This window comes from Arvicanthis niloticus, chromosome 7 (genome assembly GCF_011762505.2).
Source record: "Arvicanthis niloticus isolate mArvNil1 chromosome 7, mArvNil1.pat.X, whole genome shotgun sequence".
Classification (NCBI taxonomy): domain Eukaryota; kingdom Metazoa; phylum Chordata; class Mammalia; order Rodentia; family Muridae; genus Arvicanthis; species Arvicanthis niloticus.
The window spans coordinates 29,444,257-29,573,248 of NC_047664.1; the positions used below are offsets into that span (position 1 = coordinate 29,444,257).

The window sequence follows — 128,992 nt, forward strand, 5'->3', positions numbered from 1 at the left end:
GGCGCGGCCGCGCACCCGGGCGGTGGCGTGGCGCCGGGGGTCCCGCGCGCTGCGAGCATGGTGGGCGCGCGCCCGCCGGGGCGGGAGAGCATCGTGCCACGCCAACCCCGCGAGCCCGCGCCCCCCGCGCCACGCCCTGCGCCCAGGCCGCGGCTCCTCCCGCGCTGGCGGCCGCCGAGCGGTCCGGGCGGCGACGGGAGGAGGAGCAGGAAAAGCGGCCGGGGGAGGAGGAGGCGGAGGCGGTGGCGGAGGCGGGGAGGGCGGGCGGGGCCCGGAGAGTTTAAAGCCCATCGAGGGGGTGGGGTGCGGGGAGGCGGCAGGAAGGGAAGAGCGCTGCGACCAGTGGCGGGCGGGATTCGCGTTCCGAGACCCACGGGAGCACCAACTTTCCGCGCACTGTCTCGCGCACGGCGACTGGGACCGTCCAGTGTCCGTCTTTCCTTCGGTTTTCTCCGCAGAGACTCGTGCAACGTGTGGCCAGCGGCCACGCGGAGGCGACGAGGAGCTGCACGTCAGGTAGGAGTTGGGCGGGGAGCGGCGGCAAGTTACTTTTGTGGTCCGCGCCGCGCGGGGCCCGGCGGCCGGGCGGCTCCCCGCGCCGTCATTGTCTGCGCTCGGGGCCGCCCGCGATCGGGACGCGGGGCCCCGCGAGGCGCGGCGGGCGGAAGGGCGTCGCCTCAGGGGGCTGGGGGGCTGCGGCGCCCCGGGACCGCGGCGGGGCGGCGCGGGATGGCGGGACGGGGCGGCGGGCGCGCGGCTGCGGCTCCCCACGACGCTCTCCCCTGCGCTCCAGCCCCCGGGGGGAGGCGCGGGGCCCCGGGCGGCACATTCTTGAGCCGTCTTGTCCGACGGCGACGGCTCGGGGGACTCGGGCGGGAGCTGCGGTCAAGGCCGCGCTTTCGGGGGCCACCGCCCTGGAGGGTGGACTCTCGGGGGTCACCGGAGCGGCGGGTGCTCCCGCTGCGCCCCGGGCCTCGGCGCGCGCGCCAGGCGGACCGGGCAGCGGTGCCAGACACTCCCAAGTCCCAAGCGAGCGCGGCCCCGGGCCGCGGACCGAGGATCTGTTCCTCCCCCCCCCCCCAAGTCCCAACCCCCACCCCTTTCTTTCTTCGGGTCTGTTAGTGGCCCCGCTACCCGTCGCTGGGGCCTAACACCAAGTTTGAGGGCTCGCGAACTAGCAGCCCGCCAGCGGTGGAAACGTGATAAGAGCGGTACCGTTTGCAGAAGGAAATTTCTGATGCAACTCTCCGCCTTTGCTGATTGCCTCTCCAAACGCCTGCCTGGCAAGGGCCTGCTGCATGTGCGTTATGGAAATTAGGGTATTCTTCACTTTTAAAAAAAATGTATTTGTCTATTCTTGGCGTTGAAAGAAACCCCCGCGAACTTCTTTTCATTAGCTTTGACCGAAAAGTAGGAGAGCCACAGGTGATTTTTACAAGGCTCTGGTTCTTTGGGATGTTTTTGAAAAACTCTTTTCTTGTAACTGTTTCATTCAAGAGATGCAAAGAAAAAGTCCAAAACAAGTAGCATTAGTGAGTAAATATGTGTTATTGCACAACTTTCCCTTTGCGGCTGTTTAAAAGGCCAGGCCCAGAAGACTTTGTTTCAGAAAATGCTGATTCAGCCATTTGGAGCCCCTGAGTTTTAGAAACGGTGCTCAGTTTAACGTTTCGCACTGCTTTACCAGAACTCCAGTTGTTAACATCCCCCCCCCCCCAGCACCCCGCGGGGCACAGACTAAGGCTAACATTTTAGTGAGGTTCCTATTTTACAAAAGTGGACCTCAAGTTCTGGATTTCTGCAGCTGAGGGAATTGTGTAAGGCAAGGGATGAGGGATTCTTAAGAGTATTTCACCAAGAGTGCTGCGATCAAATGTGTTCCCAGGAATGATTCTTCTCTACCAAATTTTTGTCTTAAAAAAAAAAAATCAAAACTTTAGGATTACTTGAACATACTTTTTTTTTTGAGTTTTACTGGGAACATTTGAAAGAGGACAGCACGGGCCAGTCCCCACATTACAGGGAGGGAATTTGAGGACAGACGGGAGTTGGAGCCCAGCAGGCGTTGCGGTAACTGAGAAGTGTAGCTACTGATACTTAGGTAGCATTTCGCAGTTTACAAGGCACTTTCAAACGCCCTGTTGCTTTTTAGCCACTCCGTGGCCCCCAAGGTCCCCATTTTACAGGTCTGGAAACCAAGGCTCAGGAGGTTAACTGGTATGCCTCAGGCCGTACCAGCTAACAAAGGACAAAGCTGGAGGGAGACCTCCTGAGCTTTACACGTCTGCAAAAGCACGTCCACTTCTAGAAGAAATGGTGTGGAGGGGGGACACCCTGCTCGACACATAGCAGAGCAAATGGAGGACGGGCCTGGTTTCTTAGACCAGTTGCTTCCAGCCTTCCAAGATTAATGCCACGTAGACCAAGCAATTATCACTGGGGTTTTTTTTTTCTTCTTCTTCTTCTTCTTTTTTTTTTTTTTATACTTACATACTCATTTATTTTGATAAGAAACTTTAATGTTCATGAAATTATGAGTTTGATATGGTAACTTTGTTCATTGTAATTAAAATTAAAACGTTGTGTGGCCCTTAAATCACTTACTACACATTACTTGGCCTGCGTTGCTTTTGAGGCAATGTTGGGTTAGTCAAAGTAGATTTTGTAGGCGGACTAGGGAACCAGAAAGCAGGGCAGATTTTTCATGGCTAATTGTCTAGGTCTTTGTATGGTGGTCACTGGTGTGAGTGAAGCCAGAGCTGCTGTGTCTGTCCAGTTAGCCTCCACTGGACAAGAAGAGCAAAATCAGAACCAAAGATCCAACTCAAAACTTAGGATGCTGCTGAACACGCTGGGTCAGAGGCTTTACAGTGTTTTAAAGCCAAACTTTGGTTGAACCAAGACATCCATATGCCTTTAGCTCATTTTAGATCTGCAATAAATTCTTGATTGGTATATCTTTTGAAAAAAATAAGATTTTATAAATGGTATCATTTGGAAAACTTATTTGCTTAGAAGTGTGTTCAACGTGTAAGAGACTACACTGTGGGCAGTTGTCCATCTATGGAGACTCAGTGCTAACTGTCCGACATTTCAGTGCTGGCACCTTCATAGGAGGGGGAAGCCTGTACATAATCCAGTGTCTGTTTCTCAGTCCGTTAAAACAACATGGAGGGCAGGCGAAGCAGCTCAGTATAGAGCCATTATGAGGCCTTGGCTTTAACTCCAGCACCAAATCCTCCTCCCTGCAGAAATTCCCCTCACAAAAACCCACAGCAGTACAGCTTTGGAAGGAGAAGATATTACTTGCTTTTAATTTAGGTGGTTGGTCACATGTTCAAATTTAAATCTTTTCTGTTAGTGAAGCTGTTTTTGATTTTTGGGGAGGGGGCATTTTTTCTTCTTTTTTTTTTTTTTTCTTTTTTCTTTTTTTCATCTTTTTGGGGTTTTACCCACCATTTTATTTTTTTTTACTTGCCTGTAGACGTTTATTTTTCTCCTTTTTTGGCTTTTTGATTTTGATGTTCCATCGAAGTCACAGACTTTACAGTGTTCAGAAACTGAACTTCGCTTCAACAAAGACATTTGTTGTGCCTTCAGTTTCATCCTAAAGCTGTAGGAATTTTTTTATTTCTCAAGAATTTATTAGATAAAAATCTGAGAGCACAGATTTTTTTTTTTAAACCTCATTTTTTTAATACAAGGATTTAAAGCTAGGCGTTTCCCTGTAAGCACTGTTTTGGCTGCATCCTACAAAGTCTGATACTGCAGTCATTATTTTCTTATTTTTAAAAAAAAAAGTTCAGAAGTAGGGGAGATTATGGGGAAATTTTGAGGCAGTCAAATTACCTTGAAGAGCTGGCAAATGGGTGTTTTGGGACTTGGGAGATACGCCTCGGGATTTGTTCATTTGTTAATGAAAACGCAGATTGAAAGCCATCTTATAAAAATGGAGTAAAAAATGTCATACTTGTCCTTTGAGATATCAACCACAAAACCCTTTTCTAGAGTTATCAAAAAGCATCTGAGAGAGAGACAGAGAGAGACAGAGAGACAGAGAGAGATGGGTGCCTCTGTTTTCTGCTCTAGAGGTGGACAAGAGGAGGTTTTTTTTTCCCCTTGTGCTGGAGTGTTCTTCAATTTAGCCATTTACTTCTCATTAGATTTTGGAAAGATTTTTTTTTTTCTTGATTGTTCAGATCTTAAATTAGAGTTGCTTGTTACTTGATCTGAGCCCAGCCAAACAGGACTTCTTGTTGCTCACATCTACTGGAGCAATAGGAATATGTCCTTAGAGGAATTGCCTTTCTCAGTGTGGCATTTCCTTTATGATTTGCTTGACCAGCAATTCCTTTGTTGCCCTTGGTTCTACAAGTCACTACAGTTCTGAGTCTGAATAAGTTAACTAACCCCCTTTGTAGAATGGAAGTTTGTGGAAGAGCGTAAAGTCACAAGGTACAAGCTTGGATGGGTAGAAAGTTGGTATATATAAAGGGGTCTCTGGTTTGCAGGCATAGGAAGCCTGTAACATTTGTCTTCAGACTCTAAAGATTTGCGTCTGGCCTCCATAGAGGCTTTTATCCCAGCCGGGACTGAAATGCGCACGTACACTTATCCTGGACATGCTGACCACGTCCCCCGGGGAGTGGCTGCAGCCCCATTCCAGGGCTGTGCTGGTGGGCAGCCCCACCCCTCACTGACTTCCTTGCAGGGTTTAGAGCCAAGTAATTAGGCCTGAGTAACTGCCATTAACAAGGCGCTCCTAAAGCACATGGCACAGAAAGAGCCCTGTTGGTCCTTATCACCCTGCCATCATTGTCACCACGGCTAATGCTCAGCTGGAGGCCTGGGATTCTCACTTGCGCCTCCAGAGCAGGTAACACTGCCTAGTGGAGACTGGCTGGCTGGTCCAGAGAGATCAAGCATGCTCTCTGGTGGCTCCGTGTAAGCTTCTGACAATAGGAAGACCTTGCTAGATACCTGAAGGTCCTTCCTACCTTCCTCTCCTGTCCAACAGCCATGAACTGGAAGATGACTTAACAGCATACTGCCTTCACTTTTGAGATTTGGGGGGAGGGGGGGGCGGCTTTTGGCTTGCTTATTTTTTTCTCTTTCTCTCAAAGTGCTGGGGATCAAACTCAGAACTTGGTACTCATTAAAAAGGTGTTCATTGTGGTGCTATAGCCCTTGACCCTAACCTTAATATTTTCAGGTATCGTCCCTGGGAGTTCGTGGGTAAGTTTACAACTAAGATACCCTTCAGTTTAAAAGCCTTTAATGTGTAATGCTGTTTGACCATTTATAATCTGAAAATCAGAAATCACAAATCTGAACATTTTTGAGTGGCAACTTAAATAATAAATGAACATTCATTTCTACCCTATGAAACTTAATACTAAGGTACAACGTTACTAAAAGTGCTGTATAAAATTATCTTCAGACCATGTGTATAAAGCATATAATAAGCAGATGCATTTTATGTGTACACTTGTGTCCTGTTCCTAATATCGCATAGCTCCTTGGTGTATAAATAATCTAAAACCAACCAACCAAACAAACAAACAAACAACTCCCTGCCTACCAGATTTAAAACTTTTCGGAATAGTTTTAGGAGTCTCTGCTCCAGGAAACTCATAGAGCTACTTTTAAATTTAGATGTTTGCACAGTAGCATCATGCCTGAGGATAATGCCCTGCAATGAATCTGGGGCCTGCTTAGGAGGACTGCTACCAAGAAGGTCTTTGTGTTGGGGTATTGGGTAGGAAGCAGAGCCAGGTGAGTTGGGAGTCTTCTGAATGTCTCTATGGGATAGCTTTACCCAAAGCCTGTAGAGCCCATCTTTCCACCTTGGCATCTATTGGGCCAGCACAGGCTGTGGTGTACTTTTCCCTGAGAGCCTACTGGTTGCCAGTTCTAGGGAGCTGCTTGCTCTCTTTCGATGAAAATTGTGTGGATCTTACAGAAACCACTCCAGAATGTTCCTCGAGAGATGGGAACACTATGCGCTGTGCTGTGCACCTCCTCATTGTGGTTACTGAGCACAGGAGGAGGGAGAAGGTGATAAAAAGAGTGCCTCCCTTCCTTGTTGGATCATCCCTAGATATCAGGTTGTGCCTGGCCCTTCTCTCTAATTTGTAGCCTGAAGGGCTGCAAGTGCACACAGGCTGGGGCACTGTCCCCTGGCTCTCTGGATTACTGTGTGGAGGGACACAGGCTCTGTTCTTGGTTATCAGATTAGAGAAGGTAGGGGGTTCTTTGTTTGGTTTTGGGTGGTTTTTTTTTTTTTTTTAATCAGGATGATAAATAAGCCATTAGTAGTTTCAACAAAGTTAAATTGTTTTTCAAAACACTAGACTTACCTTCATAAACAGATGCTAAATAACACATAGAAATTCCTTGTGACCTGCCCCTGTCCCCAGCTCCTGTCTACCCCCTGGAGCTGAGGTTTTTACAGTTTCTTTTACTGGAGAAGGTGAAGATTTTGCTTTGTTGTTCTGTCCCTAGTACTTTGTTTCTTTTGGCCAGATAAGGCATGTGCAGAGTGGGGACAGTCCTGTAAGTGCCACTCACATCTCTAGCAGCAAAGTCTATGGTGGAAACTTTCTCCTAAACTCACGGGGCATTTTACTTTTTGCTGTGGGTTTTTTTTTTAATGTTTTTATTTATTTATTTATTTATTTATTTATTTATTTATTTATTTTTATATATAATTATATATAATATATATCTTATATATTATATATAAGATATATATATATATATATATATAGAGAGAGAGAGAGAGAGAGAGAGAGAGCCAGCCTAGGTGTTTTTTATGTCATTGTCTGCTACCCAAACAGACACAAACCATACCTTTAAATGCATTAATAATCTCTGAGGGTTTTTTTTTTTGTAATTTTTTTATTTTTTATTTTTTTTATTTTTTATTTATTTATTTATTTATTTATTTATTTATTTATTTATTTATTTTGGCAAGCAATCTTTTAGGTACCCTTTGACCATGCCTACTGGAGACTCCCTGCACATTGTGTATAGCCAATGCTGTCTCCCCTCTGTATCATCCTTAGCATGGCCTTTGCTTTTCTAATGGGTCCCACAAAATTTTTTTTAATTTCTTGGTTTATCAAATCTAGTGGAGAGCAGTCTACATCCACTTTTCTCAGAAGAGGTGCCTTGTATGTGTGGAATCCCCTCATTCTAGCCTTGTTTGTTGAATCTCTTTCTAAATTTCAGTTAGTTTTCCCTCAAAGAGTTGAACCCAGCTACTGATTTAGGGAAGCCAGGAGCTGAGATTGAAGCTTATTTAATTTTTAAATTTTTGAATAAATACCAAAGTGTTTGTTTTGGGGGGGGGGATGGTGGTAGTTTGGCTCCGTTCTTGTCATGTCTGGAAACTTTTAGGGACTCTTGTTCTGTGTGCTGAATTCCTGTGGAGCTGTGACCTGGTGGAGTCAACAGGGTAAGTTGAGGACTCTTTCATGCAAGAAGCAATTTTTTTCCAAATCTTGGACAATTGAATCAGTTCTTTTATTTCCTTTCCTTTATTTTCCAAGAGTGGTATTACTTAATTTAGGTTTTTTAGCCTTCTACACTTGATCTCTGGTGATTGAATTCAAGCCTTCACTCCTGTGAGGTAAGTACTCTACCAACTGAGCTCAGAGCCTTCTCCGGGTCTCTTATTAAAAGTTTTGATTTACAATTCTATATGTGTCATGGGGCTTTATGCTTTGCATAATAACCTTAATTTTATCTGTAATCTTTTTTTGTTTGTATTTTCATTTTTAACTTTAAAGGACTTCTTTGTTCTTATATTTGCTGTTATATTGGAGGTTGATTTCAGGGCTTCTTACATGCTGGACAAGAGCTCTCCACCCAGCCCTCCTGGATTGTGCAGTAGTGTTTAGGGCAGTTTAAGGTTCAGGATATATTTGAACACAGTGGACACAGCTTTCCTACATGGCTCCCCTGGCCAGCCTCCGCCACTGTGCCAAATCCCACAGCAGAGTGATAAATTTTTTCTAGCTAGTTTACCTATGTTAGCCCATTATTACACCCAGAGCAAGCATTCATCTCTCACAGCATAACAGTCTAGGGTCATTGTGCAATATCTCGTTATGTCATTTAGATATAATAATTTAAAGAACTTTTTCTGCATAGTTTCTTCTCATTTACATATGTATATTATTTGGCTTGTTTGCATCTGACTTAACGGGAAGTGAAGCGAGCCTAGAGATGGGTAGGAAGGAGGGGCCTAGTGAGCCACTATGAAACTGGGTGGAGTTGAGGGCAGGAACAATGCAGCGCTGACCTGGGCTGCCTATGGAGCCGGGGAAGCTAGAGTCCAGGGTTGTCTCTCTAATGGGCACCTCTTGCTGTCAGTAAGGTAGTGTTCCATTGAGCCTATAGGAACTGAGTAGACAGGACAGTGGTTCTCATGTGTGCTGTAGGTCACCAGGGTATAGTTAAAGAAGAAGTTTTAGATCAGTGATGGGTAGACAAAATGGTGGACAGGTCCTTACCCATGGAAAGCAAGAGTGGCTTCTATCTAGCTAGGGTCTCCTGTCTCATTTTAGAAGCTATGTATGGATCCCTGAGGCCCCCTTCCTGTTCTTCCACTTCACTTCAGAAGCATGGGCCTGAGCAGCCTGCGGAGCACAATATGGTGGCTTTAACTGAGCCTCTCTGTCCCAGTATGGGAGGCTCCCCTGATACCTGTATCTTCAGAGTTCTCCATGGCTATGAAGGGAATGGGGTCTGGAAACTTTCACTAGATCCATTGTTTCTAGTCTGGGACCAACGGCTTGCTTTGTCCCACTGCTTCTGGAGAAGTCTGTTGAGGAAGGGGTGAGATCCCTAGGTCTAACTACCCCATAAGACCTCCAGTGCTGCTTCTTGCTTTGGATTCTGCCTTTTCTATGTTCACAGGAGTAATGTTCTCACTTCTGAGATTTTTTTTTTTTTTACTTCCACTGAGTCTATCAAATTTCATCCCTGATTTCCAGTTAGATTTCAGTTCTTAAGCATTTGATAAGTCATTTACCCCTTCTCCACTGGCTTTGATATTACAACTGAACAAAAGCCAGGTGTCTAGAATGTTAGAAGGCACAGGCATAGCTTCTCTGGATTCCCCCTCAGTCATCCTTAGATTGTTCCCCCTTTGCTTTTTTTCTTTTCTTTCTTTCTTTTTATTTTTTATTTAAGAGAAGAGTAAGGGTTTGGACACTTTGTCCTATATAACCTGCTCTTCTAGGCCAGGAAGCTGCTGGTCAGGTGACCTGTTTGGGCAGAAAAGTTCCTCCACCCTACCTACCCCTTTGAGCAACCAACCAGAGGGCCCAGGGATACCTATATGAGTTGACTGTCCAAATTGAACATACCCCTGGAACCCAGGTTTTCTTTCCTTTGACTGTGATCTAAGCTTAGGCATGAGCTGAAGTGTGTTCCTTCCCTTTTGCAATTTAAGATTGGCTTCTGTCTGACATTTTGGCCCTGGTGGTGTTTGATTTGCTCAGCACCTCCACTAAAGAAGGTACCTTAGTCAAAGTTGAGCTTTCAGACCAGAGCTTGCTGTCTTTGATTTGGGCTTAGCACTGCTGGTGGCCACTCCCAGAACTGCCTCAAACCTGTTTTTGTTGGATTGACTTTACAGTTAAAAGAATTCTAACGTGACCACCTTGAAGCCTCTGCTCCCTAGGGAGCATCTTCTGTTTCCCCATCGTTTTTTTTCTTGTCTGTGGTACTTAGGGACCCGAGCTGATGTGCAGCTTACTTGCCTTACTGCAACGTTTCTGTTTGGCCTCAGAAAAGGCCTAGATAGGGTTTTCAGAGCTCCCTCCTCCCTTTGCAGATGTGAATATTGCGTAGTACACCTCAGCTTCAGAATCGGGTGTCTACTGGTTACTGCCACTGTTTTTATCGCCATCTACAGTTTCTGTCTGTTAGAGGAGAGTGTGAAACCTAGTGCGTCCTAGCTCTGTGCCTTGGTAAGAGTCAGATATAATCTCTCCAAACCTTCTTTTTTTACTTTCTTTATTGCAAATGTGTGTGTGTGTGTGTGTGTGTGTGTGTGTGTGTGTGTGTGTGTGTTGCTCTGTATTTGTGGGTTCTGCATCTACTAATTGAGTTAACATTGAATCAAAATATTCAGATAAATTGCTTTTCTGTTGACCATGTTCAGACTTTTCATGTCATTATATAGAAATAATATGCTATGGCAAGTATTTATAAGAATTTATGTTGTGTCAGACATTATAAGTCTAGAGATGTCTGGGGATGATTTAACGTACATGGGGGAAGATGCTCATAGGCTATATTTAAAAAAAAAAAAACTATCTTATAGAGGAAACTTGAGCATCTGTAGATTTTGATACCTGTAGGGTTCTAGAACCAATCTCCTCCTCAAGGATACTAACAAGCTGTGTGTGTGTGTGTGTGTGTGTGTGTGTGTGTGTGTGTGTGTGTGTGTAAAACCACAAGTATCTCCTATCTTCTTATATGTTGCTTCCTTTGTTACAGCTGTCTGTGTGTCTGTCTGTCTGTCTGTCTGTCTGTGTGTATGTGAGAGACAGAGCTAGTGTGTAGCAGATGTTTGCTAGAGAGTATTATTTTGTTAACTAATTCTATATATGGCACCACACTTTCTCACCGCGATGGAGCAGTGGGTGTTTGTTGGCTGCCAAAAGGAGTCTCTCCTTTCTGATGTTTCTGCTATGACATTTTGGGAAAGGGTTTGAGATGAAAATGATTCTGGATACTGAGGTTCTCTCTGGTCGTGGTCACTCAGAGTTCCTCTCCTCTCTCGGGTCAAGAAAATGGTGTTTCTGGTGTAATTCACCAACCATTTCTGAGCTCCGTATGTGGCTTAACCAGTGGACATGGTGGACTTTTGGCGTCATGAAAGCTGCAGGCGCCGTTCCTGTTCTTGCCCAGCAGAGCGAAGAGGAAAGTGGGGGAGGGGAGGACGAGAAGCTAGGAGCAAGAGGTTCTTCAGGGTTGCCATGAGAACCAGGGATCCGGGGATTGGGCAGCAGAGGGCCCCCGCTGGGCCTCGGGGCGTGGCTGCGTCACATGGGTTTGGTCCTGGGGTTCCCGTAGTGCGCAAGGACCAGCCGCGTCCCTCATCCTCCCGGTCGTCAGGGGTGCCCAGTCAGTTCTCTGGAAGCTGAGGAGAGCGGTAGAGGACCAGGGACCAGCCCAGCAGGACAGCCTTCCCAGCACCTGTGCTACATACAATGGGGGTGGGTCCAAACGGGCATTTTTTTTGGGGGGTGGGGGGGTGGGGGAGGTATGGCCCCCTTGTTGGGATGGCTTCTCGGGGGGCTATGTTGCTTCGCTTAGCGTGTTGGCCCGTGTCTGGTGCGTGTCTGCGTATGTCTGTGCGTGTGGGCGCCTGTCAGCCGTGCTGGCGCGTGCCGGCGCGTGCTGGCGCGTTCCAGAGCATGCTGGCGCGTGCTGGCGCGTGCCGGGCTCGCGTTGGCGCGTGCTGGCGCGTGCCGGGCTCGCGTTGGCGCGTGCCGGTTCGTTGGCGCGTGCCGGGCTCGCGTTGGCGCGTGCTGGTTCGTGTTGGCGCGTGCCGGTTTAGGTTGGCGCGTGCAGGGGGGCCCCCCGGCCGCGTTCATCCTTCTCTGAGCGAGCGGCACGGCCTTGTGGGTTCGCTTAGGAGCTAGTTCGCCCCTGTCGGTTTGTGTTGGCGCCTGTCGGCCCGTGTTGGCGCATGTAACACGTATGTCGGAGCGTGTTGCCGCGTGTCGGCCCGTGTTGTTGCGCGTCAGCGCGTGTTGCCGCATGTCGGCGCGTGCCTGCTCGGGCCTCCACGCTCCTCAGGCTCCGGAACCCTTCTTGGGAGCCGTAGGCCCTTAGCTGGGGCGGAGCCGAGGCGAACCCGAGCGAGCTGCGCAGCCGAGGCGAACCCGAGCGAGCTGCGCAGCCGAGCGAGCGCTGTCCATGAAGAGCGCTGTCCACGCGCTGGGTCCTGCCGGCTTCGGGAGCTGTCCGCTGGCCCCGGTAGCGCGCACGCAGCGACCCCGTGTGGCGAAGTCTGTGTTAGCCGGCTCTCCAGGTACGCAGGTGGGCTCCGTCATCGGCAAGGTTCTGGGGGGTCTCGGGGGGGTAAGAGGAGACGTACTAAAGTCAGGGTGGTCGTTTAGAAAGGGTTCACCTTCCGAAATCTGCAAAGGTCCAAGTGGTAGGCAGCTCCGGCGAGCTCGCGAGCACGAATGGCCTCGGGCTCGGCGCGCTGTTGCGCTGCTGGCTGTCGGCTCGCTTGCTTGCCGGCTCTCGCTCGCTTGTCGGCTCGCCTACCGGCTCGCCTACGGTCCGGGATCGCGCGAGCCTGGGTGGACCGTAGCCGTAGGATAGAATTATGTAACCATTTTTAATCTCGATTTTTAAGGTATTATGTAACAAGTAGTAACTGTACCCACGTAGACCTGTAATTGGAACGTGGAGACGTAGCGTCTGCTCTCAGCCAAGTGGTAGACAGCGGTTGTGCGAACCAGCTTGGGCTGTAAGCAGACCTGGGCATCTGGGGTAACTGAACCTTTTTTCTCTTTAAAAATAGGATACTAAGGTTAGCCTGGTAATCTTTTAAACCTCAATGGAGAATAGTCTAGTATAGGAGCCTGGGATAAATAAATGTACATTGTCACTGTAAATCTTTATTCATAAAACCTTTTATTTCAATGAAAGAAAATATCAATTAATTAAAATTGGATGACAGAGATTTTGTCGTCATTTCTATGTTTTTGATTGAGCTCAACAAATTGTCCACATGACCAGAGCCGCTATTCCTTCCCCATTGACGTAGTTCTTCGGAGAAGCAGTCAGATCACCTGTTTACATTTTGACTGCCCTTCTCATCAGCTGCCATTTTTCTGTTGACGGCAGGAGCCACTGCCAGTGTATTGATAAGAGGCCTGAACAGAGCATTCACCTAGACAGCTGCTGGCTGGGGACATTGCTGTCTGTATTAGCAAATAGTTTCATTTCTGGACCAGAGAGTAAAAAGTGAGTGTTTTTTCATTTTTGTTCTGTATGAATTTGCAACGTAGTGAATGACTGCAGGGATTTTTGACCTGTTGGTAGCCAGGGCCTTCGGCCTCGGCCTTCATTTTCTGCATGTCTCTGTTTCTTTGCTTTGGTGGTGTTGGCTGGGGTGGGGTATTTGGTAATGACCCTATGCATTACCTTTTAGTCCGGGTCTCCTGTATTCAACAAATGAGGTGAGGGTGGGGGGGGTGATAGGTTGGGGTTCGGGGTGATTGAGATTTTTCTTTCCATAGTGAAGATGGAAATGACGATGGTAAGTGGCACTTGCCATTTAGGGTTTCACACAACTATGTAATTAATTGTGGGGATAGCTATGAGGTCCCCGTGTGGACTTACGGCTGCACCCGTGTTGTGCTTCTTGCCCCTCCCCGTGCCTGGACTAGAAATCACGGATGATAGCTCCTGCGTGGCAGTACTGGGAATTGTGCACTACCGCTTAGAAGAAGGCAGCAGATGGAGTTAATGGCAATTTCACTACCAGTCTGAAGGGGGTGGGAGAAGTGCCAGATTGGTAGAATTAAAATGTGCGTTATTTTTGTTCCTAAACCCTCTCCTAAGGATTTCCATCGCCAGTCACTTCTTGGTGTCGTGTAATTGCCACCCAGAACTGGGCTAAGGAAATTTCAGAGAACAGTGCATCTTTTGAATTTTAGAATTAGGTGACATTTAGGCGACAGTCTGAAATCATTTTGAACCTTTGTGGTCCCACAAAAACCAGACAGTTCCTTACTTATGACTTAGAAAGAATGTCTTAGAAAGCTTTCTTGGGTTAGCACAGGTAAACGTGTCATCTTAGACCTGGGGAACTGAGGTCTGATGATACCCAGGGTAGAAGGGTATTGGGGGAGGTGGGGAGGGGGATGACCTTGGAGCATATACTGCTCAGCCCACATCTTCAGACTACACTTGGCCCTTGCTGCATTTACCATCACTGTGAGGCCAATTGGAGATGCTTTAATTTAAAAATATATATATATACATTTAATTTAGGGGGTGGCTCATGTGCAGACCATGTGTAGAGATCACCAGACAATGTAAGGTCTCTTCTTTCAACCTGGGGGGACCTAGGGAGTGAGCTCAGGTTGCTGTGCTTGATGGCAAATGCCCTTATTTGATGAACCATCTCACCAGCCTTCACAGCTTGTTCCTAATGGACATGAAGCTGGAGAAGAGATGCTGTGTCCTGAGCCTTGCAACCACGTGGGCTTTGGGGTATTAGGGCAAAAGGTTGGCAACTTCTTCTGGCAGAGTTACTGCCTAACTAGAGGGACAACAGCAAACTGAGGGGTGGTGTGGAAGCAGTCTGAGCCCTTTGGACTCTGGGAAGTCTGGAAGAGTGTGTCATAAGAGGCCTTTGTATGAGCCATCTTTGTTCTCTATTTCATCCATTTTATAAAAGGAGTCAGCCTGGGCCCTGAGATTCCAGCTTCTACCAGTGCAGGGCGCTAAAAGGCAAATCTGACAGTTGGTATGGCCACTCATCACATCCAAAATTGTTTGGATGGGCCACATTTGCTTGTGATCCATAGAATACACCACAAAGGGTACATGGCTGGAGATAGTTTGACTCAATTATTTTTAAGTTAAATTGTTTGAGGGTTTCATAAGTGAACTACAATCATTATCATTTCTAATCTAGACTATTTTAAACTTACAAGCCATTGTCAGTCATTGTGTATGCAGGTGGACACGACCCAATGTCTTGCCTTATTTCTGAAGCTGTCAGTGCCTGAACCCCTTCTTTAGATGATTATTTGTTTTTTTTTCCCCAGTATTCTCCTTCCTTGTTTCCAGCTAAGTGGGCTTTGTTCCCTCAAGGCTTATGAGAGTTAAAGAGTAAGGAGATGGTGAGTTGGGATTGAGAGGTGGCCAATCAATATTTATTGGGCTCTGCCTTCCTGCTTTTTTGGGGGGCAGGGGCTTCAGGACTGCTCACTTCAGGAATATTCCTAGTCTGTGGAGAGCTTCCTGTAGGCATCAGGAAGCACCAGGGGTGAACTCAGGATGCTTCAGGCTGAAACTTGATAGCAGGGAGGAAAGAAAATCCTGATGGTATAAATGGGACTTTAAGTCACCTACACATGATTTCTCTTCACATTGGAGCCAGTCCAGGAGCTCTTTGCCTTTGCTAGCCATGGCCATGACAGCTAATACAACCTTAAGCAGTTGTTTAGCACTTAAGTGGAGCAAAAATTGCAAGGAATACCTTGGTAGCTTTTGACAAGACCTTCTCCTGTCATGTTCAACAGATGTTTGAGGAATCAGTCTGTTTTCTTGGTGTGTTTTTTTCAAACTTAGGTTGAAACTGGCTACAGTTAGCATATGAACTGTTTCCCTATAGGCTCATGTGTTTGAGCACATGGTCCCCAGCTGGCATCATTACATTGGGAAATTGTGGAACCTTCAGGAAACAAAGGAAGTAGGTTACTGGTAGCAGGTAGTGTCTAGACCTGGTTCCGGCTGGAGTTTTCTCTGTTTCTTGATGTAATTTAACCAGCTGCCTCATGTTTCTGCAGCAATGAGCTGTCCCTCCATTGTGCCGTCTCCGCCATGACACGCTGTACCTTCTCAAGCTGTAAGCCAAAGATAAATTCTTCCTCTCGAGAGTTCCTTTGCTCAAACATTTTGTCACAGCAACTGTAGCACATTTAAGAAAAAATAGCTAAATATGATCATGAAAAAAGTACATAAAATTGACAGGCAAACACAGGCACAGGAGTCCCTGTCATCCAGAGGAGTGCACCCTGAGGCCCCCAGAGGAGGCTTGAATGACAGATAGGAGCTGAGTTACATAACTGTCTATCACTGTAACAAATACTGGGAAGAATCAACTAAAAAGAGGAAAACCTCATTTTAGCTCAGGGATTCAGAGGTTTCCTTTCATGGTTGCTTGTCCCCATTCTTTTGGGCCTATGGCAGCATGGTACACCATAATGAGAAGAGTATGTTCCAGAGCAAAGTGCTCGCCTTGTGATGGCCAATGAGAGGGAGAGAAGGAGAAGGGCATATTTGAGGCCCTTCAAGGACTAACATCTTTCAATAGGCCTCGTTTATTGAAGGTTGCAACTGTCTTCTACAGCTCCAAGGTAAAGGCCAACTGTTTTAATATATAGATCTTTGAGAGACATTTAGATCCAAACTATGGCTGTACTGAGCATGTCCACATTTACATCTGTGGTGAGATTTTATTTATGAATTAGGCACAGTATTCTTATTTCTGGAATTTTTCATTTAATGTCAGATGTTGGCTGACCACAGGTAACTGAGACCGCAGAAATTAAAGCTATAAGCAAGGAGGGAGGCCTGCTATTAATATTTATTTATTGTCTTGAAGGGAGCTAGCAAGTTTCCATTCTGACAGGTTAAATGTTAATACTGTTAACTGTTAATATTTAACACTGTTTTACCGTTTGAAAGTGGTGCTCCTCAAAGTTAGCATGCACAGGTCTCTTGGGCCCTGTTAAAATCTGCTGCAGTAGGCGTGGTGTGAGAGCCTAGGTCTGCTTTTCCAACCAGTGTGCTATTTGATGTCCAGGCTTTGTGCAGGGAGGCCTTAGTATGGTTTCCTCGCGTTACACCCCCACCCCATTTTTTTTCTCTAGAAATTTTCTTTTAAAGGCACTTTACCTAAGGACTGTCATTAATAGTGCTGTTAGTTCAGAAATATTTTGAGACCTTTTCTACAGTTAGCCTGCATTGTTATAAGTAGCATTCTTAAATGTGCTAAATTGTAAATCCGTTTTTCTGCTATACGTTTTTGAGGTGTCCTGTTTGCACATTCACTTGCATTCCTGTAGGTTTTATGTAGTAGGTCTTTCTTCATTTAGAATGGCACAACTCTCAGAAAACCCATAAACCTTTTGAATTTGGAATGGATTAGGAAACTCTATGCGCCTTTCTTTGAGCTGGTGTTTTCTTTATCATCCTTGCCATGTGGGGGATTGAACACAGGGCCAGAGGCACTCAAGCTGAGCCCTCTACCACTGAGTAGCTTGCTTTGCACTTGTTATGCTTTATTTAACACCTTGCTTCTCCAGGGGCCCCTGCATACTGTCTTCACCTCTTAGTAAGGTAAGGACTAGGAAGGGCCTTTCTCAGTGTCTACAGCGACAACAGAGATGTCCCACTGAGGTTGCAGACTGCGCTCTTGCCCTGTCGCATGTCAGCATGAAGTCTGCCATGTCCTGGAAGGTAGGTCTAAGCTGTCTCATTATTAACCCTGTTAATATTAAGGGAAGTGACAAAAATGGCTTTCATCTTATCTGAACATGTGACTACATTCTAATTTATTAATCCACTCCTCTTTGTTTAGTGCTACCTTTAAAAAAAAAATCTGACACCAAAGTACCTCCCTGGATAATAAAAGCACTACGAAATTCTTGTATTCATGCCTGTTCTAGTTGCTCAGTGGATGTATTAATTAGAGCCCATTGGACTTTGGGTCCTATTCCTTGTCACCTTTTTATCAAGAATCATCCTCATCATGTTGAGAGGTTGGGCAGGCAACTCAGCACTTTCCTGAAGCTCCACAGCTGAGGAAGCTTAGAAACAATGGTCTAATGTAGGTTCTTTGTAGCAGTACTTTCCAGAAAAGTCACTGTGCTTCCTGTAATACTCAGAGGAGGAGTAAATATGGTGGCTTGAAGTTGTAGGACACAGAACTCCCTGTTTTGCCCATTAACTTCATGACAGTAGCCTTTTGTAGTGTTCTCTATCCTTCTTTTACACAGTCTTACTGAGATCTAATTTACACACCATGAAATCTACTCATTTAAAGTATTCAATTTTATTTCAATTACTGTATTTATGGATAAGTGCACCACTATGGACTGAATATGTGACCCCAAATTCTTGTGTTGCTATTTGTGCAATAGCATTAGCAGTTGCACCTCTTAGGAGCTAGGTAAATCGTGAGATCAAAGACCTTCTGAATGAGATTAGGACTTTAATAAAAAGGACTGGGTCAGTAGGTCTATTATCCTCTGCTCCTCATGTTTGTAGAGATGTTTGTTCCTGTGAAAAGTAGAATAATGAGGTGTCATCTTGGAAGCCAGGAGCAGCAAAGACAGCAGGCCTTCCTGTGCCTTCATGCTAGATTCTCCAGCTACTAGATTATGGTGTATATATCCAGACTTGGAAGTGCTTGGTCATCTGGTAGTTCTATGTTTAATATTTGGAAGAATTTTTAGACTTTTCTCAGTGGCCAGACCATTTTGCATTGTTACCACTAATGTATGAGGGTCCCCAATTTTCCACTTCCACCCTGTTGTTATTGTGTTCATCTAAGTATATGAAGTGGTATCTCACTGATGTTTTGAGTTGTTATTTGTTGTTAAATTGCAGGATGTCACAGACACTGCAGGTTAGTCTCTGTGGGTGCTTTTTTTTCCTTGTGAATTTTAACTGGATTTAAGTGCCCTATAATGTACAATAGGTTCTTTTTTCCTTCTTTTCTGTTGGGAGAGTGAGAGTGGGGTAGGGGTTGTAGTTAGAGCTTCACACATGCAGGTAAACACTCTACCACTGAACTACCTCCCTAAGCTCCTCTTTTTTAGATGAAGTTACTAGTTCTGCTTCTAGTGTCATACCTGAGGAGACCATTATCAAACCCCTCATGAAAATTTTCATATGCTTTTGTCTCATAGTTGAACAGAAATATTTTTACTTCTGCCTTCCCATTGAGTGCTTTCTATTGGTATTGTCATTATGTTTTCTCTTACTTGTCCTGGATAGGACTTTCTAACTAATCCATGATGCATCAAAGTAGCAAAGGGAAGGACTTGTCTTGTTCTCCATCTTGGAGGAAATGCTTTCACTATCTAGCATGATATCACAGGCTTTTCACAGTACTTAGCTCACTATTGGGTACAGGTATTCAACTCCTTTCCCCTGGGATAATTTTCAAGGAAGAATCCATATCTTTTGATATTCCTGTGGTTACTTGTAGGGTGTTCTGTTGGGTGTTTGACACTGTGGCCTTTTGGAACAGGTGTGCATAATTCGCAACATTCTTTGCTCTATTTTTTAAGTTTTGAGGTCATAGAGATAGTGACAGTGAAAATTAAGATTGCCTAAAGATGCACACCATCATCGGAGTCTCCTAGCTACTCTTAGTCTACTATCAGAGTTAGTATACTCTTATCACATTAAAGTTAGATTGAGTTTATACCACTCTCTCAGGGCCAACCTTGGCTTTTCAAGGGCGAACGTTGTACATTGTACTATACCAAGTCCTCAGGAGAAGTAAGAGGTGTGTGATAAGGCCCTTGCCCCATTTGGAAAGTGCCTCATGTTCCCAGGTCAGAAATAGATCCTTGAAGAGCTGTGCTCAGTCCCGGATGTGGTGGCCTGATCATAGACAGAACGTGGTTGGATGTTCCAACCCATTGGGCCTGGGATACACAGTTGTTCACTGGAGCCTCACAGTCCATTCCTCACAGGCAGCAAATTCTTAATGTCACACATTTGGAACAGACTAATACAGATAGTCTTCCCTTTGCCAATGTGAACTCAGAGGTTAAGCTCAAAAACATTCACCGGAGTCTCAGAGAAGATGTCCCCAGCTATGGAGGAGCAACAGTGCCCAGCTTATACTGGCACACACTATCTGTGCTTCGAAGTTTTGCATGACTAGTGAGGCCTTGGTTTCCAGGGGAGGTGCTACTTTAGGTTTGGGGGCTATGGAGGCAAAGGACACTGTATACAAAACATTTGTTACGTTGTAGATTACAAGATCCATTGGTCCTTTAAAACTGACTAAAGAGCCTAAAAAATTGTGGCTAAATGGCAACATATGTTGATATTCATCCCCTGTCTCCTTGTTTTCTCGTTTCTATCTTGCTGTTTAGCTAAGAATGACCCTAAACTTCTATTCTTTCTACCTCTCTTTCCAGAGTACTACCATTAGAGGCATCAACCACACACCCAGCTTTTTTTAATGTAGTGTACACTTTTTTAGTGTAATGTAAATTCAGGGCCATGTATGGTAGGTAGACACTCAACCAAATGAGCTATATCTGCCAGTATTTACCATTTGAGACATCAAAGCAAATATATACTTTTAAATTGCCCTACCCTTAAAACAACATAAGTATAATGTCAGTTATAGAAAGTACGGAATTTGAAAATCTCAGGAAAGACCCTGCCGCCCATTTCTCAAGTTCTCTTAGTGTGCTGAGAGTAGAAGAAGGCTGAATAGTCAATCACATGCCCTGTGAATCCAGATCAACCTATCCTAGGAAAGAATGAAGAGGAAGCTGGAAAGACTGTATTATAGTCTCTTAAAAGTAATTCTGGCCTGTATCCTGGAGGGTTTTTCCTGCTCCAGTGCACGAGATCTGTCTGAAGCAAAGACTCAAAGCTCTACTTCATGTCTGTTTCTTACTGTCTGTCCTACTCCCAGGGGTACTAGGTACTGGAGATGTGGGGAGCAGACTGCAAGCCTGGGAGTTTGTGGTAAGATGGTGTTGTGGTGCTAGGATAGCTCTCCTTCAGCTTCTGAGATAGAAAGCAGATTAGTGCCAGGGCCTGCAACAGTAATGAGGAATCCATGATGGTAGGTATCACATGGTCTAGCTGATCTGCTGAGTCCTGCTGGACAGAGGAGTTCACTGTGATAATGGTTTGCTGAAAGGATGAGTGATAAGATAGAAAACAAGTAGACTACCAAGCTAGCCCAGCACAACTCCAGTCCCTAACATGGGGAATGTGGAGAAGACAGAGAGTCTAATTCTCTCCATAATAGTCAATCAAATAGAGACACTTCCTTTTTGTCTGTCACTGTTGCTGTAACAAAATATCCCAGCTCAGGTAATTGGTAAACATCAATTTCACTCACAGTTCTGCAAGGTGCTGGCATCTCAGGAAGGCCTTTGTGCTAAGTCCTAAACAGCCAAGGGTGTCACATGGGGAGACAGAGCAGGTGTGTTCACTCAAGTCTTCCTAATATTATAAAACCACATTATATACTTCCAACCGTCTCCCAAAGACTCTACTTCTAAGTCCATTAACGTGAGTTTGAGAATTCTTTGCTTCCAACATTTAAATTCTAAAAGGATGTACCCAACATCCAAACCAAATTGGGTGGTAAGATCAATGGGCCATCTCTAGGGCTTCTAAGCATACATTGGGGACTTCGCTGCCCCTGTACATTCTAAGCTGTTGGTATGAAGGGGCTGCTGTTGGTATGAAGGGGCTGACTCAGAAATGTGACAGAGGACATAGGACTGAGAAGTGGGGAGGAGGGGCTTCAATAGTCACGCCTGCATATTTCTGAAGAGATTATTCCTTAATATCCCCATGTGGTCATATGGCACCAGAAAAGAGCCTGAGATAGGCCACCAGTGAGGCTATGCCAGTGTGAGTGGGCTATATTTCCAGTTAGAAAATAATAATCTCTCCCTCGGTCTGAATGGGGTGACATGACCAGTATTGATAATAGGTTGATAAGGTACCCAGAGAGCTCTGACTCCATCTCTCCAGAGATACAGTCCTGGAGGAGGAAGAAAGGGAGACAGAGATAGATGGAAGGAGGGACCATCTTATCCAGCAACCTGCCCTGCTGGCTCTCAGACTGTAGCTGCTTCCAGGGATGTCTTTCATGGCTTTCCCTGAATGTGCTTATCTTTTCTTAAAACTCCTTTAGTGAAGAAAGACAAAGAAAGAAAAGGAATGGGCAAAAAAGACAAGAAAATAGAGGGCTAAGTTCTTCCAGGTTTCCTGGAAGCTACACACAGAGCAGGGTCTGTGTAGTCAGTGTTCATGTGACTTAGCCTGAAGCACTTAATAGGCCCATTGTGTTTAGGTGTGAGGAGGGAGAGAGAGCTACTCAAGGGCACAGGCAGATGGGCTCCTTCAAGCTAACTAGGCCTGACAACATCCATTGGTTATTTGGGTGAATTCAAAGTATAAAAAGTATCATGATTTGAATTTTTTTGCATGTTCATTTGTTCAGAACTGAGTCTCTAAGTTCTTATACCAGTAGTATATAGAGCTCTGAGGCCCTTGGATGGGTAGGTAAGAAGGTTTAGATGAGTATAAGAGACTCCCATGGTGGTATTGGTGAGTTTACAAGAAGAAGCTAGATGCAAGCTAGGATATTTGTTGAGTTTCCCCATGTGGTGCTGCCACCATGTTCTAATGAACCAAGAAGGCCCTTGCCAGATGCCAAGCAGATGCCAGGACCATGCACTTGGACTTGGCAGTGTCTAGAACCATGAGCAAATAAACTTCTATTTATAAATTATCTAGGCTCAGATATTTTGATATCTCAGCACAAGATGGGTAAGGGTGGAGTGTAGATGCTTCTTAGCTCATGGGCCCTGAAGTACTGGGGGATGGGTGGGTAACAATGATGCTGGGAAATAAAACAGTGTCTGTATCAGAAAAAAAGGGGTGGATAGTGTCAGCAGTAAAGGTAGAAATGGATGGCTCTCCATTGCTTTTATAGCTAAGTTTAGTTAGGCTGGTAGATTGGGTGAAAGACATAGAGGAATGGTGGAGGGTCCATGATGCACGTTGATAGGTACCCAATATGTGAACAGAATTAATGGAGGAGAAAGGCAGGATTTCAGAAGGTCAATTTAGGTTGTCCATAGTTTTCTATGTGTTCTGTGGACATAAAGCATCAGCTCAGCAAGGGAACTCTCTGAACACTGGGCATGAAGTGAGCTGTGTCCCCTGTCTCACAGGAGTGGTAAAAGAAGTGTCTCCACCCTGTGACAATCAGGGAGTCTGTTTCTACATCTGCTCTCTACATCAGGTTGCTCCATAAAAGCCTTCCATTATCTTCAAAGAATCTCATGTCTATTTCTGTCTAGAGAATATTGATGCTTTTGTGAATGAAATTATTTGTTTTACCATCAGCTTTCTAATTACTGCATTACTAGTGAGGTGGGGGGATGGGGGTTGCAGTTTTTTCCCAGATTGCAACCTTATTAAATGTTCACCTTGGGTTCTGATTAATTGTCCTTCATTTCATCTGTAAATAACAATGTTTTTTTTTCAAAATCTGTTTTTCTATTTCCCATTCCCTTTGCATTTCTGTTTATTATTTCACCATGTGATCTCTGGCCCCTGGGGTGGTCAGGGCTCATGATGTGTGTGGGCTTTCTGTCTTTGGTGTAAGGGGAATGGCCTTGTTTTGCTCATTTTTTTTCTTTTTGAGCTACTGGTCTGATGGAATTTGGCTTATGCATGGCATATACTGTGCATAAGATTAAGGGTCTTTAGTGTTTCATACTTTATCACTAAAATCCTCAAGCAAGCAGGAGATATTTTTTTTCTCTTGTCAACTGTGCTTTGGATTTTAGGCTTTTTCTTTTAATGATATTTTTCTTTAAAAAAATAATGATAGTAAGGTGAGGGACATGATTCAGTCAATAAAATGCTTACTCTGCAAACAGGAGTTGGACCCACAGCACTCACATAAAAAGAGCAGGCCTGGCCATGTACATCTCTAATCCCAGTGTTAGGGAGGGAAAGACTGGGGTCTCTGGAGCTTGCTGGCCAGCCAGTCTAGCCAACTGGTGAGTTCTAGGTTCCGTGAGTGTTATTGCTTACCTTTCTGTTCTGTGATAAAATATGGCCAGAAACTAGTAGAAAAGTTTATTTGGGCTTATGGTTACAGAGGGAGAGTCCATAATGTGGAGAGGAAGGTAATGAAGCAGATGGCCAAAGCAGAAAGCTAGCTGATCACATTCTGTTACATAGGAAGCCAGAAAAGGGAACTGGAAATGGAACAAGGCTATAAACTCTTACCTACCCCATGTCCCCATGACACTCTTTCTCCAGCAAAGCTCTACATTCTAAAAGTTCTGTAACCTTCAAATCAGGGACAGCAATTGGACACCAAATGTTCAAATATATGAGCCTATGGGGGACAATGTTCACTCATACCACTACAGTGACTCTGTTACCAAAAGTAAGATAGAGAGCAGTTGACAAAGGCATCTGACATTGGCCTTTGTTTTCCATGTGCTCATACATATGAGCCCACACACACGTGAACATACTCCTGTTTATATACCATACCCACACAAGTACCTCACCTGTTATTTTTTGAGGCAGGATCTCTCACTGAATCTGTGTCTTCCATGTGTGACCTTTTACAAGGGCTCTGGGGATCCAAATTCAGATCTTCATGCTTACACAGCAGGTATTTTGTCAATGGAGTTATCTGCCCAGACCACTTTTATATTTTAAAGATGCTAGTTTTCAAATGCATGGCCCCACACAGGCTGGGTCACTGTATTGCCACCAAGCAATACTGCATCTTCTAAATTTAATTGTTAATTCACGTTGAAGCTGCCCATGTGTTCTAGCCATAGCATTCTAAAATTTCATGATTACCTTTTAGAAATTTGCCTTTTTTATTCTTACTTATTCATGTATTTCTTAATTTATCCTATTAAGCACCTTACTTTGTGAAATCATGGTAGTCTCTTGTATCTTTCCAATGTGGAATTTGCTTTGTTAAATTTATTCTGTCTTTTTTCAAGAAAGCCTAGGCTTTCCTGTGTCCAACCAGGCTGAATGTCTTTGTTGTGAAAGTTGGGATTTGTTGTGTGTCTAAATAGTCATTGTTATGACTCTAAATATTTAGTGTGTGAGTGCTAGACAGAAAGAACACTTTATGTTAGCTCAGGAATTTTTGGAAGATACCAAAGATGCCAAACAAGAATCAAGAGGTACCTTGTTTCTAGAAAATCTTGGAATAAGCTAAGACATCTGTTTTAGTCCGGGTTTGAATATTCCTTACTAAGATCTTAAGTTTTTTGTAATGTCCAACTGTAAGGCTGCATGAGATATGCTTTCTTGACTGAAAGGAAAACATATGAAGGAGTTCCACCTGGACTCAGTGGGTGCCTGGCTCCCATGGGAATGGTCAAGGTCAGCCCATGACCATGACATGTTGGTCTGCTTTGAAACATTACCAGAGCCTGCTGTAGGTGCTGTCTGGGGTCATGGTAAGCAATGCCCAGGAGAAGTGTTTGTACAGTCTCTGTGGCTATGGATCAACCCTGAGGTCATTGTGGTGGATAGTATATTAATTCATTTTGTAAGACTTAAAAAGTGGTTTGTTTATTTTTCCAATTGCAAAGTTTAACATCCATTTTTTTGAAAATAGACAAAAAGTGTTTGATGTGGTGACCTTCCACATTTTTTTGTTTTATCTTAGAGATTGACTTATTGTATACCTACACACTATAAAAACAAGTCTCTAAATCTAAAGGTAATGTGGCAGAGACATTAAGAAGTGGCTCTGGGGCATTCAACCAGAATCCAAGAAAAGAATAGATCCAATGGAGGTAGATATCTTCAAATATAAGAATTAGAAATGATGACATTTCTTTTTTTAAAAATGATTTAAAGCCATCATCTGTCTTTCTGACACACTGTGTGGAGAGACAGACTGGGTTTTGCAGGACAAAGGCTCTTACCCTCTTCCTAATGGCACAGTTGAGTATAAGCATTAGGGCTATGGTGTCTGAGGCCCAGGGAATAGTTATAAAATGGCTGTTTTAGCTTTCAGTTGCTCCTTCTCGATTGTCCCTGTAGTGTCTGCAGCTTTGGGTCCATGTACATCTAGGGAGGATGATCCTGAGTAAGTAGGCTATGACTGGTGTTCTGGAATCCAGTAGTAAAAGCCCCCTCTGCCCCTTAGTGTTACCAGAGTCTAGCCACAACAAGAATTTATTGTGAGCAGCATGGAGGTTCCTTGAGGTGTAGGTCTATTTTTATTTTGGCATGCCTTCTCAGGGTTGAATAGGCAGAAGGCCATCTATAACCACTCCTGGCCCCACTAGGATCATCTGATCAAGTTGTATCTCCTGTGTTTTTCTTTTCTGGTTACATCATTCAAATGGAGCTCTTCCTCAAAGCCTCTGCATTCCGATAGCCTGATCAGGACTGCTTGATGTAGACACAGCATAGAAATGAAGACGCTTCTCACAGTTGGCCTTTCTGTCTTGAAATGTGGTCATCAATAGCAGCTTAAGGAATGGGGCCTCTTGGCAGGAAAGGCCTGGTGCTATGACAGGCCCTACTTTTTATCTGAGCTCCAAGAGCTGGATCTACATTTATCCATTGTCGTAACTATTTGGTTTGATTTTTCTGGTATTGGTGATTGAACCATAGACTTTACATACACTAAGCAAGCACTCTACCAACAACACACTTATTGCTCTGATTGACAACTTTGAGTCCTCACAAGTGTCAGTGGGTAGTGAATAGTGTGTGTCCCACCAAACACTGATCTGAGGAAGAATTTCCAGGCTTTTTTAGCCATAAATTTCTGAAGTATTTTTTGTTTGTTGTTTTGAGACCATTCCAACTTACTACATAGGTCAAAGGTAGCCTTTATCTCTTGATTTTCCTGCCAGTGACTCTTGAATGCTAGAATTACGGGTATATACTATCATACCCAGCTTTCAAAACTCCCATAACTGTCCATTGTGGGCCTCATTGGCTGGTCTGAAACACCACTCCACACAATATAGTCACTAAGGTAACTGATTACTGTGTCTTCTTAAGTCTAGGTCCAGGGTGGAAAGTCTTAGACTTTAGGGAAAACCAGTTAATGTTGTTATATCTGTGTTTCCTGGTTCTATACTTTAGCCTAAATCCTTCCTGAAGCAGTGTGATGGGGAAATGGCTATCGTAGGGGGTGGTGGTGTGTGGGCTCTCTGTTTTGGAATATATGTATCTTCCAAGACAGTGCCAGTCCACCAGGGGTACTGGCAAGGCTCCTCAGTATCTGTGAAGGGCTATCTGACCTGAAACTAGACTCATTGGATTATGTATACTCTCAGTGTATTTTAAAACTGTTAGTAAATTTGGTCTCACTTTCCTAACATTTTTAAAATCCATTCCACATGTTTGTTGTGAATACCCATTTGATACAGGGCACTGCCCTGGGTTCCACAGCCCCCTTATATAGGGAATACTTTGAATAGAAAGATACTTTGTTTAGAATTTATGCTTTGATTGAAGCCCAATCCCTTGGCATTTCTGGAGGATGACACAAAATAGAATCAGGGTTTGTGGCAGGGGCAGATTGTTGTCAGCCAGGAATGGCTTTGCAGTGTCAGACCAGGGCATCCAGGCCTAGTGTGGGCAAAGCCTGTGGTTTGAACTGAGATGTCCTCTGAAAGCTCATGTGTTGGAAGCTTGGCTGTCAGCTGATGGGCTTTGTGAAGTGATTACATTCTGAGTGTTCTGACTGAACTGGTGGATTATTCTCTTGGGCTTATGGTCCTCAGAACAAGTGGGGTCTCCTTAAAGGAGAGAAGTCACTGAAAGTGTGCCTTTGAAAGGCATTTCTAGGTCCCAGCCTCTCCGTGTCTCATTCTGTTCCTCAGCCACCATGAGGTGAGCTTCCTCTCACATATTCTCAGGGGTCCAGGGGAATGGAGGCTATCAAACATGAACTGACACCATAAGCCACAAACAACAATCAGGTCTCACCTGAGTCACTGTTCTTTTTTCTTTGTTTCAAGAGTGTTTGCTATTCTGATTGCAAACATTTTTACAGTAGCTTATTTTAAATCATCCATGTCATCTTGATGTTGCTGTCTGTTGTCTTCTCTCAGTTAAGTTGCCATTTTCCTCATTCTTGGTCTGGTTGGTTGTTCTCCCATTGTATTTTAGGCATTGTACCCTGTATCTCTGAATCCCGATTAACCTTCCTCTTAGTCAGCAACTTCCATATTGACCTGTAGAGTGCAGTGGATGCTATACACCCCTCAGTGGGTAAGATTGACAAAGAGAAGAGACCACATGCACTATCTCATCACTGCAAGGTGGTAGAGCTGCCCATAAGTCCCACTGACACTTTTAGCTCCCACTCTTTACTTTATTCCCCTCACTGACAAAGGGTGGAGGTATTGGCTTCCGTTATTTATTGTTTGCTCTGCCCCTATGGAAGAAAGGATTCATCATCTCCCTTTATCAGGTGAGAAATAGATTTGCCAGTAGACCTAATGCTGAAGATGGAATTGGAATATCTCTGCTAGATCCATGCCAGAATCTGAGAAAGAGTAGGATGCCAAGTCCTGATACCTCCCTGAAATTAGTGGCAGAGGGACTACCTTTTCCTTTAGTGCTTGGTAGTGAATATTGTTTAAAAAAAAAAAAAAAAAAAGCTTTGTTTCTCTCATGTACCCTCTTACTGTTCCTATGGTTGGTACAGCAGGGTTTCTTTTCTGAACCTGATGGTTGCTCTTCTTTGGCATTGCACAGTGCCTTCCGAGATTCTTATCGTGACCGAAGGTCCTAGGAAACTTGTCCTGTTCCTGCCATTTCCTAGAGTCTTCCTTTGCTTGCTAGTTAGACCTAGAGCTTGAGGCCTGAGAGGAATATCGCTATACCATCTTGGCAGAACTAAATCTTCTACTTTGGCTTTCCCCTCCTTTTTCCAGTGGGTTTTGTTGTGCTGCCCACATTGGCCTCAAACTCATGATCTTCCTACTTCACTTCCCTAGTGCTGGAATTTCAGGCATGAACCATCACTATAACCAGTCCTACTCTGGTGTTTAGTTTCCTATTTAAACATTTTTGTTCCCAAGTGGCTGGTGCATTTTAGGTCGATGGTTAGAGATTTGTCATTTGGCCCTTAGGAGGTTCAGCCAGAAATTGAAAATAATTGTCAGAATTCTCACAGTACCTTCTCGAAGTCAAATCTATGGGTATTTTAAAGACTCCAGCATTTCTCCAGGTTAGAAGTACCATAGCTCAAATCCTGGTGGTTTGTCAGTCTTCTGTTTCTTCTTGAGTTGCCAGTCCATCTCTTTGCCATTGGTCTATGGGTTCAGAAACAAATGTTAATTCTCACTGTTATTTCCTATCAGAACTGAAGAAAGATCTGGTTGCAAATCACAAAATAGTGGTGCTTTAATTTTGGTGAATGCCAGTGGGTCTATGAACCAAGAGTTTCTCCAAAGCATGAAACCATTCAAATATTCATGATTGTTGGTACATTTCTGGTAGTATAGAGTGTTAAGTCATTAGGGATAAGGCTTAAGTTTACTGGTAGTTAAGCAGTGATGAGGCCAATATTGCAGGAGGAGGGATGCAAGTCAAGAAGCAGTTAATGTGGCATTTTAAGATAAGTTACAGAGATCAAACCCAAGCAGTCTCAGTTCAGGCACAATCTCTGTAGCTTCTGATGTCATACAGTGTGTTCTGGTGCTTGATGGGTGCATAGATGTTGGGACTGGTGTGCTGGGAAGTAGATAACAGCATGGAGTACATGTCAGACAAAGAGTAGAGTGGGAGTTCTTATGGAACAGAGAGCAGATAGGGATAATAAGCAGCAGCAGCACACCAGTTTAAATGTGCTGTGCTACATGTGTGCAAGGAGCTGGCCAGTTTGATCATCCATGAACTGACACACATCAATAATTATCCCTCTCTAGAGTATAGACAGGGCAACACCCAAACATTCAGAAGCTAGATATTCTTGATGCTTCCTTTTTGAGGTTTCTATGTTCATAAATTCGATTACTTGCCGAAGCTTCCATATCTATTATTTTGTAGACCTTTGTGGCCAGTCACAGATACACATACAAGAATAAGAAGCATGCACTCCAGTGGAGATCAGACAAGGATTCTATACTGGAAACCAATGTTTGTACTACGCTCTAGTTGTCAGTGTTGGGTTTTGTTGTTTTGTTTTGGGAGGGAGTTGTTTGGTTTTTTTGTAAAATTTCTGTTAAAATGGCCCTAATACACAGTGCCACTTAGTTCTGTCAGTTATGGGTGGAGTCTAGTCTACTTAAAGCACAGTTGCAGCAGCTTCTTTGTGCTAGCCTGGGAAGAACACTTCTCTAGACAGTCACTGTTGACCAGGAAGCCTCTGCAACATTCAAGTCAAAAGACTTTCTCCTTTTGAGTGAATTTTCACTTTCTCAAGTTAGAGCTTTTATGGGTAGGATCTTGCCTGCAGGTATATTTCCTTTTATTTCAGTGCAGATGCTTTGGCACCTACACACTCATCATTTGAAACTTTAACCTTGCTCACATACTTTCTCACCAAACTTCATATTTTTTTAAACTTACTTTTATTCCACTTGCTGTTTCTTCCTGTTGTGGTAAGAATAGTAAATGCTAATCATGCCACAGGTCAAATGTCATGCTGCCTTAAAGTTTCTCTGCTAAAGAAATTAATACTTTTAAATTCAGCCTGAAACAAGTTCTCAGGACACAGGAAGAATGTAACCAAGTTCTTTTTGTTTGTTTTGTTTTACCAGCAAGCATGGCCTGTTTCCCACCTCTCAATAATGTCCTTGTTTCCTCTGATAACTTCATAAGCCAGGCATCTACTTTCTGCATTTCTCCTGGCCTTCTAGTCTTCCAAGCTCTTAGGAGAAAATCAGTGCCTTTGCAGCCTAAATATTTTCTCATAGACCCACCCACCTCTTAAAGACTCTACCACTCCCAACACTGCCACATGGAGCACCGAGCCCATGTGCCTTTGGGAGGTTGATATTATACACACCTCACACTCCTCCCATGAGATGGGGTTACTGTGCCTCAAAGTCTGATATATAAGGTAGATCCACCCCCACCCCTTCCACTAAAGAAAGAATATTATTAATATTAATATACATGAAGCAGAAAGCTCTCATCAGATGGGGGTTTGCTAATGAAGTACCTCCACAGAGAATGACCTCCCTACCATACTGTGTCCCATACTTTCCATATGCTTCTCAACAGAAATGGCCTGTTCAGTTCTCAGACCCAACATTAGACACTTTCACATGCATCTTCTAGATGATCTAGGATCTTTATCCTCTGGCTGCATCCTCTGGGTCCAGGCAAAGGATTCAGCTGATGTCTCTGCCTAGAGTGACCCTGTAAGATGGGAAACCTGGCTTGGCTCTCTGGCTTCCAAACTCACATATTTGTGGTGACTCTGAATGGGCAGAGTCCTCACAATAGGTTTTCCACCCCAGTAACCCAGCCAACTCTTCTATAAGGGAAAGAGTAAGGAGACGGGTAGGGTGGAGAGGAGGAGAAAGGAAAGAAAGCACAAAGCTTGGGATGGAAATTAAATCATGGAAAAAGCTCTTCCTCTCACCTTGCTTTAGAGAACTGCCTTACTAGATTAAAGGCTCAAAGACATATTAAGGGAAGCCAAGCATTTGGCTTTGTGTAAACCCAAACTTACTTTACTATAAAGCCTTGTCTGTTTTGTGGATTTGAAAGGAATGTGGGACTCCAGACTTTTTTTTCTCTGCTTTTTTCTTCATCAAGAAAAACTAACCCTGACCCAGCCAATTTTGGGGCTTAAATTCTATACCTGCTATTTCTGGCTTGAAGAGGATTGATTCCTCATCCTTCCCCAGCCTCACCCACCACCAGTGATCTAGAGCAACAAGACCACTAAAATCTTTTAAAGTCTTCGGAATCTCTCCCACTTACTATTCACAGTGTAGCTATTTTAAAACAAAGTCCCTGTTTATCCCAGTTTTAATCTTTGCATTGTAGAATCCTACAAATGAAACCTTGAGGGAGGCCATATTTAAAGTTTGCAGGTACAAATCTAGGAGATTGTTTGCCAGGCACTGTAGGTGGAAAAGCTACAAAGACTGTGAAGAGAGTTGTTTAAGTTATAAAGTTAGGAAAGAACCGCATTGGAGATGTTATGGTCTGAAAGACTGTTGATTTAGGGGGCTGAACTCTGCATCACAATAAGTCTTTTCAGTGGCAAGACACAGAGACTTCACATATCCTTCCTGGTATGGGAAATGTACAAAATTATTCAGGATCCAAGAGAAGGAAGCAGAGAGGATTGAACAGACATAGAGGTTCAGAGCAGAGTTAGAATCATGTAGAATAACTGGCTGGAACAAAGTCAGTACACATGTTCTGTATAATAAAAGTTAAGATAGGGTATACTCAATTTTATCTTCACTATTTTCTACTGTAAGAGTTTTGATTTATTCTAATGTTAGTATATTTTTAACAAAAAAATTTATTGAAATGTACAAATTTATTTACCAGCATTTATACAGTTCCTCTTATTAAAAACTGTTATCTTGCTTTTGGTGATCTTTTATTGTTTCTTTTGGCTATGTTATTGTTGTTGTTATCATTATCTAATCCTGGATCTATTGTATTTGGGGCCTCCGGCAGCTTGGCCTGCAAATCCTCATTGGCCCCATGGAGCACTGCTTGAGCTTCTAGAACAATCCTAGAAGCAGTTTTTCCTAGGACCACATTTTTTAGGCTCAAAGATCTTTGCATTTTTTGCAAAACATATTGCTGTTCTTTGTGATTGAATATTTTTAAATCATCCAAGTGTTTGACAACATTCACAAATGCCCTTTTTCATAAATATTCAGCAACTCCAATCCAGCATGCAATCATTTAACCCCAAATCAGGCTTATTCCTTCTGTCAGAAATAAGTTATAAACAAAATCACCCCGAGACTATCTCCACAAGGTGGCAACACTTGTGATTGGAAGGGTGAGTGACTTACAGAGAGGAAGAGTGAGATGGTGGGACAGGAAGCTCACTTGGTTTTTATTCTACAGCAAATGGTGACTTTGCCTTTTCCCCGTTGGGTGGCATCTGACCTCACTGTCTTTTATGGGTTTTGAAAGAATCACTAGAAGGAAAACAAAGGAGTTGGCTGCTTAAGGTCTAAAATTATGGCAGGGACATATACAAATGAGTTTTACTGGATAGAGCTGGAGATAACACATTTGCATAAAGAATTTACAAGGTGGGGAGATAAAAAGACATGCATAAAAAGACTTAAAGGATGGCAATGAAAAAAGATTTGAATTCTTTGTCATCAACAGATGTTTGGACTGAAAAAAGTAGAATTTACTGTTTCCTATACTTTCCTTCACCTATAGGATGAGTCAAAGTCCCCAGTAACAAGTTTTTGGGTTTTTTTTTCTTTTGTTTCTCCTTGAGGGTGTTATAATGGGTGTTTGTTTGTTTGTTTGTTTGTTTGCTCTGTAGATAGTTTATTGAAGCTTAACACTCATTCTTCTTTTGTTCTTCATTTATGTTTTTATTTTAAGAACAATGTCTTTTTATGTACCCCTGATGGGCCTATAACTGGTTATATAGACAAGACTAGCCTCAAACTCACAGAGAGCCTCCTATCTTTGCCTCCTGAATGCTGGAAATAAAGGCATGTATTACCACATTTAGCTTTATCCTTGAAACTTGGTGCACTTCACTTGTTATTTTTAAAGTTTATTTAATTTTACTTTATTCATGGTCTGCCTACATGTATGTATGTGCACCATATGCATGCAATGCCCATAGAAGCCAGAGGGGGAAGATGGAACCCGTTGGGACTAAAGTTACAGATGGTTGGAAACCTCAAGGTGTGTGCTAGAAACCAAAACCAGGTCCTCTGTATGAGCAGCCAGTTCTCTTAACCCCAAAGCTAAATTTTGAATGTTTTAAGAATAAAGGCCTAATGTTGCCTCTTTTCCTATAAGTTACAATGTTAGTTATTGTCAGTGTATCACTTTAAAATTTGAATTAGTTTTTCTTGGCCTTTCCATGTGCCTTACTAAATGATTCTATGTTTCTTGTTAGTTTTTTGTGTCTGCTCTGTTTCTGTCTCTTTAAAACTTTTCTATTACAGTTTGCCTCAAATATTTTTTTAATGTTAGAATATTTGTGAATAATGTCTTGAACAGGAGATAATTGGGCAGTTGACATTCATTGCCACAAGCCATCTATCTTCTATCATAAATTGTCTCTGCTTTAAATGTTTCTTCATTTGTCTCTTCTCTGTTTTCCCTTTGATGTTTACAGTATTCATTTCTTTTTATCCTTTCATTAAGATTGAAAACACAAATGTTCTGTTGTTTGTTGTGAATGTGATTATCTTAATAGATCATGAACATTGCTCAATTCTCTTCATAAAGAATAGAATTTCCCAGCTTTTATGGAAGGTACAACCTTTTGTGGTAATAATTTAAGACTGAAATTTCTTTTTAATTTTAATTTTTAAGTTAAATTGTATTACTTAAGATGCCTGTCAACAATTATGCTATTTAAAGCTGGGTACACTGGTACCAGCCTGTAATCCTAGCACATTGAAAATTGAGGCAGGAGAATAAGAATCTAAGGTCACCATCAGTGACTCCTTCACAAATATGAAGGCACCCTGGGCTACCAGAACCAAACAAAAGATAAATCAAACAAACAAACAAACAAACAAAGAGAACAAAACATGGCTATTAGTTGGTAAATTGTCCTGAGTCCCCATTACTATGTGCCATTTGAGTCATAACAAAGAAGGTTGCACCAGGTCTCTTCTGAGCCTGCCCCAGCAATGTATGATCACTTTCTCCTTTTTTTCATACAAGCAGCTGTTTGTGAACTTTCTTTTCTTTAACTTAGAACATAATGTGTTAGATATTGTTATGATATGTTCAAACAATGTGTATTTCTATAACACCTGCACCTCAGTTTCCCCTTGCTAGTTGTGCTTAAGCAGATGTGAAATATTTTATAAAAGAAAAAGTCAGAGGAAGGAAAAGGCAATTATAATGGCCACACTGTTGGCTGGGAACAGCATGGTGCAGGCTGAGGGCCTGATCCAGCCAAGAGAAGAGAACAGATGGAAGCCCAGTAGATCTGCCATCCCAATGTGCTAAATATGACCTGAGTATCTAGAGCCTGGCCTTTGGACTTGAGGATGTTGAAAGGGGGAACAAGAATCACTATGACAAAGCCAAACTCCATCAGGACCCTGTTTGCAGATTGTAGGCCAACGCCCTCAATCATGCTTTAAAATCAAGGTAATGAAAAGCTTTATAAATAGAAGAGAAAACTTGAAGTTGATTGCAGAGATTTTTACCATGCACTGAGCATACTGCCAAAGGTCATGCGATGCTTGTCTTGAAAGACAGCTGAGGTAAGTCAGGCTTCGTTACAGAGTGTCATTTAGTCAACTGCTTGCTTGCTTTGCATTTGGATTGTCAACTTGACCAACAGTAGGATAGGAGTGTGTACACATACAGGTCAAGTCCATCACGAACAGGATTCACAGTTAGCTGTGGTAGCTGGGGTTCAAATGTTACCGGTGCTCTGCCAGTCTCCAGAGGACAGTGAGGAATGTCCAACATAGTTTTCAGAAAACGTGTTACTGGGCACAATGTTATTCAAATTTATGAAAACAATTTAATTGGTACAAACAGCCCTTAAAATATAAAAATAAAACATAACACCAAAAGAACAAAGGCATATTCAAGTTCATTTGTGGGATCCAGAAGTATAAATATTGACTTTTCAAAGGAAAATATTGACTTTAGTATCATCCAACTCTTGACTTTGTCTTAACTGTATTTCAAAGCTATGGTTTTAATAAAGCAGAATAAACTTTATAATGACGATTATTTAAGTATTTATGAGGTCACAACTCAGCACAGATGAACAGACTCTTATACATTATTTATAATGACAGTCTGCAAAGAAGGATTTAACATTAAGTGTACACATGAAACCAAGACAGCAAGACAAATTTGTCAATAGGCCCTCAAATCAAGGAAGACAAATGGGCCCCAGGTATTGGCACACTTCTATAGTTATTCTACAGCTATTAACGAGAAAGCCTGGTAGCACTTAAGATACTAATCAGCTATAAATTTCTAGGCTCATAAGACATTTCTCCAGTGTCTATGAACATGGTATGGCACTCTATATAATATATTAACTCAAGGTTTTGCTTTTTGTATGATCACAAGCACAACCACATTTTACATTTACACCCACAATGCAGAAGTGCTTTAATTTGTCCACATCCTCACCAACATTTGGTAGATTTTCCCCCTCCTCTGTCTGTGAGCATGTGCGTGTGTGTATATATGTTAGTATCCCAGTATAGTTTTGGTTTCTGGTTCCCTAATGATTAATGATACGGAACATAGTTTCATGCATTCTTTAAGCAAAGTCTGTTTCTGAGTCTTTAATTTTCCTTGCTGCCACATAGGGGTCCTTCATGTGCCTTGGCTATTAATGCCAAACAGAGAATTTGTAAATATTTTTTCCAAATTTGTATGCAGTATCAGGTACTGTGTACTTCAGGGATAGCACTGAATGGATATGTCAAGTTTAATGTCCACTGAGAGCTATGAAATAGTAAAGTTAACAGATCTGATCTCTCCCTCACTCTTCTGGATATCACACTCTGCTGACCACACAGAAATCTCCAGGCTCTATTCTTGGTGGCTTCAGAAAGAAAAGCTAGCATTCTTTGAACAGGCATTGTGTCCATGCCTGCACATGAAGTCACTACACACGCTGGCATGCTGCAAGTGAACCAAATGTGAGCAGGGACTTATTTGAGAAGGAGCATGCATGACTTTTCATGCTTGGTCTTTACTTCAGGTTCCACAGTATAGTAAATACAATTTAAAGAAGACACAAGGAGCCACTGGCTTTAACTGGCTGCCAGAATACTTTCTGCTTTATCTGCCATTTCCTTTGCTAGCAGATTACCAAGGGAGCATTAGAGGCAAGTAGAAGGCCCCACAGTATAGAAAACCTTGGCCCAAGCCCTTGCTTTCCTGCAAAGAATCACTGCATCTCTTTCTGACAGTTCTGTCAGAGTATAAATGTGTGCATTGATTCCCAAAATTAGGTATTCAAATGAACTGGGTGTTTTTACCTCCCCTCTTCAAAAACTACAAATGGCCTGCTGGAATGCTGGCACACATGAGGGCATTCAGTTGGAGACATGAGTCTTTGAGGCAAGGGAGGAGAGATGGAAAAGAGACACATGGTTTCTTAAAAGATGGCTGCTCAGCTCAGTTGTCAGGTGCCTGTCTCAGATGAGTTCCTTTCCACAGCATGGCTCTTTTTCTCCCAGAGGCCTAAGGTAGAATTTTAGGCGAGACACTAATCTTTATTTCTCCCATTTCTTCAGCTTCTCTCCCTGAGCTACTAGAAAGATTTCATCTACAGTGTCCTTCAAGTTCTGAAACAGACTTTAGTTCCAATGTTCGCTTTAACTATGTGTGCGGATAGAGTCTTGAGGGTTGGTCCTTGGCTCTTTAGATTTGAGCAGGAACTCTTGATTTATAATTATCAGTACTCACATCATTTGAGGTACTTGCACCATCTCATGAGCCTTCATCCCACCACCTTGGTTTTGAAGTCTTTTCACATGTACTGGCCTTAATCATGTTTTCTTACTTCTTTGAATGTGTCTTTCTTCTCCCTTAGTCTATGAAGTCTCTCTTTAGCTACAGTGATAATTATTTGCCTTCAGTGCCATACCTGCAGAGTGAAATCTTTTTCATCTTTTTGCTCTCCAAGTGGAGCAAATCTGCAGAAAAAGCTAAAGATTAGGAATACTATTCATTCTAATTATTGAATCTGATGTAAAGCCAAAATCAGTTGCATGCCAGAAAAGAAGATGAAAACTGTAGCCAACTGTGAAGGTTGGTGGCAGCCTACGAGTCTGTTTAGCTAGTGAGGTCTTGTGTAGAAATCCAGTTCTCTCTGCTTTATACATACTGGTCTCCTTGTTCTTCAAGAGGCTCTGGCTGATTGAAGCTCTGTGCTACATCCCTGGGTCACAGGCCTGATTGTCATGTAGCCAGTTAGCTTTGGCTTGTTTAGGCTCATACTACAGCCCTTCCCCCTGCATGCTGTGTGGCCCTTCATTCCTTCTTCTCAAGAGAACACAGCATGGAACTCAGAGGACCATATCCCAAGGGAGAGGTTCTCTAAGTTATTTTACTAGTGTCATTGTCAGCTGGGTACAGAATAGACTTTGAGGCCAAATAATGGCCCAGGGAAGGGTAAAGACACAAAGACTCTCTTACTTTTCAATCACCTCCCCCTGGCGTTTTCCATTTCCTGCTGGTACATACAGAAATGGCAGCGGCACAGACTCCAATCAATGCCTTACTTTGTAGACTTACTGGGTGTTTGTCCTTGATGCTGCTGTGCCCAAGGCTGCTTCCCCAGGAGCCAGGACACCAGGAACGCACCAATGCCGACTATTCTCTGCTCTCCTCTGTCATACTTTAAGGACGTGTTCAATGCTGTTCAGTGGCTTTTGAAGGCACTGTCTACTCTTATAAAAATCCAACATCAAGACTTGGCAGTATGTATTCAGTGTTCCTGGAAAATTAGATGACAGTTCCAGAATTTCTCAGAAAACAGGATGATTTACAGTGGGTTCCAGTCTTGAGCAATCTGCAATTACAGCAATTAGATAAATCTCCAGAGTTTTATAGAGAAAAAAAATTTCTTCTTAAAAATCTTCAACATACAAATAATTTTCTAATTCTAGCTGTGTTCACTAATAACTGTGGCTTAGATCAGATATATAATTCAGTCAATGAGTCACTCGATAGGTGAATTTTTTATCCATACAGAAGCTTCAAAATTATTGCATCCATCTAATGGTCCTGCTTTCTGCTTGAATGATGGATAGTGATTAAGTAGTAGGCAGGGCAATAGCAGGCAGGGGCTGAGTCGTCTCACATAGAAGGCCTCAACTTTAAAATTTGCAAATTCATATTCTCTTGTCTCGGCAAAATCAAAGATCTTCCCTGTTCCTCTGTTAAAGTAGTCAACAGTGTGATAGTTGTCGTAGGCATCCGGAAATGCTTAGAGGTTACTCAGCATCAAGATGACCACATCTTAGAAGCTAATCAAAGGTTGTAAGTTGATACTGAGTATCATCCATATACTAAACACATTTTGGGGGCCAGGTTGCCAACTTGTACCTCACTAGACAAATAAATAGGTTCACAAATCCTACTAGAAGAGGTAGACATGGAACAACTGACAAATGAAACAGTTATGATTAGTGATAATAATCATGAAAAAATACAGTAAGGACAATCTGGCTGTCTGGGCAGGGGATGTGAGAGATGCCTCCTAAGGTAGAAGATAGGCCCAGCATACTATGAGAGACCAAGGAAGGGGTCTCCCAAGCATTTGAGGGTATTGTGATGAGTTGCAGAAGAGTGTGAAATATGAAAGGCCAAAACATGATGGATGGGGCTGATGGTCAGAAAAGGAGTGTGCAGTTCACTCAACACAGAATGAGCCTGGGAAATTCTGTAAATACAAAAAAAACCCTCATTGTCAGTAACTTTGAAATATCAAGAGCTTTGAACCAAGAGAGCTTTTCACTTCTCTTGTCAAAATGAACTATCCTGTCAAGAACTCTGCTCTCCATACTGCCTTTGTCATAAAGTAAATTTTATACAAATGTCCTTTAATGCCAACAGACCAAAAAAAAAAATCTTTCCATTGGTCTTTGGATCAGACTCTTGATATTTGAGGGATATGTATATTTTTCCATCTTCACAGAGACAGATTGTAGCCTTTTAGCCTATATCACGGTGAATGTCAGAGAATCTAGAGAAACAAGTTAATCCTCTGGGATCTGTCTTTACCTCAAATGGGTAAAAAGAATTAAAAATAATCCATTGAGGATGTGGACAAGAGTCCTGTCAAGTTCCTCCTTCTGCACGTACACACTGAGCCCTGTCTGCAACCAGCCTGGACTCTGCACTGTGGGGGCCCCAGCCTAATACTGTTCCCAGCTCAGGAAGGTGGGTAGTGGCTGGCTCTTGGCAATGGGCAGAGCCAGCTGGGCACAGAGGCCTGCAGTGATTTCTGTATTCCGAGAAAGTTTAAAATAGATTCCTGGTTGGGTACCTTTACTGTGCTGTAATTCTTCAACTGTGGCAAGCAATACACATGGCATCTGTGTTAACAGTTTGTGACACTTCAGTGAATTGGGGCATCCCTTCTTCTTTGGCACCTGGATAAAGCATGTGTTTATTTTGGTTTATTTTGACAATCTCACTTGCTTGGGTTCGGGTGCTGTGAAATATCCTCACTCAGATGCTGAAGGGTGGGGAATGCCTGGATAATTACTCTAAGTGCTTCGGGTGCTTCGGATAACCAGACAAAGAAAAATGGTATGTTTTAAATAGGCAATCATTATATATTGATAGGCAAAAAAATTAGGGAATTGCCACTGTTTATTTAAAAATGATACATTTTAAGAGGGACCTTAAATTATTTATTTTACTTAAAGAGACTATTTAATTTCCTATTTACATGTTTGGCCTATAAGGTAAAACAGTCAGTTACATTTGTATGTTTGCATACCACAGTCACATGGGGCCTTTAAACTGCAACTGTGAATCCCTTCCTACGTATTGTATTCTTTTCTCTCCCTGAACATGTAGTGCTTGGTGAGTTCCATGTTTAGGGTGTGGTCTATGGTTTCAGCAAGGCTTCTACACAGCTCATTGATGAGTTCTTGTACTGTATCAAAAGGCTCCACTTTGGCTTCACAGCCCTGTTTGTCAGTGCACACATTGACAGGTTTCCCCAGAACACGTTAAATAGTCATGTGCTGAGCCTGAAAAAGTGGCTTGGGGTTTCACTCCATCCTTCACTCCACACCACACCTCGTCCTTTGTATTATATTAACAAGAGAGAAACAGAATGTTCTTGAAAGTATTTAGAAAATATTTAGAAAGTAAGATAAGTATTTGGTTAGAAAGCGTCTAGAGGTAATTATGATTTCCAGCTTAGTGGCCCTTGAAAGGGTCATTAATAGCATTGAGGATCACTTGGTTCCATAGGTCTTTTTAAAGGAGATGTGTCAAATCACATCCTTAGGTATCAGTTGTGTGAACCACTGGATTTCACTTTGGAAATTCCCACCACAATTTGCATCCTAGCACTTGGTCTCTTGGGTAGGAAATGTCTGAGCAGACAGAGCTCTTATTGTCACCCCTCCAGTGGGCTCCTCAGGAATGGTATAGGAAGCAGAGTACTATTAAGATGTGGCCTCGTTTGTTCTCAACTGTTCCATCTTGTGCAGCTTGGGTTGCTATCAGCTGAAAACTTGCCCGTGGCCTTAATGTCACTCTTCAAAGGTCCTTTCACATACTGGTCTCAGAACAAGGTCAACAAATGGAGCTAGGGACTCATTAACATTTGAACCCCATTCTTGAAAAAATTAGCCTTGAATGGAAGAGGAAGACACTTTAAAGTATAGCTGATAACAGGTAAGCAGGTAAGTAATAGTGCCATTGATGTCCTGGGAGAGAATCAATTTTTAATCTGGGGGAAAGTCTCTAGGAAGAGAAATGTTTGTAATGTTAATAGTGGGAAAGGTAAGGGCTATGGTAGCTACCGATGACCTGTGTCTGAATAGTGTAAGTGTGATACACACGCGCGCGCACACACACACACACCACATCTATATGTGTATACACTCACTCCCATAGTCCTCCATCTTCTCTTGCAAGTGTCATTTCATCTGTTGACAGTATTAGAAGCACACAGCCTGGCAGCCGGGCCACTGTGATGGAGGCCAGCTGGCTCTTCCTCCTTGCTGTCTGTTGAGCTGGAGTGGCCCTATGAATAGCAGGCTGTTGCCATTTATAACTGCTGTTCAGGCATGGAAGAGTATGTACGGCTTATGAAAAAGAACAGTGAACTCCTCCATGATTTTCTCCTTGGCCCCTTGCCCAATACCACCTCTCCCCCAGCCCATATTAGGCTATGATAGAGAAGGAAGCCATCTCCTCCAGGATGGCCCGAGAAGCTGCCCTGTGCTTTGTGACTGGGCTGTTTATCCCTCAACTCAATGTTTTCCCAGCAAACCCTCTGGAATAAGCATATTTATTAGTGTTACTGTCTAAATTTCTCTACAAATGAAAATGGAGTTCCTAGCTTTTCAGGACGTACTAAGCCAGGACAAGTTGATGTGAAGATGTCAACTTCTAGCTCATCCTGGGTTGGTGTGGATTAATAATTCAATTGTAAAGTATGTTAATGAAGAAAGTAAAGGCAGCTCCCTTCAATCATACCAGATGTCAGGAAGGCAGGAAGCAGTGTAGGACTCAAGCTTTGATTAGTCTCCACCACTTTCCTCTAATGGGCCATTACAGCTTAAAAAGTCTCTACAGGTGATTCAGTGATGACTGATAGGGCTTAGGTCATTGTTCATATCTTCCTAGGATTTTTTTGAGACAAGATTCTAGGCTGGCTTTGAACTTGTGATCCTGCCTGAACTTCTCCAGCATTGAAATTGTAGGCATGCACTACAGTAGCCAGCTCATAATACTATTTTAACCATGTTTCTAAGAATAGAGTCTTGGGAATATTTGTATAAAATGTGCAAGTACTGTCTTAGAACTGAAAGGGAATTTATTGGTCCTGTTTTCCAGGTGAGGAAATAGCCCATGAAGTGAAGTATTAACTCACAGTATTTAGTTTGCCACACTGGTCATTTACAAACATTTGATTCATACCACAATAAGATTTTTTCCTATGTAAAGGATGAGGTCAACTTCTTATGGCCCACAATGAAGAACCCAATCATCCTTCCTACTATGGAGGCAAGCTGGCCTGTCTTACAGAGAGAAGACACTCTCTGACCAAAGCCCTGAGATTTGGCCTCTATACCCCTTTTTATATAAGGCTCATGCTTTATTCGAAGACAAAATAGATTTTATATCAGTTCCTTTCTGTTGCTTTGATAAAATGCCCTGGCAAAAACAGTTTATGAGAGAAAGGGTTGTTTGCTTTACAGTGCAAAGGGGCACAGCCCAGCACTGCAGGCAGGGAAGGCATAGTGGCAGGAGCATGAGTCTGCCTGGTGGGCAGGAAGCAGAGAGGCTACATTGTATCCATAGACAAGAAGTAGAGAGAGAAAAGATAGGAAATAGAATGAGCTTTTGAACCTCAAAGCCTGCCTCCAGTGACATACTTCCTCCATCAAGTCTCTATTATCCTAAAGGTTCCATAACTTTCCTAGATAGAGCCATGAGCTAAGGAACAAGAATCCAAACACATGAGCCCAGGGGTAGGATGGGATGGTTCATATTCAAGCCACAGCAGATCTTAAGGAAGTATCACCTTGAACCATCGTCACCTTGAACTTAAGCATGCTCCAACACATACCTACCCTCTGAAGAACAATCACACCTGGTCCAGGTAAGCTCTGGGCCAACCTCATTCTGCCTCTGGGTTCTTGGCCATGAGCTGCCATTTACCCTTGGCCCTCTGCCCTCTACAGGGACTTAGAGATGAGGAAGAACCACTACCAAGGATTACATCACATTAAACCCCGAGGCCTTTTCCCAGTCAACCAGGACAGTGAGAGCCCTTTCCAAGTTCTGAGATTATTGTTTAGCAAGTTCAAGGAAGGAGTGCATACCTTCCTTATGCAAAACTAGGGGCAGAGTATAGGCATATGGTATTCCTGCTGTGTGCCAGGTACTCTACTGTGACAGCAGCTCCATCCAGTTTAATGTTCTAGTTGTATGTTTGGGGACTTGGCTTTAGTATAGATGTTACATGAGTTATAGAATCAAGAGTGAGCATACAAGGCTTGGAACTGAAGAATGTAGGTTCATTTTGATGGCACCACCTTTGTGGTGATTTCTATTTTAGACACAAGGCAGTTGAAACACTGAGATGCTTAGGGATTGTCCCTATAGCTAGAGGACCAGAATGTCCAACGTTTTCTTTCCAAGTTTGAGCTCCACATTTGTTAACATGCTGTATGTCTTTTTATTAATTAGTACCTTGGTCCTTATTTATTTTATATCTATGAGTGTATATTCTAGGTGATTCTTCAGTCCCAAAGGCCTGAGCCTCTATGTGACCTTTTAGCCTGTCTCTTTAAGGATACCTGGAACTCACTATATGTAGTAATTCTTAGTGACAGGGGAGAGGAAAGAGGGAGAAATATTAAGAGATTAAAACCTGGCATTTCCCCCTTTTCCAAGACTTTAAATCATGGGGCAAGAATTTCTTGAGATCAGAATCAAAAATTTTTAATTCAGTTTAGAACTACATTGTTTTTCAATTCTATCCATGCCCCATGTGTGCCTTGACTGGTAGTCTTGCATACTTTAAGGGCTTTAGTTTTCACTTAGTGCTTAGATAGTTATGGGATGTGGGTAGAGTCGATGGGAACTTCTTCCAGTTTCCTGCCTGAAGTTACTGTAGAACTCACAGTAAGTTAAGATGCTACTTGTGACAGATATAACAAAGTAACCTTATGTAACTAAAGGTACAAGATCTGGTGTCCTCTTTAGTTGTATTTTCACAAGGGAAGTGCTTTATTAAAGCTTGCAGGTGCTGGAGGCGGTGTTGGATAGTGAGAAAAAGTCGTAGCAATGGTGGGTTGAAGGTGCTTATACTCATAGTGGCAGTGGGGTTCATTGGGAGTTACGGTGGAAGCTTAGAGTGCAGCAATGCTAGTAGATGGCAGGAGCTAGAAGCAATGCTAGAAGGGGAGGGAGATGGTAATGGTGCAAGAAGAAGAACATTAGTAGAAATGGTAGAAGTTAAAGTGAGAAAGGAGATGGAGGTGAAGGAAGGGAGGAAGATGAGTGTTGGATGTGATAGAGTAGAGGAAACACTGATCAGGGAGTAAATGGAGGAGTCATGGAGGAGAGATGATGGTCAAGGTGGTGCTGGCAGAGAAGATGGGGGAACATGTGCAATGAACTGGTGATGGAAGTTGTTTAGGAGGGGTGGCGGTGCAGCAATGATTGTAGTGAATCAGCAGCTAACATATGCTTTGAGGGGCTTTTATGGGCATGATCACACTGAATCTTCCCAGCAGCCCTTGAGGTTGTGGAGTCTTCCCTGAGGTCATGTGGCTGCTCACCTGCAGAAATTCTAGAGCCGGTATCCTTAACCTTAAGGCCAAGCCAACCTCCTTGATGTGGGAATACCGGATCTAAAACCGGGAATAAAACTGACTTGGCAAAGACATTTTATTTTGGGAAAACCATTTGTCAAGATTGACAGGCTCTAGACATGAGGTTTCTTTGGAGAGTGATGGAAATATTCTAAAATTAGAACATGGTGAGGGTTGTACTCTCTGTCTTGATACCAACACTCACTGGATTGTACACGTACAACAGAGGAAGCGTACGCTATGTAACATCTCAGTGTAGATGTTTGAAAGTATGAAACGTCGTCAAACTCTACCATGAATAACTGAATATGATGTCTGTATGTCTAACATAGCAGAACAAGTGCTAAAGTTAAGCCACTGAAAATTGCCTTTGCTGATGCTGTCAAAAATAACCTACTTTGGAGGTAGTTATGTTGAAGAAATGCCAAATGTTGAGTACTAGGGCTATTCTGTGCCTTTAAGAGGTTATAGTAGTTAGGTTAGTAGACAGATCTAAGTGAGAACTTGAGCACACATGCATGTACACACCCACACATCTTAACACATATCTATTCATAGATACACATATATGCATAGATGAGACACATTTTTTGAAGTCTGGCCAGAAATGGCCCAAACATTTTCATGTTAGACTCAGCAGCTTATATAAATAGAATTATGAGCAAAACGTGTAATTCATACCGTTACAGATTAAAAACTATTGCCCTCCCTCCTTGATAGAGACAGCTGACATGCTGAGCTTTTCCCTCCTGTAGGCTCTTGGAAACTATTCTGGCCTGGGCTTCATGCCTGGTTGACATAAGTCTTTGCTCTCCCTTCCTTTGCCTTTACATAGTTCTAAAGTGTATGTCATCTAAATAGGCAGGGCCATGTGGACAAAAGCATGGCTCCAGATCATTGTGGTGAGCATTATAGACATTGAGGCAACTGATTTTGTACATATTACCAGAAGAAGAATTAGGGCACCATGACTGCAGCTTTCACCAAACTGTCTGTTACTGTAGGGAAAGTAGATACAGTGATGACAGCTAGTGCATAGGTGGACGGTACACAGCAGGTACTGGCCTTTCCTTTGAGCTGGGCCCCACACCCACCTTTGCTACTTGTCCTCCTTCTCCAAGTCACTTCCCCAAGCTTTGAAACACTGAGTTCTTGATCAGTAGAATGGAAGAATAGTAGAATGGAAGAAACTGTCTGTTCACTAGGCTAGGGTCTCAGCAGTGTGCTGAGGACAGAAGGGAAAGAGTTGCTGGGAATAACTGAGAACAATCAGGAGACCATCAGCTGAGTGCCAGGCTATGGCCAGCAAGAATTCCAAAGGGCCCTTCACACAGCACTCTAATACGGCTTATGAACCTGAGGCCACCAAGCCTTCTCCTGGGTTTTGTTTCTCCTTGGCTTACCTTGCTCCACTGGCCACCATTTTGTGAAGCTAAAGGTCCAGGGATCTAATGGTGCAGCCCAGGCAGTCTTGCTGTCTTAGCACAGAGACAGATGGAGCTGACCATCTTCGCTGTCCTTTTTCACCAATTTCAAGCTTTTGCATGAGTTCCACACCACCATTTAGTGTAGTATCCCAGATTGGGCCACCCAAGAGAAGGTGGGCTTTTCCCGTTCCTTTTTCACAAAGACTTGTTTCTATTTGGATGTGCTTAGCTGTGATTTTTACTAAGTACTTCCAAAAACCACATGAATCTGAGAAGGTCCAGCATTAACTGAGAAAGTGCCCTGTAGAGCTTCAGGTAAAGAACTTCTGAAACACACTCCCAACCCTCCATCTTTTTCTGGAGGCAGATAGCATAGTAATTAAGAAGCATAGTCTAAAAAGTATTTATTGTTAGCCCGCCCTTCAAAGAAGAATCCCAGCTTTCCTCTCCAGCTTCTGCTTGGGGCTTCCAGATAGGCAGACTGTGCCCACAGGCCACCCTCTCTCTCCCCTGCCCGGTTCTATCTTGGTAGAGGCCAGGAGGCTAGGAAGCAGACGTACAGATAAACAGAAACTAACCTGAGGAGGAAACCTTTAGTCTGGCCTCACTGTTCATTCTCTCGCCCCTGGCAGTGTGCACTGTTTGCCTCAGAATGGCAGGCAGACATTTGCTTTTAACCTTGTGGGTGTCAATGCCACAGTCAGTAGGTAACTTTACTCTTCTGTCTTTGGGGATTTGATTTCATTTTACAAATGCCATAATTTTTAATACACAGGTTTACTTTTTCTAATTGAAAAACCTGAAATATGAACTGCTCTAAAATTTAAAACTTCACTTAAAAAAAAAAAAAAGAGAGACCACAATTGGAAAATCTGCTCCCTGCCACTATATACAATTAATAAAAGTACAGCATATGTTTACTGTGAGGAAAAGGTGTGTATGACATATAACTGAATTTATGTTTTGACTTGAATTGTATCCCTAAGACCTATCTATCTGGAAACACATACTCCAAAATATTTTTTTAATGTCTCAGGCATTTCAGCTAAGGCTCACTCACCTTGAGTTTAAGTTTTCATGGCTTCTCATAGAAACAGAATTCTGAATTTTAAAAGATGTCTTTTTTTCATCTGGGATTTTTCAAACACATACAGTTCTTAGTGAGATTTCATGATTACCTCACATTTAAACAGTTGCTTAAGACATCATGAGTGTTGTCAGATGAAATAGAAAATGCCCCTGGAAGCTATAGATAACTTACAGTTTACGGTAAGTACATGTAGTATTTGGTTACATACTTATATCAAATAATTTTCTGTTTGAACCACAGATTTAACTGGGAATGCTGTATTTCTAAATCTACTGTATACTATTTGCCTTAGTTCTATCTGCAAGCTACTTGTCTTTTAAGTAGTTGTGTCCACGTAGTGCAGTGTGCTTATGACTTCTGAGTGCTGCGTTCATGAGAGGGTCTCAGACCTAAGTGTTCACATGACATAGCCAGGTGCTGTCAGGCAGGGCCATGTTTGTGGTAAGGGGATATATTTAAGTACAACTATATGAGATCTGAGCCACTAGAACCCAGTTTCTTCAGCTCCTGGAAATGATTGGTTTGTATATCTTGGTATATGCTTCCCAGTGTTCTTGTGAACTACTTCCAAGCTAGTGGTCTGATAGCAGTATTTTCGTTAGGTAATACTCATTCAAGGACATATTTCAGATGAGACATTTTAATATTTCAAGTAAACCTTAAAATTAAAGCCATGCTGTGGATACATTTTTAGAAATGTATTCTTTGGCAAATTTATCATTGCACAAAAATCATATAGTGTAGTTATACAAAGCTAACTGCTTGAGGTCCCTGCATACCTGGGTTGTATGGTATAGCCACTGCCAGACATACAACCTGTATGAATGAAGCTATATGCTTTATGACTTTTCTAAATCTGTATTAAATCTTTCCTGGCTCAGAAATTTACTTGGAAGAAAATGGCTAAGATGTTCATGTAAAAGAAGTGAGAAAGGAAATACTCTGCTGATGATAAAACCTGTTGGCAGGCTGTGTGAATGGAAAATGCAGGCTGTAAGCCCAAAAGCAGACAGATGTGCTGAACTGATGAGTAGGGATCTGAGAAGGACGTGTGTGTGTGTGTGTGTGTGTGTGTGTGTGTGTGTGTGTACGTGCAAGTGCAAGTGCAAGTGCAAGCAAGACTTAATATGTGCATGGCAACCTAGTTTGCAAGTGATTTGTTACCCAAAAGCTCTTGTTAAGAATTTGCTCTTCTAGGTGGCACCGCTGGGAAGTGGTGGAACCTTCCGGAGGTCAAGCTTAGGGAGAAATGGTGGGGACCTGCCCTTGAGGGAGCTGCTTCTTTGTCTCTGGCTCTCTTTTCCCACTTTCTTGAAAGTCTTGACTGTGAGGTGAGCAGGTCACCATGGACTCCCTGCCGTTGCCATCTGGCATCTTTAGGTGTCCAGAAGCCATGGGGCCAACCAGTTGTGGACAGAACCTTTAAAATAGAGTCAAATTAAACCTTTTCTCATAATAAGTGTTATCTTGGGTGTTTGTTACAGTAATAGAAAATTAACAAATACAAATTGGTTGGGTGATACCTGTGAAATCTCTCTCTTCCTACAGATCACCAAAATAAATATCAGATATATACAAGAGTAGTTCATCAAGTTAGAAAGAAAATTAAAGTAAAATTCAAGTGGCCTTAATTTTATTTCTCAATAGAAAGAAAAAGCAATTCTCAAGATGAAAGCAAATGGTCAGTCTGTGAAATTGCACCCCAGCCTAAGCAAGAACTCAAGCATACCATGCTTACTTTGAGATACACTACTGAGATATGCTCAGTGAGTTTAATAGAGTAGCAAACTTCATATTTAAAATATAAGTTCTGCTGTAGTTCAATGAAGAAATATGTGTAAGCAAAGATCAAAGAGTAACTTACAGAGATTTAAGAAAATGAGGGCAGTATGACTTCTCTGTTTTTCATCCCCTTTCCTATTCATATTGTTGGAGTTGCTACAGTCCTAGAAGCAACTTGATACCTGTGGTCAAGTCCCAAGAAACTCAGCAACCCTTTCAGTGTTCCATTTTCTGTTGTGAGTAATGATTTCCTGCCAATTGGATAAATCATGATGGGTTTCATTTGTTCGTAGTCCATAGGATTACAGACTGAAGCATTTCTGCCACCTAATCATTTCAGTTTAGTTGTTTGAATCCATGGGGACATAATCAAAAGCATCAAAGGCCAACTGTATATTCTGAAATATTCTTGACACTAACAGAATCTCATGCTATAGCAGCTTGGCATGCTGGGAACAATAAATAAGTACAAAGTTGCTATTAATTAGTTGTGGATGATCTTCCCTCAATCAGTGATTGCTCTGCTTAATAAGGTTTTGACATTATCATTGTATAAAAGCAATATGCATTCAGCACAGTTTGAATTTTAAACTTGGATCATTTCCTGGACTAATGCTGCGTCGTATGGTGCTGTCTTCCTATGCTGGGTAGTGGATATGAGCCACAGTTCCTGCTGAACCTCTGGGTCAAGAGAAACAAGAAGTTTTCTGTAGTGCTCCATGTCTCATGTGCAATGTAGAGTTGGTTGGATATGTTCAGTGCACTTTTCACCTCAGACACTGTTCGTTTATATTGAATCTATTCGGATATGATCCCGGTTGCAATCAAAATGGAATCTGTGCCCTGCTTGTGACTATATATTAAGTAGACTCAAATGAACATTCTGTGCTTTTGGCACTGTTCAAAACCTTTCTAATTACAGAAGTGGTACATGTGTTTTCAAAATGTTCACAGATTTTACAGATTTATAAGAGATTGTTGACATCTGACTACCAAGAGTTAATCACTGCTCTTTTTTGTAAGCATACAGATATGAAGTAGCATATTTCTACCCATATTTTAGCGTTTCTGTCACCATCTTGAGGTGTTTCTATGAAAATACATTTTTAGAATTCTATATGTTCTGTTTTAATTTTTGCCTAAGATGTTGTCCTCACTCAGCCACTGAGTTCCCTGTTCTTCACAAGGAGCTCCTTATGATCCCTCCCCGGATGTTTCTGGCCCAGGAAGGCCAGCGTTGGGTACCACCAGTTCGAGAAGTGTGTGTGCTCCACGGAGTGTTGACTACTATTGACATTCATTGCCTGAACTGAGCAGTCGACAGCTGTCCTTTTAATTACTCTTCTGGGAATTCTAAAACAGCTTCTAACTCCCTTGACAACCGATTCCAATTTGACACGATTGGTTTGCCTTCCACCACACTTTTTCAACTGTCACTTAAAACTATATATTTAAAAAAAAAAAAGAATAAATTGGAAGGGAAGAAAGGACTGAACATGAGGAGACAGGCAGGTGTAATGCCTCCCTTCACTCTGTTTCTTTCTTTCTTTTTTTTTTTAGGACAAAGTGGGGCAGTCAACGTCCAAACCCGAAAACCTAGCTAAGTCTGGGTTTTCGCCACAACCAAGAAGCCAACCAGGTAAGAACAGACTAACTTTGCAACTACTTGAAAACTTCATATTATCTTTGGTATCCATGAGGTTCCAGGATCCTCTATAGATAGGAAAATGTGAAGGTGACTGAGTCTTTATTACAAAGTGTACTGAACCCAAAACCTATGCTCATCCTCCCGTGCACTGCACTTCACTGCTACAATGCTTATCTCTCCCGATAAAGTATGACGCTGTTGGAACACCTGTCACACTGTGTTGTTTAAGGAAGCAGTGACACAGAAAGAAGCCTGTGTTTAATACGATTGGATTTTTTCCAAGTGTTTTTGATCTGTGCTTGGTTGAACCTATAATTGTAAATCCTAGGTATACAGAAACCCAGTTGTATGTTCCTGGCATTAATAGAATAAAGCTCTAGCATCTTTTTCTCTTAAATTCAAAAAATCTAACATTCATAAAATTATGTATTTTCATTTTTAAGACTTATTTATTCTTATATATATGAGTATTCTATTTGTATGCCTGCATAACAGAAGAAAGCATCAGATCCCTTTATAGATGGTCGTGAGCTACCATGTGGTTGCTGGGAATTGAACTCAGGATCTATGGAAGAACATCCACTGCTCTTAACCACTGAGCCATCTCTCCAGCCCTATATATTTTCTTTGAATGAGCAAACTTCAGTGAGTCATAGGTTAAATTCTATTTTGTGTGAGTTATCTGGGATTTAGCTCTCAGTGGGTTCTGCATAAAGGCAACTTGCCACTGCCTATTGAAGCCCCTCTCCAGGAGATCCTCTCTTTTACTTTGGGGTCTTTTTACCCTGGAACTGCTGAGTTTTCTATTGAGTAACTCCACAGCAAAATCCTGTGCATTTGGGCCTTTTTGTGTTTTTCAGCTATGCTAGTTTTGCATGTATATACTATTGGATGAGAGATATATTCTCTCTTCCTTTTTCTCATTCCTTCTATACTGTTGGATTTTTGAGGGCATCACTGTGAGGAGGAAGGAAATGTCTCTAAATGAATATGAAAGTAATTTGCTAAATTAGATCTAATAAATAAAAACTTTCATCAAGAATGAAGAATCTGATCCTGTCATGAAACTAGAGGAATGGGCACATGGCCCGTTGTTGGGCTGCGGGTAAGTGTAAGTCCAAGAAGTCATAGAGTTTTGAGCTGGTAGGAGTTAAAGTAATCATATATTTTCAATTGTTTCTTGAAAAAGAAAATGACATTTAGCAAAAAGTAAATGCTGAAGTGTACCATGTAATTAAATAAGTGTTTTCTCAAGTATTAGGCAGCCCATAAAAGAGGCATTGTCTGTGGTAGACAAACACAGGGTCATACTTCAGAACATTTTCAAGTAATAAGTATAATATATTTGATATAAGATATATATAAGATGTAAATATAATATAAATAAAAGAGTACATGTTTGTTAAGACAGGTTTGAATTTTAACTCAGTACAGCCTACCTCTGACAATGGTCTCATTGAAGTTGAGATATTCCAGGCCTTATCTGGAATTTGCAAGAACTTCCCTCTTATCCTGTGTCCATTCTGCCTTTATACATTCTACTCTCAAGTACTCATAGACAGTAGGTAAAGTTGGCTTCCTGTGAGTTCTTGCTTCTCTTACGGGGTAGCATCGAGTGGAAGCTAGGACTCCGATGTGTCATAGCACCTGAAAGGGATTCAAAGGGAAAGGATCATCTTTTCATATGAAATTCAACTGCCTATTTTTCTCAGACTTTTAGCCTTTAAGCACACCTGTGACATTGGCTTTCCTTAGTCCTCCTCTTCACATAGCATGTAAAACCAGAAAAAACAAAGAGAACCAAAGAAAGGCCTTGTAGTGCAGCCACAGAACCAACAAAACCAAATAGAGATTAGTCCAAAGTAATGAAGCCAGTGAAGGTCTAAAGGGAAGAAATAGATGTTCTAACACACCATGAGACTGATAACCAACTTGGGCACAACAAATGTCAGATAATCTGATTTAGTTTCAAAGCACTGAGAGAAAGGTAACTATCTAGAATTTTATATATTCTTATATAAAATTCTTATATTTATATAGAATTTTATATGTATCTTTTCTCGTAGGGCACAATGAAACTTCTTCAAGTAATTCTTTAGAAAACAAGTTACTGGCAAGCTTTGTTGACAGGATTCAGGAAGGGAAATATAAGTGAGTGGTAGAGCCCTTGCTTATCAGGCATATTCCCTGGGTTTGATTTCTCATATTGAAAAAGGTTATCAAAAATGCTACTTCAGGAAAGGAGAATGGGAGCATTGAGGGGAACATGGCAAGCAGGAAACAATGCAGTGGAGAGAAACTAGTGTGGTATTGTTAGTGCAATGCCATGCAAATGGTTGAAACAGGGCAAAGTGAATACCATGTACTCAGATTTTGGAAGTCTTTGATGAGTATGAGTCAAACCTGAAGAGAATCTAGTTAGGAGAAGTAAAATGAGGAACAACTTGTGAAAAGGTAAACTTGATTATCCATTTGAAAATATTAAATGCAGCTAAAAGTTGACTATACTTACTAAAAGAACACACACACACACACATATATATATATATATATTTCCTAAGCAGAAAAAATAGGAGAATATTTTTTTCTTAAAAGATCAACACCATATAGAAAAAGAAAAAAAATAAGACAGTAACAGAAAAATGAAGTCATACAGAACATACAAGATAGCAGGGTAAATCCAAGCATATGCATAACAGTATTTACAGACTCACAATCAAGATTCACCCACTAGACACTCTAGATTCTTCTCTAAACCTGTGTAACTTTTTTGAAAAGTTGACCATATATGGAAAGTTGCAGTAAATTTTAAGCAATCCATTTCATGAAAGCCTCGTTCTTTGACCTAGTGTGATTAGATCAAATGTCAAAACAAAGCGCGTAACATGTTTGTAGAAACTTTAAAACAAACCCTTATTTCACTCATGGCCTACACAAGAAATCATGCTGGAAATGCCAGGCATTTAGAATGGAACGGACATGAGTGTATGGCAATGAGAAAGTGTGTCCACACGCTGCTCAGGTGCTGTGTAGAACCTAACTTCTGTTTTAAAAAGGGTTACTAAAGCTAGAAAAACATATATAGAGTAAGTCTGAGCAGCTTCAACAAAAACAGTTACAAAAGTTAACATAGGAACTCGTTGAAATAAAAATAGATCAATAGACAATAATGAAAGCAAAGCTAGTCTTTTGTGCCAGCAAATAATTAGAAAGTTATATCACAGTGCATAGACTTGTTTGAAAGCAAACCATATTAGTAACAGGTTAGAGTTTTAGAAAGAAGAAAATCTTGAGCCATGAATGTAAAAATATAGATAAATGATTGCAACCATCTAAAAGCATATGTGTTCTTGAAATAGACAACTCTTTGTGTATGTGTGGTATTGGGTGTTGGACCCCTACGGCCCCAGGCATACTAGGCAAGTGCTCTACCACTGAGCTGAAACCTAACACCAGAAACAGAAAACTCTTAAATAGCTCTAGAGGAACAGGAACCAGTGATCAAGACTCTTCTTTCAATAATACCTACAGAGTTTGCAGATGAATATTACAAAATTTTGAAAGAACAAATATTGTCTGTCTCTGCAGACTGTTTCAGAGAGATGTAGGCACAATAACTCTCCTACTGGAAGCATATTTGTAAGTATATTTGAAATAGGACTGGAAGCCAAAATTATAGGCCTGTTTCACATTTTAGCACTCTTTAAAATCTAAGTAACTCACTAATTAATCAAATTCTTTAGTGTAGTCTTTAGAAGTATTACACTCAAGTTGGGGTTAACTACTCAAGGTGGTTTATTGTCATAACCTAGGGATAGATATAGAGAACATGTTACAATATTAAAGAAAAAAATAAAAGAAGTCTGTCCTTTATTTGAGTAACAGGAATAAACTAGAAGTGAGTGTCTTCACACTTTCAGACTAAGACCTCTTTATTAAGACATGCTGTAACTACAGAACAGTGCATGTAGATATGCATTTTTTTTATAAATAAACCAAATGATACAAGACACTAAATGGTACTTCAGCCCCTCCCTGATGGTGTAGTTCTTACAAATAGAAAAGACAATGTCACATAGAAAAGGTAGCAAAGAGCCTGGACAGGCAATTTGCAGAAACATCAAGCATGCTCTCTTCCTTCTGACTCTGGACACTCATTTCACACAAAAACTAAGGAAACCAACTGAGTGGAAATCAAGGAAGCTGATGCTCTGAGGGAGGTTTCGGGGAATACAAGGGCACAGTCCCTCTTTCAAGTGTGTCCAAGTGCAATGTTCATCTTCCCTCTTGGCACACACACAGTGCTTGAGAGTCTGTGGCGAGCAGTCCTGGGGTATACAGCTCTCTGGCAGCACAGTACAGAGGCCGTTCTCTTCCTGGGAGAAAGTGGATCAGTTTGTCTCCAGGCAAACACGAAGCCCCACAGGAGCCTTCAGGGTGCCTTCTTAGTGCTTTCCCCAAACCCCCATCCTCTTGCCCCCACATCTCACACCCAGAACCAAATTTAGTATATGAGGTTCTTGGAATATTTGGCTAACTAGGACCAAGACACTATGTTGTTCCTTCTTGCTTCCTTAATTTCTGATAACAACTTTAGGATTAAAACTATGTGGGACCCAGAGTTGTTGGTTCCTTACAAGGGACCTAATGTATAGAATAAAAGATTAGCTGTGCCTTTCCTTGACCTCTTACTTCTCTCTGGCAAAGAGGATTTGTCGCTCCTGTTTGGTTATCTCATTCCTAACATAAGCTGCTTATTTTTATGTAGCAGTTGCTAAAAACACTCCATGTATTTCTTAGCTGCACCAACAGTAAGGGCCACACTTTACTTCTAAAATGGCTCATTTTCTAGTACTTAAAACTACTCCAACAATTTCTAAGAAAAGAAATTTCTTATGGAATTTTTCTTATGGAAAAAATGTATAAAATTAAAATTATCATTCTAGCCATCTTGAGTGTATAATTCAGTGTTGTACAACCATCATCAATATCTATTTCCAAGACTTTCTTAGCACTCCAGCAGAAACTCTGAGCCAATTAAGCAATAAATCCTCCTTCCTCTTAAAACATCTAGTTCATGTACTGTCTTTCTGGAGTTTAAGGTTTGTCTATGTTAGCTTATATTATATAGCCTCATATATTTTATTACTAAATAATATTCTGGTATGTTGACCTCCATTCTTCTGTAGAGAGATGATTATTCAATTTTCTTCCACCTTTGGCTCTTGTGGCCATTAACATGTGAATGTCTAAATCTCTAGATTTCAAGTCTCATGGGCATACATATACTTAAGGGTGGAATTGCCAGAATTTTCCTCACTTCTTTTCCAATGCCTAATACATTTGTTAGAGTCAGGATGTTAAAAAGTAGGAGACTCATCTCTAGTTCTTTTCCCACTCATCTCTAGTTCTTTCAGCCTCTGATGCTTTAACACTGAGGCTCTTCTGAGAGCTGAGTGCCCTTTCTACGACTGCCTGGCCTGTAAACAGAGGTGGCGTCAACTTCTCTCTCTTAAGCACTGAGCAGACCCATGCTGGGAGGAGTGCTGGCCTCTGGAGTATGTTTATAGATCAAGAACTTCACTCTGCCGAGAATCCCTTCATCTGAGGATATAAGCCTGCTGTACCTTCCCACTTCCCCCTAAGCAGAAACCAAAAAACATCCCTTCTTGAGCCGACCCCTTTCAGTCGGGAGTCCATGCTCACATTCCTACAGGACATACTACTCCCTGATAGGTGCCACTTAAACTGGAGCAGGTTTTAACTTTATAGATGGAATTACTTTTCCAAAAGATGTGAAAAACAATTTTCATATCCTTCCCTGCTACTTTATACTTAGCACTCTAACCCTTTTCCAGTGCTTGTTGGGTAAGTCTTCATTATGTTTGGTGGCAGGGTTTTCTTTTCTTTTCTTTTCTTTTCTTTTCTTTTCTTTTCTTTTCTTTTCTTTTCTTTTCTTTTCTTTTCTTTTCTTTCCGACATAAGTATTGCACATATTTATATGTACTGTGTGATGTTTTAGTACATGTATACATTGTATAATGTTTAAGTCATGATAAACATTCTTTTCAAATAATTACTCTTTGTGGTAAACATTTAAAAATACAAAATGCATTATGAATAGTACAGAGACATGGAGCTTGTCTATTTTATTAATATCTGTATCCCAGTACCTTAAATGAGGTTGGATAGGTAGTTTGTACTCACTTAAATATGTGTTGAATGAGGCAGCATTAGATAGGTGAATAGACTTTGAATGTATAGAGTTAAGTTCTTGAGTGTACAATGTTTCTATTTAATATGATGATAAAGATTCCTAATGTCTCATTTGGTTTTAAAACATTGACTCTTTGAGAGCTCAATACCCATGAGTGACAGACTTTTGGACCATAACCTGAGTTTCCTTTTTCTAGTCCAGTGTTCTTAGACTAATATTTTCGGGTTGATGGAAAATGGAAACCTTCTAAAGTGACAAGTTATTTATATAGTTTCTTGTACCCAGGCTTCTGCTGATTTATGATGTAATAGAAAAAGTAGGAATTGAAATTAGAAGGTTGAAAAGAAACAGTTTAAAATGGTAAAGAAGACGTGAAAGGTGCGGTTTATCTTTGGTCCTTTTGGAATGTTATTTTGTAGATTATGCACACATACAAGGTATCTTCTAAAAGTAAAAATAGAAATTGCAGGGCTGTATCTGTGCTTTTAAAATGTAATTTGCAGCTCAAATCTTTGGTTCTCATTTGGCAGCCTGAAACATTTTGGTAGTGGAAAATTCCTTTTCTGTGTTGTATGAGTCTTTGGTGTAGATTCCAAGTCACCTTAAAGAACTGGGAAGAGACTTAGTAATGTCCAGGTGCTTCCTTGAACACTGTGGGAGGATACTATAAAATCCAAGGAAGGACACTTTACTATGGGATGCTTATTGAACACTGGGTGCTAGTTCTTTAGTTTTAATGAATGGAATCATTGAGTAAAATAAGTAGCTTTCCTTATTTTTTAAATGGAATTATTGTACAGTTCCCTGAAACATAGTTCTAAAAATAAATCTCATAGGAACCAAAGTACAAAGCAGTTAATCATTTTTTACTGTTTTGTTGTTGCTGTTGTTGTTGTTGTTGTTGTTTTTAGAAGGTGGGGATGGTTTATAGTTGCACAGCCACCAAGATATCTGGCCCCAACTTTGATTTGTCCTAGAATTTAGCCCATGGCACTAGCTGCCCTCAGGGTATTGTGGGCCCCAAGTGTCTATAAGAGTAGACAAACTTTTTGTTTATTGTAGTTCTATTTATTGAGGCTCTATTGGCTGTAGAACTTTGCACACACTTTTATAATGTGACCACATTGAACAACTGCTTCCTGCCACTATCCTGAGTAGTGACCAAACATTACTTTTATAGCGAAGATTCACTTTTCTGAGGAAGAGGACCCCATACTAACTGTAACTCACTTAAGAAACAGACAGCATTTCTGGGCCCCCTTAACAAGTCAGTGGTCTCAGTACAACCTGGAGAGGCTCCAGCACAAAGACAGTCTCAGACTCCCTTCAGCATCCTTGCTATTTGCTGAGACTCCTTTGCCTTAGGGTTTTTCCTGTTCTTGTTTTGTCTCCTGACTCGTGTATCTCCTTCTTTACTTTAAATTGATTTTCTCAAGGATGTTCCATGACATTTCTCCCTGGCCACGCTGGTGTCACCACTGTGCACCTGAGGCCATTCCTGCATGACTTGCATGAGTCCAGCCCTATGATGGCCATCATGAGCAACCTGCCTGTCTTGCCTCAATCTAGTCATGGAATGAGGCTTGTTTGAGTGGGCAGTGTTGGGCAAGTTGAGAAAAAAAAGTAGGGAAAGTGGCTCTCGGTTGGGGATAAAGTGATTCTTAGGGATTTGCTCCTCACAAGGATTAAGTGCATAGGGGCTAGTATCAAGAACCCCCAGAACAGGTGAGCTCTTGGCTATGAACATAAGACTAGAGCAGGCTTCTGTGTATGAAGTCAGAGCATGGAACATTGCTTCATTCTAGCAGAGGCCCAAGTAAAGCAGTAAGACTGGGATTTTTAATTGGCCATGTTTGAAAGTATCTAAAAGTCTTTAAGTTTAAAATTGCTTTTTTTAGTTTTTTTTTTTAATGTAGGAATACTTAGAGCCATGTGAGGTTGTACATGCTTGTATTCCAAACACTTGGGATACTGAAATAGATAGCCAGACCATGTCTCAAAAAACAAAGCAAAAGTAGTCATATTGGTGTGTAGTCAGTACCCAGGTATAGCCACAGAACTCTTCTCCAGGTGCAACTCTGAACCCAAAAATACCAACTCTTACTCTCTGGCCCTACACTCTAGCCACCTCAAACACTCCCTTTGCTTTCTTTCTAGATATGTGGAGGGTTTTTTTTTAATTGGTACACATAGACTTCAAGATCCCACAGAAACTAAAAGCTACAGATGCTCATGTTTCAAGTGCAAATGATGCTGGGTTTGCATATAACATAAGAACACTTCATATATATTAACTACTTGATTATAATAACATCTAAATCTATACAACTAATATAGGCTATACTGCATTGCTTTAGAAGGATAGCAAAAATTATCTGCTAATATTTAATGTAGATATATAGTTATTGTTCCCCCAAATATTTTTGCTCTGTGATTGTTTGAATCCATGGATATATGAAATCTTAAAGGACACTAATAATACTTTCATTTACTTTTTTAAAAAAATGAACCATAGAAAATCTAGAGTGGATCTTAACATCTTTCATCTAGTTATTAAATATGCTTAATAATAAAATATTAGTGAATTACCGCTTCTTATTGTAATATTTCTCAAATATTTAATTGATTGATTTCTAAGTCATTGTTTTTAGCTTCAAGTGTATTTTGAAAGAATGTTGGTATTCATTTCTGTCTTTTAAGCAATTGCCACAAAATGACAAATCAGAAAACACAAAGTAGCATATATACTGATTTGTAACTGAGTTTTTAAAAGACAAAAACAAAAAAAGTACAAAAACAGAAGATGCTTAGAGAAGACCCCTGTATTAGGATGGCGAAGGGTAATGTGTTCAGTTAGCAAAGTGCTATCACCAATTCTGGTCACCACTTAATCAGAAAGACCAAATACATGCTGTGTCTCTGGCCCTGACTTAAGTCCAGGAAAATGGAAGCAAAAACTTGATCCAAAATTAAGAATCAGAAATTTCTCTGGTAGATAGACATACTGTAATTCTTCCTTCCCAGAGATTCAGTCATTAAGTCACATAGACACACAAGCTTGCCTACAACTCTACATTTCCCAACAGATGTACAGCGAGAGCAAAACCAAGGAAGGCACTGAGTGTTCCCAGGCAGGGGGCAAGGGGGGGCTTCCTATGAAGATTGGGCCACCACAATAGATACATCATATATGCATAATGCAAATGTCTTTAAGGAGACAAAATAATTTAGAAAAGAAAACCCGGAACCACCGTTAATCTCCAGTTCGCGTAAAAAAGACACTAGATGGTGCTATGGACCAAGAAGTGTATTATTTGTTAAGGTGCTAAGGTACGTGCGTGCGAGCGCCCAGGGAGGGAAAGTCTCCCTCTGCCAGCACCTTTCCCCTCTTCTTGCCCTTTCCAGATCAGCACATTTCACTTGGCTTGTGAGAAATATTTGCTAGTCATGGCTTATGAACCAAATGAGAATTTATTTAACTAGATTTACATGTATTTTCAAACAGCTAGCCTTGAGTTTGTTAATGACAGTAAAGCAAGAAGAGATGTGAATTTGAGATCAGATGACCTCAAATATTTGGGGCAAAGTCCATGCCCAGTTAGGACTTGGCTCTTTAGAGAAGGGAGACAGCTACGAAGAGTTAGATTTGGCAGCCATGTTTCTCAGGAAACACATTCTTACAAATTCATTGGAGGTGAAATTATCTATATAAGGTCACTTTTCTTTTCTTTCCTAGTGTTCTTTCTGAAGGGGTACCCTTGTGGAACCTGTTCTATCAGATTAGCATTGAGGAGACAATCAGAGAAGAGAAGTCAGCCTCCTTCCACTTCTGCTCACTGGCAGAAAGCTTTTTCCCAATGGGTTATTATAGCTCTGTTCAGATTCATGGGGCTACAAAACAGTTTAGCAGTTGACCACACAGATAAAGACACACAAAGTCCTCGCTGAGGAAAATATAAGCTTATAGAAAACTTACAAGAACCAAATGTGAGGCTGGTGAAATAGGTCAGTGGGGAAAGGTACCTCCAAGCATGACAGTCTGAGTTCAGTCCCAGGCCCACATTGTAATTAGGAGAGAACCAATGTAGAAGTTGTCCTCTATTCTCCACCCAACTGCTGTGGTTCACAACTTGCCATAAATATATATAATTTTCTTAAAAAGAACTAATATAATTTTAGTATATCTTACTCCAATACTTAAAAAATAAAATTAGTGTAGACCCTTAAGAATCAGCTGTTTTAAAATAGTTTAGAAGATTTTATTTTTAGTCTATTAGAATTTTGGGAACTTCAAGTAAAGTCTTAATAATTTTAAAAAAAAAAATTAAAACATATAAATTATCATTGTCCTCATAGGACATATTAAGTTGGATTTTGAGTAAACCATTTTAGAACTTTGAGACTTTACTTTCATTCTGACAGCTCTGAAAAGCTTGAAGGTTTGAAGAATCTGAGTATAGTACTTGGTGAAGATTGTAGCCTGGTAACTGGATGTTATCAGATTAGCCTGGTATCCTTTCAAAGACCACCCAATACAATATATTCAGATGAAGAAATCACCCACTTCAGAGGAGAGAACAGCAATCTGGACACATGCTGTCTCTTCTAGAGTCCATCTGCTTTATATGAATAATATTTGAATAGTATCAGAATTGCTTTTTCTTTGGTTTTACTACAGAGAACCAACCCAGGAATTTACCTGTTTCCAAAAAAAGAAATAGGACAGGAGACACCAGGGACTGCCACCAGGGGTCGGCACAGCCAAAGACTACAGCAAGCCCAGGGAAAAATAGCCATGAATGATAATCTGCCAGCACGAACCAAGCCATTTCGTTTTCTCAGAGGCTGGGAGCGCTGTCGGACCAGGAACCGTGTTGCCAGTGGGTTTCTGTAGGGCTAGAGCCGTAGAAATAGGGCTCGATGTCTTACAAGGCTCTTTTCTGTCTAAACACTTAGGGAGTAGCTCTGCATGGAGCAAAACTTGGTTCACATGGGTCCTTTCAGTCAGTGGATGGGGCCTGGCCTAAGTCTCCCCCTCCCCCGCCCGCCCCTCACTCTTTAGTATAGTAAAATTTGTATTTCACCCAGTGTTGCTTCTTAAATAATCTATCAACATAGAAATGCTTACTTGTGAATAGAAGCATGGATAATTCTTAATTGTTAACAAAATAATTGTTTGGAGAAGAAAATACTTGTTAGTATGTTAACTAACCCTGAATGTAGATGTGTCGGGAGGCACATATTCTGGAACTCTCCTTATAGTGCCAGACTTGTGAACTCTAGTGTAACTTCTGTTCCCACTGTGGTCTTCTCCTTAGCCATCCTCTGATTGCCTCCTTTCATACGTGGGCTAAAGGCTGCTCTACTACTATTCTGGTGAGGCCTTTAAGTGGCATGTCCCATCAGAAGATGACAGAACCTCAAAGTGTAACCCCTACTTGCCCTACTGGAGTCTCAGATTGTTGCTACTCAGACAACCCCTAGCTGGGCAATTGCTCTGCTGTGACCCTCAGCAATCCCCTTTGTGATATCTTAGTTTTTCAGTCACTTTTAATTACCAATTCAGCACTTTTGTCCATTTAATAGATGACTGTAGGGTTAATACGTGACTGCTCAGAACCTGTGCTGTATCAAGATTCTCTTCTTTCCCTTATCTATATATACTTCCTAGATTTCATTACCAATCTAAATGCTTGTGTGCACCTAACTGCTTCTCTCTTGGGCCCACAGCCCACTGTCCCCTCCTTGTCAGCATCTCTTGCACATGGTCTCTGTTCTTATTCCAGCAGTGACTATACCAGTCAGAAAGTTAGGGCCCATCACCACTATTTTCAGCAACCTGCTACCTTGTCTCTCCTAATGATCTTGGAACCTGAACTGCCTAGATGTACCATGACCACTTCCACTCTTCAGCATCTGTCATCAGGGTCACACTTACAGCTACAAGCCAGGGCCGCCCAATGTTCTTCTGCTTCTGCCTATATACTCCCATCATTGGGCCCTGTTCCTTCACCCACCGAGAGGTACTACTCCTTGAAGTGTATAGTTTCTATCCATTTCTTACACCATGCCAGGTATTCTCTAATGGGCTTTAGTATCTTTTGTTGTCTCATCCTTTAGTCTTAAGACACAAAGAAAGGCTACATTGTAGTGCTGAAGAACAAACTCCTGGTGCACATACATTCTAGACAAGCACACTACCACAGAATTACTGGCCCAGCTAGATCTAGAAAGATCCTTGAGCCCATTTGTTGTTCATAGTCCAGGTCAAAAATGCATCTAAATTTATTTTCAAATCCAAGATGCTCCTCACTGCTTGTTCTTGGGGGGGGGGGGGGGGGGAACGTAGCTTCATTCCTTAAACATGCCTCCTTGGATGATAGACCAGTTGCCTGTTTGTGTTGTTTTTCAAAAAAAAAAGAAGTGAAATGGAGTTGCTTATTCTGTATCAGACTCTATTATAAAACAGGTTACACCTGACTTCACCCTCAGAGTCCCCTAGGAGATGGATATATTGCTAACTCTGTATTAGACTTTAAGAGACTTCGAACAGAAACCTCCAGTCTGTTGTCCTGGCCATGGAGGCTGTAGGAGCAATCTGGGCATGACAAGCAGGTTCAAATGCATTCTCATTTCTTCCTATACTTTGGAAGCCTTGACCTCTATAAGAATGAGTATCCTACATTCTGTGACAGCCTTGTGTGGGGTTTAAGGGTCATACCTGGCCATCTCTTACAACTTGTGAAGTGCTATGATATAGTCAGCGTGGGCCACTTCTTACCCTATTGTTAAGTTGACAACTTTAGAAAACACCTTCACAGCCAACTTCTGCTATTCTGGCTCTTACTATCTTTCCACCCTTCTTTCTCAGTGTTCCCTTAAGTACAAGAATTGTATTGTAGATGTATCTGTAGGGACTGAGCACTCCATGATTAGTTGTTCTCTATATTTTGTCTAGCTAGGCTTTCTGTCATTATTTCCATTTGTTGCAAAGAGGTGAGAGCTATAGCTATCTGTGAGTATAAGGATGAGTAGAATCCATTTAGAAATTATGCTGGTTTAGTAAAGTGATACAAATATAGATAGATAGATAGATAGATAGATAGATAGATAGATAGATTCTCTAATATCCATGACCTCACTTGCACTGGAAAATTGGGTAGGTTTCCAGTACTGGCCTTAAGTCAAATTAGAGAAATCATTGGTTGCCACCAAGATATGGGTGCCACTATTGCACTGCTAATATCTTGCCATGCCGGTAATTGTTGTGATTCATGGGTGTTATAGCTGGGTAGGACAATTGGTCACCTTCTTCGCTTAGTAGCTTTTATAGCACCTTTTGGTATTATGAAAACTAATCTTCTGGAAGGAGACTTTCAAGTCAGATCCAGCTTGAGTATACCAGGTCATATGTCTAAACTTCATGGTATCTTTAGCAATAGGGACTTACCTTCAACTTCCAGAAGGCAACCAAGAGCAGCTGCAATAGCTATACTGTTCTGAAGGTGTCTTGGATACCCCTGACAAACAAACCAAAAGGAGATCTTTCATGCCTCATACTGGGGTTTTTATTTGATAATATATAGCGTTTTCAGGAAGCATTGTCATTCCAAGTGGGATAACTTTATTTTGAACTATGCATGTACTATGTATACACACAGACTTAACATGTATTGTATGTAGCTAATATGATTTCATAGTATTTTTAAACTACTGTTTTGTTGGGGTCCTGATCACCCAAAGATAACCATTTTGATGAAACTCTATACCCTCATTGACATTTTTTTTCTTTTCTTGCCTTTTTATATACAGAGCATGGTCTTGGGCTTCAAGTACTAATGAACAACGATAATAACTCGTCCGTGGAAAGCCTTAACTCAGCTTGCAACATGCAGTCTGATACTGATACTGCGCCACTTCTTGAGAATGGCCAGGATGCCAGCAACCAGGGAGCAGCGGCAGCCAGCTCCCGGGGACAGCCACAGGCGTCCCCAAGGCAGAAAATGCAACGCTCGCAGCCTGTGCACATTCTTCCTCTCAGGTGGGCCAGAACACGTGCTGTCTGCCCAGACAGTGCACTCTGATCTCCAAATGGTGATGGGCAGTGACTGTAAAATCAAGTTAGATGAGTTTCTTCTCTTAATAGCAGCTACAGTTATCACTCTATAATCTTGAGGAAACTGATCCACAATCCTAAAGCTGAAACACAGTTCTGACACACACATACACACAGACACACACACACATTTACTGTAGTTCTCCCTACACATACATAGCAATGGTGAATTTTGGCTTACAGATTAGACACTATAATATGTACAGCAATAATTAATAGTACAACAGAACAATTATAACACTAATGAAGTCACGTGAGTGGATCCCATCCTTCCTGTTGTGATAGTGAGATGACACAAAGTGGTAAGATGGAAGTAAGCAAGTGGGATGTGTGTTGTGATACACTAGGCTGCTGCTGACCATCTGGGGGTATGTCATCAGAATTTTCAAGTCACGCTTCTGCCAGCTGATCTCAAAGAACTAAAAATGCAGCTCTCAGTGGCCCTGGGTATGCTGTGTAACATTTCAGCTTTTAGTGTGAACTTTGCTGCCTGGCTTAGCATCTACACCTTTTCCTGAGCTCCTGATTCCTAGCAGATACCACAACCATGCTCCAAGGCCATGTTCCTCTGAGTAGGGTCTACAGACCAGCTGCAGTGTCCTCCAGGACCTACTCAAAACTACAGTTCCAAACCTCCATCGTGGTTCTGTTTTGGCCTTATCCATAGGGGACTGAACAGAAAAGCATATCTGTATTAGCAAAAAGAGAGTACTGGTACCTTGAGGGAACTTCTTGGGAGGTGGCAGATCTGAGCTGAGTTCATGATAGTAAGAAAATGGAAGGTTGGAGAGTGGAGGCAAGGAGCAGTTTTAAAGACTTCTGTACTTTTCCCAGCAACTGGACAGAGAAAAGTTTAGAACATATAAGAAAGGATACATTTTGGTTTAGGTAGTGCAATTCTGAATTTGAGAGTTATGGGGCAGGAGGGAGAGAGCAACATGGCTGCAGAGTATGCCCTGACATGAAAGCCATGTGAAGAGCTTACAGACCTGAAAGTGATGGGGCCCCCAATATGAAGAAGGGTGCAGTTAGGTGATGGCACTGCAGAACAAGAAGTAGTCATGCTTTTCAAGTACGTGACTTTTATGTGAAGTTAGAGAGCACAGAAGAATAAGAGCTTGGCTGATTTTGTGTTGAATAAAAGTAAGCAACCTATTTAAGAGTATTAAGTAGGTGATAGTAGTTTTGTTGAGGGGAAGATATAGAGCCCCATAGTCATCTCTGGTTTATGAAACCAAGCTGAGGAAGGCAGCTCTTGAAGAGCCTTTGCCTGGCTCAGTCTCAAGACTCCCATGAGTTTCAGGCTTGCATGATCCAGCAAGAATGACAAGCCTTAATATAAACTTGTTCCTGCCCCTCTGGGAATTCACAGATGTGTGTGCAGTGGACTGTGCTTGGGATTGTTGCCCAGCCTCTGTCCAGCTGGAGTTCTAGTGGTTGTACTTTCTCAGCACTGCCTATTCTGGGATGTTCCACTCCTCCTTGCTTCCAGAAACTCCTAAAAGGGTTCTTTATGGTCTAACATTAAATCTTCTTCAGCCTCAGTAACCATCTTTCCCTAGATGTCTACTCTTTCTAAGGATGTGGGTGCTGGGTTCACACTGTAGAAGGGCTCCCAATGATTCCCACAGGCTGGGTGAGCCAAATGGAGGAAAGTATAAAGGAAAAGTCTGCAGAAGGCCCAGATATTCGACAGGCTAATTGATGGCAGCAGGAGGAGGGTTCTGGTGAGGGAGAGAATTATTTTCATCAAGTGGATGAACAAGGCAAGGTTTTGGAAGCACAAACACCTCCACCTCCCAGGTCCTGGCAGTTTTGTAGCCATCTTGACATCCCTGAATCCCAGGTCCTCTCCACAGACACTTTCATTTTGCAGCCTCAGGGACATCCTCTTTTGATGTGAGCCTCTGTAACAGGGATTGCTTTCATCTTTGCATAATGTCCCTTAATCACACTTCTGGGCAGTATCTGTGAAATGTCATAGCAGAAAAAAATTAATGAGGTTAAAATTGAAATAATTTATAAATTTTCAATACACTCTAATAAAGAAGGAGGCTTTTATGAGCTGTGGAACATCAGAAACAGTCCTGTCTGGTTCTGTAGATGAAAGATGCTCAAACTCAAACTGCTATAAGAAGACCACGATTTGTTAACAGTAAAAATAAGCTTTCTGCGTATCATCAGGCTGATATAGGAATGACTTCCCCGTGTTTCACAACACAGATTCACTTCATGCCTTGAGAGAGCTGGTGTTTTAATAGTCAGAGCATCATTTCCTGGTCTACACGAAACAGCTAGGCAGATAGATCTTCCTTTGAAGTCAGAGGATGGTTGGTAAGGCCAGTGATCACACAGTGAATTTTCGAATTGCAACTTCTCTCAGGGAAGCTCATGGATCAATGATCTTATCAGACTGTAAAATATTCAAAAAATTATTTGAAAATAATATATAAAACATAGTTCCCTGATATGCCGAAATAAGAGGAGAGCCAGACATTCTGAGCAGATCAGGAGTGGACCCCACTCTGCCTGTCCTAAAAGGAAGGCTCTACACACTGGTAATATCCCCTCACTGGTGGATGGGTAGGTGGATGGGATTAAGTGCCTCCCCAGGAAGCCCCAGAAAATGGAGTCAGGAGGTCACCATCAGGACTCTACAAAGAAAAGCACTGGGCATTTATTATTATTTTAGCTTTGACTTTGAACTTGATTTCTCTGCTGTTTTCATAATTATACCCAATTCATCATCCATTGCTTAATGGGCTGACAAGTAAGCTTTGGATTTTTCAAAGGGGGAAAGGAAGGAGAGATGACCGTGAAAAAGTGCCAAGGAATACAGAGGAGAAGCCGACTCAATAAGGACATTCTAGGAAGATAGATACATGAAGCTTTGATTTCCAAACAGAATAGTCCTAATCCCTTTGCTCATAAATTGATCATTTCCACAGTTCAGGTGAGGAAACAGGAAGCCTCCTACGATCAGATATGTGTTCATTTCAAAGACTTCAGGAAGTCCTGTTCTCTCAAAGCTGCCTTTATTCATTAAACCTTTTTATGTACAGGGTACACACTGAACAGATGCCAACAGAGTATATAGTATGCTGAGCCCAAAATATAGATTATATAGTAGCCATTTTTTAAAGTGAACACTCGGGATTGATGACCAGTCATCCTAGAGAACAGAAACTGTGCTCATTGAACAGTAGCCCCCGCCTCTCTCCTCTGCGCCTACCGTTCTACTTTCGGAATTCAACTACTTTGTATGCCCTGCTCAATGGAGTCTTCCAGTATGTGTCCTGCTACTGGATTTATAGCATATGTCAGAATTCCCTTCCCTTATTATTTTTTTTTTTTTTTTTGATAGTTCTCTTTTTAAGGCTACATGATATTTTATCACAGAGACACGCATATTCACAGTTGGACAGTTAGGCTACTTCCCAATTTGGGCCACTATGAATAATGCTGTCATGAACATGGTTGTGCCAGCATCCACAGAAAGCCAGCATTTCCTTCTCTGGGGCGTAGACCCAGCAGGTGTGTGCTGGGGTGGCAAACTAGTTTTTGATTCCTTCCTTGTAGGCGCCTTCAGGAGGAAGACCAGCAGTTCAGAACTTCATCTCTTCCGGCCATCCCCAATCCGTTTCCGGAGCTCACTGGTGGGGCCCCTGGGAGCTCTCCTTCGGTTGCTCCTAGCTCCTTGCCTCCACCTCCAAGCCAGCCTCCTGCCAAGCATGTAAGTGGTCCCTGACTACAGCACAGTGATGCATTTCTTTGTGGAGAAAGGAGGGAATTTCTAAGATGGCCTCTTTGGGTTGATATGAGCTTTTGTCTCATGAGTCCTTTTAATGTATTGGCCAAAATTCAATTTACTAAGTTAGGAATGTATCAGGATCGTTTTCAAAAAAATTAGTTATGTATTTATATACTTATTTATGTATGTTTTATTTATTTATTTATTTATTTATTCATTCCTGGGGGCAGCATGTGTGCCATGATGCATGTATATAATTAAAGGACCATTTTTGTAAGTCAGTTCTCTCTTTACACCAGTCTTGGAGGATCAAACTCAGGTCCTTGGGCTTGGTATCCCAGTGTCTTTAGCCTCTCATCAGACTTAGGAATGCATCACTGTGCTTCAAAGCATCTTAACTGTGTTTTGTTGTTGTTGTTGTTGCTGCTGCTGCTGCTGCTGTTGTTGTTGTTTTTTCAATTAATGATTTGATGCTTGAGGATGATTTTAGCTCTTTTAAAGAAATCGTGCAACCAGGTCATCCAGGTCAACCAGCCCTTCTGCTGTGGCACACCGCTGGGCCTTCCTGTGCGTGTACTCTTCAGTATGGGATACAATCAGAGCTTCCATCTTGAGGTCTTGACTTCGAATGCAGCCTGCTCAAGGCCAAAGAATGGCCACTTGGCCCAGGAGTTAAGAACTGCCTTTTTAAAACTTGTTTCTCCTTTGAAGTGGTACTATGAAGTAGAGAACTAGTCACTGACCCCATGTGAGAAACTCCCCAGTGACAGCCACTCAGCTTATCAGAAACATGGGCAGGGGAATCATGTCATCTCAAACTCCCTGAGCAGTGGGCTGGGAACAGGATGGCCCAGGACTCAGCAGCACACTACACCCTGCTGCAGGGATAGAGCAGAGACAGTGACTTTGCATGGAGGCTCTGCTCTGTGTGGTGCACGGGCTGCTGTGGTGCTCACTTACTGCTTTGGTCAGCCCTGTAAATCAGTACAGATGTCACTGTCTCCTACAGTGGAGGAAACTGAGGCCCGTGTCAGCAAACAGTATGTCTGACTTACCGTCTAGGCCTAGAGTCCTCACAGGCTTCCTGCCACCTCAATTGCCTCTTTCAAACTTGCAATTTAGAAGATTCTGTGTTTCCCCACTAGACCCATTCCTCCTCCTACTTGCCCACCTCTGCTGTACTCTAACACAGAGGAGCCAGCAAGCCCCATTCTCTGCAGTCTAGTGGTATACAGCACCAGGCTTTCCAGCACTAGGCTTTTTTCTAATACTCGATGGCTTGGGAACACTGCTCCCCCTGAGTGCCTCTCGAGCCGCCCACATTACAGCACTGTCAGACTTAGAAGGTGAGGTCAGTGTTCCTTGTCTCAGAGCCAGCACTGTCCTGGCTTCCACACAGGGTCACATGCTGAAGTGCATCTGGGCTGTCTACCTCCCTGGTGACCTTCTGCCTTGAGTAAGGATCCTGATGATCGTGTATGGTTTGTCCCGAGGTTGTTTACAAGTTTCCTGTCCTGAAGTAGACCACAAAAGTACTGTCTGGCCCTTGCCTTGGCTGGCAAGAAAATGAGCCTCCTCCCCACCGATTGTCCAAATTTGTAAGAATAAGGAAACCCGGGAATTTTGCCTGCTCGTGTTTTTCTTGGGATCAGAGTTGGCTCTTCATGAGAACAGTGCATTGGCGTGTTTGTCGTCAGATTCCTCAAGCCAACTGGGACCAGTGAGAGGAGGGAGGGTGTTTCTCACTTGTGGAAGGCTGTTGTTCTTTGTGGCTGTTTTAAGTTCTATTTTGTATTTATTCTTTGATAACCTCATGTATGTAAATTGTATATTTTGATCAATATCACACTCTTTCTAAGTCTCCTCTTCCTCAGAAGCCCTAGCCTACTCTCTTGTATTTTTGTGGTTGTTAATTTTTTTAATCACATCTATTTATTTAGTAGGGACACACATGCAGTACAGTGAGTGTGGACATCAAAGGGTAAATTGAAGGACTCAGTTAGTTCTCTTCTCTCATATAGATCCACAGATCAAACTCAGTTCCTCAGAGTAGAACCCTGGTACTTTGATATGCATTGCCATCTCACCAGCCTTTTTAGTTTTGTTCTGACCCATTGAGTTTTATTGAGGGTAAAGGTTATTTACCAAGCATGAGCAACTTATTAATAGCTACACCACTGAAGAAAGTCATCCCATACAGGGGCTATGCCAATAGCATAGAGTAAGCTAAATCCAGCTTGTTACCTTCCAACAAACACTGCCCTGAGTATAGCTTGTCTGAGGGGCTGTGTACTCAGCAGCCTGGTGGGACAGCTTTATTGGGAAGGGTGTGAGGGACCCCATATCACTGAGAACTGGCACAGTTACAGATGACAATGATACTAACATGGCTGCCGGATTTATGGGTTTCCAAGTTGTCTCAACCACTGTCAGGATATATTTAGCTGCAGAAAACCAAACCTGGCTGACTTCCTTCATGAGGACACTTAACTTTCATGGAGTAGGATATCTGGGGCAGAAAGCCGAAGCTGCCCTGACCTTGTTCAGTGTTGTAGAACACTGTCTCTGAAGGCGGAGCTGGTGTGACCAAAGTTGGGCCTGTCATTAAACACAACCTTTCTACCTCAGTGGGTGAGCCAGTTGCATGAACACATTCAGTGGTGACAGGGGAAACTGAGATCCTATCTGGAGTGCACTGACACACACACCAGACCTAGCAGATAGAGTCATTGTTGACTTGTACTGTTCAAGGGCAGAACTTCTGAGAACTATGGGGCATCAAGGGAACTTGGAAGAGGAGGTCTGATTCATGATAGGTAGTGCTGTAGACAGGACCTTTTCTGAATTCATAACAAGTTCAGCAATGGCAGACTTTTCTTTCAACCAGTAGAGTTTCCTGTGACCACATAATGACTCCTTAGAGCATGTTTTTCCATTTGCTATTTAAACACAATTAGTCTCATATTTGGTGCCCCATCATTAATGGTGCATAAATACTGCCTCAACTCCAAACAGCTCTTTTCTTTTTGCTTAATTTTAAAAATTAATTTTCTGGAACTGAATTGATGGCCTTACACAGGATTCCACTCCTGCATTTACTGAAAACCACTGGGGTCTTCCTAGGCATTACCTGCCATTCTGTGAATGCACTGCCACTTGAGACCTCTGTATAGTGGGAAAATCTAACCCTGGCCACCATGTAAAGAGTAGACTCTCCTCTACATGAAAGCCTCAGCCACTCATTCACTAGTCCTCCTGCTCTTGGTACCTCCATAGCTTGTGTGTCATCTTTTCTGGTGCCTTCTGAGATCAAAAGTATCGAAACCTAGACCTAACTGAAGTTTAATTTGAGTTTTGAGACCCCAGCCTGAGGCAAATTGTGACTGCTTACAAAAGTCTCTAGGCTCTAGATAGAACTGAGATGGGGATGCACAGTGAGACAGAGACAATGCCAGTATCCCATGACAGCCCAGCATAAGACATATCAAGTCATCCTGTGTCAAAAGATAAAATCCTCTGTTTAACATATCCATCCCTTTTTCCTCTGACCTCCTACTCACTCATATCTCTTCAAGTGGCCCTGCCTGGTGGCCTGTCTTCTCTATACTAAGAGGCAAGCCCAGTGTATGGAGGGTGAGCCCAGGCTCATGCATTATGATGGCTGCTGGCCCCTTCAGAGCAGTAGTACCTTAGAAAGCCTCAATTCCCTGTCTGTCAGAAGAGGCTGGTGTCACTGACCCTAGCCTCTCAGAGCAGTTGTGACATTAATAAAGCACATAGGAAAACATAGGCACAGTGCAGCTGCTTCCTATATTTGATACAAGACCTAATGCCACAGCTGCCATTGTGGGTGCTTCTTTTACCCTCTTCTCCTCGTGTGGAATAGAACAGACCACCAGAGAATGGCTCAAATCTCAGCCAAGACTCAAGAAGGGCGAGGCCACTTTGCACAGTCAGTAACTAAAATGTCAAAAGAATAGAATTTGTATCTGAGACCACTCACATGTAAGCCCTTTGTTGAAGCAAGGTGCCACAGCAAATCCTGAGTAACAGAACACCTGAGCTGAACATTCATACACCATCTCATTAGGAGTACCCATGTGAATTTACCAAAAGCAGCCAGGCAAAACCACTAGCTTGGGCTGGGGATATAGTTCTGTGGTGCAGCATTGTCTACCAAGTACTAGGCTCTGGGTTGGGAAACATGTTTATTTCATAGTTTGGGAAATTTTGCATTTTCTCCCATGTTCTTTGGAATTCACATTTCCTACTTGGTCTTAGAGGATCTGAAAAAGTTAACAAAGAAAGCTCAAGTTAACCTAGAGCTTTTTGAAGGTTTTAAAAAAGAAAAAACACTTTACATATTTTAAGTATTTATTAAACATTGCAGATTATAAAAATACTCACATAAAAACAGTTCCCACTGAGCCTACTTCGGATATGGTGCTAAATTGCCCAAAATAAAAGTGAAGGCTGCCCCTGACTGTCACAATTGATTGGTGGTGTTGCTAAGTGCTCAGAGCCCCAGCATTACAGCCTCTGGAGCCAGAGCATAATCCCTCTTGCTTGGACGACGTGCGGTACCTTCATGTCTCTGTTCGCCTCTGAACAAATGATGCAATCACAGCAGGGAGCCTTGACCTAGAGCCGGCCATGTACTTGGCTAAAAATGAGACAAGAAATCATCCCAGGAATCTCATGTGAAATCCCAGCCTAGTGTTTCTCTGCACTATAAATATCTTATATAAATTCTATAAATTTGAGAAGCCTAGCTGATTACTACAGTCTTAGATCTCTCTTATCTTGAAAGAGTACTGCAAACATGAGCCTTTAAATTTTATCTTGTGGAAAGAACTACCAGCCTTTAGCTACAGGAATGAGTCTGTGCCTTCCCTGCACAGGGACCAAGGTGATAAGATCCTTCTGCAGAATCAGAGGCCAACAAGAGGAAGGGCTTATTTTTTGAATATTGGTAATTTTAAAAAAAAAAAAAAAAAGCCTCCAAGTCTGCTAGAAACCAGAAATCATTTTCCTGGGAAAATTGATTTGCGAATTCTTACTTGATGGTTCGCTTTAAATTTCATTAGAAAATGGGAATGTCGCCAGCTAGTGAACTTTTTACCTGATTAGCTTCTGTCCTAGTTAGCTTCAGCTGTCAACTTGACACAGCCCAGAGTCATCTGAAGGGAGGCTCAATTCAGAGACTGCCCAGATCAGATTGGCCTGGGGCCATGTCTGTGAGAGATTGTCCTGACTGGTGATTGATGTGGAAGGCCCAGCCCACGCCCGCCCGGGCAGCCCCATCCAGAGGCAAACAGGTCTGAGCCGTATAAGGAAAGCTGGCTGAGTGAATTTTCCTATTGTTCCCATACTGAGCTCTTGCCTGACTTTCCACAGTGTTAGACTAGGACTGGAAGTTATAAGTCAAGTAGCCCTTTTCCCACGGAGTTGCTTTTGGTCAGTGTTTCATCTCAGCATCAGAAAACAGGCCAGTTCCCCTTTTGCAAAGGCTTGGCTTGCCATCTCACTTGCCCTCAAATAGCACTCTTCCCTGTGTTTGCATTAGAATCCACAGGTCACCTTGCAGGGAAAGCAACTTGTTATACCCACAGCATGTGAACGTCTGCTCTTCATAGATGCATCTGAGCATCTCTCATGCAAAAGTGAAATCCAAAATGCTTCAGACTCCAACATCAGGTCACAAGTGGAAGACTCCACTTTTGCTACTTCATTAAACTATTAACATATTAAAATTATTGTTTTATTATATAAAAAACCTTCAGGCTAAGATTAGTCCACTCTTGAAACTAAACTTTACATTTAGACTTGGTTTCCTCCCCAGGTAACCTCATTGTGTATATGCAAATAGTCCCCAGACTGAAGAAACTTAAAATCACAAACATTTAAGGTAGGCCACACTTGACCTATGAGCAACTGAGAGGGTGTTTTTCCACACTCTGCACCTCTGATGGTCCTCCTGGTTTAGAACAGAGGTGTCTCATGACATTACAAAGTTGAAAGCTTTTTGTCTTAGCTGAGGGTATCCCATACAACTTGGAAGTGTTCACCGCCACTACCAATCCTTAAATCTTAGCCTCTTCACTCTTGTAGCAGACATTAGTCTAAGTATAAAACTGCCTTGCTGGCTGAAACTCGCCCTTGCTTGAGTCTTCACGTCTGTGCCTGTGCTGTAAGGCATCTTTTTGCCCAGTATGGCACTTCCCTCCTCCTTCTTCCATGTCTGGGTACACGTCTCCCAGACATTCACCCCTCACTCTCTTAACCAGCCTGAGTGGAGTCAGAACAAACATAAAAATGATTTTAAAAAAAAAAAAATCCCTGGAGGGAAGCAAGCAAGGGTATTTTGAGTGTCCTCAGCAGAGGGAGTGGAGTAAACACCCTCCCGTGGCCATGAGTGCCAAGTCTCCACATTTCTAGGAAAGAGAATACAGATGTTGACCCCATCTGGAAAGGTTAATAATTACATGTCTTCAGGTTCTCTAGAGAACTACATGCAAATGACTACTTGTTTATCTTTTACCTTACCTCAAAGTCGTTTCCTTCTTGTAGTTTCATCCACAGACATTCTGTGCTGAGTCAAAGCACTAGGTTCCTAACAGTTTTATAGTGTCCTGGCATCTTGGATTCATTTATATGAGCAGTACATTCCTTGACTTTTATCCCTGGAAGTGTTTCTGTTCACACTGTCCCCACTTTCTCCACCAAGCCCTGGAAAGGAACCAGATCAGTGGCAGCAATATCATAAATACTTGAAAGGGGAAGCGGCAGTATTTCCTTTTTCATTTAATTCTGGAATATAAATATGAGTTCTGATCATTAAGTCACAACAAAATAGTGTTTTAACAACAATAAATGTGTTAGGTTGCCACCACTACAGCAAAATAGACCTGAGGCACCAACCTATAAAGATAAAATAGGTTATTTTGACTCAGAGTTATAGAGGGTCTGGTCCAAGATTACATGGCCCTCCTTAGGGTTGGGGTACTGCTGTCAAGTGAGACACAGAGGGGAAACAACTCAATACCATAATACCTCTTTGATGGGCATGCCCACAGTAGCTGAAGAAACACCCAAAACTTCCACTCTCCAAATTTCAAAAAATTAGGGACCAAGTCCTGAACACACGGACCTTTGTAGACACTCAGTTCAAACTGTAACAATAAGATAGTTGACACTTTCTCTCTGCTTTTGGTTTCTAAACATGTTCCCCCAATAAATAGGAATAAAATTGTTTAAAGAGTGAAGGTGAGATGTAACAAGAATGGAGGAGGCAGCTTGAAGAGCAGAGAAAGGAAAGAAGATGAGGTCAGGAAGCCTTGAGTGTATAGTCCCATCTCCATCAGTAGGCACAGGACAGTATTCTGGTGTGGCAGACTTGCTGACCCAAAGGGGTCTCAGCATGTCTTTAGTAGTACCCCTGCCCTGAGCCAGGTTCTGGATATGTTCTACTCAACAGCCAGAGCTCTTCAGGACGTTTCAGACCATAGAAAAGTCCCAGGAGAATCAGTTTTAGAATGCACTTCTCACTTTATCCCCTGCAAATGAACCTGAAATACTTCCAAAATTTTACCCAGTCTAATTCATATCTTAAATTTTTATAAAATTTTAAATTATATTTTATATTCGTTTTGTGATAAGTCTGATAACTATAAATAAAAAATACCTCTTTTTTAGGAAAAAAAATGTTCTAAATCCTATTTGTAGTTGTGTATTGCTGAATTCTTTGGGATTTCTAGGTTATAAAAGTATTATGCCACAACTTCAGACAGAGCTTCAGTCTAGTGGTTGGAAGTTTTTACATGATTTTTTTAAATTCACTCTCTTTTACTGAGATTATTAATAAAGGCAGCTGTACTAGAATTATACTGCGCATTACAAAGCTGTCTTCCATTCATGGACATATGTGCCCCATGCTTCACCCTGTCACCCAGCAGTTATGTCTGTGCTACTGATACTTGCCAGGCCCAGTGTAAGAACCCATAAGAGCCCAGCAAGATAAGGTTTTGTACATGACACTTAGGAATGGTCTGTGGATCTTTTAAGAGCCACCTACTCACTGGGGAACGAGCCTCAGATAAACAAATCCACCAGAGTCTAGTTCTTTCCATATAGATAGCCTCCTCCCTGTCCAAAAAAGCAAAAAATAAAACCAACTCAAACAAAAACACAACCGCAATACAACAGACTTTTCAAAATTACAAAAACTAAATGTTCACAGTAAAAGCAAAGAGTGAGACAAACACTACAAGAAGCTATCTGAGGTTGGACTTATAGATGAATTCCAGACACTTCTTAAAACTCATGTGTGTGGTGTATGCCTGTATTTTCAGCACTTGGGAGGTGCAAGCAGGAGAACAGGAAAGTTAATGTTCATCCTTGGCTATATAGTGAGTTTAAAGCCAGCCTGGGCTACATGGGACCTTGTCTTAAGGGAGAGTAAGGTTGTAATGATTAGTGTCATTTGTCAGCTTGACAAAATCTAGAATCATCTTGGAGATGGACCTCTGGGGGGTTATCGTATCTAGTGTTAGCTGAGGTGAGAACTATCCATTGGGCAAGGAATCCTGGGTGTAAACGGTGGAGGGTGTGAGCTGAGTGTGGAGAACATCCTCCACTGGTCTCTGTTCTGGACTATGGACATACTGTGGCCAGCCTCCCTCAAGCTGCTGTCACTCGATCTTAATCTGGAACTGTGAGCTAACAGAAGCCCTTTCTCCCTTAAGTTGCTTTTGTAGGTAGGTGTTTTGCCACTGTTGTTAAACATGGGTTATTTTCTCCATAAATCCCTAACTACAGTCTTATTTGCAGAGGTGAGCAGAATGGACAGTGTCTGCATATAGTTTTCATAGACTAGATACGCAGTGTCACGTTATGCAGAGGCACCCTGCTGATCAACATTTTTGTTGTTTGAAATTCCTTCCTTATTATTGTAATAGACAAAGCTAAAGTGACTGTCTTTGGTCACTTAATAGATCGAGTGGGTAGAGTCCCTAACAGTCAGTGTTATTGCTGGGCTAAATGACTCATTGTTTTATGAGTGTATGTGTGTGTATATATATATACATTACATATAAACTCATTTTATAAATGTCAAATACAGTCTGTTCCTTGGAACAAAATGTGAGGGCATGTGGTTTGGTAGGACTGGCCCCTGACCTAGCTGTGTTATTTGTTGCCATCTGATTTTAGATGTCTACTAGTGGCCTCACACCACTGAGACTCTGTGGTGACAGTGGCCAGGATGTGAAGGCAGAGAACCAGATGGTCCATCATGCTGATTAGTTTCTGTAGTTTCAAGAAGTTTTCTGGAGCAAAGGGATAAACCAAGAGATCTGAGACAGTGACATTTGCTTTTGTATCTCTCCTGGAAACCTCTTTGACTCTGAGAGTACCAACCACTTGGAAGAAGGGAGTATAAAGTGTTTTGGGTCCGTGTCCATTTTAAGGTTGGGCCTTCTAAGGTTCTGCTCAACAGACCCTTGTTCCTGTGGTTTAAAGGAATTAGCGTACACACTGTTATTTCTTGGTTTGAGTTTCTTCCTTGATCCCCAGCAGACTCGTCTGCCCAGCAGTCAGGAAGATGTTGTCAATGGTGTCCTCAGTGACAGGTTTTGCTTGGGTTGCCTGATTTTTAGTCCTAGAAACAACCATCTGGGAGGGTGTGGGTGGTATCTATTAATACTTCAGTGAGTGTCGGGAATCGCTTGCTGAATGAAAACTCTTTGTGAGGTGCTTTCATACACTACTTGTGTGACATCCTATGTGTTGAACCATCCTAATTGTACTGCTAAGAACATCCAGTCACAGGGGTTGACACATGCATCAGGTAGCAAAGCCTAGGAACATGTCTAGGACATGTGGGCTGAAAGTCCACACTGCACCACAATTTCTGTCTAGTGTGGCAGATGTGAGAAGTGGGCACTAGGGGAAAATACCCAGGGAATTGGGGAAACTGAAGATCTGGAGATGACAGATGATTTGTCCACAAATTTGCTTGTTCCTCAACAGCTTAAGCATTTTACCCAAAATGTCTGGCCAACTAAGTCCTTGAGAAATGTTTAAACCTAATAAAGAGATATCTTAGCAAGGCATGATGTCAAGCAATTTATCTTAAGAAAATAAACATATGCACTAAGATATATTTGAAGACAATCCTAATAATTCTATAATAAGAAGAAAAAGCAGGGGGGGGGGGGAGTGGGCAGTGTGGGAGAGTTCTTCATTTCTGATGCCCTGTAAGCTCTGAAGCAGTGAAGAAGCATGATGACATGGAGAAGTGTTTATGATGTAATGTGAAGCTGTACAGCCCAGCTTAAAAGTGTGTGTGCAGTATGATTACAATTCTGTCAAGGTTTCTATTTATAAATATCTGTGCAGAAGAATGTTGTCACAGTGAGTCTGTGAACTGTCGGTGATTAGCTGAGTTTATTTCCCCTGTGTTCCTTACTGTATTTTTCCAGTTTGATACAAGAATCACGTCATTTCTATATAAAGCTAACATATGTATTTGTCTTTATACATTATCTTTGTGCATATGTGTGTATTTGGATATATGTGAGCATATTGCTATTGTATAGGTATGTTCGTGTGCAAACATGACTGTATGTTTTGGTATCACGATTCTTGAGTTTAAGCAACTCTTGTTTTATTTAATAAGAATTTTAAAGCCCAATAACAGTGATCCTGGCTACTTGGAAATGACAGAGAAGCTGTAAAATAATTTTCTTTAACTGAAAAGGTAAGTACAAGTAAATCAAATATTTTTAAGAGCAATGATTTATTTGAATAACTTTTATCACAATATATCCTCAGAATTGTTATGAGCTGTTATTGTTTGTTATTATGAGCTGTTAATTTTGTACCATGTCTGTAACTGAACTTTTATCACAGGCACACGATCATAGAAAAACCCATGTAGCTTATAGTGCTATCCTTTGTCCCAGGCAGCTCTGGGGGCCACACAGGTAAGGGAGCCTCGTTTTGACTCGACTTTGGTTCACTAACAGATGTTTTCCTAAGTAGCTTTCAGTTTTATTTGATATGACTTAGTTCTAAAATATAAAAATTAGTTTTGTCAAAATAGCAGAGTTTATGCATCTCAGATGAGTTAAATAGAAAAGTAAAACAAAATCTATTCACCCAGATAAGCCTGTCTGTTGAAGTAGAACCAGTGCAGGGCAGTCTCGGCTGGTGAGACCCTTTCACTGTAGAGAAGTCTCCCAAGAGCCCTGTTCAAATTTTGAGATCTATTTTTAGTGATAGTTAAAGCTGTCTCATTTGTAAGGGGTTTCCAAGGACTTAAAATATTTGTAAACTTTATTAAAAAGTATAGCTGGTAGGATTCTATGAAATTGCATAGACTTGCAAAGTAAACTGAAGTTAACAGTCAAGCAGGGTTGTATATTCTTATGGTTGAAGAGCCACCATGTCCATGGCATTGAATCAATCCTGTGCTTCAGCTTCAGTTCTTAGAGGCAAACCAGTGCTGTAACTTAAAACAGAACTCAAGAAGACTCAATTAAATTAAATTATTTTTTTTTACTAAAATTAATTTAGCCCATGCGATTCATCCTGAAACTTCAAGTCATAAGACAGTCCCCCCATTCCTCTATTTGTGGGTATTTGAAACATCTCAGCTCAAAAATCTTAGAGCCTCTGAGGCAAGAATTCAAAGTGCTGAGGAGCAGCTGGTTGGTGGAGGAAAAAAGGCCAACTAGAGAAGAGAGTGCTGGGTTCAAACCCTCGCCCGAGGACTAACTAATTTTGTCACTGGGAAAGCCCTACTGCCTCCAGAAAAGCTTCTGATGAGGCTGGTGTAATACCTGCCTTGGGCTAGCTTTTCTCTGCCTGCCATTGACCATCGTACCTTTGTCCTTCTAGGTCCTGCAGTTTCAGAATAAAATAGTCACTGCTCAGACACTTAGTGTAGGATTCCCTGAGTATCCCATGCATGCCCTCCCCAGAGCTCCTCTGGTTCTCTGATTACATCCAGCCTTGACCCTGCAAGATCTTTTGATCTAGGAGTTATTTCAACAGAGATGACAAATAAAGACAACTCAGGGTCCAAAAGCTTGTGCTTTCAGATGCCCACCACTGCTGCAGTTACTGTGTAATGTCTGGGAAGAATGGACCGTCTTGATGCTGGGGCATCAGCCTGTACAGCCCCAGGGACCAGGCCATCTGCTTAGGGACTTCTTGCACTGCAGATAGCTGGTGAGGGGGGCCAGAGAGGCACAGAGCTTCGAATGTCCTGTTTTCTATTTTTATAAGGTGAGCTTTTGGCACAGTTTTAACTGCCAAAGTCAGATCTTTTGAATTCAGTAACAAGATTCCTTAGGTTCCAGCCAGCAGCAGCAAGGTCTATTACAGGAAGCTGTGATGAGAATGTGTGCCAAGACGGGGAGCAGAGAAGCCGAAAAGACCCCCATACTGTTCACCTGCTGGGGACCATGAAGAAAAAGCCAGGCATCCCAGATTGCAGCTTGGGGCCACGAAGCAGATGTACCTCACACCACTTCTTCCTAAACACCTTCCTTTAAGTCTACAAAGAAAGGGGCTTTTGTCCCTTCCTCTATATGGTGAATGTATAAGAAATGACAACAGAAAGTCTAGAACAATGGAACATTTTATTACTTCATCAGGGCCCTTACAGCAGAGTATGTAGTGGGGCCAATCCAGCAAAAAAGCACCCCCACCCTCCATCCCCCTCGAAAAGTTTTATGCTGTTTATGTAATTGTGCCTGGTCTTTTTCACATTGCTGTTTTATTTTTAAAGCAATTAAATATTTGGTTTGTTTGTTTGTGATGCTTTCCCATTGCATCTTAACTAGTTGAGGTCTGCTTTCTAAAAATTTGAAGTACTGGTGAACAGGTATTTAGAGCCCTCCCCATCTCTCTACCAAGTTCCCTCCAGGCTTTCAGCTGTCGAAACTCACCCGCCCAAATCTGTGGACAAAGACCACTGCGAGATTTTCAAAGAGGCAACCTAAGAACCAGTGTCCAACCGACACTGTGAATCCAGTGGCACGGATGCCCACTTCACAGATGGAGAAGCTGAGGCTCAGAAAGGTCGGGTAACTTGTGAAGGGAGTTGTGGCTCCCTCTGATTCTAGAATTGCTACTTAGTACAAGCCTTAACTGTCATGCCAAAATTTCTTGCCATTGCCAAAGTTGCACACATGGAGCATCAGGCTCTGTGTGTCCCACTCATTGCCAAAACAGTGCTTCAGGGGTCAGATAAGGAAAGTGAGGCTAAGGCAGCTCCCTAGATGTCAGGATGGAGCTGTGGCTCTCCAGCTTCCCTCCCACTTCCTGTATTGCACAGATTCATGTGTGCCCTGGACAGTTCTCCCATGGAAAATAGCTGCCAGGGTTATGGCTCTCACCCTGCTGAAATATGAGTTGCTGGGGGCCCAGAACCTTGCTCTTTTTGAGAGAACCTTCTGTATCCACCCTGAGTAAGAAATGAGAGCATTCAATGTGCCTAAGAGGCCCAGGCTGCTCCCAGAAGCTTTTGGCCCAGGTTTTTGCACAGACTTATGAAATATACAACCCTTACTTGATTCCTTAATGAGCCCAGCACAGCTCAGAGGTCTGCTAAAGGGACAGATGACAGTGTGGCACGAAATACTTCACCTAGAACCCTCCTTTAAAAGATTCCGTGGAAGGACGTTAGAGCTGCACACAGCATTAGCTTTGTGCCTTATATATTTGCTACAAAGAACGTCCCTTCTGTAGCTTCCAACATTTACCCAGATCAACACTGCTGGAATGTGTAATGGTTTTTCCAGAGTTCTGTCTTTGAGGTTGTTTGGCTTGCGGGCAGCAAGCCCTGTGGAGTTTGGGGAAATAGCCAAAGAATGGTGTGTCAGTTAGAGTCTATAACGGGAGGTGTGTATTTTTCTGTCTGTTCTCTGTCACAGGCTTTGGGGTTAGGGATGGGGGAGGAAAGGCTTAGCTTTTTGCCCATCACATACTGCCCTGTCCTGCCAACCTGGCTTTTTTGCAGGAATCTCAAAGCAGTGGAGATAAATCTGTGACAGAGTATGTGTTAGTTTGCACTGCTCAGACTCTATATAGATCAGGGAGAGGGGTTGGCTGTGGAGCATTTGAGGGGAAAAGAAAGAGTTTAAAGAAAAATACAGTGGGCTGAAAACAGACTGAAGCATGGAGCCACGGCTGATCTGGGCAGGAAGAGTGGCGAGTAGACTTGGGGAGACATGAGACACATACTTCACCGCCACATAACTTTCCTGGAGGAGACAGTGTTTGCTGTAACCACATAAATGTTTCGAAGCTTAGGAAAGGAAGAGCATTAGGAGACCAATCAGAGAGTGGAAAGCTTCACTGACTTAGGAGGCCCTGGACACTGCAAACCAGAATATCAAATGCATTTATACTTTCCAAATTTCTGTTTCTTTTATGTTAAAGCATTTTAGAAAGAATGTTCTTGCCTAGAGACCACAGACATATTTTCTTGATTTGAATTAAGTGTTAGTTCCTAGACGGAGTCAGTCATGTGAGCTGTGTGTAGGCATCTGCTCTGCTGGTCCAGGCAAACTTTCACTGAGACATAAATTCCAGAAAAGGGAGTGGTATTTTTCTTTAAAAGTAAAAGGTTTGAAAGCAAACCCCAAGATTGTTCTTAGTCAGGAAATGGCAGAAGTCAAGAGGGCCTTTGGATTCCTCTAGCTTGTCTTGCATAGAAAAGGGCCCTTCCTGGAATCCCTGAGTTCAAAGGCCAGAGGAATATGACCTTCCTCTCCCCTGCCTCGTGCTACTTTGTCCTTCAGCAGTAGGGGCCTTTTCTACAAGATGATGTAGACATAGGTTCTACCCCCAGGGCCATAGTACCTTCCATAGTGCTGGCTTGACTCCCTTCCATAGAACCATCCTTCCAAGCACATGAACCGGAAAGGGGACCAGAGAACTGTGCCACTGGAGGTAGTTTATCAGGATAATCAACAGTCAGCTGATGGCAGACTCAGCACTAAAGTTGCCACTGATGGCAGCAGTTGAGGACAAAGATTAGTGGGAGGTTGGTCAGAACCCAGAGACCGCTCCAGCCTGAGTAGCCTGCTAGGGTTTCACCACCCAGAGATTTTTGCAGCCAGTCATGCTGTGTCATTGCTGGTGTCATCATTGTCATCAGCCTCAACCTCAGGTCCCCCTGCAGAGAAGTGGGAGAAGAGAGCCCACAGGCATTTATATCAGTGCTAGCAGGGGCATGAGTAGGCTATTGAAGTGATTGATTCCTACCTCAGGGGGGCGAATAAGATGGCAGGCTAGATGAAGGCAGCCTTGATTGAAGCAAAACTGCCTAGGACTTCAGCTTTTGCTAAACAGTGAGTCCAGCCTCCCAGGGGAGGTAGGGAAACACCAGGAACAATCTACCAAGTAGTAGGCAGTCACAATTAAAAATGCCACCGTGTCCCTCTGACTGCTTTTTCCATGCTCTTAAGGTAAAGTCCTTGGTAGAGATTTGTTGTTGTTGTTGTTGGGGTTTGTTATAGTTGTTGTTTTTGTTTGTTTAAATACATCTCCTAAAAACTGCATCCCCATCAACTGGAGAAGGTAGAATTTTTTTTTTTGTAATCTCCCAAGATTTCTATGCCGTTTCTCTAGGAACTATTTGATTTTCATGGATTTGAATAGGACCTGGAAACTATAGCTTATTTTCAGTCTTGTAGGAAAAAGGCCAAGCAATTTCATGACTGAATTCTTCCATGCCCTTTTTCATCAGTCTAAATATTAGCATATCCCTAATTCATCTATCTCAGCTTCCTCCTGTCCCTCAGGAGCTATGAAGAGTGTACAGCAAACAGGAGCTGCTCTGGGGATAAAGAGAAAAGAGTTCTCACAATTTAGGGTAGAAGAAGGGTCAACTCAGACATTTGCTAAGTTTGACAAGTCTAACCTGTCCAATCTGAACCACCTGTAGTTTTGGTGAGTTCTGTTACTCCCTAAGCTGGACTGCAGGCTTGGCTGTGTACTATCTGTGCCTATGAGGTTCCCTGCTTTCTCCAAAGAGAGGAAAGAGAATCCCATAGCCCTGGACCTACATCTATGGAGCCAAAAACCCCCACTTGTCCATGTGTTGAGATGAGACACTCATGTCTTTACTTTTGTTTTATCATGTCTATTTTTCTTTCATGTAAATTCAGAGTTGCTTCATATGTATTTGTCCCGTTTGTGTGTTGCAGGATGTCAAAGTCTTTAGTGAAGATGGGACAAGCAAAGTGGTGGAGATTCTAACCGACATGACAGCCAGGGACCTGTGCCAGCTGCTGGTTTACAAAAGTCACTGTGTGGATGACAACAGCTGGACTCTGGTGGAGCACCACCCACAACTGGGATTAGGTAGGGAACTAGTTTCCTAGCTTGGGAATACCATCTGGAGACTTTAGTGTGTGATCAAATGTGTATGCCACAGCCAAATGTAAATGTTTCATCATTTCCTGCCATGTTGGCTGGTGGTCAATAGTTGTTCTCCACTCCTTCTGGCCCCATCCTTCCTCCTAAATTTCACTTTTCTCCCTCTGATACTCTGAGAATTTCTCCTTGAGTTCTCAGAGCAGGAACTTTCCAAAGGTTTAGGCTGGGTCATAGTCCTCTATGACTCGGTTCTTCTCTAAATGTCGAGAGCCCTGAGGGGTCTTACTGCCCACCTGTGTGCTAGAGCCCATTGACCACTGGATTACAGCCTCCCAGGACAGGGAGTCAGGATAATATTACAGAGGCATCTCATAGACATATAATGCTTACATAGCATCTTTGTGAGGTGATGCCTGTACTGTGTGTGCACATGTGCACAGGCACGTACATATTTGTATTTCTCTGTAGAACAAGAGCATATTTTAGACTGTAGAATATTTGAAACTAGGTCCTTTATTGTGTGTGTGCTCAGTTGGTTCATCTCAGGTAAAGACACTTGTCAGACTTTTGCTTAAAATCTTATTTGCATGAAGTCTGAAGCCTGCAAACATGAGCAGGTATTTAAAAACAGAATTTTCACTCAATTAAGCTATAATTTTCCCATGTCTTCCATGTCTTAAAAAAGAGATATCAAATTTCACAGTTTTAAATTCTGCTTATAACCCTTTTGAAAGATTAGTAAAGTGGATTGCAACCTCTTGGCTTAGAATATTCATTGAATTGACTGGCACTCTTCCAGCAGATAGCATACAATTTTTAAAGCATAGATAATGTGATGTGAGCTTGAGTCACAATTTCCACCTCTCTTTGGATACCTGTAATGCTTGGCTGCAAGCACATAGAACTCTAGTGGGTTATTTCAGTTACTTTTCCCATTACTATGACAGAAAAGCTTATGGAAGGGGGCTTTAGGGTGGGAGAGGGGCCTTATGGTTTGAGGATTGAGTCTAGGATAAGACAGGTTGTGGCAGCAGAATTACATTTCATCTATAAACAAGAGGGATGGCTGCTAGGTCGCCTGCTTCCTTTGAGTTCTGGGACCCTAATCTATGGCATGGTGCTGCCCACATTCAGATTGGAAACTCTCCATAGAGATTGTGGGTCACCTCCTCCTGGCTCAAACTCGTCTGGAAACCCTTTCACACATTGTGCCCGAAGGCATGTTTCTTAAATGACTCTATACCCAGTCATACTACCACGAAGATTAACCACCACATTTTTCTTTCCCAACTACTGCCTATCTGTGTGACACCTGAGCCTTTTCCATTGTCACTACCTACCTTCTGCCATATTCCTTCACCTGCTCCATAATGACTGAACCAAACTGTGACAAGTACTTGTGGTGTACAGTCTGGCATGCACTGAAAAAATCTGTACAAATCCACACAGGGATGGCTTAGAAACTGTACTCAATTCAAGGGTTTCTGATTAAAGCCCTGGATGTGAAGCCACCATACAGTGCATAAACTAGATAGTAAGGCTTTGGAAAGAACTAGAACAAGTGTACCTTATTTTGAGGAAGTAAAAAAGAGGACACCTGTGCATATGCACCCTTCTGATGGTGATATTTCTGTGTCCCTTTCTTTGTTCTTTTCTCAGTCACTTTAAAAGTGTACTAGTGTACCTTAAAATGAATAGTATTTTATTTTGAAATCAAATTAAGATGAGGAAAATATAAAAGAATAAATAAAATTATTTTAAAAGAAACAGGAACCTTTGGGTTAAAATTTGGGTCCCATTAGACAAAAAAAGAAATTAATGAGCCCCACAAGGCCAGAATCTACAAGAACTGGATGTGTGCTCAGACATTTTTCCTTGGGTGTCTCTTCCACACCAGTTCCTCTCGTTACGGACAGTTAAACAACACTTGCCACCTGGGCTGGATCTTGGAGAACAACCCCAACACAGGCCTTTCACTCCTCTCCATGTGAGGTGGAGAGAGAGAAAGGGGTGTGTGTGTGTGTGTGTGTGTGTGTGTGTGTGTGTGTGTGTGTGGCTAGTGTTGATTCAACCTATCATTTAATTAAAACAAAAAAGAACATAGCTAATTAGCCCTTTAAAAGGAAATCCAGTTTCTGCCCGGTTGCACAGCAGTCTCTTGTCAGGGTCCTACTGACCAGAAATCCCTCCTCAGCATCAGCCGCCCTGCTGCTGAGGGCTGAACCACAGGCTTGTGGGAGGCTCTTTGTAATGGATGTTGCTCTAGGGTGGGTTTCTGGGTCCTGGCCTAAAGTGTGGGGCCTCACCTATGCTCAGTGTGGAACCACCCTGCCCTACATTCCTGGGAATCACTGTCTCCATGGAAATAGCTCTCTTGGGCAATTCTATATTGAGCCTTCTTATTAGGGAGGAGGACACACAGGCAAGCAGTACAATGTACAAGTCTTTTAGGCAAATTTTAAAACAGATTATGACCCCAAACTGTGACAAATAGAAGCATAAGAATAGCATTCTGATAGTTTTAGTTCATAGGTAACCACAAATTAAGGTCTTGAAAACAATTACTATGCTGATTTTTGCAGCTGAACTGCTGGAAACTTAACCAGAAGTTTAAAGTAGACACAGTTGCAAAGATAGCCTGTGTGAGCCAGCTCCCTTTTTGCTAGAAAAGTCTATAATGACCTACTATGGTTACAGGTCATCTAGTAGACTGATAGAGAAGCAGTAACAGTAGTGTTCCTGCCCTGTCTTCCTTATATCTGTGAGTAAACAAAGGTGAAAGCCTGTGAGCCAGAAGCCCATGGTTCTTCCCAGTCCCCAGTGTCACCTTCTGCTGGCATCTACCTCTGAGGTACCTTCTTTCACAAAATGCCAGTCCTGTCCTTTTCACTAATAAAAGTATTGTCCTGATGAGTACTTCTCATAAGAATCCCCTATTCTTCAGCTCCCACATGTGGGAACAATCAGTGATAAATCCATGCCTAGAGGCATTACACAGCAGCCTGGGGCCTCCAGCTATAGAGCCCTGAACAAGGGCTCAGCAGGATTTCTCCTGTTTCCCAGCTTTCTGGGGAAGGAACCTGGAGTTGAAGCTGCAGCTGGTTTGCCTGAGGAGCCACAGTGAGGCCCTTCTGGGGTCCATAGCCAGCTGGGGGAAAAGCATGATCCTTCAGGGCTACATGGGCTAGCTTGGCAATCACTGGTTACCTGAAACCACAGTGGGGCCCAGTTTCCCCTGCCTCCTTCCTCAGGCACCAGGCCCTCCCCTGTGTACACGCAGTATGTGTGCTGCTTCCCTAAGACCTCTCCCAGGCAGCTGCTGTTAAGGATAAGAGCTATAGAGACCACAGCATTGGTCCTAGCTAGAAAGCTCCCTACAGGGTCTTTGTGCCTCCTCAGGGTTCTTTGGAAAGCACACTTTTTGATTTAGAGCTAGCTACTGCATTCTTACTAGGGCCGCTGCTTCCTCTCTGTTTTGTAAATGGTAAAAATGTTTTATTCCATAAAACAACCACCTACAGGTTATTGGGTTGTTGAGTTTTAAGTTTGTTTAGAATATTTTCTCCGAGTAAAGCTCCTGATGGAATTTGCTGATGTGTTTTTGGACGAGAAAGCCTGTTTAAATTTAAAATGAATGAACTTAAGCCTGACTGTTTTTTTTTTTTTTTTTTTTTTGAAACCATGCATCAGTTTTTAGTCAATGCTTAAGTTGTATGTGGTTGTTCACATACGTCTTGAGGAAATATAACCCTTGTATAAACACAATCGTTCATGTGTTCCAGGGAGAATTCTCCCAGATAGAAGTAAATGGAAACTATTCTAGGTTTGCATCAAGCATGGCTTTTCATGCCCTATGAGATTTGTAGCTGTCAATGGGGACAGATTCTGCTTTTAAATGTTTCTGCCAAGATGTCCCCTTCTCGTCGTATCAAAATGGAGGCTAAAAATGCATTGGCCAAGAATTTCCTCTTGGTAACGGGAATAGTCCTCATAGAGCAGTGTCTGTAACCACAGTTCTTCTTTGTGAACAGAAATTCCTTCTCCCAATTCTGAGACCCTTTAAAGTGGCTTTTCCTATGTGTCTCCTTTCCTTTGAAGATGAAATTTTTCTAGATATTCAACCCTGACTTCATGAGAGGCAGTGGGGACTCAAAATAGAGAACACTCGTGTTCACTTAAGCTGTGAATGCCTGGCTGGCATCAGGTCACACATGTAGTTCTTCATGCTCCCTGTAAAAGCAGAGGTTCAGAAAAGGGACTAACCAGCCTTTCCAGATGCTTACATAAGGTGTTCTAAGAGGTGTGTGTAATCTACCTGGTAAAGGCAAGAGGTGAATAATCCAGCTGGTACCTTCATTCCATGACATGTGCTTGTAGTGTCTTGTCTATAGGTCCCTGGTCTGACCACCTATATGCTCTGTGGTCCTACGTGCCCTGCCTCTTGAAAATCCTCTGTACCTGCTATCTTTGCCTTTCCTTTGCCTTTAAATGAGAGTTGAAATTTTGTAGTATAAGGGCAGAATCATTTGTGACTCTCTCATTAAGGCTGTGTCAATTCCAACTGTACAAGAAATGCATACATGCTGGTACTAACCCAGACTTTGTGTTTTAGTGAACTTTAAGACCTCTTTTAGTATATCATCACCGAATTAAGTGCTGCTCCTGACAGACTCATCTCAGTGCTTAAAACCAGCTTTTGACCTTGTGAATTTGCCCTGAAGGTTCTGTCATATCTTACATGTGCTGCTTCTCCCTACAGAGAGGTGCCTGGAGGACCATGAGATCGTGGTCCAAGTGGAGAGCACCATGCCAAGTGAGAGTAAATTCTTATTCAGAAAGAATTATGCGAAGTACGAGTTCTTTAAGAATCCGGTGGTAAGTGTCCTAAAATCTTGGAATTTTAGATTTAATAAAACCTGATTATCAGATGATGAGCTGGGTCACTATTTAATTAAATAGGCCTCACAACCCAATCATCACTAGATGTCCTTCCTCAGAGGGTCACACTGGAACAAATGTAATCAAATAGCAGATAATCTCTTGATTATATGTTGGTATGCTGACGTCAACACCTTGATTTTTTTTTTTCCGTTTATGGGGAGGTTCCTGTCATGTGACACAGTAGCAAAGGGGCTTTCATGACTTCTAAGCCTTTGGTCTTTTCCTGAGTCACCAAGCAGACTGCTGGTCAGCTTGGGGAGACCATTGTCTACTTCTGGTTCTGGTTCCACTTCACTGTTTTCTTGAAAAGAAAGAAATGTAATAGTTCTGGGTAATTAAGCAGAACTGCAGTCACTGTGTTATTTATTTATTGGCTTGCTTTTGGTTTTCTTCTGTACAAGTTTTGATAAAAGAATGAGAAGCACTGGTATCTAAAATACAAATGGATCATGATCATACCTGGAGAAAATTTAATATTGTCAGACATGCATCTATAGTACCCTGTTTCTCCCTCTCTCTCAGAACTTCTTCCCGGATCAGATGGTCACTTGGTGCCAACAATCCAACGGTGGCCAGGCTCAGCTTCTGCAGGTACTAAACAAACACTGTGTTCTTGCTGAAATAGACTTGCTGGAGGGTTGAAATAAGGAGCAGATTCCTGAAAAGGAAAGTAGCAGCATTCCTGTTACACCATAGTGGGAGCCATTTGCTTCTTTCTGTCTCAATATTAATTGCTGTGTCCTATATGACACCAGTTTTGTTGGGATTTTAAGAAGTTTGAAGGAAGAGAATTTTGCCTAACCTTCCCCAAAGTATTTTAATGATTCAGAAAATGTCAGCTATATGTAATAAGATAACTGCTTTCATTATTTTATGTACACATTGCCTAATTTTAAAAATTTATTCCTTCACAGAATTTTCTGAACTCCAGCAGCTGCCCTGAGATCCAGGGGTTCTTGCAGGTGAAGGAGGTGGGACGTAAGTCTTGGAAGAAGCTGTATGTGTGCCTGCGCAGATCTGGCCTCTATTACTCCACCAAGGGGACTTCAAAAGTAAGTTTTAGAACACTCCACTTCTCCCTGTACTAGGTGTTCTTGCTGTGGCCTTGGGCTTAATTTTAAAAAGTCCCTGAACCTCTTTTATGCTAGTGTTAACTAATTAATGATCAATTTATATAATAACTGTACACACAGTACTGGTCTATCAGAAATTGGATGGAAACACACAGGGCAGCAGCTCCTGTTCCCCTAGGATGGTCAGCCCTGGATCCCTACTGTGGGTTGAATGTAAATGCTCCTGGCTGACTCAGTCAATGCAAGGGCATACTTGGTCTTCCTAATTTAGAACTTAGATCCAACCTGGCCATAGGATAGGTACTGAATTGTTGTCCTGTATTCATAAGCAAAATATGGTTTTCACTCTACTGGAGCAAATTTTAAGAATTGCATAGTTCATAAAAACAATAGTGAATCTATGTAACACAAACCTGGCATTTGTGGATTATGCTGTTGTTGAGATTCCATGTTGTCCTTTCAGTTCTGTGTGTGTCACCAGGGGGAAAAGGTGAGCTTTTAGCACTATAGACTTTTTCCAGAAAATGTGACCTCACAGTTCACTTAACGGCTGTTTTTCAGGAACCCAGACACCTGCAGCTGCTGGCTGACCTGGAAGAGAGCAGCATCTTCTACCTGATTGCTGGAAAGAAGCAGTACAATGCACCCAATGAACATGGGATGTGCATCAAGGTACTCTACAGGATGCTGTCCATGGGCTGGGACTGGGAGCTATGCAAAGGCATTTTCTCCTGGCCAGTATTTATTTGGTTGTGGATCCTTCTGCTCTAAAGAGCCTGGGTGCTTGAGGAAGGTAGACATGTACTCTATGGAGCACTAAGAGGCCTCAATGACTTAAGGCCAGGTAGCCATTAGCCCTGCACTAGCTGCAGCCTTTACCTGGTCATAGTAAGGAGAAACAGAAGCTGGTTAACGAAGGAACTCCTGACCTGACACCTGATTGCCTGCAGCTACTAAGTGTACTACACTGTCTATATGGGCTTCTAGTCATGAGGATTGACCATGATACTGCCTGCCTGCAATATGTATATATGAGAATACTGTCACATGGATGTAGATGTGTGCCTGTAGTCAGAACACACAGATGTGAATGTATATATGGGTGCAAACAATGCATACTTGCACGTACATGCACACACACCACAGCCAAGACCATGTTCTTTTTCCTCTTGGTGAGATTGTGGCAGTGTTGATTATCATGGTCGTGACTACTATCTCCTGAACTCTTATGCATAACCTGTTGTAATCATTTTACAGTCACTATCTTATTTAATCTTCATGGATACTTGGAAGGTGGGAGCTAGATCAGCTTCCTTACCTTTGCGCAGATAACCAGTGACTAGTTGTACTTGGTGTATCATGGTGTATTGGCTTTTAAGGTTTGAGGACAGCCTTCTCTAACATTGGGTGTATGAGTTCACACTCTGTTTCACTGATTGGCTTTTTGTCTCTTCTGTAGCCAAACAAAGCGAAGACTGAGATGAAGGAGCTTCGTCTGCTCTGTGCTGAAGATGAGCAGATCCGTACTTGCTGGATGACAGCCTTCAGACTCCTCAAGGTAACATGACTCAAGGCTACAGTTGGCTGCACCTCATGCAGAACAAGCAACTGGATGTGGGTCCATCCTCACAGAAAAATGCTATGGCATTTCTACTAAATGTGATTTATTAACTGTAGTTGTATATTCTACATAAGAGCTCAGACCATTAGAAAGGGTGGAAACAGGTTTTCCAACTTGAGCACTATCAAGGGTTGATAAAGATGGAGTTCTGTGCATTGTAGATCTCTCCTACAAGGTGCCCCCAATCAGTGGAGACAGCCAAAATGCCGCTAGATGTTTTCAAATGTCCTCTGAGCATCGAGGGGTAAGAAATTTCCCCTGTAGTAGACAACTCTCAGTTCTAAGCCTGTTCAAAGTCTGTCATTAAACTGGCATGATATAAGCTAGCCATGAAAGGAATACTTTGTATGTGTTAAAATAATGAGATTTCTAGGTGTGGTACACATGCCTAGAATCCCAGCAGTTAGAGGTGGAGGTAGGAAGATGGTTGAGTTTGAGACCAGCTTAGACTTTATACAGAAACTCTTTCTTCCAAAAAGAAAAAGAAAGTTGACCAATGTTTTAGAAAAACTATTAGTTAAAAAATAAGTATATAACAATATTAGGATGCCCTTCACTTTTATGTGGGAGAAAGGCATTGCTGTGCTCAGTGGTACAGATTTACTTAGTGAACAATGCAGGATATAGGGTCAGCTTTTTTTGTTCTTCATCACTTCTTGGACATAGGACGGTACTAGAGGGTTAGAAAGTTGTAACGGTTACCTACTTCTCTTCTCCCTCCTTTTCTGAAAGTTTCTTAAACTGATGTAAAAATTCCCCCCACAAAATGTCTTGCTGAATCAGCACAAGAGCCTGTCATTGTGGTTGCTTTGGTTTTAAGTTACCCCGCCCTGCAAAGGCGATTAGGTTCGTGTTCTGCAGGCAGCAGACCACCAAGAGGCAGGAGGAGCCTCCTCTGCAAAAGCACTTGGACAGTAGGACCAGCATGGTGGTAACAAAGAAGAAATTCACTGCAGTGCTCTGAAGCAGCTAAATGTGGTGATCAAAGTCCTGTCAGCAATGGGAAGGTTATGCAGAACAAAAGACTGCACTGGGTATAAAGAGGTCAGAGAAGCCTTGCGGGCCTAGCCTGACTGCCAGGGAGAGGGCAGACTAAGAACCACAGAGTGACTTGGGTGGCTTAATGTCCGCAGCCTTTCCTTAAGGATCTCCCCTGGGGTGCAAGCACTCACTCCCAGGTTCCACACAGGCAGTCTCAGTTACTGAAAGAGGTGTCTCCTCTCCATGGCAAAAATGAAAGAGAAGGCCAGTAGGATGGATTGGGCCTCAAGCCAACTGCTCACACGGAAAGGACAGCTTTGTAGTCCTTCAGTCTGAGATGACGGCCACCTTACCTAATGTAATGTACTTCAATGGTAAAATATCCTGTTTTATCAACTTATTGGGTCAAAGTGGAAGGTGTCAGTTAATTTTTGTGCATAGATGTTAGTTATCTTAACTTGGTAAATCAGTTGTTCAAACCTTAGGCTGTTGGAGTTTTTCCACTCCCCCAAATGTATTTCTTTGTCATATCTAAATTGTAAGTCTTGTGGTTTAGACCTTTCCTTACATTTTTTTTTCCCCTAAAGAGGCCAAAGCTAGTGGTTTTCAAAGATTTTTATAGCAGAATGTTTCCTCATTTTAGGGCAGAATCTGTAACTGCCCAATATAACAAGCAGATAAAAGGCCTGATTTTTTTTTTTAATGTGGCATATTAGAGTATTATGAATTAGGAGGCATCTCCGGTTTTAGTGGCTCATAACACTGAAGACTTATTCCTTACCCTTGGCCTGCTAGAACTTGGCAAGGAAAGTAGCCACAGCCTGGGTTTCCATGACCTGAAGAAGGGATAAGAGTACTGTCTCACATCCCCAGTTAGATGTTCAAGCCACTTCTGAACCAGGGACATGAGCCATCTAATCCCAGGGCCCATGGTTGAGCCTGGTTGTACTTAACAGATTGATTTTGCTCAACATCTCTGCTAAATAGGGTGTGCCTTCCATGAAATTACAGCTCCCTCCTGTTTAAAGGCATCTCTGTAAGTTTGCCTTGTATTCCTGGAGTTGAGGTGCATTCTCTGAAGCATTCTTTGACCATGACTCTAAAGCTTTTTTTACCCTTGCACAAAGCAGTAAACTTGCCTACCACCTCACTTAAAAACCTGTGTGTCTCACTGAGTTAGTAGAGAAAGATCTGTGCTTTTTATTCGACGTTTTGAGTCTTCCAGGGTTAATGGCCAGAATAGAAACTAGGTAATAAAGGAAATCTGTCAATGCACAATAGATTCACAAAGCAAATGGATTCCTTTCATTAGATCCCCAAACTCAACCCCATTTGTAATGTTAAACTCCTGTGAACTTTATTGATGTGCTTATGGTTCTTTGTTATGTTAATTTATTAATTAGTTTCTTTAGAGGAATGTGTGTGGGCATGTGTGTGGAGGTCAGAGGACAACTTGGGGTAGCCTTCTCCTTCACCATGTGGGTTCTGGGGACCAAATCCAGGCTTGGTGACAAGCACCTTTACTCCCTGAGGCGTCTCACCAACCCAGAAGGATATTTCTTAACATGGCAAGTTCTGAATGTGGAGACATGGCTGTTGTCTCTTTACACAAAGAAACAAAACAGTCCACTGTTACCTTAATCCTTTGCTGTTTGGGAGAGTCACATTTAATTTGATGTGAATAGGAAGTGAAAGGCTACATGGCAATGAAGCAGGAAACATTGTTAGGGCACACAAAGGAAATAACATTAATTGGACTATACATGTATCTTTAAAGCCCAGTCAACTAAAATAAAAAGGGAAATGAAAGAACCTAACTCTATAGACAGCTGGTACATGAATGGCTAATGGCTTAACCACTTAAAGAGGTTGTGTGAGTACAACTACCACCATGTGGGTCCTTATATTCTTAAGTAGAAACAGTGTGAATTTGTAGTCTTTAAACTAAAAACAATAAATGTGAAAACAGTCTACTTCCTTAGTAACTGAGATTTTAAAAAATGCATTCAAAAATCCAATGCAAATAAAATATAATTTTATACCTACTTATAGAAATGATCTATTTAAAATAATTCATAGATCAAGGAGAGAAGGCAAAAGAAAATCAGAAGATATGTCAGTTGAGTAATCATAAAAGCACCACGAATTACAGTTACAGCAGAATTTCAGAGGCAAATTTTTAATGTTCAATACATGTTTAAAAAAAAAAAAAAAGAAAGAAAGAAAGGTAAAAGTCAGTGATCTCAGTGTCTTCTTGAAAACATTCAAAGCCGGCATTCAAGCCAGATAATGAGGGAAGGGATATGGAGAGAGAAAAGGAGATGTGAGAGGATTAGACTTCCAAATTTGTGTAATTCCAGATGAATGACCCTTCTCCAAAATACTTGGCACCTGAAATACATTTGTTTCATACATATATTTTACACATGGTCTGAAGTAATTTTACACACTTGCCTAGACACTGACCTCTCACATTCAATCCCAAAATCAAATTTGGGATTTTCTACTTGAGATGCTATATTGTTGCTCAAAAGAGTGCATATTTTAGATTTTCCTATTAGGAGTGTCACTGGGTATTGTGGGAGGAGGCCCTCTAGGTCTCCTCCCCTTCATTAGTGAGCTAGGGCTGCAAATTCAGCAAAGCTCTTATGTGCGTTATTATAACAAAAGGGATAGTAAATAGGTGGGAGTTAATGGCCTGAAAGTATCCAGAAGAGAGAGTTCGGTACATATACAGTACTTGACCCAACTGACAAAAATGTATGATAATCCACCCAAAGCTTTACTGATCAGGGAAGCTCACCTAGACCTTAGTGTAGACCCCAATTTCCATGCATTGTTGGCCATACAGACCCATCACTTATGTGGCTGGCCTTAGTCCCTAGCATGTCCCCAGGCCCAGAGTGAGTCACATTCTTAACATAGGTTCTGTGGTCTGGCCTAGTGCCCCCAGTTAAGCACGTATATCAGGCAGGCCATTCTAATGACTAAGAGACCACTGTTCTCCAATGGGTACACCAGTACAACAACTTGCATCTTTTTAACTTACTAAAAAGCCATGTTATTTGATCCCTTCACCACAGTCAGGCTGACATAAGAGTTGTCTCCATGTCCTATACCACCTATCTGAAATGTTCTCGTTGTGGAAGATCATTCTCTGCATATTAAAATCCCCTAAGGCATCCTGATGCTGTGCTTTATATATTCAGATTTTTACTTATTTGTGTATTTATGTATTTATTATTTATTTATTTATTTATTTATTTATTTATTTGAGACACGATTTCTCTGTGTAGTCCTGGCTGTCCTGGAACTCACTCTGTAGATCAGGCTGGCCTCGAACTCAGAAATCCGCCTGCCTCTGCCTCCCAAGTACTGGGATTAAAGGCGTGAGCCACCACTGCCTGGCAAATTTTATTTTAATCTGCATATCTGCACTCTGATTTTTCCCCTGAACATGCATTCTTTTCTGGAACTAGAAGTCAGGTCTAGTGTGAACCCTAGAATCTCTTAGTCTTGCCTACGCTACTGAAGGGACAGCTCACTAGTAGCAGTAACTTCTCACTACCCTTTGTCCTGTGACTCTCATTTATGTAAAAATGTCAACTGTTTTTGTTTTGATATGTTTTCTGCCTGTTTTTTTTTTTTCTTAGAAGTTTTCTCATAATGTGCCTGATTTATATATTCTCGACTCTATAGTTTGGTTATTTTCTCAGCAACAGGAGGAAATTCTTGGTGATTTCCACTTCAGACACTTGTCTTGCCCTGTCTCCTCTCTCCTCCTCCTCTCACAGGAGTGGACTTACACTCATGGAGAATGTTTTTGTCATGTTGTACATGTTTATACTTTAGGAAGGAGTGTCCCTATAGGACCAAAAGCTAAAAGAGAGCTCGTGCCTCATGAAGGAAGGACAAGAGGATGGTGCAGCCACTTCATAACTTTATTTCCTCTTTCTGGCGCCTTCTCACTTGCTCGCTCTCATAATTTTCTAACTTGGTGTTTTGAATAAATAGTTTGGGAGTGGTCTGTGGGCTGTTCAAAGTATAGGAAATCTCTGGAGACTCTGAAGAGAAGCTTTAGAACGAGCTGGCTGTGTGTTGTAGGTCCTGAATGTGCCTCTCTTCTCGTGACTTTGGATCACTTGCTTTGTTTGTGTTTCTGCGCCAATATCTGTAGATTGGGGCTACTGATAGTATATTGATCATAAAAATGGGCAGTAGCAAATGTAGTAGACCACTTAGACTGTTTGATTCATGCAGAACTCCAGAAAGGTTCTTGACCTTGGTATTATGATAGGTGTTTTTGCCCTGTTTGTTTCCCTTTTCCAACAGTCCCAGACTGGTCAGCACCCCCTCTTCCAGGATGGAAGTTCTGAGGCAGAACTCAACAGAAGCACACTATCTTCAGAGTGTTATGCTCATGGGGGAGGGGGATTTGGCAGAGAGTATCCTACTATTGTGCATGAGAACTCCCCTCCCAGCTGTGGGGTTTGCTGTGGGCTGGGGCTGTGGAAGCTCTCAGGTGCTGGTACTAACGCTAGTCTTTCCTCTTCAGTATGGAATGCTCCTGTACCAAAACTATCGCATCCCGCAGCAGAGGAAGGGTTTGCCCCCTCCTTTCAATGCACCTATGGTAAGTGGTAGAGCCAGGGCCCTCAAGAGTCAAGGCTGTGGGAACCTCATTGCAGCATGCCTTACCTATTCCAAAAATAAGGGGAGCCGTTTTTCTTATCTTTGGCTTTTGTTTTGGAACCCATGGATACTAAAGCCATTCTCTAGTGAAGATACTGAGAGTATAACCACTCCTGCTCCCCCAAAGCACAGAGATGCACTATATTATCAAATTGTGATCTTAAAGACCCTCTGGTACTTACTCCCAGGAGAGAGAGCAAGCTCTCTCTCTTATCATAAGAGTCTTGTGTCTACTTCCCTAAACTAATGCCCCCAAGCATTGTCTTCAGTGAAGAATTGGAGATGATCACCTTCCTTCTTTCCTTTCCTTCTTTTTAAACAAAGCCCAAAGCCATTTTTAGTGTGGTTCCACTTAGATAGCTGAGCTTTCAACCTAACAGGGAATTCTGTAGCAGCCTTTCTGGTGTCTTCATGATTATTTCATGGTGGGAGGGTAGTCTCTTTGACATGTTGCACTGGCTGATTCTCCTGCATCTTAGAATCTGTGGCCTTTGCTTTGCAGCGCAGCGTTTCTGAGAATTCTCTTGTGGCCATGGATTTTTCTGGACAAGTTGGAAGAGTGATCGATAACCCGGCTGAAGCCCAGAGTGCTGCCCTGGAAGAGGGCCATGCCTGGCGTGTAAGGCACTAACCCCAGTCTGGTTGAAACTGGTTACACACTTAGTCCCAAGTTTTGCCAGGAGAATGGCTCTGCTAGTGTTGGTGGAAGGGAATATGGGAATAAGTGCAGGAAGCAGCTGGCCCCAAAGGTCCGCCATGCTGTCAGCCTTCCACACCAGTCTATCCTGAGCTGTTCCTGCTGATAAATTACTAGTGGCTATTCGTGAAGGGCACGGGGCCAGACATTCGCATGAGGACTCCACGGGGAACAGTTCTCTCTAAGCTCTAGTGCTGAATCTGCAGATGGGAAGATAATCTCCCATCTCAGGTTTCCCTGAAATCTAAAGACCATATGCAGAACACCTGCCCAGGGCTCTGCTTAGAAGACATTCCCAGTCCTTCATCCATAGTGTGGGAAAAGGGCAAAAGTCTTCAGTACAAGGACTCAGGAGAGCAGTGTTCTGAAAACTGTTGGAGCTTAAAGTGCTAGCCTGTGCTGCTCTGCTGAGTCTCCAGGATTTGTAGCCTAAGTAGTCTGGATAGAAAACATGTTACCACAGCCACAGTTGGCTGGAAATAGCCAAAATGTATTCTATTTACCATTTTGTCCAGTAACCTCTTTATTCTCCATAGTCAGGTAGTGTCATTGGAGGCTAAGGGTTAGGGGACACTGCTCAGCCACCCTGTCCTGGACAGTGGGTGACTTGGTATGTCAATTTCTCATCTTTGCTGATGTAAGCATTTCTATTGCAGAAGCGAAGCACTCGGATGAATGTCCTAAGCAGCCAAAGCCCTCTTCATCCTTCGACTCTGAATTCGGGTAAGCACATCTATAAAGGTGAAAAGGATGCCTGCTCTCTGAGCCTCTCTTAAGCTATGCACAATGCATGGGCAGAGCTACTTCTGCTACCATGCTACTAGAGCTGAGCTGAGCTCCGAGTTTGTCAAGGTTGTTTTCTGGGCTCTTGAGGGTCTCTATAGAGGAGCCATGTCTTATCCTCCATTCCCCATCTCTTCTGCAGTGATTCACAGGACTCAGCATTGGTTCCATGGACGTATCTCCCGCGAGGAGTCTCACAGGATCATCAAGCAACAAGGACTCGTGGATGGGTAAGGAAACTGGACTAATTAAATCTATGACCTGTCGAGGTCTCAATGTGCTGAATACTTGCTCTGCCTCACACAAGGACTCACAATTCCCTCAAGAAACTAGCTCAGAGGCAAAGTATGATGCCCTTGCCAAGTTAAGGGCAGAGATAATTTACAACTATCCTGTCCTGCAAATATATACATATGTGCCCTCTACCTCTTCACTGAAGTTTCAATAGAAAAGAACAAGGCTGGTTATTTTTACTTTTTAAGTCAGTAAACAAAGAGAGAAAAGAAATAATCAATACCATTTTATTTATACACTTTATAAATTCCCTTTTATGAAGAGGAGCCTCAGACAGCTGTGGTTTAGAGCCACAAGAGGTTTGCATCTCACAGTTATGACTGCTCAAGTAGATTGTCTCACTACTAAGCCACTATGGACAACAGAGGATGTGGATGATGGCAGCCATTGGCCAGAGTGACTAGGTGACAGAATGCATGCTGGTAGCAGGTTGACCTACAGGCATTCACATCATTAGCTGTCACAAGGTAACCAGAGCCATCAAGAGAGTTTGAACCTCAGGGTGCAAGCTGTATCACAGTGCAGTTATCCCAGTGGCGTTTCCCAGTCCTTGCCTTCATCTTGTCCCAGTGCCCTATCTACAGACAGAAATAGTAGGTAGATAAATGAGACAGGGACCACCATCTTGTTCAGAAAGGAACACTCTAGCTCCCTGGTTTCAGTGTGAATAATGTTCTTTTCATGGCTCTTGTCGTCTTCCCTGCAGTGGACCATGTTCCATGACAACAGCATCCTGATGATGCTCTCCCTCCACCTCCCCCACCCCCGCCTCAAAAAGTGGTTTACAAAACAGTGTGCTTCATTACAGAGTTTTAATATATACCTGTCATTGTACTTTTTCCATATTTTTCCCTTCTTACTTTCCTTGTCGCTTATCTTCCTCTGGTCCCTCTCCTCCCTACCAAATAGGACTGGTCCCTCCTACTTTCATTGATTTCATGTGATCACTGTAGATACAGATAAAGATATATAAATATGGATTCTGATATGAGAAAAACATTCGACATATCTTAGGTCCAGGATAACATTTTCCCTATAAGCCTGGCTAAATGGCGCCCTGGAATAATATGTGGATTTCCCAGTCCTATTTAACTGCCTTCTGTTCAAATATCACACCTTCCAAGCTGGTGACACCACTATTAGTAGTAGTTTGGTCTAATGTCTCAAAACATTTCTTCTTCATAATGCCAGTAGGGCTTGGAAACTTCCTTTCGAATGTGTTTAAGGTATTGGAAAACATGAGTTTAGGCTTCTTTGTGCTGTTCCATTTTAAATTTTATTTTGTAATTGTTTACAAGTTGTAGAAAAGTTTCAGGAAAAATGCAGTCAGTTCTAGTATATAACTTTACCCAGGACCAGTAGTTAACAAGACAGCACGTTCACTCTGCCATTGTTTATTTATTTAAATCATTTAAAAGTAAATTATAGCTCAGTGTCCTTTTATTCCTAGTGGAAGCTTTGTGTGGTTTTACATAACCACAGTGGCATTATAAAAGCCAGGAAGCTAACACTGATACAGTTGCCACTTACTCATTTAAATTTTTTTAGTACCCCCTCATTGCATGCTTCATAACAAAAAGAAAAAATCCACAACCTTGGTACTGCATCTAACATCCTCAAAGGCGTTATAGTCGGCTCCTGTTGTGAGCAGACAACAGACCTGACAAGTGGCGTCTGGATTTACTCCAGGCAGTGTCCCATGGCTAGAGTTGGCTCATATATCTGGGGCAGGAGTACACAGGAAATGGTTCAGTAGCCTCCTCAGTGTATTCAGGCTGGAGACATCTCTCCTATCCCCATGGTGGTGATCTGATGCTGGGTAAAGATAGTCTCAATCTGATTCCTGTACCATCAAGCTAATATTTTTCCCTTTGGTAAAGAGTAAATATCAAGAGTAAGGTTGCAGTGGGAAATGTTTCTTTTCAAGCTTGTATCCCCAGGTGAATACTTTCTAGTCTTCCACTCCTCCCTTGTGTGCTCGACATCTTCTTTAGGGAAAAGCTTCTCTTTGTTGGGTAATTGTGGCATATCCCTGTCAATCTTTGAACACTTTCTGACTCTCTAACACAGAACATTTCAGTTCCATCTTTGTAGTTTACCTGCCTTGCCTGAGTCAGCCGTATTCTCAGGGCCCCTGGTTCCTTTCAATATTGAATGACACCCTTCTGGGAGCTGCATCCACTATAGCCACTGAAAGTCACTCAGGTGCCAGCACACCAAAGTGTCATGGCTGCAAGCCCATTTTTCTCAGTCAGTTCTAGCTAGTATACACATGCATACATGTATGTTTATACATGGGCAATTCATTTGGATTTTAAAAGGAATCAATAATTGCTGGTTTTCTACTCCCCAGGCTGTTCCTCCTTCGTGACAGCCAGAGTAATCCAAAGGCGTTCGTACTGACACTGTGCCATCACCAGAAGATTAAAAACTTCCAGATCTTACCTGTAAGTACCGATGCCTTTAAATCTGTCTCCCTTCTGAGTCCCCTGGTTCTATATCTAATGCAGTTTCCAATTTAAACATAACAAGCTTACAGAGAGGAGCCGATGGCTTCAAGTCTAGGGAAGCAGTTCTCAAGAGTCTCCAAGAGGGAATACTGCTGAGAGGCCACTGTTACCGAGACCTCAGCTTATATGAAACTAAGTAGGAGTATCTAGGTCTACTAGACTCTTGCAGCAGATTGGACATCGGCTCTTTTCACCACGGGAATGGTCCAATCTGAGCCAATGTGCCTCATGGCTGCTCAGAATATAAAGGAACTTGCTGATGGTTAAGTGGCTCCCAAAGGAGCTCATGTTCTGCCCACTTGGTCATTGGATCATGAGACAGTTCTACCTGTGGTCCATTCCACTGTGCCACCACAGACCACCTTCCTCATCCCCTTCGCTTTCCCTTTTAAAGCACAGAAATTAAGACTGTCTGATGTAGTTCAAGTCTCCCTGCAGTGCCACAGGTTATTCCCCAAGATCACCTTCTAACATGGCAAGTGTTTTTGTTTTCTGTGTCTCCACAGTGCGAGGATGACGGGCAGACCTTCTTCACTCTGGATGATGGGAACACCAAGTTCTCCGATCTGATCCAGCTGGTTGACTTCTACCAGCTCAACAAAGGCGTTCTGCCTTGCAAGCTGAAGCACCACTGCATCCGCGTGGCCTTATGACCTCCTTGCCCACTCACAGAGGCTGGAGGCAGCAACACTGGAACGGAGAAGAGAGGCCTGCATGAGGGTGAGAACACACAACACCTACTCCCACCCAAGGACTCAGAACAACATGGCTTTTTGATCGGTACCAACCGACCTACATCAATTAGTTATTGGACTTCACAAAGATTTGCCGCTGCGGATCAAGCAGGACCACCTCCCCCTGCGTCAGCTATTTAAAATTGGGGGAGGGAAGAGACCCAGTGCAAGTGTGGGAAGAAACTGGAATGATGATTTTGATTAGGTCACGTAGGGTGAAAACCGCAGAGAAATGATTGGAAATGAACTCTTGCCCTGGAATAACCTTGACAATTCAAACCGCGATGTTTACTTTTTGTATTGATCACTTTTTTGCACTCCTTCTTCGTTGTCAATGTTGTACTCAGCCTATGGTAGGAGAGGATGTTGTGGCTTTGCAACCCAGATGAGACAAAGAATTTTTGAATTGGCAGGCTTCAGCCTACAAATGGGTCCCCAAAGTTTTCTAGATGGCACCCTGCTCTCTGCAGGTTACGGCAGTGTGGGTTTGGCTCCTACATTATAGACACCCCAGTCCTTCCCATTATACTTGAAAAGCTTTTTTTTTTTTAAACAAAAAATAATAAAATAAAAGGTGTCAACCGCAGTTGACACCAAGCATGTTTTGTGGACGCAATCAAGCTGCCACAGTCTGGTCATCCTTGTTGTTGTGCTGACGTCTGGTCATTTATTATTAGTGTGTCTCGTTCTCCACAGTGCTGGAGACCTCATAACTTTGGAAAACTCACTGTTCCCAGCACAGCACAGCTGCATGACCTCAGCTTCAGACTGATGTCAGCCAGCCTTCTTGGAACACATTGGTATTCATTGTGGATGCCACACAGTCCATCTGGGGTGCCCTGTGCCTCCCATTTTTTCATAGCCGCCCACTGTTGTAGAATAATCGCTGCCTTTACCCTCTGCAGTAGCCTCAGTCATTTCAGTTCTCCCACAGGGGTGGGATGGGGTGGGGGGGTGGGGTTAAAGGATTGAAAGAGAAAAATGCCAACTTGTTGGCCTTGTGCTCTGTCACTCTGAGCATCTATGGTGATAAAGAGAAGGAAACACTGCAGAGGCACAGGCATAGGCTGGCTTTTAAGTCTTCGCTTGATGACCTCTGCACCCTACTGAAAACCCCCTAAGCCAGCAGGAGCAGGGTATGCAGAGGCTCTGCCTCTGCTGGCTTAGGGTGAGAAGTACCTCACAGTGGTTGTGAACATTGGACAGATTTTAGGAGCATGATGTTTTGCCTCCTCCTCTGAGAGAGGAGTCAGAAGGTGGCCGGAGTTATCATTGGGTCCCCTGAGCTCCATGGAGGACTCTGTTGTCCCCTTGATGATTTATCAGGCATGAGAGTAGCAGACAGGACTCCCTTGAGAAACACACAGACAACTGTGGTGAACACATTTTCTTTCTTGACACCACACAGGAAGTCTGCTACATACCTGAGCTAGCCACTAGATTGCCAGTCCCGACTCATTGAAGTGCTCCCCAGGGAGCCACTTCTGATTTTGCTGCGGTTGACGGCATAGTGGAAGATAGATATGACAGCGCTTTGTAAAGCAGACCAGCAGTAAGCTGGTCCACAGGATAGAAACACTGTAGTTCACAGACCACGCAACCGTGTTTCCACGAGATGTTATTACAACAAATGAAGAATTTTTTTCTTTTTTTTCTTTTTAATCTTTTTTGACTTTTTTTAGTTAACCATTTTCTTATGCATAAGTGCTCAATTGCATTTCTCTTTCCTTCGCAGCCAGTTAATCGTTCAGTTGACAATGAGAGAATTCTCAAGTTCATACCTGGCAGCAGGCTCCCACTGATCTTCCCCTTAGAAACAGATAACGGACATCTCAGTTTTACCATACTCGTTTCTTTTTGCTGACTTAAGGTCAGAACTTTACAAACAGACAGTAAACAACCCTAGGGTTTCTTTTTCCAGTTTACACAGACCAGTCCCCACAGTACATAATCCTTGTCTCTTTGCCTCCACAGTAGAGCAGCTAGGATGTGCATCTCATATTTATAAGTATGCATTTTATTTAAGAGGAAGTACAGGCTTGACTCTGGTTCACAATTTTGTACGTAGCTGGTTTGACGTAGTATTTTGTACTTCCCTTGCCGAAGTGAATTGTTGAAGGCTGCAACCCATCCATGCCTTGAGTGTAGCAGACTTCAGTGGCCCCGAGCTCGCCAGCCTTTGCACAGGCAGCTGGGAATTCCACCTTAAACAGCTGGTCCCTAGGTTAGTGGGTACCCAGCCCCCCTAATCAGAGACTGAAGGACAATTGACTTTTATTTTTGTATTTAATTGACATGAATGTAAAGGGGACAGCTCAGGGTTGTTTTGGAGCCTGTTTGACTTTGTAATCTCTGCCTGTGATTTTCTTTTCTAAATGACAACTCCGTGTAACCACCTGGACTAAGTTGAGAAGGAAAATGCCAAATGCTTTGGGTTTTTAGCGTTTTAATAGGGTAGACTCTGTTATATTATTAGGTGTTAAGAGTTCCTGAACGTGTTTTTTCTCTTTTTTTGTTTGCTTAAACTTTGAAGAAATGTGCCTCAGCTTAGATGTTTTGTCTTCTCCTTTCTGCACTTAAATACCTGACAGTCTGTCCGATCGCTGTGCCTCCGAGGGCGCTACTAGCTCATCGTAGATTTGTGATGTCATAGTGCAAAATGCAGTGACCGGAAAAATGACCTGACATGTAAACATTTCAGGGAATGCAGAAGGTGTTAATTAATAGACAAAACCTTTATCCCGCGTGCTTTGCTTCACTCTGTGCTATATAGCTCTTTGGCTCGTGAACCTACTTGTAAACTTTCAGGTATTTTTGTACAAATAAGGGACTGATGTTCTGTTTCTTGTTATTAGAAATAAACATTAATAAAGCGTTCTTGGTGTCCTGTTGTTTTTATTTCTTACGCCGATATCTAAAAACTGGGCTTGCGTCGGGTAAGCTCAGTGGGTGAGAGTAACAGCTGTGGGCACAGGAGAATCAGATCCCCAGTAACTGTGGAAATTAGACAAAGGGTGGAGCCCCTCAGCTAGGCCAGCCTCTACCTGTCCTTCCTCCCCACAAGAAAGAATCACAGGCTTGGGCTGGAGAGATATGGCTCAGTTGGATAAAATGCTTGCCACACAAGATAAAGATATATGTTCCAACTGCGTGGTGGTATCAGCACATGCTTTTAACCCCAGCACTCAGGAGGCAGAGGCAGGCAGATCTCTGACTTTGAGGCTAGTCTGATCTACACAGTGAGTTCCAGAACAGCTAGAGCTACACAAAGAAACCCTGTCGAAAGAAAGAAAGAAAGAAAGAAAGAAAGAAAGAAAGAAAGAAAGAAAGAAAGAAAGAAAGAAAGAAAGGCTATGAGTTCTAACCTTAGAACCCACAGAAAAACAAGTGGTGCCACACACTTGTAATCCCACACACAACCAGACCCAGGGCTCCCTGGCACCTAGTTCCAGATTAAATCAAAGAACCTGTCTCACAAAGTAAAGTGGATGACACCTGGGGAATGACACCCAAGGTTAACCTCTGGCCTCCACACAAACAGGAACATCCTGTTCATGGACACCTATATACCCAGGACAATGTACAAGCATACTCAAGGAATCACAAACCTTGGAAGGTTTCAGAGAGTCATATGTCCACAAAGTTTAACAAAACTCCTCCAAAATTCTCATTTGATGAGGCATTAGCACATCAAGGACCTATCTAGGCTTTCTTGTCAAATAGGAAACTAAGAGGCCTTATAAAGACAACTCAGCAATTAAGAGCACCTGGGAGCTGCTCTCCCAGTTTGGCCCCAGCATTGACAAGACAACTCACAACCACCTATTAATTACAGTTCCAGGGAACCAGATGCCCTTTTCTGGTCTCCTCGGGCACCAGGCATGCACATGGTATACATACATGGGACCAAAACATTTACACATACAAAATAGAATATATTATTGAAAGGAATTGGCAAATTAAGAAAATGGGCACACTCTGGCTATTGCTCACTGGAGGGCTCCTTGTCTACATGCCTCCTCCACAACCTACCTCAGTCACCCAGAAAAAAATAAATATTGTCACCTGCAGAGTTTGGAAGACTTGCTCATTTAATTTAGAGCACGAGTCCCTAGGATTCTGGAGATGATTCAGTGGATAAAGTGCTTGCTGTGTCGCACGAGGAACCAGAGTTTATGTCTCCAGAACCTAAATAAAATTCAGGCAAATGCACCAGCTCTGTAGTCCCTGCATGTGTAGGGCAATGACAGAGTCTGTATGACAAGCAGGCTAGCCAAACTAGCCAGAATTTGTGAGCCCTGGGTTCTGTGAGAAACACGGTTTCAGCAAACTTAAGTAGAAGGTGATAAGGGAAGACAACTGATGTCTGCTTCAGGCTTTGTCATGCACCACACACAACGTTGAATCTGCCTTTGCTATAAGCTCCCCTCACAAAAACAAGCAAATCTCAAAAGCAGGGCAATAAGGCACCACACCTCCATCCTATCATGACAAGCACTGTTTCACAGGTCTGATAGTTGGAGCCAAGGGGTATATGGCACTACCAGACCAGTTTCAAATTTACTTTGGTCACTTCAAATAGGACAACAGAAGCCAAACATGGCACACATGGGAAGAAAAAAAAAAAAAATCCTCAGAGCACAATGTGAACCATGACATCACTGCTTCATAAGTGGTTAAAGTATATCTTCTGTGTCAAATGGTGCACATACCTATAATCCTATAATACCAACACTTCGGAGCAGAGGCAGGAGTACAGTTCTGTCAGGGCTAGCCTTAGCAACAGAGGCCAGAAGACAGCTTGGACTATCTGAGCCTGTTTCAGAATGTATTTTTTCAGTGACCATAAAAACACTAAAGTAGAAAATTCAGTCACACGACTCTGTACATTGGCACTTAGACCTCACTCTTAAAGATTGGGAACAAACAGTAGAAAATGCGTCATAAAAAGTATTGGTCTTTGTCTCAGTGCATTTTCCATTACGGTGATAAAACACCATAACCAAAAACAACTTGGGGAGTAAAGGGTTTATTTCATTTTACAGTTGTCCATTATGAAGGGAAGCCAGGGCAGGAACTCAAGGCAGGAACTAAATCAAGAGCCATGAAGGAACTGCTCGCTGTCTTACTTCTAGCTTGCTCAGTTTGCTTTCTCACACATTCCAGAACCACTTGCCCACGGATGCCACTGCCCACAGCAGTCCAGAAAACACCCCACAGACTTGCCTACAGTATGATAGAGGCATTTTCTCAGTTTGGATTCCCTCTTCTCAGATGACTTTTTGTCAAGTTGACAAAAAAATTAACCAACACAATTGACTTCTTTTCACTTTGAACAACCTCATCACTATCAACCCATAAACTTTCCTTTCTTATTTGGCCCCAAGAATCCATGTTAATATTAATATCACAACATAAAACAAAGCAGAACTTTATAAAGTCTTTAATACTTTAAAAGTCCAAGTTCTATTTAAAAAAAAAAAAAAAAAAAAAGGCTCTTTGAAAGTCCAAACTCCTGGGGCTACAGAGATGGCTCAGTAGTCAAGGGCACTGACTGCCCCTTCCAGAGGACCGAGGTACAAATCCCAGCATGGCAACTTACAACTGTATGTAACTCTAATATCTGGCACTCTCACATACATGGAGGCAAAACACCAATGCACATAAAATAAAAGTAAATAAATGTTTTAAAAACTTTTAAAAAGTCCAAACTCTCAACTGTGGGCTCCTGTAAAATGAAAAATAAGTTACATACTTTTATTCTAAGAGGAGCGAACCAGGACATAATCACAATCAAAACAAAACCAAAATTCAACAATATAAGTTAAATCCTGTAGCTCAAAGTCGAGAATCTGGGAAGCACCTTCACAATGACCTCTCCTAGTCTCTCATACTGCCAAGTCTCAGCTGTTCTCCATGAGCCTCCATGCCTTCAACATCAGGAGTACCTAGGAGACTTACACATTACAGCTGCCAGTATGAAATGTAGCCTTGGTACTCTGTAGACCACAGCTTTTGTGTGCTAATCCTGAAGAAATAATTTCAAAAGATTTCACTTCAATGATACTAGTCTCCTCTTAATGCTGATTTCCTCTTAACCATAACTGCTATCTCAGCTCCAGCTGACCAGCAGCAATTGTCCAAATTAAAGCAGCAGTTCTCAACCTGTGGGACATGACTCCTTTAGGGTCGAACCAAATGACCCTTTTACAAGGGTCACGTATCAGATATTCTGCGTATCAGATATTTACATTACAATTCACAACACTAGCAAGACTGTAGTTAGGAAGTAGGAACAAAAATAATTTTATTGGGAGTCACAACATAAGGAACTGTGTTAAAGGGTCGGCATTAGGAAGAAGCATTAAGAACCATTGCAGTAAAGCAAAGGTTTCCCTTCAGTGGTCCTGATCTCTTCTTGATCACAGATGATTCTGCAGCTCTAGCTGACCACACACTACAACGGATTACTTTAAATCTACCACACAAACTGCCCTGCTAGAGTCTTTGAGAGAGTTTCAAACTTCCTTCTGAAGCTTCACAAGCCAGGCCTCCATTGTCCGACCGTTTTCGAGATTGTCTAAGCTCCCACAATAGTGTGTTAAGCTCTGAGAACTCAGTGGCTTTTCCAGGCCAAAGTTCTTAACCTGCCTACAATCAGCACCTCCCTCCCACCCGGTGCCCTAGGGGGTGGGGTAGGGAACATGGTCAGATCTGTCACAGCAATAGTCCTGGTCCCAGTATCAATTGGTGTGATAAGCCTCAAAGCATGACCAAAAGCAACATGGGAAGGAAAGGGCTTTTTCAGTTTTACAGTCCCTCATGAAGGGAATCAGGGCAAGAACTAAAGCAAGCGACCATGGGGAAACACTGATTACTGACTTTCTTGCTCCTCCTGCCTTGTTTGATTTGTTTTGTTAATTTACTTTTGGTTTTTAGAGATGGAACTCTGTAGACCAGGCTAACCTCAAACTCACAGAGATCCATCTCTTCACCTCCCTCTGCCTCCCAAGTGCTGGGATTAAAGGTATGCACTACCGCCGCCCGCCCGGCTTGTTTGCTTTCTTAAACAACTCAGGACCACCTGGTCTGGGATGGCATCACCCATGGTACAATCCTGAGACTTGCCGGAGAAAAACCAATTTCACTATTCTGAGCCACATTTAAAGCAAGCTTTATTAAATAAATACTGACCAAGAGATTGGTCAGAACCACTCCCTGGAATTTTCCAGCTGAATGGTCCTATATATAAGCAGTGGCTTACTTATAAAGAGAAACCTATAGGCCATGGTACTTTCCCATCAGGCTTTGGTTGCTTTTTGTTATTTTTCCAGAACTACACCTCCCAGTATTTCAGGAAGTTGTCTGGTCCTTTGGCAGGTGGAGCTTACAGGTTAATTTTGAGCATTACAGATAAGCCCTCCCACATCCGTCTTGAAAAAGCCCCACAGACTTGCCTATAAGCCAATCTAATGGAGGCATGTCCTAGGATGACTGGTGACCGGAGCAAACAAACTAGCTAACTAACTAACTAACCAACACAGGTTTTGTGTGTCATCCCATCATCCACCGAAGCAGTGAGGCTGCTATCAGGGCCCTGGAGATCCAGTAGCAGTAAGATCAAAGTGACCAAAGAGAGTCATGCCACCAATCTCAGCCCCAGAAGGCATCCTCAGGATAATGGCATATTTTGAGAAGCCATGAAAGACTATGCACAAAAAAAGGCAGTTGATATCATTGTCTTTTTCTGATAGATTGTTTCCTGAACACAGGATACACCTTCCAACTATAGGTTTGATTCCTTGGACTAACTCATGTATTACATCTGGGTGTTTTGTTATTGTTGGTTTTTGTTTTGTTTTTGTTTTGCTTTCATTTGGTTTATTTTTAAAATAGTACTAGGGATTAAACCCAGCACCTCGTGCATGCTAGGCAGGCACTTTACCACTGAACTATTTTCCCAAGCCCTTAGTTTGGTTTTAAAGAGCTCAATTGTTTGTATGTGGGATCACTTTTCCCTGTTGCTCCTGGCATCTGCTCTTCCCAAGTCCTTTGGTACTCATGTCCGTTCTCCTCTCTGCTGCCTCCTCAACTGCTCCTTGATGTTGGCACACAAAATAAATCAGCAAGCTCTGTGACAAAGGGCTGTGTGGATAGCTCAAGGCGATTATAACTGATCATCTCATTAAATCCCCTCTCCCACACATGGATTCACACCTTCCAGATGGCTCTCCTGAAAGGCTTTCCAATAAATTTTACAACCGGAAAAACATTTTTACTTGGTTTTTCCATTGAATATTAATCAAATGTCATTTTGGAGGCTTGTTGTTTGAAATAAAAGTTATGGCCAATTCTCTTAGTAATAAAATCTGTTGGAATTATAGCCAGACTTTGGTATCCACCAGTCTCAGTAGATTTAACTAAGCCTGAACTGAAACTGTTGCATTGTTGCTGATGTGTACGCTCTAGTTAGGATCATAGAATATTTATAGCCTCCCTTTCCCTTATTCCCTAAACAGTATAGAATAACAACTATTATGCAACCTTTACATTATATTAGGTACTATAGGTATTATATTGACAATATTAAGTTCACAAGAGCATATATTTAGGTTATATACAGATATGATGCCATTTGGTATATGGGACCTGAGAATATACTGATTTGAGTATGTGCAGATTTGTTTCATCTAGAGGACATATTGTAACCAATCCCCCACAGATAAACAGAGACAGTAGTGCATGCTTTCTCACGTACACACTGAGGTCTGTGAGGGGTGCAGCACAGAATGCTGAGGGAAGTTGAGTCCAAAGGTAAGCTCTGGGTCAGAGGGAAGATTCATCTGGAAGGTAATAAGCATTGTGAAGATGAAGCCAGGTGGTGGTGGCGTGTGCCTTTGATCTCAGCGCTTGCAGGTGGATCTCTGAGTTCAAGGTCGGCCTGATCCATAGCACAAGCTCCAGGACAGCCAGAGCTGCACAGAGAAGCCTCATCTAGGGAGGAAGGAAAAATTGTGAAGATGTGTGACCCTCCCTTCACCCCCCCCGGGGGGGGGGCTGTTAGTCACAGGCCTACCAGGACAAAGGGAGCAGAAGCAAGGGGCAGGGTACAAACAATCTGGCCATAAGGTTTGGACTTTCTTCCAGTGTGTTTCTTTTGGGAGGGTTACAAGTGGGAAGGGCTAACTGGTCATAACATAGTAGCTAATTATCACAGGGTGGGAAGGGGTAATCAGGACTTATGTGCTGAGTCATGCCATGCTTTCAGGAAGCTCTGTGAATAGCCATCATCTAGATATGGTCACACATTTGTGCTTACAGACACTCTTCAGAGAAGATCAGGCAGAGAAGAAGAAGCCCCGAGTCCTCCCTTTTGCACTGAGCTCAGAGAGCCTATCTGGACATGGTAGACTGCAACCTTAATAGCAGGTTCTTCCAACAAAGATGGATGTGACCATCCAAAGATGGATGGTCTTAGACCTTGTGTGTTCTGTCCAATGATACCACTAGCCCATAGAACTTTACACATTTCAATTTCTACTAATTAGATAATAAAAGAGGCCATGGTGATGGCCACATGAGTCAAAGCACTTGCTGCATCAGCCTGGTGAATTCCATTCTGATTCCTAGAACCAATGTTTAAAAAAAAAAAAAAAAAAAAAAAAAAAAAAAAAAAAAAAAAGTGGATGTGCTTGTGCCCATCTCCAGCACTTCCATGGTGAGCTGGGAAGAGGAGACAGACGAATCACTTGAGACCTATGAGCCAGCTAGCCTGGAAAATGGGCACATAACAATGAGAAAGGCTGCCTGAACACAAGGTCTAAGCAAGAAGAAAGGGCTCTGCCTTTAAAACAAGGCAGAAGGCTTCTCAAGAAGCCACAGGAAAGGCTGCTGAAGAAGAGGTTGGAGGAGTTGAGCAAGAGACACTGCTTCAAAAATGAGGCTCGAGGTGAGAAGTAGAGGAAAGGCAATGCCTCCAAACAAGGTGGGGGTGAGAATAAGAGATACCCCCCAAACACAAAATGGCACCCCAAAGGCACAAGACAAGAAAAACAAGAGACTTGGACTCAAAACAAGGTGGAAGGTGAGACCCAATCCCTGAAAGATGTCCTCTTGTGTTTACTCACGCAACATGAGTATGTACTCGTGCACACATGCAGACAGACACACACACATACACACACACGCACTACACACACATCATAAGTAATTAACTAAAACCAACATAGTAGCGTGCCCCTGCACTCATGCCTCGAAAACAGAAGATTACAAGATCAAGACCAAGAAATAACCCTGCCCTCTGCCTAGAAAGAACCCAAATATATAAAAAGAAAGCTTTAGCCTCTCGATTTCCCAGCTGTGTTTTAAGTTCTGAGTAGCAAGACAGAGCTAGTGGCTGCTGCAGAGAGTACAGAGAGCATTTTTATCACCAGAAAAGGTTCAACTAAAAGGCACTAGTCTAAGTGCGAGACTGAAGTATACAAGTCCCAATGGTGATTTGCAGCAAGCAGTGATTCATTGGAGAATCTTCCCACACCGTGACCTGCCCAGCTGTTCAGCAAAGCTTGGCTCTAGATTTGAGTGTAAGGACTCTCCACTTACCTAACCCATCCTATAGGCAAGACGTACGGCTGGGTCAGATTAATTCACATTCTAATGGACTGCTTACTATCTGGACTCAGCTTGGTCTTTTTACTCTCTGCTAATAAATGAATGTCAACACTTCATAGCATAGGTGTATATTAGATGTGAAATTCAACTTTTTGGGCCTAACATTCTCCCTAAAGGTGTCTGAAGAAAAAACAGCACCAAAACATGCTTCCTAACTGAACATCAGCCATTCAAGAAGCAAGTGGGGAGCAGAGATCAAAAAAAGATAAATTTTATAGTTCTCAAGATAGACACCTCACCCTCAGGATTGCTATCCGTGGGAGATCTCTGCAGAGTCCAGAGTAGCCGAACTGTCTTCATCTAGAACACATTGGTCTGTGCACAGTCAACTGATACAACAGCCAGAGTGAGAGGAAAACATTGGCCCCAAAAGATGGCCTTGCTGAAAGTTGAAGAGATGACTGGGCAGTTAAGAGCACTGTCTGCTCTTCCAGAGGGTCCAGGTTCAATCCCCAGCACCCACACGGCTGCTCACAACTGCCTGTAACTTCTGTACCAGGGGATTTGACACCCTTACACAGACACACATGCAGCCAAAAATCACCAGTATACTGAGAATAAAAGTCAATTATTAATTTTTTTTTAAAAAAAAATTTTCAAAATAAAAAAAAGATGGCATTGCCTCGGCAGCTACATTTGAAGTAGGAATTGTTGTCCAGGATGTGGCCTAACGGCAGGATGCAGTTTTAACACCATAACGTTAATCGATTAAGTCAAAGCAGATTCCATGACTCAAAGGCAGAGCATAGTGGTGTTTTCTGTTTTGTTAGTTTTGGAAGGCCAATTTACCTCCCCAGCCTCTTTCAAGTTTGAGAGATTCTTGCTGTGTCTTTAATTGAGAAACAGGCACTAACCAATGAGTTTTTCATTTGTGCATATGGTGAAGTGCACTATTTTTAATTTTACTTAAAATCTGGTTATAATATTCTATTGTGGTAGCATTCCATAATGTAACAAAGTACTTGAAATAATAACTTAAAACGAGGAAATGAAGCTGCTCCTGCTGCTGCTGGCTGCGGGGCATGCCTTTAATCCTTACACTCAGAAGACAGATGCAGGGTGATCTCATAGGCCAGCCTGGTCTACATATAGAGTGAGTTCCAGGACAGCCAAGGATACACAGAGAAACCTTGTCTTAAAAAAAAAAAAAAAAAAAAAAAAGAGGGGGGGAGGGAGTGATATTTTGGCTCAGTTTTGAAGGTTTTACAATGAGCCTGGGTCAAGCCAGTATATCATAGAGGGGATGTGTAGTGGTTCAATGTGCTTGCCTCATGGTAGCCAGAAAAAGAGAGAGAGAGAGAGAGAGAGAGAGAGAGAGAGAGAGAGAGAGCCATTGTCCTTCAAAGAACTTTCTTCCTTCCTCTAAGCCATACCATTTAAGTTTTAGAACACCTCCCAGTTGGCTGGGAAATAAGGTCCGAATACATGGGCCTTTGGGGGGACATTCTTGATAATTATTATGGTGCACTTAATGACGTAACACACGTTTGGCATACTTAAAGCCAATCCCTAGCACTGCATCTTTTAAAGGAGTATGTAGGTCAAGTTTGGCATACTCCTGTAATCCCAGCACCTATGAGGCTGAGACAGAAAGATCAAGAGTTCCAGGCTAAGATATATTGGGAGCTAGTGATTAGTTGTACTGAAATGCATACTGGGACCCTGTCTCAAAAAGTGGTAAACTGCCATATTACCTGGTGACTAGCAAAGGAGCTGTGTTGGTCTCACTCACTCCCACCGCCCTGAGTACCAAGCATAATACCACACTCTAGCTAATCCTGCTCTCTAACTAAGCAGCAGCGTACCACACTCTAGCTAGTCCTACTGTCTATCTAAGCTCTATTCACCCAGCTCCTCTTTTCAACACAGGCCTCTGTACTGGCTGTGTCAACTTGACACAAGCTGGAGTTATCACAGAGAAAGGAGCCTCCATGAGATCCAGCTGTAAGGCATTTTCTCAATTAGTGATCAAGGATGGGGGTGCCCACTGTAGGTGGGAGTCCTGGGTTCTATAAGAAAGCAAGCTGAGCAAACCAGGGGAAATAATTCGGTAAGCAGCACCCTTCTATGGCCTCTGCATCAGCTCCTGCTGCCAAGTTCCTGCCCTGTGTGACTTCCTGTCCTGACTTTCTTTTGGTGATGAACAGCAATGTGGAAGTGTAAACTGAGTAAATCCTTTCCTCTCCAACTTGCTTCTTGGTCATGACATTTTGTGCAGGAATACAAACCCTGACTAAGACAGGCATCCTAATTCTAGCTTGGTTCATCTCCCAGGCCAGGCACACATAAAATAAAATTTTTAAAAAGCTGCAGGAGAGAAAGTTTGTCTACAGGAAGACTGGTTACAACTATCTAAGGCTCCACTAGCATCTTCTCTGCCTTCTCTGATCGGTATTAGTGTGGCTGAAGAAAACAACAGAAAACTGAAGAGCATCCACTGTGATCAAGTTGGCTTTATCCTGAAGGTGCGGAGATAGTTGAAAGTGCGAAAGTCAATAAATTCAGTAAATTGGGTAGAAGAACTTAAAGATAACAGTCATATGATTATCTCAACATGTGCAAGAAAAAAGTCCTTTGAAAAATCCAGCATGGTTTCATGATAAAAGTCCCAAAGAAAATCAGACAACGGGGAACACACTTCAACACAATAAAGGTTCTATCTGACAAGACCACAGCCCACATCCTAAATGGAGACAAACTCGGAAGAATCAGGAATGAAGCCTTCCCATTCCTCAAGGATGCAGTCCCCAAGTGGCTACCCACATTCCAGTTCAGGGTCATGCACACACCACACAGGTAGCATTAATTAGATTCAGTGGGTTTTAGGGAAAAAAAAAGGAATTGGGAAGAAAAGGTTGGGGTGGAGAAGGGAAAAAGAAAGGACTAAGAGGGGAGAAATAAAGGGTGAGTTTTCAAACTTTTTGTTTGTTTTTTCGAGACAGGGTTTCTCTGTGTAGCCCTGGCTGTCCTGGAACTCACTCTGTAGACCAGGCTGGCCTCAAACTCAGAAATCCGCCTGCCTCTGCCTCCCAAGTGCTGGGATTAAAGGCATGCACCATCACTGACCACCTCAAACTTTTTTTTTTTTTTTAATAAAAGCTTCTTGATACCGGCCTACCTGTCTAAAAGTGGTCCATAAATTTCCTTTGAGAAAGGTGTAATAGGAAGTAAACATTCTTAACGTTTGAGTCAGGTCAATCAATTATCACCACAAAGATGATATAAAAACAAATGTACAAAAGTCTTTTTCTTTTGTCACTTTACTCCATGTCATTTCTACCTGTCTAATGTAATACTGCAAACTCAAACCTTTTTTCTTTATGTTAAACTGACTCTAAAATGTGTTATTCTCTGTTAAAGTAGTATATGAGTTCTCAAGCCAATCTACTTCTCAGGGACTGCTTCTTCTATAGAAAGTCCTCACTGTACATATAAACATATTAAACTCAAATAAAATTTGTATGGTTTTTAAATTAAAGATGGTAAGGAATGAGATGGGGGTGTCCACTATCCCAGCTCCTTTTTAGTCTAGCACTTAAAGCCTTAACTAGAGCAATAGGATAAAAGAAGGAAATTAAATGGGTACCGCTGGGCAATAATCTCAGGGCATGAGGAATAGAGTCAGACTGTCCTAGGCAATAGGTCCTAGCCATAAGGAACAGTTTAATTTCAGCATGGCTGTTCCATTCCACCTGCAGGAACAATACACCTAGGTTTCAAAAACTCCCACTCAGCTCACCAGTCAAAACACACACACACACACACACACACACACACACACAAATTAGCCACAACTTTCCAGTAGCTATGGATATGTGTCTCCCAGCCCCCTCTAAACGCACTTCACTTCTATTGCGAAGAATGGCTGTGGTCCCTAGCTGTCCTGATAAAGCCACCTTGGCCTCCTGAGATTGAGTCTATTTGCTTCATTTTTCTTACAGATAGATATACGTAGGAAAAGAAAGCAAATCATCTCTAGTTGAAGATGATTTTATGTGATCCATAAGAGATCCCAAAGATCTCACCAAACTTCTAAAAGTTTCAGAAAAGAGGCAAGATACAAAATGTAACTTTAAATACTCAGTGGCCTTTCTATACGCTAACAACAAACACTCTGAGAAAGGTCATGCAGACACTACCATTCACAATAACCTCAAAGAATAGGAGGAAAAGAGAGGGGGACAGAAAGGGGGAGGGGGAAAGAAGGGAGGGAGAGGGGAAGACAGTAAAGAAAAAAGAAAAGAGAAAGAGAAGAGAAGAATTCTAGGGGCTGGAGACATGGTTCAGCTGTTAAGGGGCTTCCTCTTCCAGAGGATCCCACCTTGACTCCCAGCACGCATGTTGGGCCACTCCTAACTGTCTTGTCACTCCATCCTCAAGAATCCGGTGCCTCTGGTCTCCGTGAGCACCTACACTCACATGCAAGCCCACACATGTGCGCCTCCCTCCATGATTAATATTAAAATAATCCTTTTAAAATATAAATCTCTAGGCATAAGCCTAACTAAGGAGTGAAAGGTTTTAACAGTGAAAACTTATAAGCCTTTGAAGAAAGAAGTTGAGGAAGATACTAGAAGATGGAGACCCTCCCGTGATCACAAGGAAGGAGGATTAACTGGGAAAAAGATCATTTTACAAAAGACAATTTATAGATTTGATGCAGTTCTAATAAATTTCCATTCAGGAGAGAGAGAGAGAGAGACAGAGAGAGAGAGAGAGAGAGAGAGAGAGAGAGAGAGAGAGAGAGAGAGAGAATATACTGAAGTTTATATGGAAGTACAAAAGACTCTTAGATAGCCAAAACAATCCTGAGCAGGGAAAAAGAAAAAAGACAAATGATTATTATACCAGATTTCAAGTTATATTACAGAGCCTTAACAATAAAAACAGCATGGTATGGGCACAAACCCAGACATGTAAATCAATGGACAGAAGAAAAGATCCAAACTTATGTGCACATAATTACAATATTCAACAAGAATGCCAACACACACACTGGACAGAAGGCAGCATCGTCAACATATGGTCCCTGGAAAACTCCATATGTGGAGGGACTCAAATGTCCATATGTAGAACAATAAAATCTGATCCGTATCTCTCATCCTGCACAAAAATCAACTCCAAGTGAATCAAAAAATCTTAGTAGGGAAACACAAAGCTATGAAACAGCTAGAAGGAAACACGGAGTTCCCGGCAGGATATACACACAGGCAAGGACTTGCCGAATAGGACTCCACTCACTCAAGAATTAATGAGACCAATCAACAGGAGGGACCTCATAAAAATAAAAAGTTCTATACAGCAAATCACCCAGTCCAGTGAAGAGTAGCCCAACAGAGTGCGTGGAGGAGGGGTGTTTTACCAGCTGTACATCCAAGGGAGAATTAATATTCAGAATATACACATTAAAAAAAGAAAACAAAACAAAAAAATAAGAAAACCAATGATATAATCAAAAATGGACCATAGATAGAATAGTTCTATAAATAAATAAATCTCAGTGTTCAACATCCTTAGCAATCAGAGAAATGCAAATTAAATAAAATGACTGTCTGATTTCATCTTACTCCAGTCAGAATGGCCAGGGCTACACAGAGAAACTGTCTCAAAACAAACAAACAAACAACCAAAAAAACCAAAAAACCAAAGGAAAGAAAGCAAGCAACTGACAACAAATGCCGCAGAGGTCGGTGAGGAGTAAGAAACTGTTTCACTGTTAATGGGATTACAAACTAGGGCAGCCGCTATGGAAATCACTATGGAGCAGTCCCAAAAAGCCAGGAACATATCTCCATATGCCCCATCTATAGAACTCCTTGTCATTCGCCCAAAAGACTCAAGGTCCTACTCCAGAAATACTTTCTCAGCCGTCTTCATTACCGCTTTATTCACAATGGCTAGTAAAGGCAAGCAGCTCAGATGTCCGTCAATTGATGAATGGGTAATGAAAATGTTGCACATACACACAATGGAATTCAGCTCTAAAGAAAACTGAAACCATGAAATCTGGAAGTAAATGAATGGAACTGGAAAATATATTAAGTGAGGTAACCCAAGCCTCCAAAGTCAAACGCCACGTGTTATCTCTTATTTGTGGATCCTAGCTCTGAAATTGTCGGTTTGGCTTTATAACTTGCAGTTACTGTCGGAGCTGGGAGAGTAGAAACCGTCCAGGCTGAAGGAAACTGCATTTCCCCAAATTCTGGCAGTTTAGACAAAAGCCAGCATTCCTCAGGAACTTGTGAAACTGGTTCTCACTTGCCAAAACAAGGGATTCTCCTTATTGCCAGTTCTTGCATTATTAACATATGCCTGTGACGCCTATCGGCGAATCAAGGTGTGTGCTTGCTTGAAAGCTCCCTCCGAGTACTCAGTCTATACATCAAAGTACTCACAAGTACCTGTTATATATCTCAGAGAACCCATCCCGGCTCACAGGCTCCCCTTACTCCCAGGAACCCATCTATTCTTGTCTAATGTGGAGATTAGTCCTCCTCACCCTTCTCTCTGGTTGGCAGACAGCCTTGGCAGTAAACGGCTCCCTTTTCCACCCACAGAGCAGCTATTTCCGTTTCTTTACTGAGCCCCTGGCATTAAGAAATGAACCATTAGGGAGGCAGGCAGAAGAAGCGCTAGAGACAGGAAGAGTGGGACTATGTGCTATGAGGTAAAAAAAAAAAAAAAAAAACAAGCAAAGGGGAAGGGTTGATGTGGAGGGAGAGGGAAGGAGGCAGACTAAAGAAACCTGGAAAAGCCAAAGGGAAATCTACTCTAAGTTTACTTAAATATATATGATAAATACATATATAAGTCTGTGAATAAATGAAGTCACCCCATACTGAGGAATATTGCTTACCCCGGGAACCATAGAGTAATGTGAAGGGGGGGGGGGGGGAACAGAACCAGGTAAGGGACCACTTCCTTAGAGTAGTTTGACATGGGAGTTGAAGACCCCACACACACACTAAACAATACAGGCTACTGCTAATGCACTTGGGTGCTACTTGGTTTGCTTTCTAGTGCTCTGATAAACATCATGACCACCTTGGGGAGGAGAGGGTTTATTCTCAACTCATAGTTCATAGTCCATCATAGAGGAGAACACAGGAATCTGGAGGCAGAAAATTAAGCAGAGGCCACACAGAAGAACACCTTACACGGGCTGGCTCAGTTTGCTTTCTTTTTATAACCTAGGACCATCCAGAGTAGCATCATCCACAGTGGGCTACCCCTCCCCCACCTCAATCACCAATTGAAGCTGCCCCACAAGCTTGCCTCCCAGCCAATCCCATGGAGGCATCTTCTCAATTGACGTTCTCCCTTCTCAGATGGCTCTTGTTTGTGTCAAGTTGAAAAACTAACACAGTTGCTTTCCAAAACTTAAAGTCAAGTCCCTGTTACTGAAGATGCTATGCACTTAGATCACAGGACTTGCTGGGCAGTGGTGGCACATGCCTTTAATCCCAGCGCTTGGGAGGCAGAGGCAGGTGGATTTCTGAGTTCCAGGCCAGGGCTACACAGAGAAACCCTGTCTCAAAAAACAAAACAAAAAAAGATCACAGGACTTGAAAAAAAAAAAAAAAATCAAACTGGTTCTGACCTGGAAGCCTCCTCCTTAGGGACTGGTGGCACTCATAACATCAGAAGATGGAGGCAAGCTTCAAGGGCAGAAAAGTTACCAACAGTGTTTGTCAGCAATTCTACTAGGCTCCACCCAACACCTATCTTCAACAGCTTGCTTCTCTGCCTTCCAGGTGCAAGCCAACCTGGCATATAAGAAAGACTGCTCAGCCACCCCAACTCCTTCTCACTCTCACTCTCTCTCCCCCTCCTCCTTCCCATCTCCCAATGGAAGAAAGAAAGCATCTTCAACAAATGGTGCTAGTCTAACTGGGTGTCTTCATGAAGAAGAACGTAAATAGATCCATATTTATCACCCTGCACAAAACTAAAGTCCAAGTGGATCAAAGACCTTGTTTTAGAGTGTTACTGCTGTGAACAGATACCATGACCAAGGCAACTCTTATAAGGACAAAAATCTAATTGGGGGTGACTTACAGGTTCAGAGGTTCAGTCCATCAAGGCAGGAACATGATGGCATCCAGGCAGGCTTGGTGCACAAGAACCTGAGAATTCTACATCTTCATCTGAAGGCTGCTAGCAGAATACTGGCTTCCAGGTAGCTAGGACTAGGGTATTAAAGCCCACTCCCACAGTGACACACCTACTCCAACATGGCCAAACCTCCAAATAGTGCCACTCCCTGGGCTGAGCATATACAAAACAATACCTTCCACTCCTTGCCTCCCTCCATAGACTTGTTCAAACACATGAGCCTATGGGGGCCTTATCTAGCCATAGCAGAATTAAAAAGTACATTTAGTCCAACTTCCAAAGTCCCCATCGTCTATAGCAGTCTCAATAATGTTAAAAGTCTCTTCTGAGATCTATCCAATCACTTAATTGTAATCCCCAAATCAAGACAGAAAACCAGCTGGACAAACTCCGAACTCTTCATCTTCATGTCTGATGTCAAAGTGGTCTTCAGATCTCCAACTCCTTTTTCATCTTTGTTAATTACAAAAAAAAAAAAAAAAAAAAAAAAAAAAAGTTATTTTCCTGGGCTGGTTCCACTCCCTGTTAGCAGCATTCTCCAGCAGATATCCTATGACTCTGGCATCTCAAACCCTCATATTGGGGTCTCCAAAGCAACTTCAACTTTACACTTCTTGTTTCAATGTCTGGGATCCACACATGATGTCCTGAGTTTCTCCAAAGGGCTGGTGTCACTTCTCCAGCTCTGCCCTCTGTAGCACTCTAAGCTCAGATTGAGCCACTCCACTGTTGCTGCTGTTCTGGTGATCATCCTATGATACCAGCATCTCCAATTGACTGTGGTCCCTGCAACTAGGCTTCACCAGTAGCCTCTCATAGGCTCTCTCTTTAGTGACAAGCCTCAATTCCTTTGCATGACCCCTCCAGTCCTGGCCCATCCACTGCAACTGAGGCTGCACCTTCACCAATGGCCTTCCATGGCCTCTCACAGTGGCAAGCCTCAGCTGTTCTTCATGACCCCTTCATGCCTTCAAAACTAGTACCACCTGGGTGACTCTTACACGTTACAGCTGCAGCAGGAGGAATAGCCTTGGCTATCTCTGGAACACAGCTTCTTTGTGCTCTCAGAAAACACCTCCCAGAAGATTTCACCTCAGTGATGCTGGTCTCTTCTTAATCACCACTAATTTCTTGGCTCCAGGTAACCAGCATCAATTTTGCCAGTAGTCCCTTCTACTCTGGACTCTAAGGCCAGAGCCACATGGCCAAAGCTGCTGAGTTCTGCGGCTTGTTGAGGCTGGAACATGGCCCCTTGTTCTATTACATCATCACCAGCTTTCTGTCTTCCAACTCTTTCATTGCCTAAGCTTGGCTGTCCTGGAACTTGCTCTGTAGACTGACTTTGAACTAGAGATCTGCACAACTGTCTCCTAAGCACTGGGATTAAAGGTGTGGTCCACCAAGCCTGAATTTAAATTTTTCTTCACCTAGAACTAACTTGTTCTGCTCTAGGTTGGCCTTGAACTCAGAGTTCTACTTGTCTTGCCTCCTGGGATTAAAGGCTTATACAACCAAACCTAGATCTAAATTTAGCTGGGTGGGATCTTGCCCCAAGGTCACTACTCCCTTAATTCAATTTAATATCCTTGAACACTGGACTCAGGTCCATTTTACTTCTGGGTGCCCTTTAACACTCCAACCATATATTTTATATTTTTCCTTTCTCAGCTTGCTCCTTTTCATAAAAGTGCTCTTCATAAGAGTGAATTTTAGTAACTACACAATAGAATTTTCAGCAGGCTGTTTTAAGACTTCCCTTTTCAAAGCAATCTAAATCTGTTCACCTTAGCCTCAGGCAGACTCTTAGAACAATGCCAAAAAGCAGCCACATTCACCAAAGTACCACAAAAACAGTCTCTAGGCCACATACTGAAATTCTTTTCCACTGAAACCTCTTGGGCCAGGTTAACACAGTTCAAACAGAGAGAAGAAAGACGATGGTAGAAGCCCAAGGGACTGAGACTGTGCCTGAAAGGTAGTAAACTCTTAACAACTCATGGATTCTCAGCAATTTGGATCTGCACAGGAGCACACCAGTCAACATGCCAGCTTGTATGGAGGGAATTTCATAATGTTCCATCCATAGACGAAGGGCTATTGGCAATCAATGGCTAACAAATGTAAATACAGTGTAACTCATGTTATCAAATTTTCTCGTGCCCCCCCCCCCCCCCCCGCTCTGGTCCTGCTCACTCCAACCCAAAGGTTTTTTATTTATTTATTATATGTAAGTACACTGTAGCTGTCTTCAGACACCCATGAGGGCATCAGATCTCATTACGGGTGGTTGTGAGCCACCGTGTGGTTGCTGGAATGTGAACTCATGACCTCCAGAAGAGCAATCAGTGCTCTTAACCGCTGAGCCATCTCACCAGCCCCTTAAATTTTCATAAAATTAAAATAATAATAATAATAATAATAATAATAATAATAATAATAAGGACGACTGGCTGCCTATAAAAGTTGCCCTCTCTAGCTTTCTATAGTTACTGTTAATTCTAATTTTCAGATTGGAACCTTCTGCTTCTATAGAAAGAGATCACTTCTTAGCTGTGTATGGTGACTAGCACCTGGAATCCTAGCAGCTGAGAGGCAGAGGTCACAAGATCCCACATACATAAGATCCCACAAGATCTATAGTGCAGGGCAGCCTAGACTGCATGAGAGAGAGAGAGAGCTATAAAGAGGGTTTGGGTATCACCTCTTTATAGAAGATTTGGGCTTTTTCTTTACAGTTAGAACGATTCTATATTGTGACAAAGGCTGCACGTAAATGTGTGCATTTGAAACTGAGGCTTCAGACAATAACATTACTATCACTAGTAAGTGTGGTATTCCTTCTTTTCTACTCAATTCTGTTCTTTAAAAAAAAAAAAAAATGCTGATCTTAAGCCCTTCCAAATTGATGATATATGACCCACTGGTAACCTAAGGCCAGCAATTTATAAAACACTGAATGAAACCAAATGAACAGCCCAGAAACATACTCATGCAAACATAGCCAGCTGGTCCTTGATAAAGGAGTCAAGGCAATATAAAGAGGAGAGACGGGTGTTTTCATCAAGCAGAGCTGGGGCAAATGAACAGCCACATACTATTAACCAATCAGGAAAGACACCGATCTGAGACCTTACGATATTTTCCAAATTAATTCCAAATGCTTCACAAATCTCAAGTCTAAATACAAAATTATAAAACTCCTAGAAGAAAATCCAAAAACAAATCCAAGTGACCTTGGGTTTGAAGCTATTTTTTCCCCCCTCAATACAACAACTTAGAAAAATCCCTAACAGCAGGAGAAAAAAAAAAAAAAAAGTAAGATGAACTTCATTAAAGTTGGGTTTTCCTGTGCAAGGACTGGCAAGACATCTCAATGAGGAAGTGTTTGCCAGGCACCATAGCTTGCTTTGGAATCCCAATGTTCTAACTGTAAGATGGGAGGTAGACACAGGAGAATCCCTGGAAGCTCACAGGCCAGATAGCGTGGCATACACATCAGCAAACAAAAGAGAGACCCTGTAGATGAAAGGATCTGTAGATGAAAAGCAAGGACGGACATTCAAGGATGTCCTGTGACCCCCACACATGCACCATGGTACATGCACAGCTACACTCATCACAGATTTGATTCCCTAGGCACTTGTCATCTATGTATTTAGCCACAGTGCTGCTACTGTAGGGCAGCCCCATCCCTTCTACCCTGAAACCATCTCTCTCAGTTAAGTCGCTCACAGCTTTGCTCCTGTGACACATACTGTGCTGTCACTGATGGCACGGAGCCCAGACACCCCCTCTCAGCAGTACTGGCTACCTTCTGCTTCCCTAGGTCACAGCAAGGTCACATGACATCAGCACTTCTCAGCCATCACCATGTTGCCAGCAGAAACCGTAAGTAATGCTTGAAGACACTTAAGGTTGTCACAATGATGATAAGTGGTATCTAACGAACAAAGTCCAGATGTGGCTGAACATCTTACGGTGCCAAGACAGCTCCCTTCAAACTCTCCGTCCTGTCAATGGCGCTAACATGGTATTTCTGTGTGTCAGTGTGCCTGAAAAGGCAGTGCTCAGATAGCTAGTACAGCATCATTTCTGAGTGGATATGGGAAAGCATTTCTGGAACAAATTAGCAATGACTACGTAGACTGAATAAAGAATATCCAGCCTTACCTTGAGAAAACACAAAGGAGATGGAAGGAGAGACAGTGCCACAGTGCCACATAGGTTAAATAAGGGCAGAGGGAGAGTCTGTTGGAGGTGGATAGTATAAAGGGACTATGATAAAACCACTCAGTAACATATTAGCTGATACATCAATATAAAAACATAAAAGAGAATATGAAGACAGACACCCCGCAGGACTAGACAATGCAAGTCCTAGAAGAAACGGGGTATGAAACAAAACCCCAAAGAACAAGTATGAGACGCCTCTACAAGAGGTAGGTCAGAGAGGTCCCAAAGGCCCTCAAAACAATATAGATTCTTTCAGTTTATCTCAGTTTCCCACCAGAATTATTTTATGAGACCTTACTACTGTACACAACGTACACCTCAGACACATGATGTAGAAGAAAGCAAGTTGGAGGTGGTCTAGAAGAATCCTCCATTGTGGCTCTCTTGGTTTTAAGATGGTGCTATGCAAGGTTACTGTGCTAGTAAAAGCACCAAGAGTCTAACCCATCTGAGAATCCAACACATTATAATACAAACCTGCCAGGGAAGATATGCCCATCACTTCATTCACGGCATGGCTATTATGGAGGTAAAAAACCACCACTCTCTACGTGGATTTGGGGCTTGCTATACACAAGGAAATCCATGCCTGATACTGTAAACCTAATCCAAAACCCGTGACTAAAGAGGTCTTAGACCTTGTGGCATGGTAACCTAAGATGACTGCTTAGCTTAATTGACATAGTATCTGTTCGTACCCACAGAGACATGATTGATTCTCTCTGTCTTAAATGGAGAAACCTTTCCTTGCAGAGAACTGAGGTAAATGCAAGGACCCGTGTCTGGACAAAACACGGAGAATAAAGGACTGACTACTGAGGGCTCAGCCTTGGATGACACATTTAGGCCATCCCTTTAAGGTTTAGGGAACATTGCAAATACTGCATGGAAAGAGATGGAAAGAGCAGAAAAACCCAGAGAAGGGAAGAAAGGTTACAAATTATCACTTCTAAGCATGGTACAGCCATGGACTCAGAGCAGCTGTGTGTACTGGAATGAGGTCTATGGAAGTTGGGCTCTCTAATGGTCCGTTTGGAGGGGGAAGAATTCTTGGGACCCTAGAACAGAGTCTGCTGATCTTTTAGAAACCAGAGATTCTGAGAGAGGAAAATGTACTAACTAGTGGTATCCCTACTGCAAGGCCAGGCACTGACAGTTCCAAACTCAGGATTCAGGATAATACAAGTATCCCTGATTAAACCCATGAAACACTAAACAAAACCAAAACATCTAAGAGGAGAAAGAGATTGTGGGGAGGAAGGAGGCTAGTGAGCATTCAAGGGAACTAGGAGAGAGTTAGCTGGGAGGGGATCACATACTTAGGCTCCATATATGAGATTGTAGAAGAATACAATGTACTAATAAATAAGGAGTATCTACCCTCTTGAAGTGTCATACAACCCATGACATTGATGGCAAGAGCAGAACACTCAGAAGAAAAGGCTTAGGTTTCTCTCTTTAGCTCTGACACCTGTCCTCGGTCCTTACATGTCAAAGCTTCTAATTCTGGAACTTTCATACCCGAACTGCCTCGGTGATCTCCCGTTGCCAGGCCCCTCAGAACTGAGGCTGCATGTACATTTAAGCACCCCTCTTGTTATGTGACTGCTGAGAATATTTTGAGGGGACAAAACTTTTTAAATGATATGTTCTTACTGTTCCTGCTCATATTGCTAAAGCTGAGATCTTCTTATTATTTCCTGTCATATCCCTTCCATTCATAACATGATTTCCTGTCCAGATACCTCTTCTGAACTGGAAGCTCATATATTGAAAGGGCAAGCGGATATTTACTCTCAGATAAGAAGAGAACATCGGAAATTTAATTCCCAAAGTGAATGCTTACTGTCTTTCATCTCTCCTGAGCCAAAGCTGGGCTCATCTGCCATGTTCTGTTACTCCATAACTATAGTCTTCCACCTTTTGAGTTTCATGCCAAAGAACCCCATCTCTGGTTTTTCCCCTTTTCCAGAAGCTTCCAGATGTGTATGTACACATGCTCAGATGTATACATATACACAAGCATAACTCAAACCTGTTTAACTTCCTTATCTCAATGCTCTTCCCTCCTGGAGCCCTGTGCTTCCCTCCCCTCAGGAAAACAGAGAGAACTCCACTCTCCTTCCTCTTGTGTCTGGATTCCATACTGGAGCCACAGTGAGGGAGGTTAAAACATAGCTAAGGTACTGGAATTGCTTTCTAGAATACTCCAATGCTTGGAGTGCTTCCTTTTCTTTCTTTTCTCCAAATATTCTTGGAGAGATCTGGAGTCTCTCCAGTGTCACACAGATTCTCTCTCAGGTCTCAGTTCTGACAGTATGAATCCTTGGCTGCCACCACTTTCCCTGTCCCCACTGTGGAATACAGACCACTCCATCCCCTAGCCTGTGGCAACTACCTCTGATGACAGCCATTTTGTCCTCAGCTGCCTGGACCCAGTCCTTTCCCAGGTTGCCCAAACACAGTCTCACATTGACTCTGTT

The 128,992-nt window shown here is 42.4% G+C and overlaps 1 protein-coding gene across 4 annotated transcripts; it reads left to right on the forward strand.

The window, feature by feature from the left end:
- Positions 1-312: 312 nt before the first annotated feature.
- Grb10 (growth factor receptor bound protein 10) lies at positions 313-106,367 on the forward strand. 4 transcript variants are annotated; one of them, XM_034508656.2, is made up of 17 exons: positions 313-516; positions 50,598-50,676; positions 64,715-64,943; positions 68,598-68,751; positions 81,694-81,858; positions 84,993-85,149; positions 89,924-90,039; positions 90,628-90,696; positions 91,020-91,157; positions 91,740-91,850; positions 92,638-92,736; positions 98,336-98,413; positions 98,975-99,091; positions 99,826-99,892; positions 100,095-100,182; positions 102,600-102,693; positions 103,263-106,367. In XM_034508656.2, exons 3-17 carry the CDS (start codon positions 64,741-64,743, stop codon positions 103,407-103,409), a joined length of 1,803 nt encoding a protein of 600 aa, XP_034364547.1. In that variant the 5' UTR covers positions 313-516; positions 50,598-50,676; positions 64,715-64,740; the 3' UTR covers positions 103,410-106,367. The 4 variants fall into 4 exon arrangements, with proteins under 4 accessions (XP_034364547.1, XP_034364546.1, XP_076794225.1 ...); XM_034508655.2 differs by lacking the exon at positions 313-516 and adding an exon at positions 11,151-11,237 and having other exon boundaries at positions 103,263-103,562; XM_034508657.2 differs by lacking the exon at positions 313-516 and adding an exon at positions 11,999-12,058 and having other exon boundaries at positions 103,263-103,562.
- Positions 106,368-128,992: the final 22,625 nt, after the last annotated feature.

Coding starts and splice junctions, on each gene's coding strand:
- Grb10 (XM_034508655.2), top strand. Junction 91,158..91,739: donor CCACCAAGGGGACTTCAAAA/GTAAGTTTTAGA, acceptor GCTGTTTTTCAG/GAACCCAGACACCTGCAGCT. Junction 98,414..98,974: donor CTCCTTTCAATGCACCTATG/GTAAGTGGTAGA, acceptor TTTGCTTTGCAG/CGCAGCGTTTCTGAGAATTC.